Genomic DNA, 142,719 nt, shown 5'->3' on the forward strand with positions numbered 1-142,719 from the left:
TTCATTTTACTTTCACTGTTTTATTCTCTATATTTATCCATATCACAAACATCGTTGTCTTGTTTTAGCCATTCTGTTTGCTTTGTTGTCATTTTTTTGTGATTTGTGTTCAATAACCTTCGAGCCTTTTAGATTCATTCCTCCCCGCTTTTCTTAAACTGACTGTCAAGACGGGCTTACTCCTCTGAAACACACCACTCGCCGTCTTTTAAATGCGAACTCCTTTTTATCCCCCTGTCACGTCTGATTATTTCAGCACAGTAAAAAGGTGTGACTCCACAAGCCTTGACTAGAAAATATCTCCCACCTGTGGCTCTGATGCAATCCGAGAGGTCAGTTTCTCATGCAAGAGTGGGAACTCTCCTGCCTGACACACATATCCAGTGTAAACAAGGCCCACAGTCACGCCAGTCTCGTGCTCCCATCAAAACAAACAGGCCCCCGAGTAGAGTGTGGCCACATGGCATACGTGGCTTAGTCCCCTCCATTGACAGCCTAATTCCCCCCTCGTCTGCTCATAAAGGGCTCTATTGACAGGCCTTCCTGAGCACTGCTCACACATAAGTGACCCTCATTGTGAAAATATGTGTACCAAATATGTGTACTCTGTTGCCCTTCTCTTTAAAATAACAGCAGTCGGCTGAAATGGCATATTTCCTTTTTCCCGTCATGATACTGTGACCCCGGGCTTTTCTAACATTTACAGTAACATGTAAACAAATAGTCGTCAACATCCAGGACTTTATAAAACTGTGACTTCTAATGTTTGGTTACTTGCTTTTTTTCTGTACCATATTTTCTGCAATATAACGAGTTTGGCTTTTATCTTTACTACACACAAGCCAAGACATAAGGTTTCCGTTTAAAAAGCTACACTTGTAAATGTTCTGTTTTTCTTCCCCGGTCAGCAGGGGACAGCACTGCAGGTGGACCTGTGAAGCTGATCTTCTCCTCATGTTTTTGACAAGGCCACCTAATCCCTTTTGTTCCACTTCAAGAGTCCATTTCAGAGACAACCGAGCCCACTGTAACAGAAAACCAGTGACGCAAAGCAGGGCATTAAACGCTGCTCACACTTCATTATTCATTGGGTGTTTTTAAAACACACAGAACAACTTTTTGTTGTTTCTGTGTCAGTGTGGTGGAGGCCCCAAGGTGGTTTCAAGGACAACTGTAGGGAGTCGGCATAACTAAAAGTAGGTTTGCAGTGAGTAACATCATATCGTTTTACAAATGAGTTTCAGAGGCAGATGTTATTATGAACTCTGGATTTAATAATGGACCAGTTTTTATAAGTACAAATTTCTCTTGCACCCATCATAATAATGGAATAAACAGAATAAGAATAATTTTGGAGTAATTGGCATCGTCAAATAAGTTCCCTTCTAAGGCATAGTCACTATTTTTTTTATTAGTTATCTCATATGAGTCGAGGAAATTCGTTATTTGGGCTCACTAATCTTGACGAAATTTTAATCCTTTATTCGTCATTAAAACATTAAACCGTATTTTTTTTAATCATGCTGCTTTTCCTGAAGTTTGAGAATTAACATGACATCACGTCATGATTGCTGTAGCGCACAGTTAGTAATAATAACGAATGGCGCCGTATTGACTCACATTTAATACAGCTACTTCCGTTATACCACACCCCCTTTAATCTTTTAATTTCACCTCTCAGTGATTGTTGTTATAAGAGCCACTGAGCTGCATTAGCTCTGAGATGATTTTCTAGATTAGTCCCGTTCTCTAAGCGAAAAACAAATTCAATTTTAGTCACTGATAATCCAGAGTCATCACTCTGATGACAGACAGTCAGTGGGAGGGAGATTCAGCTGGCACTCTGCCCATCAGAACAAATGATGAGATGAAAAGTTATTGTATGCAGGAGATTGTACTGCAATATATAATAATAAAGCATGTGCCTCCTATTGCATTCATAAGTAGGAGACCAGAATGAGCACTTTCACTTGGGTTTAATTTTTGCAATATTTAATATCAAAAACATTACAGGGTGGCAGTAGCTCGGTCTGTGGAGACTTTGGTTGGTATCCTAAGGGCCGCCAGTTCAATTCTTATAATGGACCAAAGAATGGAAATTGGTCTGGTTGCTGGAGAGGTGCCAGTTCACTTCCCAGTACTGCAGAGGTGCAAGGCACTGAACCCCAAACAACAGAAGCATCCCCTGTGTGCAGCCCCCCTCACTCTGACATCTCTCCACTAAAGCATGTCCACAGATCCTGTTTGTGTATTTGTGTATTTTGGGCCTGTGTGTGTGTGTAGCATGTCTCAGAGTGTAAACCCAAATTTCCCCTGGGGGATTAATAAAGTATAAATATAAACATATATATCATTCCATTTTATTGAGCTAAAACACCCTTACACTACAGTGGGTGTGTGCCTTTCTGTCACAATGAAGTATGGGGACAGGGTAGAATCCAGTGAGAGCCAAGCCTTGCACAACTTACATAATAGTTCTCTCACAACCTGTATATAGACAGCAGTGCAGACCTGCAGAGGAAATTAATATTTTAATCTCTCTGCCAAAGAACAGTTCCCCGCTCTCACAGGGCAGCGGATAAATAAGTCATGAGGTGGAGGTTTGTGTGACAACAGAGCAGGGCCGACAGACACAACAACACTCGCTGTGAGGAAGTGCACGGCTCGGGGGTTTTGGCAGAGACTTCCAAACGGGATGTGCGAGTGACTCAGGGCCTGTGTCAAGTTTTTCTGCAAATGTCTTGAAGCTGCAGGTTTAGAGGCAGAACATCCAGCTGCATCCAGAGGGGCGACGTGGACTTGGCATTGGTAAATTCTGCACCCTGCAGAAATGTAATGTACCCACTATGTAAAAGCATGACTGCTTCTCTTCAAGGCACATAAATTAGGTCACTCCTACTACACCAGTGAGAGCAGGATGCAGGCAGAGCTACAAGAGCAGACTCAGGCGCCACACTGTGGTGAGACTGAACAATCTCAACAGCAGTATCTGTGATTTATGCCACATAAGCATTAAGGACAGTAACATTAAAGTTATGAATAGAAGTCCTTCAGATTTTGCTCAAAAAAGCTTAAACATTTACAGTGATATTTTGATTTAACTAGAACCTCTAAAACAAGCATAATGTATCCACAAAAAATAAACAATAAACAAATAGTCAAGAAGAAGCAGGATTATTTACATGAGGAAATTTTAATATTTGTTAAAAATGTTAAAAACTAAAGTCTCCCACTGGTGGTTTCAGTCCTCGCCCACACACACACAATCATATTATAACAGTTTCAGAGACGATTTGTCCAAATCAATGCACAGCACTGTTAACAAACACATTTCTGCATTATTCCTGTAACAACTTTTTCTATTAGTTCCTCATAAAAGATGTTTTCACACCCAAGATTTAACTTATCCACAGAATATCTTTTTGCGTCAACAAAAAAACGTTACTGCAGCTCGAGGGGGAAAAAAAAAAATGTGCCGAGAATTTTAAAAACACAAAAAGGCTGTTCCTTTAAATGATTGTATACCAACTGAGTAAAACATGAACAGCAAAGCATGATAAAAAAAAAAGTTAATAAAAAAAAAAAAAAGAATAACTTAAATGAGTAGGAATGAAAAAGTCAGGACTGTACCATTATCCATTTTTGAAAATCAACATTCTGTATGACAATGTCAAGCTGACAAATGAATCAATCTAAATCAGTCCTGGTCAGCTATCTACAGTTAAGCTTTGATTGATTCTTCACCTCTTCATGCAACAAAATGTTGTTCAGTACTCATTTACACGTCATTGTAAAACCATTATTAGAATAAGAGAGCCTCATAAACCCTGGCATCAACACGCACCGTGACTGGACCGTTTTTAAAAAGTACCAGAGAAGGATTTATAATCTAGTCATGCAAACACATCAGAGGAACACTTAGGATTCATCACCTAACTTTAAAATGAAATGTTGCACCAGATCATGGAGCTACCCGCCTATGTTGAAATAAAAGACCAGATAAAATGCTGCTTTAAGAGCAAGTGTGCTAAAAACGATTACATTTGCTCAAACAATGTCAACAAGGCCCATCTTGAAGTTCTTCACTTTTTTTTTTTTTTTCTTTTTTTACACACTGCAAAGAGTAAAACAAATCCTCCTAAATCCATTAAACGTTACCGCTGTGTACAAACACGTCACTGCCAGGTGAAACTAGCTATGATGCATGTTAATGCCAGTTTATGAGGACCTGTGATATCAGGATTTTTGTCAGCTTTAGAGCATGCTGTGTGCGTGTCATAGATGATCATCATTCATATCAAATGTTTCTACAAAAGTCCTGTTTTCAAAAATGTCTTTTTAGATATTACATTTCTCTTCTCTTTAAAAAAACATGAAACAAACTGACCAGTTTTACCCTTAAGCGTTTTCCCAAATCTAAAAATCTCATAGCATAAGGAGGCGACTGTCAACTGATATTTGACGCAGTGTTTCTCCTACTTCCACACTGTCGTTGTACTTTTTTTTTCTTTATTTTTTTTTAAAGTATGTTGCCCAAGCTTCGACCGCTGAAGACTGGCTCGCCCTGTAGTGTGAAGGAGAAAAGAAGGGGGGAGAAGGAGGGGCAATGTCTGGGGGTCCAAAGTCTTCTGAGGAAAATCAATACGTTTGCAGTCTGACAAGGCCTCTGGCACTCCTCTCCACGTGTATATTCCTGAGTTAAAATCCGTGCATAGTAGTGGCAACGATGATGAGTGTGTCAGTAATCATAGAAACGGCCTGCGCTCACACCCACACGGCCACTCTCAGACAAATAGTTAGTTCATTGTTCAGTGTCCCAGGCAGTGTGCTAGTAGTTGAGGAGGCGCTCCCTTTCTGTACCAGCGTAGCGTTTGTTAGCAGCAAACGCCTTCGCTTTGTTCACTGAAGGACCTGTGGGAACACAAGAAGACATGACAGTCAATACAGACGTTGTACATTAAATCTCATGTCTTTTTTCTTTTTAACTTAATACTGACCGATATAACTGAGCAGTACAGGGAGGAAGATGAGGCCGTGCGTGGCCCCCAGCAGGACTATAGCCAGGTACATGCGGAAGTAGAAGACCTTAAAGATCTGAGACTTGGAAAGTGCCAGGATAAGGATCCCTCCAAACTTTGTTAATGTGATCCCACTGAACACCTGTGGAAAGAAACATTAAACCGCATGTAAGAATGACCAAACTTAAACTCAATCATCGTTATTTTTAAACAGAGTTTGAATCAATAAAAGGTTTACATTTAGAGACTAATTTTCTGAGCTACAGCATGTATGTAAATACGGTTTCCTGGTTACAATACCAGAAAACAGATGCACAAAAATAACTAGAAAAATCAATAAACGTTCTGGACCCCAAAAGCTTCTTGTTTGCTTCTACTGAAAAGCTTCTTCTTGTGCATTTGATTGGAGTAAAAAAGTGAGACTTACAGAGCTGCCCATGTGAGCCAGAGCCTCCTCGGCCCGTTCCACTCGGTTCTTCTTCACACTGATGGAAAACGCACGCACGATGTGACTGCAGAACTCCACTGAGATACCACAACTCTGCAACAGAGGACAAAACACAACTCAGCACCAAAACACAAAAATGCAGGAATAAAATCCATCTGACTGAAGTTTTTATTCAGCTGCCGTCCTTGAACTGAATACTTTACAGGTGAGATGACGAGCAAGTCGTTCCTCATGGTTCTGAAAATATGTTATTCACAAACATTAGAAGGGAAACTTAAGGACACGTTGACATAGCTGGAACAAAGTCCTGAAAGGTTGGCAGAATGAGGAGTTGAGTGACCAGCCAGTATGTAAACAAGTTCAAAGTTTAAAGGTTCAGTCTGTGATTTAAAATGACGGACGTAAAATACATCCCTAACAATCCTAGTGACAAGTCTTCAAAACATGTGATACTTCTCTGTTGTGTGCGAACTCAATGACTGATGCCACTTATATTAGTCATGATTGTAAATCAAGACTAAAACTCATTCAAATATTTTCAAGTGATGTTAACTACTACCATTCCTTTTAACAGAAATTGTTTGGAAATAAATTGAATTAATAAATTCATGTATCCGGGGGAAAAATGTATTGTATGGAACTGAAGAGTGAGAGTCCAGTTAAGAAACAAGTTGCTCTTATAATCTGATGCATGACTATAAATAAACAGACGATGTGGTTCTGGTCTATAATGGTATCACCCACTTGCCATAAGCATGGAAAGGATGAATGCTACTTTTCCTAAAAACCCAAACTCAGATCAGTTTTGTCGCTGCACTAAGGACACTATTCAGATACTCCACCCAGTCTCAGAGGTCATTTGTGTCTCATGTCGTTTCTCACCATGACGAGGTTCACTAGAGAGACCGCGTTGAGGCTGATGTCCCACAGCCACATGACCCCGAACATGTTCACCAGGATCATGGCGATGGTGATGCTGACGATCAAGGCCGACCACAGCTCGAAGCCGAGCAACACCGTCGACACCACGAAGATGGACGCCAGCGACACGCTCAGGTTCACAGCTGTGTCGTACGCAATGGTCAGGTACTGCTCGTAAAACACGTAGAAGACGCTGCAAAGGGAGGAAAAATGTTTTTTTTAGTGCACATTGCATATCGTGTTATGGGGTTTTATGTAACTGAATGTTGTACATTTTAAATCTGTTTGTTTACACAAAGGCCCAACTGGGGACACAAGTTGGAAATTAGCAATAGCTATATACTCTTTATGCAGCACATCAGTTTCATGCTTTGTATTGAAATTATGTTAAATTGCATTGTCCCTATTAAATAAATAAATTCAATTCAAAATGACACCTGAGGGCTCCTTGTTATTCAGTTAATCGATGCTTCTTTAATAGGTGTTCATTTTCGTCCAATCCAAATGAAATATCCGATCTCTTATTGCTCCCACAAACTGTCCCACCAAATCAACTTATTCTAAAACCTTTAGTTTCATAGGGTACATTAAGATTTTTACAGTACTTATGGTCAAACATGATCTTAGCCATTCATAATGTCCTCTTTGATTATCTCTGAACTACCCCCTGCCCCCAATAAACATGAGTTATTGGGGGGAGGGGGTTCAAAACAAGCAAAACTTGTGTCACATGTATTTCCCTTGAGGAACAGAAAACTGAATGCTAGTTATTATCGTCACAAAGACAGCAATGACTGGGATTTGTTCAGCGTATTATTCAGAGTGAGAATACTTATTGTTACCTGTAGACAAACACTCTGTGGTTGATGGACTGAGTGATATTGTTAGCCAGCGCCCGAGCCATTTTCAAACCGTGTATGAAGTCCGGTGATTCCTTCATGATGGTGTGATAAGTCATGAAGTAATTGGCCCCGACCCCCTTGTTTTCAGGATAGATGTCGACTGCTGTTGCGTAGGCTGCGTGGCCTCTGGAGGAGCGTTGTTAAAGGGACACAAGAGGGGAAAAAATGACCAACCGTCACATTTAAAAGGAACACTAGCAACACTAGAGGTTAACGTGAAAGTTTTGAATGAAGCGCTGAGTGCTTTCAATCAAACCTAAGAATGAAAACACATTTCAGCAGAGCTCTAAAAAAATTACCCTTTTCCACACTTGATGTTAGGATTGTCTGACAGAAACATGGGTAGAAACCGCATGAAGTCGTCTCCTTCTGGCCTCTGCTTGCCACTGGGAGTCATGGGCCGACAGTGTACACATGAGGAATTCACCACTGGAAAACAGTATCAGAAATATTATCATCCATTGAAACAACTGGATAGTAGAAACGACATTTTTCTGAGACAAAGCAATGAAAAGAAAAAGCAAACAAATGTGGAAAATGACCTCAAACTTGCACTTTCAGGAACAAAAAGAAATCTCGATGAAACCTTTTCTTGATATTCAGAGCCTGAAAATAATAGTACTTGAGTAAAAGCACACTATTTGTTCGTACATGCTTTGACGCAATGCTGAAGCAACGTGGCTGCAGAAAACATTGAAGTAAGTGGCAGGCCTTTTTAAATAAAAATAACCCTACTGCACTGAATGTCTCAATGCTTTTGCTGCATGATGTCCTCAACACTAAGGGCATTATGCAGCAAACAATGTCCCTAAGTTCACAGTGTTCTCTGCATGAAAACAGAAAGAAAAGGTTGAAAGTATGTCAAACAGCAGCTTGTGAAATAATGATTAGGAACATGTTGACATTTGATTAAAAAAAATGTACCCGAGGCATTGCAGAAGGCTCCGCTGGTGTTGAAGTATCGACAGCAGGTGGTCTGAGGCTTCACCCAGTCAAAGTAGTCATCGAGCCAAGAGGACGGTGTGTAGGCAATGGTAGTGCTAGGAGTGAAGGGGAACAGAAATGAAATAGATTGCATAACGACAGGTCAGGTGATCTAGATTTAAGCCATGTGTCTGTGTGGTCCAATTTTATTCACAATTCAAACATACTAGTTGCTGATGAGCGAGGCGGCGTAGACCTGCTGGACGAGAGAGTTGTTGCTGCAGCCAACTCCTCCACACACAAGATTCTGACCCTCTGGGCTGCTGTAGTTTAAACCGTCCTCCACCACAAAGTAGACTGGAGCTCCAGTGTGGAGGTACCTGCTCAGATTCCTGAAGTAGTCCAGCACGTAGGAGTCCTAAACGGAGAGGAAGACTGTTAGAGCAGCATGATGCAAGGATGTAATGTTACGGGGATGAAAATACACACAGCACTAGATGATGATGATTGGATTTAGCATTGATTGATGTCTTATAAGAGCATGAAAATACACAGAGAAATAAGAAGAACTACTTGTGTTTATTGCAGCAATCAATTCATAGAAGGAACAAGCAGAATGCACTAGCGACCCATAAAAAACACAACTATGACAGAAACTGGGAATAGACTTACATCAGGCATGGAGAGCTTCTGGTCCAGTCCAATTTCTACTTTATTCACCACAGCAATACTGAAGGAGAGCATTCCCACAAAAACTGCAACCTTTACAAAGACAAACATGGTTAACAAAAATCATCAATACATTTAGAAACTCAATGCATCGACAAAAAAGAAGAGACAGGAGGGGGTGGGGGGAAGTGAAAGTCAAATCTCTCGAGGAAAGAGATTCACGGCTATCAGAGCGTCTCCGGGGTACTTACTATGATTGGTCGCACCCACTCTTTGAGAATGAATGGAGCATAGACTTTTTTGAAAAACCGGAAGAGGAAGCTGTCTGTCTTTTGTTCCTGACCTTCTGGCAGCTTGACACAGCAGAGGATGTCGAGACGATTGCCCTGCAAAAACCAAGGAACACACAGCACTTTATAAGTGAGTGAGAACGCTGATTATTCAGAGCAAGACTTCCTGAGGCCATCAGCAAGTCTTCACTGCAATCACAGCACTGGCTAATTACTATGCTCTGAAAATATTCAACCAGAAAAGAAGATTTATCTCTTATATTAGCTTGCACAGTGTTTAAAAGAATGAATACTGATAAACGTGTAGGAGATTCTGTCCACAAAACCTCACAGTTTGTCAGCCCTTCTGTAAACCCGCCAGTGTTGTCATTTAGGTAACCACCATTTCCCCGCAGTCTCACCTCCTGTCTTTTGGCGTCCAAGCCGAGCAAGCTGACAAAGCAACTAATCTGCAACAGGAAATCTATAAAAACCGCCAAGCCAGCGAACAGAGAGAACGTCCTCACGGCGGGCATGTTGGACAGCGCTCCTGCAGGAGACAAAGAGGACATATTTATCAGGATGTGACTTACAGACTTTTTAGACTCAATGGGTCACGTCTGGCCAAGGAAAAAAAAAAAACATATTCTTCACTTATAATAACTAAGAAAACATAGTTTCATTTCCATTGTCTAGAGATTTTACCCAGTAAAAAGGCCACTGTCTCAGAGAAGGAGGAGAGGAACATGCTGGGGGCTACGTCTCCAAGAATACGACCGATCTGCTGGTGGAGTTCCTCTTGTGGCATCCGCTCATCCCTCTGTTAGGAGACACAAGTGTGAATTATTTTTTTTTTTTAAACAGGTTTTACTGGCAGCATCGACCCTTCAGATTTTAACCTCACTGACATTACAATCTCCTTTTAAACATCAGAAATGTATTCATAAACTAAAGATGAACAATGTTGAGATAGAAAGGGTGAAAAATACATTTGAAAATACAGCTATAATATATAGAATAGATTTGAAAATACATAATGAAAATACATTTCTTGGTGAAATATTTGATCGTAAACTTTGTTGGAAGCAGCATGTAGATCACGTAAAAAAAGCAAAATGTCTAAATCTATTTCCACATTGTTTAAAACCAAGGCTACCCTGAATCAGAACTTTTTTTATTTATCAAGGGGACAGTGTGAAAATGACATTAACCATTTATGCAAATAAAAAGTGTATATAATGAACCCATTATCACAAAGAGTGAGGTAGCATAACACGCTCAAGTATGGAGAGAAGAAAAGGTACCTGATATGTTTGAACTATAATAAAGATGTTATCTACTCCCACGGCAAGCACCAGGAAAGGAATCACTTCGATCACGATGAGGGTGAGGGGGATGCCACAGTAGCTGAAGATGCCCAGTGAGGAGGCCACGGAGCTGAGCACAATCAGGATACCCGCGATACCCAGAGAAATCTTAGAGTCCACCTGTACGGGCCAAAAGATAAGAGGATCAGACATGGTCTTCCTTTTCTCTCATCTCCTTTCTGCTCCAGAGGTGGGAAGTTGTCAAGCATGTTTTACTAGTTTAGTTGAACCATTTCCTCAAGCTCTTATGTCACAGGCAGGGGAACATTGAGTAACATTGCAAAATGTTGTAAAGCATTTCAGAGATGGACAATAACACGTTTTGCAGGGCGGGAAAAAGAGTGGTGCTTAAGCTCTTACCATCACCCTCTTGAAGCTGTTGATGTGACCCAGAGCCAGGGAGATGTAGATGAACATGATGGCATAGCTGATCACTATGGTGCTGATGTCGCTGTCACTCTCTCTGTCTAACTCATCTTCAATGCTCCTCTCCGCACTAAAGGCGATGGTCAGGTTGGGGTTGCTAAAGTTCTTCATGAAGCTGATGAATCTTGAAATAAGTACACACAAAAAAATAAATCTAATCAGTACAAGCCATCCAGCAGTAGCTGTTACTTCTGCTCGCTAAACAAGTTTGAAAGGCTCTAACGGATTTTAGAAACAGATCATTTTCTCTCACTCTTTCTCCCATGCCAGCGATTTGGCCATCTTGACTGAGTCGTTCAGGTAGTTGTTGAGTGGGAAGGTGATCACCAGAGCGGTGGCGTTGTTGTAGTTGGTCTCTGTAATGTAGATAAACTCATTCAGACATCAGAACAGTAAAAAAAAAAAAAAAAAAATCCACCAAACAAAGAGAAGCCATACAAAACAACCATACAAAACAAGAAATATGACTAGAACACATCAGAAGGGCATGAAATAAAACAGGGAAACCAGCAAATTAATCAACCAAATCATCCCCATGTATATATCAGGCAGAATCTGTACAGCCACACGTGCCTGCCTCCATGTCATTTGAAATCTCTCTAAGGGACTCACACTAGGCAATCTGTACCGAGCATAAGCGTGCTTCACCCCTAAAGTCCAGTTTGTTTAACTAGTGTGAGTTCTCCGATCACTTCCTTGGCTTTGGCACGGTTGGAAGAGGTGTTCTTCGGCACAGTACGAGTACACAACGTGGATTAAAGAGAAACCCCTGAGTGTTATTGCTTTGTTTTTTAAAAGCCGATATAAACCGCTGCTAAAATGTGTGGACCCTCCTAGAGCACGATGTAAGCTGTTGTTAACACAATTTTAGAGATTGCCAGATCTAGCAGAATGATGTTTTAAAAGTTAACCGACCACTGTTGGACCATATTTTCCTTCTTAGTGCTATAAACTAATCTACAGAGAGGTTGTAAACATTATGAGATTATGTTACTGCTTACGATGGAAAAAAACCCAAAATGTTTTCTACTTCTCTGCACACTAAATGGGTTGATCCAACTCACCATCATAACCACCGAGGGCCAGCCATGGGAAGACGGGGCCACCATATGTGCCTAAACAGGGGTCATGGAGGGCGGTGGTGTCATTGAGGGATGCTGGTGCACTGTGGAGGAAAACAAACAGCAGAGTTGTAATGCTGAGAAGTCACATTGTAAGAAGATAAACCACAATCATCGGCCATTATATGACCCCATTGTTGGGCAGTTAAGGAGAACATCCAAAGAACAACCAATGAGGAAGTTTGATTTTGCTATTTTAACATGACGGCTTCCCCCACAGATTGCAGATAGCCGCATTTTGTGAAAATAGATTCTCGTGACATGCAGGTGTTTGATTTCAGACTTTTTTTTTTTCTTTTGTCAGCTTTGACCTTTTCCAAGACCTCAAGCAGATTTCTGCAGGCAGTAAACATGATGTCTACCCACTGAGTGCCAGCCTGCTTGCTCAACACTTGAAAGTCAAATCAAGAACTAAACCAACTTCGGGAAAAAAAAAAAAAAAAAGAATCACCTGACACAATAGAGGAAGTGGCTGTGAAAGTCAGCGTAGGTGTAGAAGGGGTCTCCTTTTCTGTGGTCCAGCACAGTGTGGCTGTTCTGGAAGTAGTTGAGGACACTCAGGATGGTACAGTTGGTATTGAACGGGGCCAGTGGAGCCAGGCAGAGGTCTTTCAAGGTGACTTCTGTTCCATTGTCTGTGGCTACAAGAGCTTCGATTTCAAGCTGCAGGTCTAACACCTGATTTGGATAAGGTTGGAAAAGGAAACAAGAAGCAATAAGTTAAAGTGTCAGAGTTGCTTTTCACATCGCAACGTTCCTATCCAACTTGTAAGAGAAAGACTAAATGCTAAAACCATACAAGCTCCATCTAACCCACCTGGTGCAGGAGGCCTTTGTCCAAGACGGCTCCGAACGGGACGTCTGATCCTCCAAAGTATGGCGAGTAGAGGAAAGTGTCATTGAGTGGAGTGGTAATAATTAGCTGTACAGTTCTAAAGAAGGGTCCGAAGTGGCTGTCAAAATAATCCTTCTCTTGGCGAGCCTGGCTAGACGGAGACGACCACAGCTCAACAGGGTTTGTGGTGATGCGCATGTACACCAAACCCCCAGAGGAGGCCACCACCAGTATCAGGCTCCCCACTATGACCACAGATGGATGCCTCACGCAGAAGGAACCCCAGGAGCTAAAGAGGGTTCGCAGAATGTTCTCGAAGAGCTCGCCAAGTGTTTCACAGCAGGACGCATTTACTGAAAGAACCAACAAAAAAAAAAAACACATTGATGAGTTTGTTGCAGCAATAACAAAAACATGTTAATTCTACCAACAATTCAAAACACTTTGACAGTACTACTATACCTTGGTCAGGGTCATCACCGTTGAGGGATAATGGGTTATTGCTATCTAATATGGGGCCGTACTCAGACATGATGGTCCTTTTCCTGTTTGCACAAACAACAACACAAGCCAAGTTTATATAACTCTAAAGTAAGCATCTGAATAAAAGTGTGTTCTTTTACAATGACTGCAGGTAAAACACATTCTAAACCCTTCAAAAATAAAAGCCAGTCAGGCCTTTACCTGTAACACCAAGCTCCCACTACAGTCCCAATAAAGATAAGCAGGAAGGCCATGTAACAGATCCACATGATGACAGTCATGGCATCCATACCGAGGATGGTCCAGGGAGGGGGGAGAGGGGGAGGCACAGGTTTGGGACCACAGGCCTTTGCGCAGTCCTGACAGGAGCAGGGGCCTGAACCGTCCTCCAAACCCTCGGTACAGTCAAATGTCTTGTTATTCATGGGATCGTACCCGGCCACTGGGACATCTAGAACAAAGAAAGCAGCATAGCAAAGCGGGGTGGATGAAATATACAAAAACTGCAAAAGATCTTGGTAAGGTAAACACTGACTTAACCAACATAAAATAAGCAAGGGGGGAATGTTTCTAAAAAAAATGTTTTTACCTGAGAATATTGGGATGATGGGAAAGGGAGTCTGCTCATTATTTATATTAAACATATACTGGATCCAGTTAGTAGCATTGCACTGATCGGCATCCTTCCCACACAGCAGAGCCAACGCCTTCACGTTGCTGGATGGTGCCTGGACATCCCTACAGGCATTATACATTGCTGAAAAAAAAAAAAAGGAAGCACAATTGTATTATTTTAGGGGAACACGTCAAGATTTCATGAGATGACATTAAATTGCCAGTTCCCCATTTCATTTGACCCAAAAAAGAAACGTGTAAGTTTATGGCCAACCACAGATTTACACAAGTGAGAACATGACTTTGTTTTTAAAGGAGGGAACTGCAACAGATACACAAAAAAAACAAAAAACATGAAAGTAATGTGGGTGAAGCTGTCTTTTTATATCCAAATCACAATCTGGCAGGGAAACTAACCATTCGTAAATGTCTGTCCGATGTAGTACTGCACTTCCACTACATTTGGACCGTCAACCTTTGTGGCATTCATGAACTGACTCTGGTTGGGGCTGCATGTCAGCTCACAGAAGAGGTTCATCAGGTTGAAGAAACACGCGGGACACCTGCACACAGACGGGATGGAATAAAGAAAGGGATTATTGCACATATAGTACAGTATGATAGAAACAAGTTTGAGGATGCAAGGTAAAAAAACAAGGCAATAACATTTCCACTGGAGTAAATAAAATCTATAACGATAAGAAAATATGCCAACCTTGTAAAATCATCTGTGTGTCTGTCTCTAACCAATTATTTAGAACATGCAAAGGCGAGGCTTGCATGTTAGAACAACAACATAGATTTGACAGATTTAAAAAGACAGATAGTCTCCTGTTTTTGTTCAGCGTTCTGAACGGCTATAATAATGCTCTTCCACCAATGTCATGTGCTTTACTGGTTAATGTTATAAAGTCAGTGCATACCGAGACAAGAACTGAAGGGGCAGCTGAAGACTCCCTTTGAGAGTGAGTAACTGGGTGGTATTACAGCACAGGCTTCGGTTTCCATAGTCAAATCCAGGACAAAGTTCCTGCATGCAAACACAAAATGCGTGACGTCACTTTGATTCATTTCTTTCCTTGGTGTAAAAAAAAAGAAGAAAAAGAAAGCAGAAGTATGTTGCAAAACACTGTTTTGAGCATCAGATGTCAGGAATAACACACACGAAGCATCAAGACGCCGTATGTACCGTGAGAAGCTCATAACCTTCCTCTTCAAGTGGGATGGGAGGACCTGTGTAGTCGCAGTTGTACTTTTTCCCAGGCACCTTTATCGACTCCCCACATTCCCCGTGCCACACGCAATGCTGGGCCTCAACCTGACAGAAAGACAACAAGAAACACACGGTGAGCATTGGTGCAGTGTGTGTACATGAAAGGAATCCTCTTGGCCTTATTGTTTCAGTATGAGTGTCTGAGTAAAGTGTATTTCTTTTCTCTCGAGGCTGTTGAATCTTATTACTGATCGTAGCCTACTTCAGTTATATCTAGTAAGGACAAGAACAAGGTCGCCAACATATCAATAACAGAGAGCCGAATCATACAGATTCATTAAAAGCTTCAGTGGGCATTTGGACTGTGTTTTTGGCTGCTCACCAAGAGACTTTAACATTCTGATCGGATGCTAAACCTCTATGTGTGTCTCATATCCTCTCCTCCATGTATCTCGTGCTTAGAAAGTCGAAAATAAACATCTCACTTCTTCTTTTCAAGGCGGTATTTTAAGAGCGAGCTTTGGAGAGATAGAGAGTTGTTTCAATCGTGTCCCTCAATGCTGCCCTGATTAACCCAGAATTTAAGATAGAACAGGCCAGAAAAAAAAAAAAAAAAAAAAAAAGAGTTGATAGTAAGATGACAACATTCGCACACTGTTGTTGAAGCTACAACCAAACTCAGTTTGTTTGAGTTGAGGAAACATTGATTTTAATTGTGTCATGTACAGGAAATATAACAAATGGCAGTAACTGTTTCTTAACATGCATTAAAACCATTGAGAGCTTCTGCAGTCTGAGTGTTTACATTATCCGTCTATTCAGCATCAAAGCCCTCACGTGGTCTTAGTTGGGAGCGGTGCTTAGGGAAGTTAATTCACTTACTCCACAAACTGTTTTATGAGTGGCCTCAGTGTTAAACTCTGTCCTACTTGAGCCTTGTGCTATTGAGTTCAAGGGCAGCACCCGTATGTCATTATCCCCTCACTCCGACTTCTACGCAGCTGCAAACAAGGAAAACTGTCCAAAGTCAACTTGCAAGAATTGAGAATTTGTTTTAAGAGGATTTTCTTTTTTATTAAAAAAAAAGAACCCAATCCCTGCTAGATTCCTTTGAACGGATTTATGAAAATCACAGAGCCGGTTTATGACCCCCATACCTACAAAAAAAAAAAAAAGCAGGCACGTAGGCAAGTATTTGCAGTCTCCATAAAGTCAATATTTCACTTCTTCTTCTTCTATCATCCTCATTGTTGTTTCCACCAGAATTCTGATCTCTTATCTTGAAAAAAGAATAATCCATCATATTCAGTTCTTTATTCTCTATTCAATTTTAGCACTCTTTCAAACAGTTTCTATTAAATTGCAGTGGACTGTCCTGATTACCTCATGAAAGGGGAGTGCAAACAATAAAATAAACAACCACTGGATTAGAGAAAGACCTCTGGTGATGAGAAGAGAGAAGGTGATTATCTGTGTGATTAACTCAAAAATGAATGCATCGAGCAGGGACAACTGTGTCAAATGGTTTTGTGTGCTTTTATAAATAACATCTTTACAATGGAAAATACGACAAATAAGAAAACATGAATATTCATCTTGTATATTACACCTTTAAGCCCATCATTAGATAATGACTAATCATTTCTAATAACCCATTTAATTTAGGTTGGCTTTTGTTGCCCATCTGCTTTATTGTAACTACGTACTTGTTTTTGTATTTTCTGTAAGAGTTGCTTAAAATGTTTGGACAGTCAAGCCTTCGGTGTATGACAGCATTACAGGAACACAATGCACAGTCAACTAAACAGAAAATTCACTTTAACAATCTGTCAAGCTTTAAACCAGTTTGCATTTTTTTTTTATTCCAGTTTACTGATATATATTGCAGCATTTATGGCGGAGGAATACCACTACATTTCCCCTCCACACACATATTTATCTTGGCTGTACTTTCCGTTTTGTTTTCCGGGACACTTCAGGCTCCCGGGATAAAATCTGAACTATCACCATTAATCTGTGAGGGATGTCACAGCTAACATCGTATCCAGTTTCGACAACGTTACGGCTCCTGCTGTTTTATCTTGTAATTTACCTCTTACTACAGCTGTACTTTATCCACCACTAAACCAATTACTGTCTGAATCTAATTTTATCCCGGATAGAGAGAGTGTAAACCACGGATAGCCTGAATGATAGTTTCGCTAGCCGCCTCGGATAAACAACAGAAGACCGAGCTGAGTCATCTTTTAGTCAGTTTAGTTTAGTGTTAAACTTACCCATCGGAAATGTTCCTCTGACAGGAGAACAAAAAGGAAAAGTACATGTAAAATGCTTCTTTTCTGTAAGAATCCCATCCCTCTTACTGAAGACATCCAAACGAAGTGACAGCCCTGTTAAAGTTTCGCATATCTTGTTGATGGGTTCTTCTTCGCCTTCTTCTTCTTCTTCTTTTTCTGTTTTAGGGCGGTTGGCATTCACATGTGTTACATTACCGCCACCATCTGGATGGTTCTAATTATTTTCTTCGTCGGATTATTTGTTGAGAAGGGAAAAAAAATAGGAAGGTAGATATGTATGGAGGACGAGATCTGACAGAAGTATAAATAAATAAATAAATGTATAAATAAATACTGGAATAAATAAATAAATAATTAAATGCATGAATAAATAAATAAAAACTGGTAAATAAATGGGACATAAATAATTAAATGTCTTAAATGTATTTCTACATTTATTTATTTCCACATTTATTTATTTTCACATTTATTCATTTCTACATTTATTTATTTCCACATTTATTAATTTCTACATTTATTTATTTCCACATTTATTTATTTATTTCTACATTTATTTATTTCCATATTTATTTATTTACACATTTATTCATTTCTACATGTATTTATTTACACATTTATTTATTTATTTCTACATTTATTTATTTCTACATTTATTTATTTATTTCTACATTTATTTATTTACACATTTATTTATTTACACATTTATTTATTTATTTCTACATTTATTTATTTCCATATTTATTTATTTACACATTTATTCATTTCTACATTTATTTATTTACACATTTATTTATTTCTACATTTATTTATTTCCATATTTATTTATTTCCACATTTATTTATTTCCATATTTATTTATTTACACATTTACTAATTTCTACATTTATTTATTTCTACATTTCTGTGTCCGTATGCTAATGAGGTAGGAGGGACTAACGTCAGTCTCATTCAGGATTGGTCAACTGAGCGATCCAGTCAGATCTATTCCTAACGAGACTTCCTGTTGACATTAAGCAGACTAGCATGGCTTCAACCGGGAGACCGCTGGCAGACCTACTGCTGCGGGAAGTTGCTGTTAGTTATACTATCTAATGGCATACTCAAAATAAATTCACAGTTCTCAAGCTGGTCAGCAACTTCCCGCAGCAGGTCTGCCAGCAGTCTCCCGGTTGAAGCCATGCTAGTCTGCTTAATGTCAACAGGAAAGCTCGATATGGAAAATAAAGTGGAAATAAATAAATGTAGAAATAAATTTAAGACATTTAATTATTTATGTCCTATTTATTTACCAGTTTTTATTTATTTATTCACGCATTTAATTATTTATTTATTCATTATTTTATTTATTTATTCCAGTATTTATTTATACATTTATTTATACTTCTGTCAGATCTCGTCCTCCATACATATGTTGCAAAATAGGAGAGCTTGTAGAATGTGATTTGAGAACTTGAAGGAAAATAAAGTGAACCTGTATGTAAAAATGTTTACTTATGTATAAAAAAATCCACTACTTTTCTCGCGTGAATCTGCGCTGTTTGAGTTTTGCAACACATTTTGCGAGACGTCTGTAGCAAAACAAATTTGTACTTGTAGAATTGTTCAATTTCACTTATTCTTCTTATCACATAGTGTTCCCACACCTTTTAAAACTACAACAAAGGTGTTCACACATATAATGCAAGTATAGCTAACAGAAAAGTGAAACATTTGTTGTATCATAACTAGAAATGAAATAAAACAGGGATTTCAGAGGGTAATCAAACTTCATCTAAAGCCTTATTGATCTATTTCTGTTTCTTCCTTAAAATGCGGTTTAAACTCCTAATCCTCAGTCAAGTGACTTTTATCTCATCAGAGGAGGTTTTATCTCACGATTGTCTATAAGATGTTTTAACACACTGCAACTTCAGCCTTTTAAATATGTTCGTCTGAATCACTTTGAGTGAAACAACAAACCATTGGGGGGTGGGCTGCTCTCGTTCAGCTGATTATCTGCTCCAGGCATTTCATCAAACTGTTTTTTTGAAGTGCTGCAGGCATGGAGATAAACAAACCAGAGGAAAGGAATAAATCCCAGAGCACTCAGTCTCACACTTATCTGTCAGGGGGAAAAAAACAAACAGGTTCTTCCATAGAAAAAAAAAAAGATTTATTAATGTTCACGTCTGAATGAAATATTCACAAATCAGGAATAAGTGCATATTCACATATAATGTGACAAAAACTGTGTACTGAGTATAAATTATACACAATTATTTTAGGGTATATTACAGTATCATGAATGTTTTCTGTACATGTACCTGTGTAAAATCTGCAAAAGTAGGTTTAATGGTTGCTACAATAGTATATTCCTTTAAAACTAGGAATAATGTTAATGCTCTTGCACGACTACAAGACTTTAAAGCTAGAAGCCTTTTCATAGACATGGTGTCAACACCCTGCGTGGAAACAATAGTCTACACTTTAGTTTAAAAAAAAAAATCAGACAAGGTAAAGTCTCTAACAAATATAAAGTCACAAACAATATAGACACATTTAGAGCCGAAACCTCAGAAACAGTCTTAGTTTCTGACCTGACATATAGACATTCAAATAAAACTCATATCTACAGGGAATTCCTCTAATCTAAAATTCAAACAAGTTACTCACATGACCTAGGACAGTTCATCCAGCATATTCAAACAAAGGATAAAACAACATAAGATAGTGAAACAGGAATTCAAATACATTGGGAAGTCTTGGTTTTAACTGCTTTACAGTTTTCTGGTGATTCTATCAAGTCAATGTGGTTTTTCATAAAAAATAATCTGAGTGCAGTCAGATTGTTACAAGAGATGCTGAAATTGGGAGGTGATCATTACAAATGCTTCCTGGATACACCAACTTTAATGCCATAGTGCTAACAAGCTTAGACTTTCAGGACTGTGAATACTACCTCATCACCTCTGCTATTTGTATCATTACATTCTCTATGCGGTTAATGTTACATCACAGATCGGGTCAAACAGTAAACTCTCCTGTTTCTTTCTCAGAGAAACAGACACGTATGTAGTACACATAGAACTGTCTTAGAGCATTAAGGTAACATATTTAATCCTTACAATAAGACAATATTTCCCGTTAAACTGACTGTACATTCTATACATTGCAACATTTTGTTTCCTCATTGACTCATCCTTTAAGATGAGCGTCGTCAGGCCTCTGAGGACCCAAAACAGTCAGCATTATTCTCTTTAAAAGCTCCCTTTAATCATCTTGACTTCATCACAGTGAAAGCTTCTGAGTGTTTGTATTCATGGATGACTTTTGATTGATTGTGTGTCTAACTTGTGATGTTACAACACATGTACCTTTGTGGCGTTTTTTTTTTGTTTTGTTTTTGGGTTGAGCTGCCAGTTTCTGTTCTTTCCGCTTTTGAAAACCTCATTTTTCAGGAGAGACTTTCACTTCTTGACAGAAGTTACAATATGTAGATGTAGTGTATCTGGCCCAGAAAGTCTCAGGTCAACTGAGTCATTTAGAAGTCGGCTTTCATCCAGCTTTTATTCATAAAGAGTCATTTGTGGTTAACTGATGAGATAAAAACAAATCTTTGGAATGAGAGGAGGGGGTTTTATGTGACAAGTCTGAGTGCATGCAAACTACCAAAAAAAAGCTGCACAAAGTGTCACATGTCTCTGAAAGGAAGAATACAACATATTTGATAACTGATGGTGCCACTTTGCTATGCCCTTCCAGTCAAGACCTCAATGCCCTTTCTTATTGGAACAAGAAGAAGTCTCTTATATTTGTCCACTCGGTCCTCAGTCCGGTCCCAAGTACTCTGCGTTCTCTGCTGCCGGGATGTGTCCGTTGGTGTGTGTCTTAAAGGTGGGAGTAAAGTCTTGTTGATAATCAGGGTTGTCTATGCTGTTCTGAGGCTGATATTTCTGAACGCTGTGGACCGTTCCATTGGATGTGTGTGGGAGGGTGGCAGGGGATGGGATCTGGTTGAGGTACTCGGGTCCCTTGTCCCCGGTTTTAAAGCAGTTCAGGTACTCTGATTCTGCGTCGTCTGAAGAGATGGTGGGGAGGATGGTGCGAGGCGGACCGGGGTGCTGGTAGATGGGATTCATCATATCCGAGACACCGTTCTGGTTCATGTAGTCTGTAAGAAAGATAATGAAATGAGTGTGTTATTATGGTTATACCCAGATAAGGTTGTTTATATAATCACTGCTCTGGTGATCATTTTCAGTCCATGATTTTCAGCCTTCCCAGCTGATAGTTAAAAGTGAATTATATACTGCATTCTTTAACTCTTAAAGACTTTCTTAATGTGAAGGAAATAACCCTGAACATGTCGTCATTATCATGGCTTTGAATGGAAGACTTCAAAAAAATGTGAAAAAATGTCTGAGTTACAAACTAAAGGGAACAAAAATGTGCTGATAATAAGCACTATGGGAAATGTAGGATCTAATGTTCATAGAGCTTCATTCCTACTTGGATGGTTTAAATGTCTAATATGTTTATCTCTGCTGCATGGATCTATTTTCAGAAATCTGACAAAAAAGGGGATTGCATTATTTTTGTTAAGACAAATCAATGTTTCTTTAACTTGTCAACGTATCTGCAAGTTTTTAAAAATGCAAGTGTTTCAAAGGAGCCATATGTCATTTGACACCAAGCGTTTAAAAAGGGTACTGCAGTCTAAAATTCAAAACATCGGAGAGAGTTGTCTCCCCCTGCCTGCTCTTCTGTAGCTTCAATGTGTACGCAGTTTGCTACGCGCGGACACTGAAGCTTCCATGTTTAACCAGCTGTTCATCGATCTTTAAACCTTTCTGCGTTCTAACCTCTCTCCGTTTTTCAAAAGCATCTCCAATATTTATCAAAGTCTTACCACGTTTCTGATCGTTAGAAAAGTGCAGAGGCTTTTTAGATTGGGTAGAATCAGTTAGATCTGAACCAGTTCCCTTGCCCGTTTCAATTGCTGCAACACCTGTTGGTTTGGCCGTTTGTTTGGCTAACCGAGGGGCGTCCAAAACGGCTGTGTGGGGTATCTTAAAAACGCCAACTTCTCTGATCAAAACAAAAACTAAACCATTCCAGATTGGAATGGAAACTTAGGAGGACATACTGGCTGCTACATTATTATAAGAGAAGCCAGCACTTCAACATAGCATGTTTCCTTAATGTCTGATGATAAAGTAAGGTCATTTTATGATTTAATTCAGTAGATATCTTACATATTGCTCCTTTAAAAACAAACAACAACACATTTAAGCATGTCATTTGCAGCCAAAAAAACAATTGAAAATATTAGCAATATTTTCCAAATGATTTGAAGTGTAAAATAAAGAAAAATTAGAATTCAGAAGTCTGTCATTCAAAAAGGGTGCTGGCTGATAATCAAGTTCTCAAAAGAAAAATAGTTCCTGTTAGCTGTTTAAATAGATCTACTGAAAAGAGAAGTTAATATGAAGATAGAAACAATTCATGTTTGAAGTTTTTTTTTCTTTTGGGCTATCCTCAAAATGCTGTAACTAATAGATTTGTGTAGTAAAGCTAAAGAAAAACAAATGGATCAAGTGTTTTAGTGTTGCGTTAAAGTTGTCCACTAGATGCTCCTCTAACTCACTGGATCACATAGTGAGACAAAGGATGAGCTTTACTGAGATTCATTTGAATGAATTGTGGTTGAGGTAAACTTGCCTGGAGCTGGCAGGAAAGCGTCATCTAAGTTTTTGTCCGTGGGGTCAGGAATGTACCGGAGAACCATGCTTCCATCTCTGCTCGGAAATGCATTCTGCAACAAAAGATTGAGAGTTTTAAGGCTGTGGCTAACGACAAAATATGAAAACAATTACTTCAAAATAAAGATAAATTATTGTTTTCATTTTTTTTATTGCAATTTAATTAACATATTTTCTCTTACCAATAAGCCATTTCTGCTCTGACACCTTCCAATGCTGCTGTTGAGGCTCTGCAAAATAGATCAAATCAATTTGGGTTCATATTAAAAGATGAAATGCATATAAATAAGGCAGAGAGGAAAAAAATAAGGAAGTCAATATAATGCAGAAAAAGTTAGAATTTATGCAAATCTGTTACTTTGTGGACTTTTCTATCCATTTAATATTTCTTACTTCATTTATAAATTTGTGTTTTTCTGTAATGAGTGTGTTTCTTCAAGGAATTTGGATTTATTTAAAGCCTCTCAGGGGACAATAAGTTATCTTTTGAATATGACTGTAATGAGTTTTTATAGCACCGATGTAACCATAGCAGTCTTTTCAGCACACGCAGATAAGGAAGGAAACAAACATCCAGCGAGTTGATTCATATTAATTCAGACAATGTGAAAAGCTTTGTCGTGGCTGTCACTTTCTTGAGTGGTGAACTGGGTGAAAAACCATGGAAACTGAGGGAATCAAAAGGAGAGAATGGCAGCTGTGGCAATGCAATTACTTTTCAACAAGAAAGGAAATTACAAATGCTGAAATTGCAGCCATCTGTAAAAAAAAAAAAAAAAAAAAAAAGGCTCGACCCACATTGTCCCAACTGTGATATTACAAAAGCAGGCTTACGCTGAGCTTTTGTAGGACAAAGATTTTAAAGAGTTCGCCTGCTTGCCTGCAAAGGTAATCAAAGTTTAAAGCTCATATGAGCTAAGCAAGCTGTCAGAGTGCAGCAATGATCCCAGGTAAGAAGAGCCAGACCTACGCATGGCCTTCACTGAACCTGAGGTAAACGAGTTCTGCTCATCTATCAAAGGGAACCTGGGAGGAAACGTGGGTGAGGGGATGATGATGAGGGCGTGTGGGTAGGGGGTCAGGAAGAGGAGAATTAGTCCCTGTGGTGTAATAGAAAGAGGGCAGGTGGGTTCAGCCAGGTTCAGGTCAATCAGGTACGACTCTCCTCGCTGTGGGATCACCTGGATTCAGTTAAGCAGTCAGGGTTCTGCTGCTGCTTGACATGAAAACTAATTGATTTCAACAAGGCAAAAAAAAATGACTCACTATTTTTTCCTTTCCCACTCATGGTTTAATGACTAATGCAGAAATTCTACTTCCCCAAACTCAGTTTAAATAGCAAATTCGCCCCCCTAATATAATGGTAGGGGAAACACTGCTGCTAATGCATGTGGTGCAATTTCTTTAACAATTAATGTTTCTTTTTCTGGGAAAGTTCAGCATCCAACACAGCTGCTATTCTCTTTTCTTCAGTGCTTTGACGGATATGGCCAGTATAAGTGAGTCTGGTGTGTATCCCAGTCTCGTTTCATGTAAGACTAGAATTTTTAAATCTTTTTGTGAGTGAAAGTTCAGCGCTTAAAATATAGGGACACTTTCTATTTCCACTTATTCTAAATCCTTTCATGAATAGAAGAACATTTGGTGGACCGGGTCATCAAATGCAAAAGTCTCAAAGTAGTTAATGTGAACGTTTACATGTAATGGGTGCTCCCTTGTTGCGTCCCCTGTTGTCGACGACTTTGGCTTTTTTAACCCTTTTTTCTTTATGTATAATTGTATCTAGATCATCAGTATCTGAGATTTGACATTTGAACTGATCTCTTTGACTATCTGTTACTTTACAATGTCTTGAATTTGTTATAAAACAGTAGGTGGAAAAAAACATACTGTATCTTGTGATGTTTACAAGTAGCAAAGGAGGCATTTTCAGTAAAACTACACCACCTTGAGGACATTCTACATACATGCACTAAAACACTAAAATTACATATTAACCCAACGTGCCCAGGAGTCTCTCATTGAGGACACTGAGGACATTCAGTGCATGATTGCTTGCCTTCAGCAGAAAATGATTTACTCCTTTAGTGAATCATAAACAAAGGTTTTATCAGTCCAGAATGCATTTTTTTCTTAGTAGCTTTGGTAACCTAGGACAGAGATTCAGATATACCGACACCTGATTCAATAGCTCTGATTGTATATGTTTGTCTTTGGAGCTTACTGTGGAGTGAAGCAGGGGGGTGACAGATGTGCTTGGGCTGCTGAAGAAGCCATGTTGCGGCAGCAGGTACTCGTCTGCGTCCACAGCGTCCTCCATGTCCTCCCCGCTGATCAGGCTGCGATACAGTTTTGGGTCCGCAGGACTCGGCAGGTGCATGCGGTCATCCCCCTGGAATAGGAACAGAATTTATAAAGTCAGCTTCACGTGTCCAGTGGGTTACTGCAGGAATGAGTAAGCAACTTCCACTTCCACTTCCTTCTTCTCTAAGTCAAAGGATTTTTTTTACTGGGTATTGGTTGCATGAAAAAGAATTGGTTGTTCACTCAAGCTAGTTATCCAGATAGTTTTGGTTTCAACTTTTAGTTATGTGCTTCTTAAAAACCTACCACAGGTGAGGTTTCTAATTTTATAAAAGCAGACAACAGGAGTTAATGACTACATGAGACTAAAGAGATTTATGTCTATACACTAAAGGTTACAAAGAGGCCAAAGACTAATTACAAGCAAAGCACTGGCTACACTAAAGTAATCGTGACCGTAGCATGACTTTTTTTTTTTTAATTTTCTTCAGAGTACTTTAATATCCTAAGTATTCCCAAATCTGATGGAAAAATCTCATTGGCTTTTTGTTGAGGGAACCAGGGTTATGCTCACGTTAAAAATGGTCCCTAATTGATGTCATCTTTGCAAATCTCTTTTAATATGAATTTTATTAAGTTAGTTCTGTGGTGACATTTTACCTGAATGACCAGATAACGAGAAGGATCCCGAGCCATCTTTGTAAACTCGGCTATCAGCTCCCGGAAACGCGGCCGACTGTCTGCATCAATCATCCAACCTGCATAGAGAAATCAGCATTATTAGTCATCATTACATAAGGACATTAAAGGGAAAGTTTGGCATCATTAGCTGCACATTTAAAGTACAAATATTGTGTTTTTGCACATTTAGTGCTCAGCTTACATTTCACCATGATCATGTACACGTCTATGGTACAGATTGGTGGCTGAGGAAGTCGCTCCCCTTTCTCCAGGACCCCGGCTATTTCACTGGCTGGAATCCCGTCGTACGGTTTGGTCCCAAATGTCATCAGCTCCCAAACAGTTACTCCTACAAGAAAAAAAACAAGGACAGTTGGCCTGGTGAGCTGTCATTCACTTGTTTTTTGCTCCCAATTAAAGAGGAAAAAACGAGTGACAGGATGTAACCTCGACAAATATCACACAGTATCAAAATAACTCTGTTGACAAATTGGCTGTGGCTGCAGGAGTGGGAGTAAGCAGGATGCGTATCTGTGTTGGAGGAACTGAGAAAGGGAAAAGGAGGAGAAGAAGAAGCCTGTCTCTTCTGCCAGGGTCTACTGATGCTTCTGCCATATTGAGCGGAAGGCATGATCAAACCCTCAAGGGATTTGGAAGCTGGCCCACACAAAGAAAGCTGTGCTGTGTTTGGCTTCCGTGTGTGTGTGTTTAGGCATCTGTGCAAATGTACTCTTCTGTTTCTGTGGGTGTTGGTAACAATCTCTTTGACGTGATATTGTCCATCTGAGACTGCTGGTGTGTAGGTGTGCGCTACCAGTGTCCTAAAATCACAGATGCTAGCAAGATGTTCTCCTCTCTCATGTCATGCTGTAAAATGTTGACGAGACTTATTAGATTCCAAAAACAACATCTTAATCTTCAAACCTCCTTCCTCTCTGGATGTTAAAATATTTAATCAAGCAATAAATAAATATTACTCCACTGAGGCCGTCACCAATTCCCCAGAGTACAGAAGCCCAGCTGCTGTACATATCTGAAATCAAACAAGCTCAGACTGCAGCAGGCCTCCCTTAGGTTTGAGCATGCATTCACAACACAAGACAATCACCAGGCTTACCGTAACTCCATACGTCACTCTGGTGTGTGTATGTTCTGTTCAGGATGGATTCAAGAGCCATCCATTTTATCGGCACCTGTGGAAGGAAAGCGAGAAATGAAATCATGAGTGTTTTTTTTTTTGCTTATATTATGTTTAATGTTTAACTTTGTGTGTGTGTAAGCATACATGGCCAATAAAGCTGATTCTATTCTATTCTGATTCTATATCAATAAAATGACATAAATCTGTTGATTTGTACCAATAATGTTTCTTTAAGTACATCTGAACATAAGCTTGACGTGCACAGAAAACAGAGCTTTAATGTAAATCAAGGCTTCATGTTTTATTAGATTATTTCTCATGTCATATTTGACATGTCTATGTTTGGGGGGAGGGGGGGGGGGGTTAAAATGGATGAAGAGGTTTATTGGCTCAATGAAACTGGATGGAACAGCAGCAATTATACATGTGCCAATTGACTCTCTAAAATGTTAGACTGTTGAAGTATTCATAATTGAATTAGCACAGTAACAGAACTTGAAGAAACGTTGCATTTTCTGAAACTGAAATCATGTATTGTTCTTTTCTCATGAAAAATGAAATGTAACAGTGCTGCCACCTAGTGGTTAAATATCCACACATACAAAATTCCACACTTGTAATGGAGTTACTGACAATGCAAACATCTTACAAAGGTTTGTATTTGAGGAAGGTTTTTTGACACGGTTTGTATTTTGTCACAGTTTGTTGTAATGACACAAAACTTATAAATGAATTCCGGGAAGTTTCCTGCAGAGGGATTACGTCCACTCACATACTGACGGTGTTTTCTGAAAGATTTCTATACTCAGAAGGTTTATTCCATAAATTGAAGGCTGTTTAGGAAAGTTTCCAAAAATCAATACATTTAACTACAACAAATACTCTTCATGTTATTCTCATCATTGGGAAGGTTTTATGACACATATAAAAAGAGCTGGACATTCTCCACATCTGCTCCTCAGTGGAAAAACAAGAAATCAAATCGTTTAAACTTAGAATTGTATTACATTTATCAGGAAAAGTCGTTATCTTGTTCGTTGGAACGTAACTAAGCAAAGGAAGTTTTAAGAACATAAAAAGTTGATACATCAACATAAAGCAGTAAATGTGTCACGACAAGGTCTACCATTTGACTTACTAAGGATGCAGATTCCCAAGTATTTGGGATTTATAACCATATGGGAAACTTGTTTATTAGTACTCGGTTGTACAGAGAGAAGTGTGTAGGTCACTGTGTAGTTTCAGGTGAACACAAGCACTACATATTTTCCTGTGAGGTAAAAAGGGACTTCGGGAGTATGAAGACTCTTTGATAAGAAAAGGAACTTACTTATCTGACTTGTCATTTCTCTTAGAACTCATTTCTCTAGCAGAACTATTTATACTACACCCCTTACATAAAGATACAATCTAGAGCAAAAACTACAAACACAAAAATACCATCTTTCATGACATGGAGCAAAATCCCTTCATCTACAGGAAGTCATCTTTCGTACAAGCCCACAGTTTGTTGCTGGCTATAAATGTAAAAAATAAGGTCATCAAGAGCATCATCAGCACATCACTAATGGACTCTTGATTTAATGTGTTTGTTTTTGCCCACAATAAGACATAGTTCAGTCTGTTTTCTTTAATCTGATGGAGGAATATTTGTGTATTATTGAGGACAATAAAACTAGAAAACCAGTTCATCACAGACAGGCGATTTAAACTCGTGCATACCTTTCCACCATCTGCATGGTACTCTTTCTCATCTGCATTGAGGAGTTTAGCCAGACCAAAGTCTGTGATTTTCACATGCTGAGGAGTCTTCACCAGGACGTTTCTTGCTGCCAGGTCACGGTGCACCAAGTGCCGCTCCTCCAGATAGTTCATACCCTGTTTTCAAACGAGAAGGTTGTTATATAAGTGCATTGTTTTTTCTCCATATGGATCCTATGAGATTAAACTTGGGAAATGCTGATAAGACATTAAAAGTCTAACAGTGCTGAGTAATGTCTTAGTAGACTTATTAGCATATAAGCCACACCATTGAACAATTGTTCTTAGCAGGTAAAGACAAAATTTAAAAAAACAAATCAACTTGCTATGCAGATATGCTCAGTTGCTTTTGTTGCCCCGTATGAGAGAAAAAAACACAGACATTGGATCTGTTGTAGGTGTGGTACACAACTCCAGCCCCATACAAATTGTATCAACCGAAAAGATTCTCCCATGTAACTTGAAACTTTTACAAGGTTGTTTTTTTTTCTTCTCACCTTGGCTATCTGCACACACCAGTTGAGCAGGTACTGGGAGCCGATATTGTCCTTGTTCTCTTTGACGTAGTCCAGCAGGCAGCCGTAGGGCATCAGCTGGGTGACGAGCTGCACAGTGGAAGTCAGGCAGATGCCGAGCAGACGACACACGTGGGGGTGTTCAACGGTGGCCATCACATAAGCCTCCTGTAGTGTGAATATAGAAGTCCAAAAAAATCTGTACATCAATACTTTATACTATCTGGGAAACAGAAATTCAAAACTACTCTTATCTGCCAGATGGGGATGATACAGTATAAAGAAGTGTCATTCATTTTCCATGAGAACCAAATGAGAAGTGTCTGTACAGTAGCTTGTATTAGATATCATTTGTGAAGTGATAAGTTTTTGAGCAGCCGCCTGAGCAAAGTATTTTTATAAGTGACTCAGCTAAAAGTGGAAACCAAAAGTTGTTATAACAAGAAAAGTGACTTAAAACTCCTATGAAGAACTTATGGTTTGTGTTTATTTTATAGCGACCCCTCTCTACAAAGTCGTAGCTCTAATAGCTTTCTTTGCCGTGGAAAGTGTAACAAAAAGAAAAAGGCAGTTTCTGAAGCATGCTGTAAACTCACTTTGTTTGACACCTAGACCACGGCAGCACTTTTTGGACATTTAAAATATCTATAGAGAAACAGTCAGTCTTGTTACTAATGGTCTTGTTTGTTAACCGTAAAGAGGCATTGATTTCCGTCTTTCATAGCAAGCTAAAAACTCCACAGAGTAGCTTTGAAGAGACACTCTTCACAACAACAGGCTTCCTCCAAGGGAACACGTGCAGACAGCACTTCAAACTGAGTTTGATTTTATTGGTTTCCTGCCACAAATGGCTCATTTTAAACCAAATAATTTTTGTGTGCCTATTAAAGCATTAAAATTGTTCAGTAAATTACCACCTGACTGTTAGAAGCTCTGTAATTCAGACAGTCTGATGACAAAGAGGCTTCACATTTAAAAGCAGGCCTCTAGCCTCATGTCATGAAGTTCAGCACACAACATGTCTACCACAACTTCCAAGTAGAGTGACTGTGCACCGTGACCGCAAAAATCACAGGATCCAGGATGCACATTCAGCCGTTTGCATTTTATAAAGGCTGCTTTTTCAGAACGGCTACGAGACTGCTTTCCTTCCCTGAACACCTCAGCCTTGTATTACACGCCAAAGCCCACACACAGCCTTATGATGATTTAATCCCATTTCCTACAGACCTGTAAGAGGGTCACCGTTTAGAAAAATGACGCATTCCCTATTTCAAAGAAAGGAAGCAGGCATGCACTATAACTTAAAGAATACATTACATTTTAACTGACGTACAGGAGGCAATCATTGTCTCTCACTTTGAGCAACATGTTGAGGTACTTCTGAGCCTTCCAAATTGAGTCAAACTATTGTGATAATTACTAAAAATGTGCATACAGCTACTGACATTTATATTTCCTCTGTCATTTCCCACCAGCTGCACACTTAACTTAAATACTTTTGGGAATTATAAGTCATTTTAAAATCTTTTTTTAGTTCTGACTCAGTCATTTTAGTTCTGACTCAGTATATCAGTAAGCCTTCAGTCCAGAGGTGCACCACATAAAACAGTAAACCTACATCCAAAATCTCTTTGTTTGCTTTCGGTGATGTGGCCTCTCTCAAAACCTTGATGGCCACAGGGATCTTCACATCCTCTCCCTCTGGAACCCACAGGCCCTGTAGTGACACAAGAGGGTTAATTTACATGCTGTAATTACATGTGACATGATGTGACCACATGTGTTTACATACAAATGTTAGTATATGCAGCACAAGTTCAATCGTTGACATTTTATGTACTGCACGAATGAAACCACTCCTGTGACGTCTTGCCCTCAGTCTGCAGAGGTGGAGCTGGAAACTGTTCCCTATACTAGTGAGGACCTTGGATTTCCCCTAACATGAGGGAAAATACAAGAACTGTCACTTAAGTATCATTTTGAGATACTTGTCCTTTCTTGTAACACTACTTTCAGAATTCTTCTCCACAGCACCTGGCTAATAACAGGCTTTAACTTAAATACATGTTTCTGACTGCTGTATTATACAAACAGAACATATGAACTATTGTAAAATAAGATATATCAACAAAAATAAAATATTAAATAACATTGAAAAAAAAAAAACACAATCCCTAACTCATCCAGTTTAAGTAACTAAATGCTGCTGCAGTAGCTCAGTCTGTAAGGACTTGGATTGGAAACCGGAGCCGGTTCGAGTCCCGGTGCGTACAGGAATATTGACATTGGTCTGGTAGCTGGAGAGGTGCCAGATCACTCTCTGAGCACTGCAGAGGTGCCCTTGAGCAAGGCATCGACACCACGGCAGTTGTTACTCGGTTGCTTAATGAATACTTGTTTCTACTCAAGCAAACGTATGATTGAGTTTTACTTGGAATGGTGTATTTTTATGGCCTGATTTTGATAGTTTGACTTAACTATAGATGACAAAACTTCTCTCATACACTTACTCGTGCAATATTTGAATATATTTTTGAAGTCCAAATGACTAAAAAGGTAGAAAGTAATTGCTCCAGTAGACCACCTCAGCTGGCAGCTGTTAAACAGGCTGCATGGCATCAACATAATGCTTGGGAGAACCTGTTCCCAGCTAAAGTACATCCACTTAAAAACCTTTTTTATTACCACTGACGGGCTCATACTGACATTCTACATTTCCCAAAATGGTCGGGAAAGGATTCTGGAGATAAAGTCTCCTCCTGCAACAAAACACCTTTGCAACATTTTAGAGTGAGACATTTATTTGAGTAGTAAAAAGGTTGTTACTCTTTTAAAAAAGGTCTCTCTTTGGATCTGTATTATTATGTTAACAGACACTTAGAGTAACAAACGAAACCTGCTTAAGTAGTTCTTCACTGTGGCACTGCCTGCAAGAATAACCTTGAGGCCATTGCAGCCTATTTTATTGCTGCAAGCTGGTGTGATGTCCTGGAGCAATATCAAAACTTTTTATAACTATGAGTTAGGCAACAAAATGTGAAAAAAAGTACAAAGGTTTAAGACACCAGAATTACCCTTTAACTTTCAGGAGTTAATGGCTGAGCCCAATGCTCACTCTAACCTCAAACATATATTCTTATTAAATTCTAACTAAATAACCTGCAGCCAAATTTAAAAACTAAACCAGCCCTTCAAAAAAAGAAGTGCTTACATTCCAATGACGTCCTTAAACTCTGAAGATCTTAAAGTCATGGTGGTTCTCACAAAGATAGAAGTCCAAGAGTACACACACTTGTTTTTGTACCGAGGGAGAACATTGTGGTAGCCTACATTCATTGTCTGGGGATTTACTCTAACCTTAACCTAAATGCAACCCTTAAATAGATATTTAACTTTGCAGAGACCAGCAGATTGTCCCCATATGGACGATTTGCCCTACATGTCACTGTGTAAACATACATCCCCACACTGAGATTAAAACAAGTATATGTAGACACACACTACACCCTAAGTGAGATTGGAGTTAGTCATGCATGATCTGGCAGTTTAAAAATGCGTCTCTTAATTGAAAAATTGACAACAGATGTGGATGAGGGAAACACTGACGGGTGTTGGTTTTGTATACTTGGCACGTACAGTATTCCTGAGCTCCAGTTTTGATAAAGCCGAGTGGAGTTTGGGAGAGGAGTGCAATTTCAACAACAAGGTGTTTTTGAGACACAAACCTGAAGCATGCTAATACCTTGTATACTGTACCAAAAGCTCCTGATCCCAGCACTTTGATTTTCTTAAACTCAGGTTCCTTCAGGATCCGCAGCAAAGCCTGGTTTGGGGCCTCTCCACTCGGAGTCAAAGGTTCAACCAACTGGAGAGAAAGCATTTCATATCTTACATACAGTCTGATCATTTACACATCTGACATCTCTAAAACAACTCCCCGTCCATATCTTGATGTATTGATGTGCAAGTGTGGTGACTCAGTTCCCTCATCTTACTGTACCTCTCTCTCTTGGAGGAGCCTGCGCATGGTTCTCTTCCTCTTGATGTGGCGGCGGCGTAGCAGCACAAAGACAGACAGGCCCGCAAGAAGAACAGCCAGCAGTCCACCAACCACACCAGCCGCAATCATGGAGACACCGGAAGTGCTGAAAACAGATTTGACATGATTTAAGAGTGAGGATGGGGAACAGTGCACAAATTAAATGTAATAAACAAAGAGAGATGAAATTAGGATGCTGAATTAAGGCAAAGTCAGTGTATACTTCGGCGTAGAAAATCAGTGTTAATGTATTTACTAACCTTCTGCCCTTGCAGCCTTCAGGACCAGCCCCAATGCAACTGGAATGAAATCAACACAAATAATATTTTGTTATCATACAATCCCTGTACTTTATCTTTGCAGATATAACAAGTCATTATACATCCGGTATTTCCCTATCAAGATGTGGAATCCCTGAAATATCTTCCAGTTTCCATCCCCAGTGGTCACAATTTTTCTATACTGATTAACATTTATTGTGTGAGTGTAATGCAGTGCAGTCCTCCAAATCATTGGCATCTCATCTTAATCCACAACATCCCTCCTCAATGTTCCAATTTCATCATTCATCTCGGCAAACATTGCCTCATTCTGAAAGCTGACCTTTCTGTCCAGCCTGTGCCAACAGAACCACAACTGACCCTTCCTGCCTGTATTCAGTTACAGCATCAACATGATGACGGACAAATATTTCAACCCAGAGAAAAGTAGTGCCAGTTCTCAGGTCGGCAGAACAATGCTTTTTTTTTTTTTTTTTTTTTTTACCCTTGGGTGCAGTTTTTGTGGCAGAGCTTGCACACTTTCATCTCATCTGCGTATTTCCACACCAGTGTGTCATCCTCTCCTGGCACGCCTTGTGGACAGCGAGACACACAGAACAGTCCATCCTGGAAGTTGGCACACTTCGTACAGTTTCCAGAACCCTGGAAGTAAAAAAAAAAAAAAAGAAAAAAAAAAAGACTGCTGATGTTTACAGCTCCCTTGAGAGAGTAGTAACTATTATGTAAACCGCACTGTCTTACAGTAATAATTTTTTTAAGCAAGCTGCATCCATCTTCCTCATAAACATGCAAATGTTTAGCAATAAAAACCCACCCACAGATGTAGGGGACTTTACTTTAGGTCAGCACAACTCAACACTTATGCAGTCTAGTGCTCAACCTATCTATGCTGTTTTCAAGAATAGCTGTCTACATTCTGGAGTTACTTTCACAAACCTTTAAAAAGGTGCTTGAACTTTTCCTTCTCAATCAAAGATGGGATTATGAGCCTTTTTAAGTAGACAACTACTTCTCACACCCACACCTCTTATCCAAAACAAAACATGTCTTGTGGCTTCACAATTATGGCTTGCAAAATGTGCTGTTGATGGAGAAATTGGTACAGTAGCACTAGCACTTCACTCACAGGTTACATGCCGAGTTATTTGTTAGTTTGTCTTTGATTCTGAGTGATTAACAAAAACAAGACATCTATTGTTGACATCTTGGGTTCATAAATAATGTTAACAAAGTTTGTCTGTAATAATTCATATCTTTTATGGATGTTTGTGATAATAGTGAAGTTGTTCCACACATACAGGCGCACTACAGGTCGCAGTCCCGTTCATGCGATGACACTCAGGGTGACACTCCATGCAGGTTTTATTCAGGACGGCCTCCCGCGGCTCTCTGCAAAAACAATAACAAAGCTGACAAGACTCTCACTGCTGGTGCACCACATTTCAAACAGTTACATGGGGAGTGAAATTCTTCATCCCTTTTTTTGAGGCCATGAGTTAAATTGTAAGGATGTCTGGATTCAATGTTTGACAAAGTTCTGCAAAGATAAACTGATGTGCCAGTTTAGCTGAATAGTTTATCGTATATCTACTGGACTTTTGACTTCCAAAAAAGAAGTCTTGCAAAGTTTTGAGGCTATACTGTTATTTGGCTAATAATTGTTTTTACAATAAGAAGCTATTCCAAATGAGAGTGATTGTAGGTCTGCTTATTCATTCCTCAAAAACAAAAGAAAGACATGATAAATGACAGTCTCGAACACCTCTAAGCTAGAAATGAATAGTATCAATTGAGTTTTACCTTCAAAATACCATTTACTGAAATACATCTTAGAGTTGTTTCAAAGACAAATCTCAGAACGTATTGTACGGCAGAGTGTGGAAATGCTGGAGGTATAACTACAGACTTTGAGGGAGTTAAATCTACATCACAAAAAACTGACACTCAGATTGTTTGTTTAAATAAAGAACAGTGCACATCAGTGCTTAAGGGCCATTTAAACACTAATTCCTCTCTCACCCCTCCAGGATGTTGCAGGAGTCAACACAGCTCCCTTCACGGGTGAAGTCACGGCAGGCAACACACATGTCGGGGCCGGGGCCCCAGCAGCCGTCCTCCGTACACTTTCTGTCACAAGTGTTATTCCTTTGAGCTGAAAGCAAACAAAAAATCTCAGCTAGAGATCTTCCCCATGTAATCATCCAATTTAGGAAATACAAGTTTTTTTAATTAAATCTGGCTTGTGCATTACATAATCAAAAGCTACAAAACAAAACAATTGAAGAGTGACTGAATATTTTCCGGGAAAAAATAAATTCTATGTACCACATGTAGCAGGATCAGCACTTTCCTCTATGGTTACAGTTTGGCTCTCTGATTTAAAGAGCCTCTTCCAGTGGCTTTTATTGGTGTAACACAGGTTCTGGTTCTTAATGATGACCACATCCCCATCGCTAATTTCTTTGAGGGAGCGAAGACCAAGGCTCTGGATATTGAGATGAGTAATCACCACGCTGCGGCTCCCACTACAAAAAAACAAAAACGATGGGGACAGGTGGAGAAGCACAACAAAAGAGATGTTTTTAATGAAGCCTTGTATATTACTCAATCCTTGGAAAAAAACAATTCCTTTCTTGTGATCCAGCAGTTGTGTATCTACAGGGGGTCTTTACAAGGAACATACCGTTTAGTCCGCCCCCGAATGATCTCCAGATTCTCAAAAGGACTGAGCGAGGTCAGGTTCTCCGGCCACGTTTGAATCCACAAGTATCCTGAAGAAACAAATGGAAAGTTCATTTGGAAAGTCTTACATTTGCTTTTAGCGTGTTATTAATTTCTCAAGTATTTCAAAGCCTTACCAGTAATTTCTTTTACTGTCTTAAACACATCAAGCTGGGAAGGAACCATCTTTGGTGTTTTGGTGTATTTATCACTACAAATAACCAGGACACACGTGTTAACTACCATTGTTAAAGTGTCGTTAATATAGATGACACATAAGAGCATAAATGTCCTTGATTTACCCATAAATTGATGTGTGCATGATGCCGATATTCCCATTAATTTTGGTGCAGTTTTTAAAGGAGTCGATGTTGGTGGCATTGATGGACAGGATGCGAGTCATGTTCCCTGTTCCAAGTCCATTACAAACTGTAAAGCATAAAGAAGTGTATCAGTACAGCAAATTATCTAACGCTCTTGAAATTTACTCCCATTTTTAAACTAATCTAAACCAAACTGAGTATATCAATTTAAAGAAATCTAACTATGTCGGCAGTAAGTCATAAAATCCTTAATTCAAGTAAATAAGAAGCAGTGCCATAGTGCAGTGTAATGTTCTTCTTAGCTTAGCATGAATCTTTTAACAGTGGAAAACAGCTAGCCTTGGTCTGTCCTTACTAAATCCACCTAGCAGCGCCTCTCAAGATGAGCAAGATCTCAAATGTTGAGAAGCTGATGTTTCAATAGAGTAAAACTGAAGCAGTCTAATATGTTCAAAACCTAATTTAACCACATACTTAAGTAAACGTGAGTGAGAAAACACCCCCAGGTTGCACAGTGATAGTTTAATCGCCCTACCTTTTGGGCACAGTCCTTCACACTTGGCACACTTCCTTATTCCCCCCTCGTCCACCTCGTAGGTGTTACCGCTGCACGTCCGCACACACGCTCCGTGATCAGTCACTACATAGTTATCTACAGTGATTGCAAAATACAAAATGTTACTTCATAATCACTTAAAATTCAACATCTACAGGTTAAATATTACAAAGTTTGAACACAAATAGCCAAAAAAAACAAACAACAAAAAGCAACTTGATTTAATGTTAAAGCATTGATTACTTATAGAATTAGACAGTCAGTGTACCTATACAGTAGTTATATTACAAAACTGCAAGATGTATAGTCTGAGTAACACTGGGACAAAGCTGTGTAAGTTAAACCGAAAGAGAACAGTGTTGCATTAACACGCCTTGAAATTCAATCATTTTCTTTTCCGCGTTTATTCAGTTTATAATTAAACAGAGTCTAACTGTAACCACTGAATATCCAACTACTCAGAAGAACAACCAGGTCACTTGTTCAGCTTATCACACTGTGAAGAAACTCATAATCATGCATGGTGTGTTTCATGTGGGCCATTAGAGCAACCTAGTTTTCTTTTATTTATCTTGGCTGTCAAGATCAGAGCTACAGAGCAGACTTGTATATAAAGTGATTAATATGCCAGTGTCAAGGATGGCTTAGAGACGTTTGTGGTTAAAAATACAAAAAGGGTATCTGTTTGTAGTCGTTCTTACGTGGGCAGCTCTTAACACAGGTGGCCCCGAAGTTGTACTTCCCATGTGGGTTGGGTACCAGCTGGTGCAGGTTGGGGTCGTAGCGCATGAGGCCTGGGCAGGAGTCCTTACACACCCCATCATCCTGGAAATCCCGACAGGCCTGCAGCACAAACAACAGTCATCCAGCAGACTGGGACATAACAGAGCCCCACAGTAATGATAACACTACATTCCTCTATCGCAGCCTTGGCTTAATACTCAGATCTACACAGAGAGGGAGAGCAGACGCTGATACTCCAGGCAGTGCCAGATGAAAGATATAATCTGCCATTATATGTCTCATTGGTACAGAAACCAATAACAGCTACAACTTCTGATCATAAAAACAGATGCTGCTGAGTGAGGGCTTTGTTTTATTAGAGGCTTCAAATCCAGATTTAATGCACAATACTATGAAACTCTCAGTGTTTTTTTAATGATATATATATATATATGATGATTTCCTCCTCTTCATTGCTCTTGTACCACATATGAAGGTGTCTCTCTCTTACCAGACAGTCAGTTGGCCTTGGTCCTGTGCAGCCTGCAGCACAGTGCTCATTACAGCAGTCGCTGGGTGAAATTCCTTTGCATCTTTTAGAGCACTGCTGGGCACAGTTCAGCTTTGTTACTGGAAATGAGAACAGGACAAAGTCAGAGGAACAACCTTACCGTTGTTGGCATGCAGTGAAAATGTAAATAACAGACCAGGTAATGCAAAACAAAGTGGCTAATATCTTCTTTATCATAAGAGTTATGTCAAAAAATGTGATGAACGGGGACAGTAGAATATTGTAATATCCTCAAACATGGCAAACTGTTTTGACTGTTACTAAGGGAAAACAATACAGATGACATTTTTGGTTTCTAAGCCTACTGTTACTTTCTTATCTAAGACAACAGCTTACAGGTCTGACAGTTTTGAGGCCCAGGGGCCCAGCATGAACCATTGTTGCAGCTTGAGTCACATTTTTTACCTGTGGAAGCAGACAATGAGAAATAAAGAGGGTAAATGTTTACTTCAAATCCATGAAACACCTTCATGAAAATGTGCTGATATAAGGATTTTCATTAGAATCTTTGCTTTTTGTGGTGAAATGTGACTTACAGCGTGGGTTGTTGCTGGCCAATGGAAGCTCCATAACAGGTTTGTTGTCAGCATTGACGATATCATTCCACTGTATTGTTTCCACATTACATAGGCGGCCAGGCCCAAACTTTATACCTCCTTTAAGAATTTCTAAAAAAAGACAATGCTTTGTGAATATATGTATATACATATATATATATATATATACATATACATATTTATTTATTTTCTATAGAAAAATACATATTTTATGTATTTTAAGTGCACTGAAAAAAATAAAGATATGGAGTTACCTGTCAGGCTCTTCAGAATGAGCTCATTGGTGCCCTGACCTGTAGTTTTGTTTTGATTGGCTATAATCGCGAGGCCAAACTCTCCCTCATAGAGTGAATGACCTCGAATGATGCGCAGATTGTCCAGAGCAATCCTTGACGCTGTGTTGAGAGCGATCAGAACGTAGCCCCCAACTTCTTCAATAGACTGTGAAACAAAAAGGTGACGTGTTGTAAACTGAAGTAGCCAGTGTGAATGTCAGGGGTTCTACCAGAGAAAATATAGAATTAAAAATAATGAAAACACACCTGGTGAAAATAATCCTTCACAGTAATGGTGGAACAACAAAATATTAGAAAACGTATGCCACTACATGTAAAATGAATGCAACATTTTTAAACTAACATTGAACTTTGTAAATATATAAAGAGAAGGAGACAAAAATATGTTTTTCAAAAGTGTGTGAGCTATGGCCCTGTCTTCTTAACCAGTGGAAATTAGATCCGTGGAACTACTGCATAATATCTGCTGACTGTATTTTATTCTGTGTTCGAGTGTGCAAGCTTGCAATGTGAGTGCGTGTGTGGTCCCTCATCACATCTGCCCAGCGTTCACAGCCTCGTCTTTACAGCTGGGGTTCAAGCGAAAGCTCCAACCAGAGCGTCATAAACACATTGAATCATCTGTCACTACGGACTTACTCTCCACTGATTTTAATTATCTGCACTGAAGCGATAAGAGCCTCAGTGATGAGCCTGTAAAGATCCAGGATAGATTGTCTGGCAAACTGGCTTCAGACCACAGAAGAGACAGCTTGAAATAAACCGATAATAGGAAACTTTTTTTAATCTGTTATTCAGCCTCCTATCTGCTAACAGAGAAAAAGTCTTTACCCTGAGGAAGGACAGGTCGCGGTGCTCATCCATATAGGTGATCTCCAGGTTTTCCAGAACCACTGTGCAGTTGCTGTAGGTCCTCACCATGTTCAGATAGTGGTCATCTCTTGAACCCAGGAGATTTAATCGGTTGGTGATGCCTTGGCATACTGCAGAGGAAACAAAAACAAAAGGAGAATTTGTAAGATTTATTGGAAAAACAAGACACAAAGAGGTTTTTTAGAATTTATCCACAGTGCTATCGTCAGACGCATTCACTTCTTATGTAACACATTGGCTGCAGTTACAACTTTCTGTGTGTTTCTGTTTGTAAATTTTGGTCTACGCAGTCATAACTTGGCCAGCTGTGATGTGAAAATACACGATCTGGATTGCATCTACGACAGGAATCAGATCTCACCAACGAAGCGACTCCTGGCCCATGAGTCAAAGTGAGCTGGCCGTGTTTATACCGAAAGAGGCCTGAATCTTTCCACTGCTGCACAGGCTAGTTTAAACAACCACTGCATCTCCAGAGCCATTGTGTCATTTCCATGAAAAAGATTTGGTGTGTCAGATATTCCATGAGATTTGCGAGCGCGCTTCTTTGAGGAACTTTATCTCTTTAAATCTCATGGTTAATAACTAATTCAATAACTTTAGCCTTGGGAAAGCATATGAGTTTTTTTGGCAGGTTCTTGACATGATTAAATGAAAGCTGAGGACTTAAATGTAATGCTGATCCATGCAGTTTTCAAACTCATAGATGACTCATTGATAGGGAGATTCACAGGAATTGCATTGTGGGCTGATAAGTTGTTATGCAATCAAGTATTTAGATAAGGAAAGCAGTATTACTGATAATAGCATAAAAAAACAAACAAGTGGCTTATTTTGTAGTAGTGTTCAAAAAAGGAGTTTTAAGAAAGCATGATGTAGTCCCCTGAGCTGGTTGGACAGGTTCTGACTGGCACAGAAGACGGTTGTGTCTAACACCATTGACATCACGCACACAAGCATGCACACATAATGAGCATATAATGATTTTCTCTTTTAAGTCTCTAGTTTGTGGTTTACTTGAGCAATAGGGTCAGAAAAATAACAGATTCTTCCTCCTGGTTATTAGAAATGATGGCGTTGCTGTAATGTCTCTTGGGTCACATTCCACAACATGTCTGCTCTTGACTCTTAAGAAAGCCCAAACACTCACTGCAACTTCTGAGACACACCTCACGACAACACTCACAACAGTACATTTAATGACACTGTGGCATATCGAATTGACCATATTTTACAAGGAAAAAAAAAGATATATCATCATCCTCAATCTCAGTCAAATATTTCATAGTTTAGTTATAGCCATGTTGTTGTTTTGAATTCACACAAACCAACAGAGCCCAGGCACCCAATCAGTGAGAATTAGTGATAAACATCTGTCTCCCACTCCCCTCCTTACACATACTCCTCATTAGTTTGTCCCTCAGGGATCTCCCTGGCATGCACCCTGCAGTCCAGCAGCCATAAGTCCAGGCAACAGAGGCAGAGAGTAAAGAGCGAGCTGCCTGTTTTAATTAGAGGAGCAATGTGAGATGTGATTAGCTATTCAATTAACCAGACTTAGAAACCAAACTACTAAAAAACAAAGGTTGTTATCACTCTGCAACTGTGAATTTCAATCAACCGGATTTGGACCACTTGCTAGTACCAATATTAATAATAAGTTTCTTGATTTACTACTTGTTTACCTCCCAGCTGCATATAAAAGAGTATGCTTCCTGTCTGTCTGTTTTGCTCAGTTGATATTTATGATGTGCAGTAAAGTGTGCATGAGGCAGGTGTCTAAAGGTTCAACAAACTTCCCCCACTAGAGGCTAACACTTATGGTGTGTATGGTGCACAAGGAAGCAAGCAGCACTACAGTAAACACTCTGTCCAGTTGTGATTTCAAAACTCTGTTGCAGGTGGTAAGTGACCTGATATCCGGGCCTTCCTCATCAGGCTGCAGGGGAAAGAAACGAGGTCAGGCTGTAACTACATTAAAGGTATTATAAAAGACTGCATCATAACTCTACCTGGACCTACAAATTCTCCTTACAACACTGCCTTCCCCAAATGAAAACGACTCTTGTATACTGAGTTTAAAGGATCACAAAAGGTGGCACAACTTGAAAACTTAATTTCTGCTTTTAAAGATAGACAACAGCAGTGGGTAGAAAACTATAAAAAAAAAAAGGTGGGAAACTGCTGGGAACCCAGCAATATGATTCATTTTTTGACTCATCAGACACACTAAAATACAGTTTTTTTTGTCTGCCAAGATGCAAGGGTGGGGCTTTGGATGACATAACTGATACTGTGACAAAGACTAATTACAGATTGCTTCACTTCCTCCAGCTGTATTGTCGTCACAAAACGTCCAGGAGGTACTTTAGTATCAAGGAGTGGCAGATCTGGTACATATCTCATAACTTAAGACTCCATGCATGAGCGTGTGGGTGCGTGGGTGTGTGCGCTTACATGCATGTGAGTGTGCAAAACTGTGAGCAGTGCATAACATTCCTTGGATTGTGCTGCAGCGATCAGCAACCAGCCAGAGCTCAACAAAAGACTTGATAAACCCGATCATTAGTCATCAAAGCTTATTGAAATGTGTGGCTGCATATCGCTCTCATGGTGTTTACTTGGGGACTAATGGGTGTGTGGTGGATATGTATTTCTTGAGGCTATAAGAACTGCAAAACTATGAAAAATACCACCTGCTGTATGTTATAATAGAGTACTTTTAACTCATTATTCAAGCGCTAACTCAATACTTAATTACCACACTTATATATAATTTTTCATAAACTATTTTAAAGCTCTACAAAGGCTAGTTGGATTGCAGATCTTGTGCTTCGGTTATTTCTTTTTCCATGAATAATTTAATTGTTGGCACCAAACAGCACAATGTTGACATTTTAGTCCAACTCAGAAACTGTAGGACTTATTTGACAGAGAAAAACAGGAAAAAATGAAGCTAGGTATAAAACCAAAGTCATGGAAGACCAAATTACAGTAAACATTTGGGACACAATAACCAAACAAAAACATGGTAAGATCAAATGTACAATGTTGAGTACCAAGACCAACCAAAGGAAAGAAGAAGGCAAATCACATTTTGAGGTCTCGTTTAAAATCTTGGTGGAAAAATTGTGCTCTTCTAACCATTAGAAGAAATACTGAATATCCACGCAAACCAGATTTTCCTGGGACACATAAATCTCCAACTCATCTAATGGTTTCCTCCTACGGCACGCTGAGTCACACCATACCTTTAAATCATCAAGCTTCATACCTCTCTACAGACAACAGACCTGGTCCTGCAGCAGCGCCTTCTCCTCATTCACTACCTGCAATTCAATTACACTCTGTACACAGTCTGGTAATTCAGTTATCTGAAAACTTACACATAATTAATGGGAAGTAGCATTGCTAACTGACATGACTTGTTTATTTCTTTCTCCAAGACCACAGCATTATGGGAGAGTTCCTTATGTAACTCAATCTGCAGTGTTCCTGCACTGATAACAAATCAATGCCAGGATTAATTGCCTTATTTAGAGGTAAATTATGACTATCCCCTTCTATGTTTCTGCAGATATATTGTAGTAACATATTGATAAGAGAAGGGAAAAAACACATGTTCTGCTTTTATTGGCCTTGGTTTAAAATTGGGGCTCACTTGGGGTTGCTATAACTCACATTTCCAGACCTTCAGATTTCAAGGAATAAATCTCACAAAGCTACCCACTATCAGGAGAGAAAAGCCACTTCCTTGATTCTTACTGTGCACATGTACTTCCTGTCAGACTGGCTAAGATACAGGAGGAGATGAGGGATCAAATGTCACATAAACCAGCAGCACAAGTAGAAATGTGTGCATTCTTTGTTGGTGTACTATATCTGTACAAACACACTTTGTAGTTTGACATAGAATTTCATGATATCCTGCTCTCCTTTAAAAGGAAACGCTATCTTCCTCTGCGTGGGAGATGTATCAATCCCTTGGAGAAAACATCTTGGGGCCTCAGAGAAGAAGAAAAGAGGCCAGTAAGGACAAGAGGATACCCCCCCCCCCCACCACACACACACACACACACACACACACACACACACACACACACTTTCCCTCCCCATCCCCAGTGAATGCAATAACACACGTCCCTTTGACATCTCAGGAAGTTGGTCTTTGCATGGGGTCAGTTCCAGACGGCTACCCTGTGATGCTGAACCAGATGGTAGCTGATTGTCGTCTCCACAGGAGGAGGATGAACGTACTATTGGAGAACTGATGGAAAGGAAGTGAGTGAGAGGCAGAAACCAAGAATAAAAAAATAAGTATTCAGAGTGGTTTGTGGTTAAGCTACCCGGGATATAGATGTGGGACGTCGCAGCCGTCAGTGAGGTCAAAAAGTGGGAAAGGGGGGTGTAAAGCCTCACACTTGATGTATGAACATAGCTGACCTTTTTAGGAAGGCTAACAAAGGGGGAGAGCCATGTGAAAGACCAGCTGTGGAACACAAGCAAATGAAGCATCGCACATAAACGTCACATATCCTCTGAACAGTTCAACCCCAGAGACTATACTCACCAGGCAATGCCTCAGCTGGAGCAAAGTCAGTGAAGTTTAGTCTGTTAAAAGCTCAGCAAAGTAACCAAATAAAGACCAAAAAGGCTGATGTTTACTTCTGGCTCCTGAAGAGCACTCTCTACCAGTCAGTGAGACTCTCCAGATACCTGTTGCTGGGCCCATGTTAATGTTTACTCCTCACCACAGCGTGAGGAAACTGTGGATTTAGGTTCCGCACAAACACAGGAATACAGCATGTATACTCACACTGCTGCATACTGTGTTCATCATTTCTTAGATCTTAAAGGCATATAAATGAGTCCAACACAGCTGTTCGCCCATATAAAAACAGTATTTAGAATTGAAACATTTCCTTTTGGAAATGTTGGGCCTTTTATTCTGGATAATCAAATTGTAAACAGTGATTCTAGGAAAGAATTCTTTGGCGGATATCAATTTCCAAAGAAAATTGTTCATATTGACGTCTGTTTATTTTCCACAGTAACAAAGACATTGATTCTGGAAAATAGTTCTGTTTTCCCTTTCTTAAAAGTTGCAGCAATATCTTTACATGAACAATGGGTTAGATAACTCTGTCTTATGTGACAGTGGTTACTCATAGTGCCACGCTTATTGATAACACTAAACTCTGCAGGTGTTTCGATCAGACTTGGGGACACTCAAATCTTTCAGGTCTTTGGTTTTTTTGTTCACTCTTGCTACTTATTGATGTTGTTTCCAGTCACAGCAGGATTATTTGATTTCTTTTGCAAAGAAAGAGTAATAAACCCACTTTACTCTTTTAAGAAAACACCAGATAAAGTTGGAAACAAGCTTGTGAACACTGAAGCATTTAACTGCTCATGTCAGATATGTTTTTCATAAGGCTGCCACCCACTAGTGATTTTCCTGGTCAGATAGAAGTCATCACTTGCAGCACATTTATGTAATCAAATTAATTATAAAAAAAGAAATGTTGGGGAGGATTGGAAGAAGGCAGAGTTTCACAGCCAAATGAAGGACGTAATCAGCAACATTTTTACTTTTTTAAACAAAAAAGGGACAATACGCTTTAAAAACATACTATCCTAAGCTCCATTCTAATGACACTGCTATCGGCAAAAAGTCTAACATAACTGTTATTAAATTGTGGAATAAACCGTTTAAAACTGTATATGCCTTGCATTAGTCCTCCAAGCAGACTCAGTTAGCTTCAGCGTGGCTCACAGCCGCTAGTTAGCTTTCTAGTAAAGACTGGAAGACTCATCCATTTACATTCATTTGGTAGACATACATCTATGAAGCCAACCTAGATCAATATCTTATCAACAGGTAATCCTGTATTATTTTCATGTAGTGAAACTGACTTCTGTTAGGATACTTTGATGTATTATGCTGGTTATCATTTGAGTTAGAGCTGGGAATAATCCCCAGTCTGCACATTTATCTCAATAGTCAATGATCCATCCATTACCCAACAGCTATACCCATGACAGTGGAGATAAATAAACCCTAAATGATAGAAGATGCATTGAAAAAGGGATTAATTACTGGGCACCGAGTAGATTTATTGGCGGTAGTTAAACACAGCTGCACACCTCTTACTCTCCAGCTGTGCCTGATAGAAGAGGGGCCCAACATCATGGCCCAAATAATCAAGCAATACATATCATTAGTCAGATAATTCTCCTCCCACATGCCCTGTTAGAAAGTCCATTACTCCCTCATAAAGGCAGCAAACGATTCCACCCCTACTACCCAAAACTCACACGATCTCTGTTTGCCTCTGCCCCATTTGAATTCCAATAATGCACCCACCATTCTCCTGAAATGTTCAACCCACTTCCTCTATAACGTCCACACATTCTCCCTATTGAAGCCCATTCTAGCCAAGACAACTCCCCCCACCGCCCCTCTTTTTTTCTCTTGCTCCTTCCCTGTTAAAACCATACTCCTCTTCAATCCCACAGGAAGCGCAAGAGGAAGACTGGAGAGGGAGTGGGCGGCAAGCAAACTCTATGCTCAATGACCCCCCCCCCCAACCCCCCACCACCACCTTTCCCTTCCACAGATCCGTCACTGAGCCATGCCTGGAAAAGAAGAGTAGAGGAAGAAGAGCGATGTAGAGAGCGAGAAAGAAAAATAACAACCACAAGCGAAGAAACCCACACATTTTTACATCATTCCAGCAAGAGAAAGCAGCTGTGACTCGGGAATCCCCAGTTGGTTTAAATGCTCGCAGTGCAGAGCAGCGGGCCCAGGTTGGAGCACATCAACTGAGAGGACAGATAACTCTCACTCATTGACTCCTCACTTCATCTAAACAAAAGAGATAGATGCTCTTTGAGGCTCAAGGGTTTCTTATTTTTAGCCCGATTGCTGACAGGCTCATTTCTGTCAAGGTCTTACCACTGTTTCGCAGCGTTGCCTGCCAACAACTCTGTTACTGGCTTAGTCATGTCTCTAGCAACTCTGCCCCGCTGGAGTCTTACTGAGATAGACCCCATAAAAGGAATATTCTCCAAAAGCCCTGGGGTTTGCGTTAGTAAGCTTTCCTCTGTTGCTCAGCCCTTACTCACCATTTCAACCTCTGCTTTACACATCAGCAGGCCACTGATGAGTAGTTTCTTCCTCATGCACGCTGGCAGAGGGCAAGAGTCACGGACATATGGGGCTCGGGGAATTAGTTTGTACAACTGAGGAGCTCTCATAATTCTCAATGCTGTGAAAGGGTATTTTGTTACATGTTGTGTTGTACTCGCCAAAAGCATGACCAATTTAATTAGCCGGGGAAAGCTCGGAAGAATTTAGCTCCATCTTCCTGCTGACACATTCAACTGAAATGTTTGAAATGCAACAGGGTGCCACTGCCAAGTACTCGGGGCCCCAGAGCGCTGGGTTATAATCTTCTGAGTATTTTCATAACCATTCTGTCTCCGCTGAAAGAGTGTGAATAGCCACGACTGACAGAAAATGGTGCTAGTTTTTCATCAAACACCTCTCCCACAAGCCCACGGCTTGGATTTCATCCATTGTTAATGTGCGGGGCGTTATCCTGTTCCTGACAATAAAAGAACATCACACATAGTTAACAACGCTCAGAAACAATGCGATAGCTTGTTTAAGACGATTATGACTGAGGAGGTTGGTTGTTTCAAGGCCGCCCCCTCACTTCAGAGACACAGAGGGGCTTTTGCACAACCTAAAGGCCTGGCTGCTCTGCGTCAGTCAGCAAAGGCATCAGACTTGGCAGGCCAGAACCGTTTCTCGCTATCAGCTACACTGCTGAACATAAGGACCTGGCTCAGAATCACTGTATGAAACAAGCACTCAGAACTCTGTTGACTTCAACAAAGTGTGAACAATCAAAGTATTAGCAAGGATGCAAAACCTTTCTGACTTTATGGTTGTTCAATGTGCAACCCAAAAAGTAACAGAATGATATAAGCCAAACAGATGAGAGACTTCTAGCAACATGGCAAACTCCAACATGTAGATCTTGTGATGAGATTCTAACATTGCCGTTTCACAAATTAACTTTAAATTCTGAGTTTTGAGAGCAATTTTATTTCCAGGGAGGAACTCGCAGTTCTGAGAAAAAGAAAAAAATGTGAACATCTACCCTTCCATCACAACTGGCTAAACTCCATGTCCTGGTGAAGATTGAGCAACTCTAACACGAGGACATTGTGATGATATTTTGTCAGTTACAAACAACTCAACAGATGTAATGATGTTTCCGGCTCCAAATCCTGGATCTCATTTTAGGATGTTTTTCAATTGACAAGCAGGTGCTAAGCATTTATAACCAAGGATAAATCTAAAACATTTCCGATCACTTCATTTCCTGGAAGCTCAAGCTTCATACAAGCACATAAAAATCATCCAAAATGTGGTCTCACCAAGCCAAGAAATAAAAAGTCAATTTTCTCTCTGACTGTTACAAAAAAAAATACATTCAATGGATTGTTTATACGTCCTTTGACCCAAAAACCCAATTAGATTTAGATTGTTTTTTAATCTCTTGGAAATCTTATGTGTGCCTGATTAGTGTCACAATACTCTAAACTAAACAAGTGGATTCATATTAAAAATCTCAGACTGCCTTAATCAGCTCAGGAAGAGGTTGTTGATGTAGTGGATATACTGCTGGCCCAGAGGGCTAATCCTTACTGCATGGCACTCATCCAACTATGCACTCCAGGGTATTTCTACCAGGGAACCCATTCCATTCTGCTCCTCGCTGCTATCAAGCTGGAGTGGTTTGTTGTGAAGCTGAAAGCAGAGTAGCTGATATTGATCATTTATCAGTGCTGCTGTTAGGTGTCAGAGCCATAATGTTGTGCAGTGCATGGGAATATATTTACATTGTACAGCCTTCTAATATTTTTGTGGGCAATCTTGCTATAAGAGGGTCAGGTCCAACTTTTTTTTATGAGGGGAAACATTGCAAGTAGAGCAAACAGAATTCCTTCTTTCTTTTTTTACAGGCCTCTGGCTTTAATTATGAAAACATGTGGTAATGAAGATGTTCCGCTCAAAGTCCCACCAGGAAATTAATTCAGAGCTCAACTAAGCATTGGTGTTGTTGAAGCATACAGGGCAATTAGAAAAGGTACTAGAGTAGGCGTGTTTGGAGCACATTATATTTTAGGGCTTTTTGTGGGAGTGAAACAAATCCCAGATCATCTCTGTAGCCTGGCCTTGCCACCACTATGATATTATGACCAATGCTGTTAAACTCGTCTGCAAAGGGCTGGAATGAAACATGTTTTACGATGATGATGAAATCCCTGAGAGTTGATATTGGCTTGTAAAACAGAGTAACCATGGCCAGAGAAAGACAGACATCTTATTTTCTTCCTCTTACTCTCTTCACTATAATACACAACCAGCAGCACTATCATTATTGTTGTAGTAATTCAAACAGAGCTATATGTCATCGTTTGTTATTTGCCTGCCAGAATTGTACTGTCACTGTCTATAAGAGATTGCTCATTGGTGTCCTATTTGTTTCTGGGTTCTTGTAGATTAAACCTCCAGGCATACAAACACACTTTGATCAACTACAGATAAAATACTTTTTAGCCATATTAGCATCAAACCAGTGACATAGCTCTACAGGCACAGAAATGTCCGTCAGTCTGTTGGCTGGTGCAACACTTTGGTTCAGACTGATCATGTACCTAAACAACAAAGGAAGGATTGGAACAAAATGAAGTGCATTTATCCATGGCAAGTAAAAGACCTATCCTGAATGCCTTTTGTGATGCCCTAGAATTCCTTCCAGCTCTAACAACAGCTCAAAATGTCTGATCTTTTGTTTGGATTGGAACATAACTTTGCACATTTGTGGTTTCCATTGGATCAATGCTAATAAGGTTGGTTTTTCCCCGACTTGTCCTCTGCTTCCACCACGAAGTTGACATTTGTGGTTTTGTGTCACAACTCCAATGGGACAGGAGGCCAAAAAAATGTGGTAAAGTTCCTCTCATAAATCGTTTAGACTTAGAGAGTAATTAAGTTCATGTCATGTTATTATCATGCCACAACTGAATTTCAGAAATATTTCCGTTTATGACATTATAACTACAAAATTAAACACTTTCCCATTAGCCTCTGTATGTTTTTAGCGCTAAGTAGCAAATGTATTTGCATGCATACTAGGCCTGTATACTGACATTCAGAACATTGTAGACATTACTCCAAGCATTCAGCTTGTTAGCGCTGTCATTTAGAGTAACTTTTATGTCAAAATAACTGCTCTGCCAAAGCACAGTCACCCGGAGTTGCTAGCACAGCAGCAGACTCTTAATCCCAAAATCATTCCAGGAGGTTTTGTTCTCTACTAATATTTGTATGAAGGATTACATGCCCTGATCCAGCATAAAACTCAAAAACAGCTCAATAGATTATTTTAACCTAGCAGCCTTCATAACTTTTTCGCAAACAGGGATGCCTTTCTCCTCACTGTTGACACAGAGTTGTAAAGTCATGTCTACAAGGCAAGTTAAGGTCAAGGAAGACAGATAAGCCTGTGTCAAAGAAGACAACAAAGTCCTAAATAAAGAACCCTTTGTCCTAAGACTTTGGGTTTCAGCGGGGAAGGAGGGATCCATTCAAGTTAGGTCTACACATGTGCCACAGGGGCTAGATAGGAATTAATTCATCTCATGGACTTTCCTTTTCTTTGTGTATGTTTCTTAGTCATGCGTGTTCTGTCATTATCTTATTTGGATCCCAGCCACCCACCCACTATGTATATTGGCAAATTCTCAGTCTGATTAGAATTTTCTGCAGGAGACACCCCACAAAAGTCACACTGTAAGTTCAGTGTTCAAGCTGTGCATTCTGCAACTTGTCAACACCAGACCCATTTCAAAGATGTGACAGGGGGGTCTAGACAAGAATAAACCCGTAGGCAATACAGGTATCAGTTAACAAGTTAATCTGAAACTCTCTAGATGTTTACTTTGCTTGTGAAGAATAATCAGACTCTCATAGACCTACAATCAGCTCAAAATCAGCAAATTGGCAAGCTATTTTGTTTCTTATGCTGGCATTCAAGTGCCGCTGAAAGCAAGATAAGAGGCTTCAACTTTACTGAAGGTGTTTGTCTTCTCCTTAGAATACAACACATGATTGATTCTGTACCACGCCCTTGCAGCGAAGCAGGTAATGCCTTAATAACACTGTCAAAGAAAACATACAGTACTTTTTCATAGGTAGTCGAGCAATGAAAACTAAAAGACAAGCCTGATCAGGATTTCCTGGAAAGACATTTATCATTATGTATTTTATAAATGAACGTGACACAGTTTTTGACGTTAACAAATTAACCCTCACAGTGAGTGATGTTGTCAGCTGCAGTCAAGTCAAATAGCAGAATAACTGTGAGTCACAGTTTAAAATGCACAATTTAGTTTACAAGGCCAAGGGACCACACGGGAAGAGGCTAAATACTGAAAAGGAAGTGTCACAGATCAGCCACCACCCCTAAACCAATGCTTTCTTCTGGAATATTCTGAGAATGGGGATTTCTTTTTTTTCCAAAGCTATTGTTCCCTCCCTGTAGGGGAGTCCTTGTCCGGGCCAGCACTGTCTGAGATCCCTCAGAGTCCTGTTACCCTTAGGTCACTGAGAAAATGCCACACCTATACATGATCTTCGGGATAGTGCTAAAAGATGCTCATCTACAATTTAGATGCAAAAGTGAAGCAACAAAAACAAGAAAGAAAAGCTGTGAGGGCCTCTTTGATAAGTGATTATGCAAGGGCAGGAATACCAAAGTCAAAGATCTCACCCCATCCTTCTGATGTTTGTTTGTGTATCCTAAACTTTCCTGTTTTTCTTTCCCTGCCACCATCCTTCCTTTAATCCCTGCTCCGCCCCTGTCCATCTAATTGACATCTCTTAAATTTGCATTGTGACACTAAGATCCATGGAGCTCAGAACTGAATACAAATACGCTAACTAATAAATCTGTCAGGAAAACAAGGGCTTAGACATGCCTGCCTGTCCACTTTCCGTCTGAACTGAGCTGCAAAATTCTCCAGAGCTGGCATCAGTGATGGTTTTGATTCAAGCTGAGAGACTCAAGGACGGAAGCCTTTTTCGTGCCCACTTTCCATCTTTACCTACACTACAAGAACTGAGCGTTGGTTTCAGCAAGTCCAGCCTGCCAGGAAACATCTTAAAGCTGCTTTAACCAACAGAAAAAAAACGTGGAATTCTTTAAACAGGAAATAATTGGTCAGACATATTTAAGTTCCTGCATCTGGCATTAATGTAAAGCCAGTGCAGAATATACCAGCGACACACATTGTAGTTTAATTTGGCTAATTGAACTGAGGCAAAAGTAGGTCACTTTCGGAAGAAAGAAAAACTGCATACATATTAATTACAGCAGCAACATACTGACATAATGATGGCATGAATTTCCCTGAGGATGTCCAATTTACACCAAATTCTAACGGTGCAATGCATTCTGATCTAATCTTAATATAAATTCAAGTTTAAAATAAACGGTCATATGTATCATAAAAGAAAAGTGGAATTTACATTTCATTATCAATTAAACTGCATTTAAACGATTAGAAGAATTCCAAAAGTATCTTGTTTTGTTTAACCAGCAACCCAAAATCAAAATATGATATTACATTTACTTTTGATATAAGCCCAGTAAAAAGTAGCAAATCCAAATAAGTAAAGGGCGTAATCAATGTCATGTAGTACTTTTCAATTATTGAAATAGAAGATTCATTGATTAAGTTATCAACTAAATCAATAAGCGACTAATCCTTTGAGTTCTTTGATTTTCATGCACACCTATGTTGATGACTTTTCTGTCAATATCATTGTTTTTTGGGGGGTTAAAATATTACTCCTTAAGGGAACAAGAATCATACAACTGTCAGACCATTCTTCAGCAAAACCTCAGTTTGAAATCCCTCAAGCTCAATAATTCAATTAGAGCTGTGGCCTCTTTCCCTTTTAACACGACACTGCACCTGATGAGATGGGAAGATTGCAGAAGGCCTTTTTTTTCCAGCCTGAATTCCTGGGTCTCTTTCCACTGGAGACACCACGCACAGCTCGTGGATCATGGAAAGGCCATAAATGCAGCGGATCACTTTGCTACCATGTACAAACAAAGGACACAAATCAGTTCAATGAGTAACCACATTCACTCACTTATTCCACGCTGGCTTCTCAGTGCATGTATACAAACTACACAATGGATTTAGGTAGCTGCAGTTACAACACAATAAACAATGGGTTTGTTTGAATAAAAGTCCCAAAAGACAAGCTTTCAATAATTCAAATAAGAGATGAAGCAGGCAGCATTTCCAAACATATTAAATATTTATCCCAGACATGAAAGCAAAACATAAAACTTTATTGTTTGAGCTTTGTTTAGTCTAAACAGCGGTGGAACCAGACACGTAATTAATGGTTTAAGAACTGAAGCACTGCTTGATTTTCTACACAATAGATTAACTGTGTTCAGATTTGTCGTCACAGTTTAAAATAAGAAGAACAACAAAAAGTGGCTTCACTTCTGTTCCCTCTTGATGACATACGCGTCTAGCCTCAGGTGCGTCTGCTGCACGCCACAGATCTCGCCTGCTCTACAAAAGTATCAGTGCAGCCAGATAACCTGCCCTCTACAGAGGCACTATTGTCCCAGAGTGAAACCAGAATCCTACACCTCGCCAGAAGCTCTTTTAAAAAAAAAAAAAAAAAAAAAGCTCTACCACTCAGACATGGTGCAGTCTATCAAAGCTGGGGAGCAGGAAGGGAAGAAATTATCCTCCAGCTCCCACGGCCGAATCCAACAAGCCAAATATCCAACAATGTCTGCAGCAGATGCAAGTCTGGGAAGGTCATCAGAGGAGTAGCTAGACACAGCACAAGTAGAAGTAAGACCAGGACCACTCTGGACCTGAAGTAGAGATTCTATTTCACATGATCATAACCTGTATTTCACTACTGTCGTCCATCTGATCCAAAAGAGGGGGCTTCAATGACAAGAAAAGGCATTGTTTCTGGAAAAAAAATAGAAGACTGATGATGAGGGAAGCTGGTTTGTTAGGTCCCCACACAAGGCAGAGGGAAAAGCACTTACTCAGGATGCTGAAATGCACTGCAGGAGTGAAATTTAGTCATGATTCAGCTCAACTTTTGCAGGTGTGCAGATTTATATGCAGAAAAGATGGAGCTGGACTTCACCTATATTCATTATCTTTTAATCTCTGTTGAGAGCTCGAATAACTCAGAAAAGCAAACAGATATAAGCTGGTTATTTTGTGCACAAAGAAAGCCGGCGAGCCCTTACTAAGAGATTAGGGATTAAGTCAACATGCCCCTGAGATTATAATCTGATTTTTCACAGGTTAACTAATAACCCAGTTAAAGGGGTTCTCAGTCAGATATTCCTCATAACTATACTTTGGCAGCTTGGAACAGTTACATCGAAAAGGTAGAATAGCTTGGAGATATTAAACATGCCATCATCCTCTCTACAGTACAACTTCAGTCCAAAAGACCATTCAGCATTTCATCTGGGAAATAAATCACCTCAGTTATTACTCGTGGTTGAGTGCTGTGAGAAGCAGTGGGCATTATTTACAACCTCTCCACACATGATGACAGTTAATAAACTGAGCATGCCAGAGCGTGGGGACGAGGAGCTTTTCTATTATTCAGCAGGTCCTGTCTGACTCCCACAATAACCATCTCACACTGTTAACTGTCAGGAGCAGCAGACTGACAGGTGGGCGTCCTCTGGGAGAAGCTGTTCGCTGCCAGGACAGTTATCAAATCTCAAATTCATTTCCAAAAAGACTTAATGGCTTCTGCATAACACTACTGCAACTAGAGTGGAGGAGGGCTAAATGGCTACATGGAGGAATCTGTTTATTTTCAAAGTAGGATTATGATTAAGAACACTGAAAAAAACAAAACATATTTTATATAACTACGGACAGTGGTGTATGGAGCCTGAAGGAGTGGGTATAATCTTAAATTTTCCCCAAATGTTTTTTGAAGTGGCCCGTCCAGCAGAGGATAAATGGCCTCTGTTATAAACAGTGACATGTAAGACTCTTCTTGCATATCTAGTTCTAAAAAATTGACCTTTTGTAATTGCACTTTGACACTCAACTTCTGTTGCTAAACTTAAAGGGGCTATATGTAACTTTCAAAAATACTGCGTTTGTAGTGTGTCTGTATTCATTCTCCATCCTACAAACGACAGTCTCGGCAGGCACTGGCTGAGAGCGGGAGTGTGTGATGAGTTTGTCTGTCTTTGAGAGATCCTAGGGCGGATAGAAGTGTGTGGAAGGCGGCCTCTGGCTGTGCAGGTGAAGACCGGGAGTGTGTGATGAGTTTGTACTGTTGATCTCTGTAAGTGGAGCGGAGTGAGGAGGACGTTGAGAACGTGCAGAAAATGTCACTTCCTGGAGCTTTCGCGGAAAATACGACTCGGGGAAAAATTGTATACAGGCAACACAGATAGACAGTGAACATCTACTTTTTCACATCAGTTAACCGTTCGCTTATTAATGGGTGATAGAAAACAATTTATACATGTAAAAAGTTACATATAACCCCTTTAAGGGGATATGGATTGTTGTGAAATGAACATACGTCACAGCAGAGGAGCAGATGCAGAGCAGATCATTTTAACTGGATACAGACTGTATAAACTGTGACAACTATTGTTAACCTTTTTGAGTGAACTATTCCTTTTTCCTAAGCAGTGTTGGGGGTAATGTGTTACAAAGCAATGCAATAGTGTACTCAGATTACTTTTTGTTAACATGACACATTGGTTTTGCAATTCAAGTAATAAGTTATGCAGTTACGTTTTAAAATATATTCCATGTTCCTTTTGTTGCCAAAAACATGCTGAGCAATCACAGGGGATTTAGAAATGGTTATACTCTATGGACACTGTAAAATAACTGGGTATACTCTCTTTACCTGTGTAAACCATGCACTACACCACTGACTGCAAATAAGACAAACTACACTATCAAATGCAACCTACCTCCTTTATTTAGCGCTGCTATTTTTAACTGTCCAGTTTCTGTCTTCTCTCAACACAAAGACACAGAGATGTGCACGTTTAAACAGGCAAACGAGTTCATACTCAATATTCATAGTCATCTTTGAAAGAAATAAGTCCTTAATGTGAGATAGAGGTAGACAAAAATCAGGTATCTCTCATTAAATCCCAGCCAATTTGTACAACACAAGCAAGGATCTAGAAAAAAAGGAACAAGGTCAGTAAGAGCAAACAATCAGCTTTGAGTCTGATTGGACACACAGGTGCTGACAGGAAGTGCACAGAGGCAAAGCACAACATTGACGGCAGTTCTTGAGAGCTCTAATCAGTATAGAAACCATCTTATAAGTCGTCGTTATCAAACAAAAACAATCGTCACAACCATCATCATCATCAATGATATCGAGACCATCATCATTAAGTTAGTAGGTATTCATGAAAGAGCTGGGTCTTTAACTTTTTCTTAAAGGCGCAGAGGGACTCTGCAGATCGAATGGAGTTTGGAAGTTCGTACCACCACCGGGGGGCGACAGAGGAGAAGAGTCTAGTCAGCGTCTTAGGACCCTGTTGTGAAGGTTGGATCAGACGCCTTTCATTGGCAGAGCGTAGTGGGAGGGAGGGAGTGTAGACCTGGATGACAGAGTTAAAGTAAGGAGGAGCCGTTTTTGTCGCTGTTTTGTAAGCGAGCAGCAGAGTTTTAAATTTGATGCGAGCAGTAACTGGGAGCCAGTGTAAGGATATGAACAACGGAGTGACATGTGCTCTTTTAGGAAGGTTGAAGACCAGTCGTGCTGCTGCATTTTGTATCATCTGCAGAGGTTTGATAGTGCATGTAGGAAGACCTGCCAGTAGCGAGTTGCAATAATCGATGCGTGATATCACAAGACACGCGTCAACTGCCTCTCCTGTTGATGCTCAGAGAATGAAACTTAAGTGCTCAGTCCAAACAAAGCCTGACAACGACCCACTATCAATATCTACTCAAAGCAAGTTTCGATTCGCCCACCTAGCTGACAAGACCTTCCTAGTTTTCAGATCAGAGCTTGTTCTGCTGCAGTTTCGGATTCAGACTCTTTTAAGCTTGGATTTTCGTGAAAATCCCGCCCAGATTTTCAGCTGATGATCCACATAAAACACATTGGACTTAAAGCAACAGCATTGTATTTCAGAGTAAATGAACCAGCCCGATACCATACCTGCGGTACCTGAGATTTTTTTTAGATTCTTCCACTACATGTTTGAATTTTCAGAGATTTTTAGTATTTAAATAAAGAGAGAAAAATGTTTATGATGAGGATGCAAAGTAATTGCTCTTCTATAAAAAATAAGATATTGTAAGATCCAGGACCGTCTTTACAAATGCTGCACAGTGAATTTGACTTCAGATAAAAGGGCCTTTTTTTCTCACCTGTAACTCCAACATGTGTAGTTGGTAAATTATTATCTTCCTTTACCTTAGGTTAGAAAAATAAACACACAGTTAAGTTTATTAATTGTTACACTTTTGCTTTTACTGTACAAGCAAACATAGAAAGACACCACCCACCAAACTCTTTAAATCCCTCGTTCCTCATCCTCATGCTCACTGTTTCAACATGTGGACAAATCCAAGGCTTGACAGGCCCGCTGTGCTTGGTTACTGTTGCTAAACTTTGATTGGACAATCACTGTATGGCGGAACTGTCATTTAAAAAGTGATGAATACAAGTGTGTTAAATGTGAGTGTACGTTTCACTCCACTTCCAGCTCTGTAACAGTTTATCTGAAGAAGAGAGGATTGTCAATGACATATTTAAGTGCTCTCTCTCTCTTCAGCTCATCGATATATAAATGGGCGAAAAATAGTTAGTATCGAATGAATAGAGTACATTTTATAATTTAGATGGACTATTTAATATCAGTAGAAAGCCCCTAAACCGTAAACCTAGAACCATGTTTTCTGTTTTTTTAGCAGTGATCGACAGAGATTTAAAGTTTGTCTTTGTACAGCGCTGTAAACATCTGACCAGATGTTCCACTTGCCTCTTTGCATCATAAACACGTTCAGGTCAGGCCAACTCTAGATCATAAAGTCTTCAATCACTCACAACCATGTATCTCCTGGTTTAGTGATTTTAAAATAAGTCAAAGGATTACATGCTCCTTTGTGTGCTGAGAAAATTATCCTCCAACTTAAGTCTCATTAAACCCTTCCAAAACCCTCAGATTAACTGAGAAATGCATCATCACTAAGCTAAGATCAAGACTGTTTTGTTGTCTTTTTGTTTTGACATTTTGGAGCTGTAGACTGGAAGCTACCACACAGTCAGGTTCATAAATCACTTAACTTTCTACTAATCTTTCTTCCCAATAGGAAAAAACACCTCTGGGTTTTGAAATAAAATGTTAAAGTATGACCAAAGGCAATATTTTCAGAATCGGATTTACATTCACTTAAAAAAAAAAAAATGTGTTTCAAATCTTAATGCATCATCAGCTAATCAGTAATACAAGCATACATAGTGGGCACCATGCTGCAGATGTGTCAAAGAAAATAGAAAATACACTTTAGAAACTTGGGTTTTTTTCCCAGAGAGACAGAAATGCTGCTTGACAGGCTCCACAAGTTACAGAAAATAATGAAAGTAAGGCCTGGATTTGACGTCATGATTTAGGGGACTCCATAAAGAGGTGGAGATCCCTTTGAGAAACAAATGAGGGTTGAATTCACCAGACATGATTGTAGGGAAGCCATGACACTAAAGGTATTTTAAGTACGAATTTCTTTGTCACCGACACCTGAAATAACAAAGAATTCCAAGCAGTCAAAAGTTGTTACAAGGATTTATCCTGAGTTAATAGATAAGCCACCTGCAAACTGGATGGCAATAATCCCCAGAACACATTGCAGCCCTCCAGATAATCTTTCTTTAATCAAGAACTATAACTAAGTGTTTATCAAAACGTAAAACAACCTTTAAGTTAAAGTGCTTGTAATTCAAGGGGTTCTGTCATGATTTGGTTTTGTATTTGAGTTTCCCTGTTTTATCCCAGTGTTGCTGGTTTTTCCCTTGTGTGTTTCCTAGTTTTGCCTTCAGTTTTTTCAGTTTTATTTTGTCATTTATTATCTTTGTGTATCTCTGTGTTCTAGTGTGTTTTGTTAGATTCTTGAGTTCTGTGTGTCTTTAGTGTTTCATGATTTAGTTTGTAGTTGTCCTCAGTGTTTCTTGTATTCCTGCCTCTGTGTTTCCCAGTGTTGATTGCCCTGATTGTCTTCACCTGTGTCGTTAGTCTCACCTATGTCTGATTACCCCATGTGTCTTTAGTCTCTGTGTTTCTTCCCTTCTGTGTCAGTTCATTGTATGTTGTTTGTATGTCGTTCGTTGGTATGTCAGTGTACGGGTGGCGCCCTGTTTTTGATCCATGTGTTTTTTGTTGAACTTTTTGAAGTAAGTTTTTGTTAAAATAAATAGTTTAGTTAATTCTGCACTTGGGTCCACACCTCCTTGTTTTCCAATCGTGACAGGTTCATCCTAAAGATTCGGAGCCAAAACAATGTAATTGTCATCTCATGCGAACCACATTTCACACTTTTTGCACTTTGTGTGCTAGAAAGACACAGTTTGCAACATAGAAACATCTGTCTTAGCCTCTGGCCAACAACAAAAAAAACAACAACAACACAAAACTCTCGCACCATATGGCGAACTTGCGTTCTCCTTTGGAATTGAAGTTGAATCACTTAAATTAAATTGCACTGCATAACATATCTATCATTTCAGCTGCTCCTTTACCTTCTCATTACAATTCTATAATCCTCATTTACTGTGGAAGACTAAATGCTGAGGGAAATCTGCACTGTCTAGTTTGTTTAGATGCTCAGTAATATTTAGGGACTGTGTCTTTTTTGGCTCTGAAACACTTTTGATTTGTTAGGTTTGTCTGAATACTAACAGTGGTTCTTACTTGTTAGAGGAGACAGGAAAGATGCAACTTGCACATGTGTGCAGCTGGCGTGGGGCTGTGTATACAGTGCTTATCTGCTTATAAGGACGAACAACAGTGCAACGAGATGGACAATGATGATTCATGAGAATAGGAAGTTAAAGTCATTAGGGTGCAAAGTGATACTTCTGGTCACTTTCTCTCCCCGACATCTGGCCTTAATGAGGCCTTAGTCACTCAAACTGCATGTGAAGCACTCTTTCAATTCAACCACTGAGAAACCAGATCTTTCCTGTGCTTATTTTTCAGTCAAATCAATGTCAAATATTGTCTTGGCCTTAAGTGAGATGTTCATTTAAAGTCTGAAATTTATAGAAAAGACAATATGTGAGAGAAAGCATCGAATTAAGAGTCAAAACATTGACATGTGATTACAGCATTGGATTTCTGTGACCTTTACCTCAGGGCCAAAGGGAAACACTAAAACAAGCAAAGCTAGAGCCACCATGAAAACCTGCTCCCACTTCTTCAGCACTTGTTCTTTAGTCATCCTCTTTATATTCTCTCCTTTATCAGTCATGCAAATCACATTCGATAGCATTTCTTCTGAGAACTGGAGACCAATAAGTGGGAAAGGGTAGTTTTCCAGAAGTTGCTTTAGATACAAGTAAAAAAATAGTGGATCTGTGATTCAAGGTGACAGCAATGTCCTCATTTTAGGCTATTTCTATTTTTTGCCAACAATTAGGTCAAACACTGCGTATTTAAGGCACATGGGGCCAAATTCCAACTCTTTCCGGCTAACAATGAGATCAAACACAACTTAAAAGAGGGAGAAACTTCAATTAAGTGACATTAAATTCAATAAAGCTGCCAGTAAATTGCGTCCAATTCATCCCATTCTTGCAGCATCATCGATGTAGTGCAGATATGCGAGCATTTAACTCTTAAAAACTTAAAAAATTGGTCGATTAAATCTAAACTTTTCTGTAACACAAACACGGATGTATTCATTATAAATAACCACACCGCATTGGTAATGGTCAATGAACCGTACAGGAGCCTATCTGTAGCTTTAACTGTGTCACAGGCTGAACATAGAGGCACTAAGAAACTTTTCTCCCACACACCCTATCAAGTTTCTGCGGCTTTTCCAGCAGTCTGTGATTTCTGTGAGGTTTATGTAAATGTAGGACGAGCAGAGAGGAAAGCAAAAGACGGGTTGGAGCTAAAACTCAGCCACGTACATGTCGTAAAAGCTCCCTGTCTGACATACCTTTCTTTTCCGCCAGAGCACAGCAGCCCAGACACAGCGCAGAGGTGAGACAGATCCACTTCACCAAACGGGCTGCCATCGTGTTTTTGAAGCTCCGCGTGAGAAGGTGTCATTCCATGTTAACCACACGCGATATTCCGCTTTCTCAAAACTCAAACAATGTGTAGGCTTTTCTTTTGTCGTTAAAGTAAAACACACTTCTTTCCTTCTCTGGGAAACTTTGACAGCTCCTCCTCCTCGCAGATATCTCCAACAGTCCGGGCTCGTGCAGCGCGAGGACAAACTACTGGCTGCTGTGACGTCAGCGAGAGGGAGGACAGATGCGCCTCTCAAACTGCTCAGGTACCGGCAGAAAAGACGATTTTTAGAAGAAGGTTGAAAAAGATTTTGTGATTTCTTTATATGGTCTTTATGGCGAAGTGCATAGCCTATATTATTTTAAAATGGGCTGAAAAATATAGGTGAGGTAAAGCTTTTGTATTTACTAACAAAGGATTAAGCCTATTTTAAAATTCGGTCTGAATGTTGATATTCATATTTTGGACTGGAAGTAATTTTTACTAGACAAATATATTCAATTTTTTATACACAAGCATTCAGTTTTTACAATGATGCCCCAAACTCACATCCAAATTATGACGGTGACATATTGAGCAACTTGAAATAAAGTTTTGAGACATTTCTTTAATCGATAAATCATAGAGAGACTATAAGCAATAAGCATATATTGGCAGATGCATTGTTCCAGCTCTAAAAGTATTTGAACTTACGGTAATTTTGAGGTTTGATATGCTGTAAGTTACATAATGAACTGAAGAACTTGAAATAGGCTATATCCAAATGTATGACTTATTAGAGTAAATTGAATGCTCTGCTGTTCTTGTGACCAGATTTTGGTGCGTTACGCAACAGCAGGAAAGGAAACAAAATAGTCATTTAATTGGGTGTCCCAGAAAGCAAATAAGTGAACAAGCATGTGTGCCTTTGGTGCCAGCACATCTCTGTAATTAAATTTCAGTCATACAAGTTTTATGTATGTGCTTTTTACATATATATATATATATATATATATATATATATATATATTTACCATTCATCAATACACCAACTCTGAGGAAAATATCCCTAGAGTTATTCAAGGTGAACACCAACATATAGAAAGCTAGCAGAAAGGAGCTTGATGACTCATCCAGTCTGCCAAACACAACCCCTAGAGGTTTCTTACAGTTCAGCCCACAACACTACAAAGTTAAACAGTTCTAGCGTCCCTAAATCAGCCGTTCTATTTGTATTTAATTGTTGACGTGCATGCGTGAAAGACAGTCAGTGTCATACAGGGGTTGAGATGACTAAATGTCTAGACTGTTGACAGAGTTACTGTGTGATCAGACTTGAGTGTAATTGGATGTCAAGCTGCTTAAATGTGTTTGTTGTTGTACACAGATCAGACTCTATGGGGACAGGAGTGATAGAAATCATTTTTCACACTGGTGTTTATTTCATTACTGCGGCCTAATGGCTCAGCAAATCGTCTCTGGTTGTACTGTTGGAGGAAGAGGTTATTGTGTTGGGTGAAATTATGACCGTTTTCCTGCAGCTGAAATCACCTGCAATGTGAGGCTAACGTTTCTATTTTCAAGTGTGCTGTGGATGTGATGCAACTGTCAAGTTTGACGTGGTTTAAGTGCTGTCTCAGGGAATTGGAAACAATCTGAGTTTGTCACAGCAAAAATGGTGGCTGAAGGAGCAACAATGTTGGAAAGGTTTTTTTTTCCCTTGGCAAGGTTATGCACCTCAAAATGGTCCAAGTCTCATAAAGGGATGAAGAGAGGTCAGGTATTGGAGCTCACTTTTAGTAAAAAGGAAATTCAAGCTACACTTCAGGGTAATATTTTTGATTCTAACGCTGGGGTGAGTTTGAAATGTTTTGCTCAGTAAAGAGCCCCTCGTACTCAACCACAATGGAGGCTCAATTAGAGGAAAACAAAGGACCACCTTTGACTCTCAGCAGCGGTTGACCTCTACAACACTGGCCAGCATCCTAATTATGCAATGTTCCCGAACGAAAGAAAGTTTCATGTCTCCATCCAGCGCTGTCTTCAGGCATTGTGCTTTTTTCACCAATGCAGAGCCTCAGACCGCAGCTGTCTGTCAGCCGAGCAGAAACACTAAACAAACACAGAATAATGGCAAGACCGCTGAGAATTCAAAAGAGAGAGAAAGAAAAAAAAAAAAAAAAAAACAGAGAGAAGCAAAAAGAAGTGTGTGAAAGAGCGAGGGGAGAGATGACAACCACTGGATGGCAAAGTCAACATATGATAGGCTATTCATGTCCCACCTTGTATATTCTCCTATTTTCCATCTCTTCTGTTTGGTACTTATACTGGTATGAAGGAGCATTTTGGATTATGTCTCAATACATACAACTCATATTTAAGATTTATGGTATTTCAGGTATAAATAACAAACAAGAGAAGACCTCTAAGAGAATCATGTTTACACAAAAAGTCTTATTAAGTGGTTCAGTGAAGCAGAAAGGTCGGGTGCTGTGAGGGGAGATGAGTCGTTATCCTGGAGGTCTGAAGACTGATCTGCATGACAGGGCCCAGATGGACCAGCAACTTCTCAGAATATATATATGGAAGGAAAAAAAAAGCATGCACAGGCAAAGTACCATCCCCCGACTTTCACAACATGAACATTTGGAGTGTCTCGTAGATAGAGAGAGGAGGTGCTGCAGGAGCAGGAGAGATGAGCACAACATATGGGACCATGTAGGATTCACTGTCAATCAACGATGCAACATCTGCTGCATGCACACAGATATCATCACGTCGGGCTTCGGCAATAAATATGAGGAATCCAAAATGAATTTATCAGCTAAGAGAAGCAGTTGGGTTGATTGTGTCAATCATTTTTGAAAGACTAGGATTAAAGGGGAGTAAAAGGTGAGAGTTTGTTGAAAAAAATAAATCCAAATAGGGACTTTTCTTTTCAACTATAATTCTGCAACCTTGCTCTTTAAAAAAAACGTAGCTTAAAAAGAATAATAGAAAGGATGAAATAAAGTAAATAAGCCCGAAAGTCAGTAAAAATGTCAGACAAAAAATTATACAACACACAGGTGTAAAAGCATAAAAATAGAACCAATTTCTGTTTTGAAATTATCTTTATTTACATAATTTCAGGGGAAATAAAAAACTATTTAGGCCTGTCAAGGACAAAGAAATATATCTTGTTGTCGGCTGAGCAGTATTTAAAAGTTTGGCACTCCAGTTTAACATATTTACAAAAAGAAATTGTGACATCTAATTGAGTATTGCTATTCTTTTGGAGATTAGAGGCAGAACTCTTCAATTAATGCCCTTATAAATGAAACAAAGCGGAACACCTTTAACATATCCACAAGTGTAGAACATTTCGTCAATATAGTTTACAAGGGATCGAAAAAATGTCAGAAAACTACGCTTTAAATTTGGCCTTTCTGTGAGTCTCTGCACTATTTTAAGCTCTCCTCACGTCTGCCATATCTCTGACATGGGAGATAAGAACTTGGACTTGGATTGGATTTGACTGAATCCATACAAGCTTTAATAATAGCTCCCTAAATCCTGTTTTCAGCGGTATGGCTGAACAGCCTCAGGCGCTCAGAACAAACTGTCAAGCACCAATTAATTAGGTTTAATTAGAGAAGCCAGTGAGATTACCTTGTATCCCACCATCTGCCCCCCTGAAGGAAATTCTCCTCCAGCTAGACGGTAAATATTTGAATGTATGAATGAGTTGTTGTTTTGTTATCGTGAGTAAACAAACTTTCACATACTTTGTTTTGTTTGCACTATACAGAGTGATGAAACACGTGTATGTTTTTTTTTCTCTTGTTTTTTTTTAGCTGTTTCCTGGTAAGGCCCCCGGTGTTTGGATCCGAGCCATGTTCACTTGCCAGAGCATGTGGTGTCCATGGCAGCCCATTGAGTTACACAGTAAACACCTCAGAGTAAATGAATGAACCTGTTTTAATCCAATAGGAATCCCTTTCTCAACTCCTCAACCAGTCACATCCTGTTTCACAACACGGTACACCTCGCTCACAGTTATGAGTAATGGGAATAATTCCCCCCAGATTAAGTGTGTGTTGATTTTAAAGGTAAAGACGAATGTTTTCAATGTGAGAGCATGGGTTTCTACGTGCGTTTGATGTACATGTGTCGCAATAAAAATAGTGAATATCGGCTCATGAAGCATTTCAAATCACAAGTGCTTCACAAAAGCCCAGCAGAAGGATGGGGATGGATGTCACATGATCAGTGTACGGAATACATGCATACAATGTACATATACACACACATATATCAAAAGATAATAAAAAACATATAAAGGTAGTGTTGCATACACAACCCTGTGCTGATGTGAGGATTTACTACAGAATATTCAATGTATAAAACAATACTTGGGGTTATTAGAAATGATGTAATCACTAAGTAGAGCAAATCTCAACTCCATTGTTTACAGTACTCCCAGCCGTGTCTGCAGTACATGTAGTATAGATTTGTATATGCTAAGATGGTGCTCTTCCCTGATTGATAATGTTTAATAATTAAACATATTCTTGAATGTTTTTGCATAATCACGCCTGTGCAAAATCAGAGCAAACTACGCAGAAAGAGTCTCTTTTCATTTTTTTTGCTCAAACACTGAAATTAGTGAGTACCGCCACTGCAAAATCAGTACCGTTCCAAACAATATTGTCAGTTTGTAACTGTAGTATATTACACTATAAAATAATGAGTTAAGTCTTTTTAACTTATATAAGCAGTTTCATTTTACTTAATCTTTCTATAGGCTATGTCTTTAAAGGTTCTGTGTGTGGGCATTATGGATTCTTCTTCAGGAAGTCTGCTACAGCCTCTTCGTACCTGGTCATTTAAAGACAATATGACTCAAAAATGATGATGAACTCAGACAGGATTATGATCCTCCATCAGGTTCAAACCTCAGCTAGGTGTGATATTTTACACTTTGATGAGGGCCTTTAGAGGTAATGGAGCTGTGAGTGCACTGAAGTGGTTTGGAGCTGACTGTGGCACAGTTGGGGTGAGCGCCTGCATTCACAAATCTGGCCATACCATGGTTCTCTTCGGTTAACGGTTGGCCCATTCCATCAAATCCATTCAGATCTTTGGGGAGAAAGTGGCACACACTACAGGAACATCTGAGTCATTCAAATGAAAGAATAAAAGGGATCAAAAGGTTGACCGTCAGAAAACTGGCTGCAGCAGCATCAGGCCACATTGGACTGTGGTCACTAAAAGAACTGCCAAACCACAAATGTGTCAGCCTGGCATGATGAACAGCATTACCTTTCTGTCTTGTAAAAGTGAATTAGATCATGACTGTAACATTTAAAGTTGTATACCAATCTGGAGGTAGCTTTAGTGGACCATAAAATCGCTCCAACTAGAGCAAACTGTTTTTGTTTTTTTCATATTAGTGGGATTAGACAATGTGATAGCCATATGCAATGGGAACATATTTCTGGTTTGTGTTTTTGTTTTTTGATGTAGCCTATAATGATGTTCCACTGATAATGATGACCTTTGGCCTCTGCAGCTTGTGCAATTCCATTGGTTGGCTTGTATCACATTGTGCGATGTGAGAACATAAACAAACCGTGTTCTTCTTCTTCTTCTTCTAGAGGGCTGTCTGACTGAGCTGCATTAACTCTGTAAGTTAACATCGTGTGCTAAAAGTCTGTCTACATCTGTCGCTGCGGGCCTCTGCTAGGTAAAACAAGTATCACTGTTACTCCTGTTTAGGCAACAATAGCAGCATCTGCTTAACTTTATTTGAGTCTAAGATAAACAGTAACATTACATTCCTGTTTGAGCACAGTGTTTTGCAATTCCACAGCTCCTTGTGGTCACTTTGATTTGTATTGTGATCGTTTTTGATTGCTGTTGTAGGCTTCACTTTTGGAAGCATTTTCTTTGTTCAATAATTTGCATTAAGGTGCATTTTTACGAGCCCATGTAGTTCCAAAAAGTAAACGTAAAAAGTTTTTTTTTTTTTTTTTTTTTTTTTACTTTTTGGGACTTCAAGGGCTCAGTACATTTTGAATAGGCCTGCTTAATTGAATTTGTATTATTCTTAACCAAATTGGATCGTTTCTTTTATTTTTACTTGGTTGAAATAGAAATATAGTCCTTATCTTTCACAATTTGTGATTTATGCACAAAATTATTGCCAAAAGAACGCATTAACCACACTAGATGAAGCTAATTGCTAATTAAAAAAAAAATAAAAAAAGTTCCCCTCTTCTCACTCCTTTCTATGTGCCTCTTCGCCTGTCACATCAAATCAAAGTCAAGTCTCTTTCTCGGCTCATTAGTTTGCGTTGGGGTGGATTTAGGTTCCGGTGTGTTCAGTGTCCTCAGAGGGTTTTAAAGCAAACAGCTGGCGGCTACAATTCCTCAGTGAAACACCGCCATCGTGTGGCCTGGTGGCTTAAAGGCAGCTTGTTTTACCATCTCTGGGCTATAAAGAGCGGTAGGAGCTATAAATGTCTCGAGAAGCTATTAGGTCATGTTTTCTGGGTCTTCAGGGTAGGGTTAGGGAACTCATATTTTAAGCTGAGTGTTGAAAATAAGAGATTGTCTGTCCTTGTATCTAATCGGCCTTTAGATGATAATGATGCAGATTTAAAAAAAAAAAAAAAAAAAAAAAAAGCCTGATTTATTTAGGCTATTATTTGCAGGGTAGCCTATTTTCTTTCATAATAAAATTCATAGATAGATAGGCTTTACCATTTAGGGTTATAAAGGCATCAGCGGAGGAATATAGGTTGCATAAGTAATACTAATCTGGATCTAGGCCATTTTTTTTTTATTTTTTTTTTACTATCAGGAATTTAATGTCAAACCATCTGGCTGCAGAAGTGCGCCTTAAATTGCACAGATCTTCGGCCTTTGCCATGTGAAACGTGCAGGCAGTTCTGAGGCACGGTGTTTCATCTCTCATGCACTCTGTAGGGCAGCGCTTGTGATGCTGCCAAGAAGCGCTGCGCCGTGTGAGAAATCAAAGCGCAGGCGTGGAGTCGGGAGGGAGCCTATCTTGCGCAGACTGGGTACTGTACATGGCCATTGATGCTGCTGGATAGATGTAGCCCCCTGATGTAAATAAGAATGGCGAGGGCAGCGGGTCTAACATGCCGCGTTTTCTCTGCTTGACATCGGAGCATTTTATGTCGCCTTCGGGATTTTACAAAGCGCGTGGCCCTATTTTTCCTCGTTTCCATCTGAATCCTGCCTTGACAGCTCGCCTGATGATTTTCATTTGACACAAGAGCCAAAGCAGACGGGCGGCTTCTTCTAATAAACACTCGGGAAAAACAGGTCATTATGACCTTAGAATCCTCCAGGACAAGAACACCATCGGATTGCTTTCACGCGGCAGCTGTCTGCTTGCATCTTTTGCTTTGGATTTCGTGTGCCGTGTCCGGTGAGGAGGATCATCATCAGTTCAGCGTTGAGGTAAGACAAATGGCCTTCCCTGCCTCCCTAGTTATCACAAATGACCGCGCTCATCTTCCTCCACATCATCTGCCTCGGCGTCAAAAAAAAAAAAAAAAAAACATACATGTCGTCTCCCCCACGCTATACCCGTGAGCTCGATTACCATAACGGAGAACAACATGGATGCATTGTAAGCCTATCAGGGCAGCTCACGCACTTAAAGACGAAAATATTCCTCATTTGGAGAGTGCAGTGGAACAGAAGGATGCTCACTTTATTGCACTGCGGGTCCATGAGCCGAGCTGATCCAGCCCACTGATCCCCAATGTGCAACCTAGATATGATTGGGCTATTTTAGCAGAGTTGCCCTACAGCGAGATGTTCTCACTGTTAGATTCACTTTTTTTTTTTTGTTGATAGGCCAATATGAATTCAGACACGCTTTGGCAGCATCATAGTGTTGGAGGAGATTATAAACATTTACAGACACAAGTTACATAATAGGATTTTTTTTTTTGTTTGTTTTTTTTGTGTGCCTTTATTAATAGATGTCATTTTTCATCTTCACCTCTGGCTCCCCTCCCACCAATCCGAAGAAATGAAATTGTTGAGGCTGGATCTCACACACACATACACAGACATCATTATTCAATTTTATGGTTCACTGGAATGTGCCTGATATATCTCTTGGAGATCTCTGCCTTTGAACAAACACAACACACACGCAGAAAACACACCCACAGGAGGGAGAGAGAGAGAGAGAGAGAGAGAGAGAGAGAGGATGGAAAAAAAAAGGGATAAACAAGGCGTTTAGCTCAGCAGAAAGAGGGATACAGGCAGAAGGGGGAGGGATGGATGGAGACAGCTAGTCAGATTAGCTAGCTGGAGCATTTCTCATAGGCTGAGTGGTGATGGGTTGCCAGCTGGTTGGCGTGCAGACAGCTGTGGGCAGCGTGGGCACCGCGTGGCCCTCTGCTTCAGGTTTGATTCTGCCTGGCAGTGACCCCTACATGATGCTCGGTTTCACCTCTCCCTTCTGTATGTAGCCGACCTCTCGCTTTGTAGGACGAGAGGAGGCAGGGCCAAAAGACCTGCACATGTACACTGACCAGCAGCCGCAAGACACAAACACTGACTAAGGTCACTAGAAGGGATGCAAATGCAAAACAGTTGCACTTGCAACACACATTTACATGCAATGTTTACTTCATGAAATCCTACAAACATGGGATATTATGAGCAGCTCATTTAAGCGCTCCATTTTAAAAATAAAACATAGTGGTGGTAACCTAATCCCCTCTTGTCAGATGCAGAATATTATATGTTAAGTCATATTCATATTTTACTCCGGGTGTGCCAAAGAATAGTATTTCAACAAATAACACATTGTACTAATTTAACAGCTACTGTTTTTGTGCCATCAATCTAAACTCACTCCAATGCAGAGGAGGAATGACTTTGTTTGGGTTCGACTTGCAGCAATAAGTGAAATATGAATATGGAAAAAGGGAATGTTTCGATAAGGATGTGTATGGGATCAAATCTAATCAAACACAAATTCAGGAGATTCAGATAACTTCAGCAAATGAGAAGTTTGAATGCTCAGTAAATCACATATAAATCATCATTCTCGCATGTGCCAAAAAAAAAAGACTGCCTGAATTATAAAAAAGAATACATATATATATATATATATATATATATTTCTGTGACACACAGCATGCAAACGTTGGGATGTTTAGCAGATTGAGCCCCGCGTACATGAGCCCCGCCAGAATGATTCTGCCAATCAGATGTAGCCCCAGCTAGAGTCGGCTCAGATTAGTTTTTGTCAATCTGGTGGAAACCGAGAGGTTATTGAGCACGATGGCTGAGAAAGGAGAGAAGAGGGAGACAAATGTGGTTGACAAAGAACCTTGAGGTGGATTCAGGACAGACAATGTTTTTAACACAGCAGGTACTGTAAAAAAAAAACAAAAAAACAGCAGGAACACACAGGGAACGGTAACATTTAACTAATATTCACACTTCAATGTGTATCTATTTTTTGCATGACATATCGTAATTTAAAATGTTAACATGAGTCACAGATTGATATTATATCATGTGGCCTCATCAGACAAAATAAACAGAATAGACTTTCACTTTGATGTTTTGTACACACTGTTGATACATGTGAATTACGACTTCAAACTTGGAATGCACAAAATCCTTTATGGGATTTGAGCTCTTGGCTTGTCATCTCTATCCCCATGTCACATTTTCCCTCCCACCTTCTAATAAAGACAAAGAGTGTGAAACAGTTCTTAAAATAGCCACAGTTTGAAGGCCCACATCTTTCTTCTTCTCCCGCCCTCTTGCAGGCATGGCTACAGAGGTATGGCTACCTTCCCCACACAGAACCGGGAATGTCCGTCCTGCGCTCTGCCCACACCATGCACTCAGCCATTGCTGCCATGCAGCGGGTCTATGGCCTCAATGTCACAGGGACACTGGATGAGAGAACCAAGGAGTGAGTATGCACACATAAGAAAAACACTAGCTGTTATGCACTAGGCTGATAATGTGACACCAATGCAAATTCTCTGCTCATTCATTTAGAATGCAGCAGGAGTAGTTATCAATATTTCAATGAATTAGCGAGAGACAGAAATAGAGATGCTCTTTTCACCCCCCGTCACCTCGCCTGACGCAACCTCAGGCGCAGGTTTTAACACTTTTCCTTCTTCTCATTTTGCATGATGATGCAGTGATATCACGCTGAGGTGAGAACAAATGCTTTGCCTACATATTACGTGTTTTCTGTACTTGTGTTAACCTTACGTGGTATGAATGAAAAACAACAACAATGAATTTCTTTGCAGCTCTCATTCACATGTTTTGATCTCACACTTGTATCAGTTGCTGTAGTTTGTAGTAGTTTAGTTACATTTTGCACTTTTTTTGCTGCTCTGATTATCTGTCACCTGTCAGGAAGAGAACTACTGAGTTCTCTTCAGTGCTGTATGTTTGTCCTGTGATGGTGTTTGCCTGTAAACTTTCATGTAGCAAACTTAATTCACACCTCTCCTTCTTTTTCCTCTTCTTCTTTTCTCTTTTGATTTTTGTCTTGAAGTTGGATGCAGAAGCCTCGTTGTGGAGTTCCTGACAAAATTAAAAGTGCTTCGAGGTCGCGGAAGCGGAGATACGCGCTGACAGGACAGAAATGGCAGCGTACACACATCACCTACAGGTGAGAGATAGTGGAGGCAGTTGTCATGGCGACCATTGAGTTTTTTCCGGCGCTTGTTGTAAGGTTCGGATGTGCCATTGTTAATTTTTCACAGCTCTCCTCCGTCTCTCATCTCCCTCTGGTGTCACATGCTCTCTATTGTCATAGAGACAGCCTGCGCACGTCACATATGTGGGTGCACACACACAAAAATAAAGTCAGAATCACACATTCAAAGTAACACACACATACACCCCTGTGTGCTGTGAGTGTGTGTACATTTCAGTGTATAAATAACATGCCTGCAGAATGGAAAACTAGATAAGGCGTTTTTTTTTTTTAACCCTCTTTCATTTATTCTTTTCTTTTAAAAAAAACAAAACAAACAATCTTAGCTGAGTAGCATGAAGATTGGAGGCTTTTCTCTCCTTCATTTAAAAACTGTTTAAATTGTGCCTAATCTCAGCAGAAATATGCAAACTCTCATCTTATCTCGCCTGATTAAGCTCCAGTTTTTAATGGGTTCTGAGGAGGACTGATAAATGGCGTCTTTGGCACAACTTGCAAATTGACAGGTTACAGCAGTAATAGACGATAACGCTGTCAATTTATTCAAATCCTTCCTTCCTCCACGAATTTGAATTGATGAGCCACCTCTCCTAATGGAATGTCAATCAGTGGTGCTGCTGCTGCTGCTGCTGCTGCTGACTGCACTTTATTCATGAAAATGAGTGGAGAGAGAGAGAGAGAGGGAGAAGATTTCCCATTCCTCTCTGCCTGCCAGGGACTGATAACGACTCCTATGTTAAAAGTTCACTAAAAGCTGCCGGCTTGAAATAGTTGTGTCAAGTGCAACTTTTCTTTTTTAGCGTCTCCTCATTTTGAGAAGTAAAAATTGTTCTTTTGAAATTAATTGGATAACAAATCACTGGTTTAATGCAGTGTGACTGTGTACTTTATTTCTGCTTCCCTTGTATATTTTCTTCCCGCTAGTTTGGAATGATGTGTACTCCTTCACCGCCGTTGATCAGGCCTGCACAGAACATCGTGTCATTGCAATATGAGCGTTCACAAAAAAACGCATTGGAGAAATCTGAGTTTATCAATGAATTTAATTTGATTAATGAATAAGAAAAGGAAAAAGTTTAATGTAAACAAGCAATGCTTTTTTAATCAGCATGTGTAATCTCTAGCTGTAGAGGTAAGTGAGGCCCAGGTATAATGGCCGTGCTTTCAAGTCATTTTGATGCAGTCAAATAAAGCTCCACTAAGCCACCAGGTACCCTCAGATTCAGTGTTTAAAAAATGCTTTTTGCATTTATTTTTTAGAATCAGGAGGGGCATGTTGCAAAAAATAGGTATTGTTTCACACATTGAGTTCAACAGGTTGACACAGAAACTGTGAGTTGAAGATAAATATGAATTATTTTCACACTTCATATTGTTATCACAATAATGAGCAATGTTGTAGCACATTGTGTGTTTTTTACATCATGCTGGCCTACGATAAACACAGTCTATAAACTACAACCTTCAGAGTGTTTTCTTCTTCTTCGCTTTACAGTCCCACTTTATAATCATTTTCCTTGTTTCATATCCACAGCATCAAAAATGTCACGCCAAAGGTGGGTGCTCGAGAGACCCATGATGCCATCCGGCGGGCATTTGACGTGTGGCAGGGTGTGACTCCCCTCCGCTTTGAGGCCGTTCCATACAGCGCCCTGGAGACTGGCAGGCGCGACGTGGACATCACCATCATCTTCGCTTCAGGTTTTCACGGCGACAGCTCGCCATTCGATGGGGAGGGCGGGTTCCTCGCCCACGCCTATTTTCCCGGCCCAGGCATCGGAGGGGACACGCACTTTGACTCAGACGAGCCCTGGACCCTCGGGAACCCCAACCATGATGGTAAATCAAAGAAAAAATAAAGATGGTAGATCTTTAAAAAGAGAATGTGGTTGGTGTGTGGGTAAGGAAAGGCAACAAAGATCCTTCAGTAAAAGAGAGAGATGAGGCAAAACAAGGAGAGACCAAATAAAGAAGTATGGCTGAGAAAGAAACAAGTCATCAGGAGAGAGATAAGGACTGATCGGGAGGATATATTGGAAATACAGATGGCTGGGCAGGAGGGCAATATGACAGAGATGCTATCACAGAGTAAGAGGGATGCTTAACCAAAAACAAAGAATGTAGAGACGTCTTTGATTGGGCTGTGCTCTGTAAAGACGCATCACCCCATCTGTCAGGATTTTGATTTTTTTATTTTTTTATCCTGCATAATAAGCTCTTCAGATGACAGGATAGAAAGCTTTGCTATTTTAAGACGTCGTTTGCTGGCACATGATTATGGCTACTCTGCTGGTCGTGAATTTGATGTATCTCGGTTGTGTACTTCAAGAGAGGTAACACAGGAAGCAAACAACTGCCTGATGTATATCCAATACCAAAAGTAGAAGTCAAAATATTGTAATGCAACGTCTTGTTACGCTTTATTATGCTATGAATTATTTCATTTGATCACCTCACACATTTACAGTACCCTCAGCATGATGGTATGGCCATTATAATGGGTTATGTTATGTATATCGCAGACAGAAAATGTATCGCAATGCCATTTTTTTTCCAAATTGTTCAACCCTAGTTTGGTGTGCTGTGGATTGTGTTTTTTTTTTAGGTTGTTGTCATCCATTTGATGTGTGTGTTATAGCGTGTGTGTGTGTGTGTGTGTGGTAAGTCAGGTAAACATTGCATGGAGACATTTTTTCCGCTGCTACATCACCTGCGCACCTAATCGGTAATCACAGCCACAGGCAGCGAGAAAAGAGAGTCATGTGACTGGGGAAGGGGAATCAGGAATCAGAAGAAGCCACACCATTTTTTAATCGTTTGTGTGTGTGTGTGTGTGTGTGTGTGTGTGTGTGTGTGTGTGTGTGTGTGTGTGTGTGTGTGTGTGTGTGTGTGTGAAGGTGTTTTGGGGTCCTGTCATGTTTAGTGTCATGTTTCTCATATAAAAGCTTGTTTTAACCTTATGTAGTTTAGTCTTTTTGTAGATGTTTATTAAGATGATTTATTGTCAATAAAGAGTTAAATGACGGTCATTATTTTTTACCCACGGTGGAAATTACTTTAAGTTCCCTCCAGTGGCTTTTTTTTTTGGTTGTTAGATTGCCACTTCATAGGTCATTAAGGAAAGTGAGTGTTAGTTATATTATATGGTTTTGCTACATGATGCTCTTTTGTGTTGTTTTTTTTTTGTTATGTTGCCTTTAGGGCCAAATAGTGACGAGCTATTGTAGCTCTAATAGGTCGACTTAAAATTCAATTATTGTGTCGTGTTTTGTTGTGTTGTGTCGTTCTGTCATGCTGTTACAAGTTTAACAGGCTACCTCAGATTAGTGAGTTGGTTGTTTTGTTTTTGTATTCTTGTGATTTGTTTTGATTTGTTGTGTTGTGAAATGATCGGTGTATTAGGTTAAGCCTGTTTTTTTTTTTTTTTTGTTTTTTTTTGTTTGTTATAGGTATGAAAGGTGGCAGAGTTATGTTGTGTCATGTCATGTCATGTTGTGTTATATGAGATTTTAGGTAATGTGATGAGCGATTCATTTAGGTCATGTTATTGTGGATGGTGTTGCAGCATAAATAGGAAGGAGGCACGGAGAATCATTCAAGAGAGAGAAGACGCCTTTTCTTAGCTGTGTATCCGCACACTCTCTAATTAACTTACCTACAGGGTGCCAGGCTTGTCAGAGCACCACCAGGCTACTTTGCTAATACCCATACAGAGCAATACACTTACATTTTATCCTCCCATTAGTGGAAGAGGAGGGAAACAGCTCACATTGTGTTTGTTCTGGGAAACTGCTTGCCACCCATCAGCTGCTCGCCCGCCCTCTCCCTCACTCTCTCTCTCTCTCTCTCTCTTTTTTCTTTCTCAAACTCTAATGGTAATTGTCTCAGACTCCCGAGTCAAATTCGTGTTCACCCTTGCGCGGTGTCCTACGGTTATCTGCATGGAGCATCGAGGCTGAATCTGAAAAGCTCCTGTCTCCGCTTATGTGTCTGGAAAGCCGTGCAACCTTTAATGGGCTTTCACAGCAGCAGTGTAATTGTAAATGTTGCATGTTGACATGTGCGCTAATGGTAGCTCGGGCCTGTCTCTCGGGAGCCCTTGTGGGACAGTTCTGGCGAGGTGGAAGAGGCTGGCTGTGTGAGATTAATGGGGGGAAGGGGAGGTGTAACCTTTTAGCTGCTGGCTTGGGGGGTCAGCGGTTGTTCGTTGCAGTGCTTCCGGCAGGAGTGCATATCATGTTTTAAAGGGCAGCAATCTCCTGGGGACAGCTTCAGTCACAAGCTGTATGTAAACGGCGTGCTTCTCTCTAAATCAGTTTGACACCACGAGCTGAGTGCTGACCAACGACACCGCCCATGACATTCTTCCTTTCTCATGTATCTGCATGTTTTTTTGAACGTGATATAGGAACCAAACCCACAGATGTTTTCGTGTGCCATGCCAACAGTCGTGTGTCTTCCCGGTGCGTTATAAGAATGTTTGCGCTGATCTTTTTGTGCTCTGGGCAGCGAACGGCAGAGTGTGTGTCCCTCTGCTCCCTGTGAGCTGTGGTGCACATGTGGCTAATCGTCTCTCACAGAGGAAAAGAAGAAAAGAAAAACGGTCATGCTTTGCAATTTTACCTCCAGTAAATCTTTACTTGCACTATTGAACCACATCAGCTCAATACAAGAAACTGTTGGACCAGAGGGCTGCGAGTAGTGATTAGATTCATTGTTGATTAATCAACTGGTTACCTGTCAATTCTGTGTTTAATGGTTTGTTTATAAAATGTCACAGATAGATGACATCTTAAGCTCAAAGGGAGAATGTTTACCTTTACATTTACAGGTTTCATCGACAACATGGAAGTGAGACAGAGGCACTTAAGATCTCTTAAGGAAATCTCTAAAGGTAGCTTTCTTAAACAACTTCAGTGGTGAACTGGTTATCGAAAACAGTTGTTGGTTTATTTCATAATCAAGGAACTGCCAGAGGACTAGTGCGTAGGCTGTTTGTTTTTATGCAATGTGCCTACACATGCTCCCACATATCTTATTGTCTAATCTCTTTGTTGGATTCCTGAAACACATTTGCGTTATGAGCTCGACTTCCTTTTTCGTGTAGTACCTGGCACAATAGCCATTGTATGTGTAAGACAATAATGTATAGCCTTTACAGGCGGCTGTATATATATAGATGCTGAGTATTTTCACAGATGCTTGATTGTCCACGTTAAATGTTTTTCTTTGTGTTGTTGTTGATGTGTTTCTTTACTTTCTCTACTCCTGTTTCATAACAGAATATATCATATACATTCATTTCTCCACCTGGCACATATTGTGTACTGTACTATCTGACGTTTGAGTGATTTTTCCACTCACAGTGTTTTTTTTTTTCTTCTCTCCTCCAGGGAACGACCTGTTCTTGGTTGCTGTGCACGAGCTTGGCCACGCCCTCGGTCTGGAACATTCGAACGACCCGACTGCTATCATGGCTCCTTTCTACCAATACATGGACACAGAGAACTTCAAACTACCTCACGATGACCTACAGGGCATCCAGAAAATCTACGGTAACGGTAGCTCTTCATAATAGTCTCTTCTTCTGTATAATAGAGTGGATGTAGAGGATAAACAAAGGTCAAACAACTCCAGAGAGTCCAGCAACTTTCAGTCAGTGCTACAAAGCATTTGCATTTTATTGTTTCATAACTTCATTGGAGATATATTATGAAATCTCACCATACTAAAGCCTTGAAGTGACTAAGTTCCCATAACAAATGCTGAGGCAACAATGAGTAATGTCGGGTTGAATGCCAGTAAACAGCATTTGTCTTGTCAGCTGTTAAAGAGAACAGCAAACAGGTGTTTTGAATACAACATGAGTCAGAAAACAGAGCTAAGGACTAAGTCTGTGCCAAAATTGAAGATGCTTTGGTAAAAAAAAAAACTGTTAACTTATGCAATATTCCTCTTGGCAAAGACCCAAACGTAGATCAATCTTACAAACACAGAAAAGCTGGACAGACAAATGAACAGTGCAACCAAAAAGAGCTGCAAGGACGATCTTTTTCTTTTTTCTTTTTCTTTCTTCAGGTCCACCAGATAGAGCACCACAGCCTACCAGGCCCCCGCCCACAGTCCCTCCACCTCGCTTCCACCCTCCCTCAGACCCTCGTAAACATGACCGCCACGCCAGACCCCATCGCCCTCCTCAGGGGGCCAAGCCCTCCAACCCCAACTCCAAACCCAACATCTGCGACGGAGGCTTCAACACCCTGGCCATCCTCCGACAGGAGCTTTTTGTGTTCAAGGTAAATTAAAACATCAGCTTGAGCTGCTTTTTAAGACGTTTTCTGCAGAGATGATGTTGATGATGATTTTTCTTTATCCTCTACTTCTATAGGACCAGTGGTTTTGGAGGGTGCGGGACAACTCAGTAGTTCCAGGCTACCCCATGCAGATCAACTACTTCTGGAAAGGCTTGCCTCCCAAAATCGATGCCGTGTATGAAAACAGTGAAGGGAAGTTCGTCTTTTTTAAAGGTACTAAAGCAACAGTGTGTATGTGTGGTGTGTGTGTTGGTACCCTGGTAGGTTTTGAAGTGACCACTAGTAGTGCTAAAGAGCAACACTCCATATGATTGGGTCTAATGTTAGGTGGTCCTGTGAATAAGCTGTCGAGCTCACATGAACATGTGAGAGCACAAAGTTAAGGAACATTTTTCTGTCACTTGTTTCTTACTGTTCAGTTGATTAAAAAAGTGATGCTGTTAAGGCGTTGAGAGCTGCAACAAAATCAATGAAGAAGAAGCCTGCTGGTTAGCAAACATGTATGTAAACAATCAATGATTTACAATATTGAAAGGATACGCTCTGTAAATGTGTTAGAAGCAAGGAAATACATTTGACCAAATCTGAATTTTTGTGAAATCATCAAAACTAAACATCCACAGGATACCTTTAATTTTATTTTACAGATTAGACGTTTGTTTGTTTTAATTCAGTGGTTTCAATCATCAAATACAGCAAGTAAACACGCACAATCAGAAAAAGTCTCCTTCAAAATAAAACATGAATAAGCATTCTTCCTTCAATTCTAAGTAAAAAAAACACAAACAAATTTCAGTCATGATATTTTTCCACGACACCCTGATAATATATTTGTTGACAAATGAAAGAAAACCCAAAAAAACCCAGTTATTTTATAACATACAACCTCTGCAGTTAAATGTGTACATGTGAGCTCCTCTCACAAACAGTAATCTTTCATCGTACATCAGTGACTGGTTCACTCTGAGGTTGTTATGCATTCTCTACGCTAACAGAGAGGATGCAGGTCCAGTACAGCCCATCCATCCTTCCATCAGGCAGATTAACATGACATCTGTCACCCAGTGGGATCAGAGTGCCTCATGCTTTATTTATTCACTCAGGGGGACTTAGCTGCTTTTCTGTCTGTGTGCGAGTGTCTTGCTACTTACTGCGAGCGCGCCACGGCAAAGCAGCTTCCCCCCCCCCCCCCGCCTGAGGCACTCATGATCAAACTGAATTAAATGCAACAATAGCGTCAATAAAAATGAAAACAACAGGTCTCAGCGGAGTTGCGTGCGGAGTCTCATCTTGTTGTTTATTGTATTAAAGATAACACCGCATAGATTTGCTGCCGTGCAGTATTTTGTCAACGAGTTAATACATCTTACCTTCGAAATCACATGAAGAGAAAATGATTTGACTGACTGACAGAAGAAGCACACAGAAGGTCCTGAATGAGAGCTAGCAGTGTTTCCATGCAGTGTACTTTTTTTAAGGTCATCTTTATGATAACGTCTCTGTCCTAGAGCCGCCTAACTTTGTGTGTGTGTGTGTGTGTATTTTAGGAAACCGTTTCTGGGTCTTCAAGGACACAACTCTCCAGCCTTCGTACCCTCAGGACATCTCGCTCTTCGGGAGCGGCATGCCCACTCAGAGTATCGAGACAGCTGTCTGGTGGGAGGATGTCGCCAAAACCTACTTCTTCAAAGGAGACAGGTCGGTGTGGAACGATTATGAGCGCTGTTCAGAAGTTAAGCTGTTGGATCAATCGAAAAAAATCACTACGAGTGATGGCTGGAATCTTTTTCTCTTGCCGATAAACGTTTTTGTGTGTGTGTGTGTGTGTGTGTGTGTGTGTGTGTGTTAACAAACTGTGAATAAAAACATCACAGTACACATTTTAATCTGGTGTCATAATTGCAGTTCATTTTTCACCTTTTATTCCGCTCCTCTTTATTGATGCAATCTGTCTGCCTTTGGAGCTTTTAATGATCGTAGAGGCTGTTTTGCTTGAGGTATTTAATTATTTTTGCAGGTTTGTGGATCAATATGTCTTGCGTTTTTTGCCAGCGATTTCCTGGCGTCTTTCACTGCTTCTAAGCGTCTACATCTTGCTTTTGAAAGCTGCCTTTTCAACAGCTGATCAATTCTGCTCATTGGCTTTTTAATCCATAATGACCTGATGGCAGAGCAGAAGTTTTGAAGTTGTTAAATAATTCAGTCCACTTGAAGACATCTCTTGGTTAATTCATGGTTTTAGTTAGTTGCATGCTGTTGGGCATGAAACGAGGCAGTCCTTCCAAAATCAGAGGATCCGGTGTTTATCTATCGCAGTGATCTTAAAATTGAGTCTGGACAGTGTGACTCACATGTTTGTTCAGCTGTCATGATAAATCATATACAAAGAGGTCAGAGGGCCCTGTGGTGAAAGCTTGACAAAATGCTTTGTCATGATACTGTCATCCCTCAACCTGCTGCTGCACATCATGACAAACAGGACGTTCTGTCCATCGTCTTGAACACGATTTTATCTCTCTCTCTTTCTCGCTCTCTCTCTCTCTCTCTCTCTGATATGTGACAGCATGTTTGTTCTAATTCCAAGAAATGACACTGTGTAGCGAGATTAATGTGTGCGAGCACCAGGGTATGAGAGGCAGATCAATCACAACAACCCCTGAAACAGATTTGTCTGGCAGAGAAACACAGTATGGATGATTGATCGGACGCTTTCTCTGGTTACGTGAATTAAGTCAGTCGGCTATTAGCGAAGAATTATGACTCACAGAAGTCACAGAAGCCATATCAAATTCAGAATCAGTAAAGTCTTGTAGTGCTAGTAGGCGACGAAGCCCGCTGAGATTTGAGCTGTTGGTATGTGGACTGCTGTTTTGAAATGTTAAGATGAGCATTGAGCTGTTGCCGTCTTGGCTTTTCTGTAACTAGACGTGATATTCGGTAATGAGGGGTGAGATGAAAATAAGTGAGGGGTTAGCAAATGCTTAGCAAGCAGCTAGCACTAGCTTGGTTAGCAAGGTGTAACTGTAATTAAGGATACTGATTAATTGGTACGCTGCACTCACCCTTTTTTGAGGATCCAACCTTAGGGTACTACGATTGAAAGCATATCCTGCTTTTTGGTTGTTTTACTCTCAATGGAAGCATTATTTAGAACATTAACTCCCTGCTGTATTGAAGAACACGTGAGTTAGATCATAAACTTAAACTTAAAAAACTGTTTCAAGTGAGAAGAGTGCTCATTTTGCAAGCAGTAGGGTCCCCCCTGCTGGCCATGAGAAAGAATGCAGGTTTAAGGTTTCACTACATCAGCTCTCCGTTAAGATCCCAGAGGGAAATCCTACTTAAAGGTCACATATTATACTCCTTTTCAACAAGTTTAAATAAGTCTCAGAGCTCCCCAAAACGTGTCTGTGAAGTTTTGTTGCCATAAATCCACTCTGATCCTGTATTTGATCATGCCTATAAAACCCCTCTATTTCAGTCCTGCTCAGAACAGGCTGTTTCTGTGTCTGTAGCTTTAAATGTAAATGAGCTGTTTCTGACTAAGACCCTCTGGAAGGGCTTGGGTGTACTAGGGCTTTCTCGTTCCATGCCCAAATGTTTACAGTGAGAAGGCAGACTCAGAGGGCAGAACAAACAGCCAGCAGTGGGCGTGTCACCCACCTGGGGGAGGGGCTACTGCCCTTTGTGATGTCATGAAGGGAAAATCTCCAAACGCCCTGTTGAAGCATACATTTTCTGAAAAGTGGAGCAGGCAAAAGACACAGAAGATGGACTTCTGTCATAATTGGGGGTTCTGTAGACAGGCTAGGGAAACATATTTGTGTTTGAAAACCATGCTGTATTTTGTGTAATTTGCATAATATGTGACCTTTAAATGACACTATAACTGATTCATTTTCGTGATGTAGTTTAAGTACTTTTGAAAAGCATCAAGTTTATCTTAAAATAAATATCTTGACATTATTCAATTGGGCATTTTTTTGTGTGTGTATGTGACCTATTTCAAGTTTTTTTAAACTACATGGTCAGGTGTTTGTCGCGTGACATTTTTATATATAAAGTTCCAGTCTGCAAATGTAATAAATGGGATTTATTTGCTTCTGTTACATTTCAGTCAGTGTGTGGGCATTTCTCTCCTCTGCAATAGAAAGGAAATCTTGGCTGAACATGCTGTACACCTGGCACTGCTTTTGAAAAAGCCTGGATTCAAGAGTGCAAAATCCTCTCACACTTGTCTTGATGATTTTTCAGTTCTGTCCCTCGGCCTTGTTTTAGGTCCATTTCAAGGGAAAGACAAAGCTAGACTGGTTTGCATGTTACAGAGTAGAATAGCCAGTTTATACTACAGTATAAACTATAATATATAATATGTCTTATGTGATGGTTTCTATATCTATGTGCAGGTGTTGGATAAATTAAACTATTATCACTCTGTGCTGTTTTGTGTGTACTCAAAAAGTGGCCTCCTTCTTTGTATTGCTCTCTGTTTCTGCACACGTAGGTGTTTGTAAGTGGTTCATGTCTCTGGTGTGTGTGTGTGCTGGAATGACTGTAGTTTTTCTCTGTGTCCTGTTGCAGATACTGGAGGTACAATGAAGACATGAGGACCATGGATCCAGGTTATCCCAAACCAATCACCATCTGGAAGGGCATCCCTGACTCTCCACAGGGGGCTTTTGTGGATAAAGCTAACGGTACAGCATCTGTATTTATGAACAGACAAGACCAGTCAGTAATTATGAAGCAAAAGAGAACATTTTACACACTAGCATTGGATAAACATCATTTGTAAGAAACAGTTGTAACAGATCAAGAGTAAATCCCTCAAATACTTTAGAGAGATCTTACTTTGAATTGTTTCTGTCAGGTTTTTGTTGCTTTCTTTGAGTTTTGAATGCAACAACAATGTCGTATGGACGCCAGAATAGAGTGAAAAGTATTTACCTTGACATCAGCTGCAATGTTCTGAAATATTTCTCTTCTTTGTAAAAATAAACAAAAACAAAGCTGCAATATGTCAGATTATCTGCATTAACTCTTCATGGAATATGCAAAATGAGAGTGATTTAAAAAAAGGAACTGAATGCGCACACTGCTTTGTACTTATTGAGTCATTTTTTATCCAAATTTAGATTATCGTTGTCAAGTTTTTTGCTTGTTTGCAACTTCTATGAAAGCAAATTGATTTTTTTTAACTTTGTTTTAAGTCAAATCAAATAATCCAGAAAATGTTTTATCAGTAACGACATTCAACGGAGCAAACCAAATGGACATGATCCTTTTCAGCTGCAGATTGTGTGAAGTTTTATTTTCAAGGCTCTTTCAAAAATAAATACAATAAGTTTTTCCTCTGTGTCCCACACTCCGTCCCAGCAGGTTTTACGTACTTCTACAAGGGAAAGGAGTACTGGAAGTTCAACAACCAGCTGCTTCGTGTGGAGCCCGGCTACCCGAGGTCCATCCTGAGGGACTTCATGGGCTGCGACGGTCTGCCTGCCGACCCCGACTGGGACTGGAGCCCCCCGGTTGCGGAAGAACGCCACTACGACAACGGTGACGTGGACGTCGTCATCAAACTGGACAGCACGGGGGGCACAGAGAAAGCAGTGGCCATCGCCATCCCCTGCGTCCTGGCGCTGTGCATGATGGTCCTCCTCTACACCGTTTTCCAGTTCAGGAGGAAGAGCACACAGCGCCACATACTGTATTGCAAGCGCTCCATGCAGGAGTGGGTGTGAGGGGACTGTTACTGCTCTGTATAGAGAGGGGTGTGAAGCTCTGATAAAGGTCTAGTTATTACTTGAAGCCCTGAGTCCAGTAATTGGAAGCACTGTAAAGGGTGCATAAGGATTGCCATGTTGGCAGATTTTAAAACTGCTTGAATTCATAACGTGCAAGCTGCAAGGGAGCGAAACGATCAGCAGAACTCAAATGAAGACACAGTGAGGGAGCCACATCCCCTATGTCCAACTAATATGTATGTATCTGCTTCGACTTTTTTCTGTATCTTGGAATGAACTCAATTAAGTGAGACAGAGTTAAGCTACTGTAAGTGGGACCTTTGTCTGTCCTCGTCTCTGCACGCCGCTTAAAAAGCCCCCTAGCACTAACTTCAGCGGACAAATTAGATATAGGCTTCTACTTTACTTTCATTTCTTAATTAAATCGCTCTGAGCTGTGCTTTTTTTTAAATTAAGGGTCCCTATAAAAGATTATTCATTGTGTGGAGGACTGATACACAAACCAAATATGACCTTTTTTCTTCCAAAGAGGATTACCGCTCGATGTTGTTTTGGATGGGATCACTTTCCTCCATGGATCGAAACATTGTGGCATCATAACTCCAATTTTTTTTTTCTTTTTTGCCATCGGTATTCACATCCACCCCGTCTGCTCTGTAATCTGTGGGGATATGAAGCAGCCGTTAGTAAAAGCTAGAAAACTCAAGACTGTTGTGGCGGTCTATCTCCAAAACAGGGGCCAACAACCTCTCTGCAATATTTATGAGACTGCCTTAATCACGGATTGCTTAAACTCCCTTCTCTTTCTCTCTGTTTCTCTGGTCTGGAGCCTAGAACACTGGGGTGGTGGTGGTGGGGGGGGGGGGGGGGGGGGGGCACAGTAGGAATATAAACAGGCACTAATTACTGCCCATAATGCAATTTTCAAAACCAGTAATTAAGAACAGTTTGATCCACAAAGGGTTCATCGCTCTTGAAAACGTGCTAAGCTGTGCTAAAAGCCTGATGGCAAGAAGGCTTTCAGCTTTGATTTGCTGCCTCACTAGAGGGGGGGGGGGGAGAGAGAAAGGGAAGGTTAGTTGTTGTGTGTGGGTGGAAGAGACAGTAATTACCCACATTATATATGTACTGTATCATACTCTCGTGTCGGTTTTAAACAGCTAACATCATGCTTCCCTTTTTTTTTTTTTTTACTGCCATGTTTTGACTTTAATACTCCGAACAGTGTCGGTCCATACGTTTGTAACATTTGAACTGATCCATATTTTGTCTCTGATTTCAACTTTTTTACAAGGTTTGTAAGTTTACATAACATTTCTCATCAAACTGGATGCAGGGCAGGAGGAGAGAAAATGGAAAGAGAGGTAAAACCATACTACATGATGCACCCATTACTCAAATGAGACTCAGACAGTGTTCCTGTAAAAAAAAAAAAAAAAAAAAAGGATTCATCATCACTGCATATCTACTTTGTATCAGTGGCTGTTGCTGTAGCTCAGAGTGCTCCATCTTCACACTTCAGTTACTGCGAATCATTTGTGAGGGAATGCAAAGTGACGGCATTGTTGTAAAGAAGAAAAACAATATAACATATAACAATGAGACAAAATAACATGGCAAATAAATGAAACGTATAGTTGTCTGATTCTGCTGATGCTAAAACCAGGTTGTTTTATGCACTGCATTATACAAAAAGAATTACTAATGTTATATTAACAAATTACTAACAAATATTTATAAAAACTAGTCTAACACTGTTTGGATTAACAGGCATATCTGAAAAACCTAAACCAGCTAAATGAAGTCTGATGACGAATGATCGTCAACTTGATCACAATCTATGAGGTTAGAAGTATTTACAGTTGTATGACATCAAGCATAAACCAGGATGTGATTAATAAGTGAGTGTGACAGACACTTAAGTGACATATTCTCTCTGATGTGAGATGGAACGACACTGAGCAGGAGCTATATTCTCTTACTGTGTATTGTATAAAAACAGAGCAACACACAGCCTGGGTCCTCGTGAAATATTGTCTCGCAATATTGCCTTTTGATTGCTGTCATACATGTGACCAGTCTGTGAGCATTCATGATGTGATTTTTTTTTTTTTTAAACTTGTGCTCTCTGGTTTTCTCTTTTTTTTTTACTTGAAACGTTCATCTCCATAAACTGTACAGGATAAATGCATATCTTCCGTTGATATCGAGACAATGCCATTTTTATAACGTACTTCAGAAGGAAATAGAGATTTAAAATATACCTATAAACTATCTACAGGATCAATCTTGATAAGATGTGCTTGAATCTGTCTTGTTAAGGGATAATAACTGAAAAATCTACATAAGGGCAATGCATGCCGTTGTTAAATTAAGATGTCAGCCTGTTGACCGTGGATCATTCAGTCTTTTCCATTCTGGTTAAATGAGGTGACAGATTCCTGTCCAATGCATAAACGCATCCAACTGTCATGTTTTTTAAACCATGTGAAATGACTACTTTCCAGTCTGTCCTCCCTGTTCCAATCTCCAGATGACATCCAGAGCGATGACAAAGAAAATGTACACATTTGAAAAAAGAAAGGAGCATCTCTGCTTTCCTGCAGCGGTGCAGATTCGCAGCGCCCACCAGTCCATGTTGATTCATGACCACTGTAATTTAAGGAGGAAGCAACAACCTTTGGCTCAGTGTTGTGTGTGATGTCTTATCAGTTTGTGTGTTTGTGCTGAGGGTTTGACGGCTCCGGCGAGTGTGAATCAAAGACGACCAGTGATGCGAGTCGGTACTATATTTATTGCTGTATTTATTCCTCTGTGCTCAGCACCTCAAATCTTGCATTGCATTGTACTGAGGGCGAGAAGCTGTCAATAAAGTGGGTTTGAAATGCATTCTCTCCCTAAAGTAATCTTTCTTCTGATATTGCTTCAACAACAACATCAACAACAGATCACCTGTGTGAATATCTCCCGTCTTTAAAAAGGTGGACCTCAATCTTAAAAAGGGATAGCATAAACACAGAGGTCTCTTCGACATTTCAATCACTTGCAAGTCTGACATTTTAGAGATTGTAAGAAAGTCTCACTGCTCTGACCTGTCCCTGTTTATCTCCAGACTCCGCAGTGCTCTTTTCATCCTGCCTCGACACACACCGCAAAGCAAGTCATTAAAGGAAGTAGATGAGCCTGATTAGACGGCAGTCGATACGCCAGAGAAGCAGGGCGCACAGACGAGGAGAGATATGCAATAATTGCAATCAAGATCTTCTACACAGATACACACAGAATATATACTTCAATGTGTTTGAGAAGAATACGTTTTACATAATGTGTCGATAGACGCCGAGTGTGTACTGTCTGCTGGGGAGAATTGGGTTTTCAAGCCTTCATTCCATGGATAAAGAAAATGTGTGTTGTAAATAAAGGAGTGCAACATGAGTGTGTCTTTATACACTGAAATTAGACTGGTGAAATGTTGTACCGTTCATGACCTCTACAGTTATCTTCCCAAGCAAAGTGACTGCCCTAAGATGCACAACAACAATCCAGCGAAGGAGATGCATAAAAGAAGGATTCATGCAGGAAACTTACATTAAATCCTGCACAACTTACATCAACTCTTTTCACCCAGGTCAAAGAGTGGGTTTCAGATTTAGCATTAAAACAGCATCAGGGAGTACACACAATAAAGTTCAGCAGCTTTTCATAATAAAACTTGATCTTGTGAAGACTGAATACATCACATGTTAACAGGGCAAGGCAAGTAGAAATAAATCCTTTATATTGCAGTTGATAGATAATCAAGCAGGACTTGTTCTTGCTGTAGCTAATTTATTTGAGGGCCTCACTGCCGCTCTCTAGCTTTAATAATGTAAAATATACTTTTGTTACAAATCTATATTTAATTCTAGTTTTTTACCTGTGGGCCCACGTATCCAGCTGAAACTTCAGTGAGATGTGTATTCTTAAAACATTTTGATATAACATTTTGAAATCCATTATGTCTTCACAAATCAAAAATGAGAAGCACATTATTGAGTAAGTAAAGACAATCAGCACGAGACACACAAGTCATACCCATCGCCAATTCAATTTAATGGATCTTCACAGGGCCGCATGACAAGCCTGATATTTTGTATGAATTAGATTGTGAGGGAAGGGCAGCATTCACTCAGACAATCCTCTCATCACTCCCTCTTCATCCACAGAGAGAGAAACCTCCTCCATCTGAAGCATGAGGACTCTGCTGCTGCTGGCCTCGGCTCTCTTATCAGGACTGTTGGGCTCTTTGGCAGCCCCCTGTTCTGCTCCTATTCCTTACCATGCCTTCTGCAGAGTCATGTGGTGAGCCTTTTCATACCTCTTGTGCATCTGAAAATGTTCTTTGTTTATGGAAATTATATGTACGGTCATTTTGAATATAAGCTTTGGACATTTGACAAATGTTGAATGTGTCCATCCGTGTTTACTTCTCTTCTTCTAGGCTCTTTGCAAAACCTTGTGATGAAATAGGCACCAAAATAGTTCAACAGATACGAGCGTTTTACCCTCAATATATGGTACTAAATATTCATCTGTTAATTCAAATTATGTCAAATTGTTATTCCTTATAATATTGCTCTATTGACCATAGTGAGTCTCAGGATTTGTTACTTTCTGTTGCAGCTCGTGTCAGCCTCCGCTCTGTCTGTCAAAGCTAACCACACCTCGCTGGACGGTCTCCAGGCTGAGAACATCACCTTCACATTCAGTTCTACTGTAGAGACAGAGGGCTGCCGCACAGGTGTAAGTCATGGCACCATACATTGCTGGCCAGTAACCATACTGTATATGGTTGATTCTAAGTGACTGTTATTTTAATTATTTATTAAGGTTTTAGCCTCCACTTTGTTTTCGGGTCACAACACATTCATGCATTCATATATTTTGAAAAAAGACGTCACTGCCATTAGAAGGTAACCACGGATAAAGATAACTTTAAAAAGTAAAAGAAAAAAGAAATCTTCTATGTGTATAGGACTCAATTTGGCAGCAAATCATTTCTTCTGAAAGTCTTTATTGTAACCGTTTGTAACTCCAGTAAAAAGAAACTAGAAACTAGATTTAATTATTTCTCTACTTTCCTTCTTACCAGGGTCAGTCCATTTCTCTTGGATTCACCAGCCTTCTTGATAATGGACTAAACTACTGCAACCTCTTCAACCTGCTGTCAGGTGAGTTCAGGAGTCAGGATCTTTATCACCTGAGGTATTTTGAATCAGCTTTATTGGCCAGGTATTTTTACACACATGAGGAACTTGACTTTGGTTGTAGTTGTATTAGATTGTACTTTAATTTATTACAGTTTGGACTACAGAGACCGAGGATTATTGCTAAATCACATTTGTGTTTGTGTCTGAATGTTTTGATTGTAGCGAGTGGACTCACATCATCACCAGGTTTCATGGAGATCACCAACGAATGGGCCTGTCTGGGCTTTGGACTCGCCACCTGTAAAGCTTGAGCTTTTATTTTGAAATAATGTGAGCAAATAACGGCCTTAAAACATAATTTGTCTCACAGTGGCAAACTCATGTTTCCCCATGTATGTATCGCTGAGAATAAAACCAATAAAAAGTTGCAATTCCATTATGGTTTCTGTGTCATTGTACTTCATCTCAGAGATGTTTAAATGATCTGTAAGACCTTCGCTACACTAGAACTCTCTTCTGATGACTGTAAATAAACTTTTACTTTGTAAATAGAAATGAAATACAGAATGACACATCACAGCCTGTTTTAAATTGGAGCTGATGAACTTCTCCACTTTAAATTCACAGTTGGGGCAAGCTTTAAGGCCATGTTAAAGCACGGGTATTCACTGACATTGATAACTGAGGACAGGAAACAATGATGTGCGTTTATTCAGTGGCAGTGATTACATGAGATTAAGAGACAAGAGACCAGCATATCATCGTGTTAAAGTGGTGAAATTAGGAAGAAGCTCTCAAAATTCCTTCCTGTTTGCTCTTCGACATGCGGTCAGATAAGAGATTTAGCAGTCAAATGACGTTTTGGTCATTCAGAGGTCTGTGTTTTAAAGGTCAGAGGCCTTTTAAGGAGACAAAACTAAACTAGAAAAACAAATGTCAAATCATGCTGGCACATAAAATGTTATGTCTTCATCTATTGTGGGGGTTTCTTTTGTCATGGTTTTTTTTTTAAGCGGAAATGTCCTCTATACCTTGCCAAGATAACAAACCAATTCATTTTTCAAATAACTGGAAACATAAATAAATCAAACGTTAATTGAATTGACTACAACAGACAGAGAACTGTTATGTTTCAAAAGCATTAACACTGAGCCTTCATTAGTCCTGCATCCAGGATCAAGAGCAGCATCATTGCATTTGTCCTGGTAAATAAACATACAGATAACTCTGAACACATTACTTTGCATTGCCTCTAATTGCTGTGACTTAAGACATGAGTAGAGAGAGTTGCTTTAGACCAATATCTCAAATCTTTGATCTTCTCTTTTCCAATCCTCCGCACTGACCCTCGTGACTTCTTTTACATCCGACTCTCTTCATAAACACATCCCCTGGCTCAGTCACAAGCACAGAGTTTGCAGTGACAGTTCACTCCCCTGCTGAGCGAGACGCCTGCAACCTCCATACTTTTTAAGAATCCTGTTTAATTACGACCATGAGGTCTCTGCTGCTGGCCTCAGCATTTCTTGCAGGACTGTTTGCCAGCCCTGCACCTGTTCCCTACCACGCTTTCTGCAGGACTCTCTGGTAAGAAGACTCGCCAATTATACTTGTTTCTTTGTTTTTTAGCATCCAAGCTTCAACGTCAAACTAAAGACCCTTAAAAAAAAAAAAAACATCAACCGGAGGCAAATTGTCGCCTCCTGCTGCCATTTCAAGAATAATGTGTCTATGTGATAATTGCTCTTTTCCCTGCAGGCTGTTTGGGCTGCCCTGTGCTGATGTTGGTACCAAACTGCTGCACCAGATTCAAGCTTTTAGTCCTTTGAATGGCTGCGAAAAATGTCACTATATAGTGAGTTATTTTCTTTTATTGATTAATGGTGGGTTGATGTTGAGTGTACATAGAGTATGAAGAGGTTGACACCTTTCTTTTTTCAACGTCTCTGTCAACCAACTGAATAAGAACCTCTTTTTGCAAACCTTATTAAATGCTTTATAGGGTTAGGGTATACCAACCTGTAGCTGTAGATCATTAAATCTAATGGGGGAAAATAGTTTAACTTAAATATTTTTTACGTAAAAAATTCTGGTCAGTGTGGATATTCTTTCATGTCTTTAGCTGTTTTATACAAGTTTCAAAGCACAAACATCTTTTTTTTCAGTAAGTAGATGTGCTATTGCTTATTTTTGATCATTTGTTTTTAAGAGTCTACCCTTTTGTAGATGCAATGATAAAATAGAGTTAACAGCCATGAACATGTCAACTTACTTATGTGCATGTTTGGTTATGAGCCTGAGGCTGTTTTGAACAGTTCCAGTATGCTCCCTGGTTTAAAGTTGAATGTACTGTATATATTCACAGACCATTTATGGCAACATGCAGGGAAATGTTTTTTTTCTGTTTCAACAAGATAATGCCTCTGTGCCAAAAGCAAGAACCAGAGAAATGTTTTTATGAACACTTCACAAGATGCCTCAGCTGTCACTTCAACCCAAACACCTTTATTTGAACACCCACTTCAAAGTCTGGCCTTATCACCAATCATCACAGCCAGGCCTCACCTGCTGCACAAATCTCTGCAGACATGCAGCTTCAAAAGAATCTTATGTTAAGTCCTTCAAAAGGAGGGAAGTCTGTTAAAGCAGCATGTTGCTGTCAAAAACATGTTCATGGAATGAGATGCAACCATCACATACAGTACGTGTGAGATGTTCGGATGTCGAGATATTTTTTTGTCTTGTGTGTTTTGTGTAAACATTGCAAAATGACTCTGATGTCCATATATGAGGTCTCACTTTAACAGCTGTGTTTTCTACTGTTGCAGCTCGTTTCAGCTACGAATGAATCGATCCATGCCCACCACACTTCCTCCGATAAGCTGCATGTTGAGAGCATAGAGCTCACCCTGCATACCACCATACTGACCGGCAGCTGTCGTGTGTCTGTGAGTCTCACCTGTCTTCAATCATTCATGAATATCTTACGCTGAATGAAGAGAAAAGCACATAAAAATACTTGTGTATGTGTTTGTTTGTTACAGGCTCAGTCTGCCTCTCTCACATTCACCAGCCTTCTAGACGATGGCCTCAACTACTGCAACCTGCATGACCTGCTGACAGGTGAGTGAGGTTTTAATGATGACTTAATTATTTTAAGGCCACTTATTAGTTTATTCTCTGGCTGTTCAAGTGTTTATTCAGACTAAAACACACTTTCTTTGCTTTAAGTGGAGTAGTGTATCGGCAAATGAAACCATGCACTATAAATGTGGAATGATTGATTTTCATCTTTTATGTGAATGAATGTTTTGATTTCAGCGAGTGGACTCAACTTAGCGCCGGGCTTCATGGAGATGACCAGTGAGTGGGCTTGCCTCAGCTACGGATTTGCCACATGCTGAAGCTTACAAACTCATGCACTCATTTATCTTTATCATGATTATCAATGCTTTTGGAAATGAACTGACATGTTTCAACATGGGCTCATGATAAGGAACACATCTTGTTCATTTCCTTTCACTGAAACATTCAAGTGTCTGGTAATATTTGTTAAAAGTCATTTATCCCATGCAAGATTATTTTTGTAACATGCGATACATGAGAAATTAAACTTTATTCAAAGTGAAAGCTAAAAACAAGCATCCGGTTAATTTTTTTAAATTTATTTTAGACAAAAAAAAATCAAGTCATCTTTATCATGTGGTGATACCAACAAATAAACTCACTGATATTTCCACCCCTGTTTTTATTATCCGTAAACTCACTCTTATCCAGATTTACACGCTGTAATGCAATGTGGTCATTCAAGAGTCAGATGACTCAGTTTGCCGGACGGAGTCAGAGTGGAAAATCAGAGAATCAGGAGGTCTGACAGGCAGTCAACGTCAGCAGTCGATGTCTGATTTAAAAAAAAAAAAAAAAAAAAAAAGCTCCTCAGAAAAAAGAAAACATGTGACCTCTGACCTCTGACATTAAATGGTTTGGAATCTTTCACATGCATGACGTCTGTGCAGCTGGACATAATTGCTTACAAATATATTGATATATTAACACTTACCAATGTAAAAAATATGAAAGACAAGTTTATTTAAAAATGTGAGGGGGATGGGGGGCGGTAGCCTAGTGGTTTGTACGCGTACCATGAAGCTAAAGGCCCCCAAGCGGGCAGCCCGAGTCTGAATCCGACCTGTGGCTCCTTTCCCGCATGTCATTCTCTCTCTCTGTCCCTGACTTCAAACTATCCACTGTCTTATCTCTACAATAAAGGCATAAAAAGCCCAAAAATCAATCTTTAAAAACAAACAAACATGTGAGCCCTTAAACCAGCTGCTGAAAAGTATAACTTATGTGACGTCATCAGCAGGATCAGCTGCTCCCCGGCTCGGTGCACGCTTATCTACAAAGATCTTCTGGTTTCCCTCTCTCTCTCCCCTTTCAGTCATACTGATGATTGTTGTTGCTTTAGTTCTTTTTGTCATCGCACTCTTCAACGCCACACACCACATAAGGACTTCACACACACCCACACCTTATTTATTATAAATGATGATCATACACACCTCATAACTTGTTACTGATCATTTATTTAACTTATTTTGTAATTATAATTTGTGTCTTGCCATGACCCACGAGCCGGGTTATGACACTTAACCATTAACTAATGTTATTTTAACTAGAACTTTACACTCCACCCACCACATACACACACACACACACACACACACACACACACACACACACACACACACACACACACACACACACAGGCCTGTAATAGTCGCCTCAAACATTTTTGTAATCCATGCATTAAAGTAGCCAGAAAGCCAAGAAGAGAGCAACTGGAGCGACATGACTAACCTTAAAAAAAGAGCACATTTGCAAATAAATATTCCATATAATGTAATGGAAACACTGCTGTCTTTTTCCGGTGAGTAAATCTTTATCACAGCTGCACTTACAGCTATCAAGCACATGGAATCTCACCTCAATGCATCCCATCACTACAATGTAACAAAAAGTTAAACTGAAGTCCAACTAACATAATCGATAATATGGACGCTTGTGTTAAAAACTATTAGGAGCTGAATTTCAAAATGAACTGAACATATTTGCCACAAAGCAAAATGAGTGATTGACTTGAACCTATCACTAGAAAACCACATCAACAAAGCTTTAACTATTTTTATGGTAGTCTACATTTGACCTTAACTTGTGTCTCTATAAATGTTTTTCTGTAATATTTATAAAAGGCTCAGATATGTTTAGGAGGTTTTGCAAAAAAGAATGGCTCCCGTTAAAATTCAGAATGTTTTATATCTTAACCATTTAGTGTTTTTTTTTTGCTTAAGTTAAAGCAGCCTCTCTGTAAGTATCTCTGTTGAAGAGCATGTCAGAGCTGCAAAATATCAAATATGGTTTTATGATTATGTAATTCCTTTAGATCAGAAAATGTTGTCAGCATACAAACTTGCAAATTCTTGGCACAATGACATATCCTATTACAGTTATGCATCTTAGCTCACCATTTAATATTTTCATATCCCATGTTTATCACAAAAGAATTGTTCAAAATCAGAAAATATGGCATTAATTCAGAGCAGACTGGTTAGCTCCTTTGGCATTGCAAAACAAACAAACAAGAGTTCTCATCCCAAAGTTGTATTTTATTAAGGAAATCTGTTCTTTAAATCTGTATGACCAGACAGAAATGTAAACAAATACAAGGATTCCACATCTATTTGCAGGCAGAAACTTCCATCCCGAGGCAGAGCCACTCGTTGGTGTACTCAATGAAGCCTGGAGCTTTGGAGAGTCCGCTTCCTGAAACAGAAACACGTCATTCAGACTGTGAGACTTTCAGTATATGAACATTTAATGACTAGATTCTGATCTGAAGATCTCCATATCATATAAAGTTTGACTTCAATTAAGTGGAATGAATTTCAAAAATGAAGTCAACAATAGTATCAGGGATGGCTTTGTAAAAACGTCCTACCTTGTATTACGTTGCGAAGGTTACAGTAGTTTGTGCCGTTATCAAACAGGCTGAACCAGAATGCAGACACAGATGAACCCTGGAGATAACACATGTACAAATAAAAAGCCATGGTTATTTTACTCCACCTCATTTTGCTAACATAACTGTGATGTATCAGATGAAGAAAGTATCCGACTCGCCTCTACATGGCAGCCGAGGCCCATCGCCGTGCCCATCATGGTGAAGTTCACCCCCTCGATCTGTCCGACTGCAGAGGTGTGGTTGGCCTGAATAAGGGCCGCAGTCACGGGGCCGAGCTGGATCGCCACAACAGAGAGATCATTTTGTAAATAATTATAAAAATCACACAATACAACCAAAATAAAATTTAAAAAAAACATTTGAAACGTTATAATTATCTTGATGTTCCTTGCCTTGTAAGAGCCCATGGCTTTAATCTGAGTCAGGATGGCCATGCTGACTTGATCACATGGCAGTCCAAGCAACCTGAAAACAGAAAGAGTTCAAATATATTATTAACTATCTGTTTCTCTATCCAAAATGTGGTTACTGATTGAGGAATTCTTACCAGACGATCCTGCAGTAGGCATGTGTAGTTTCAGTCGGCATGCCACTTGTGATGATGCATATTCCCAAAAACAGAGCCCCGGCCACAACCAAACTCCTCACAGCCATGGTGAAGTTTCTACTTTCTCCTTGCAGATTGTTCTCACAGGACTGTGTGGATGTTTTGTGCAGTACCAGTTTATATAGGACACAGCATGACAAGGAGCAACGTGAAGACCATTGGCTTGTCATGTGGACCCGTGGAAAAGGTGATTTGCATGACACTTTGCAAGGAACTGCACGGCATCGTTCACACCAGCAAGTCTGGACTCAGTGGCCTGAATTCAGCGCTCAGGGGATAAAAAAAAAACAACAACTTTCAACGCATAAACATACACCTAAAAAGTAGACCAACAAAAAACATGTTTCTTTTGTTGTCCTTTTGTTTATCATCCACCTGGAGTTCTATCTTTAAACTTCATTTTTTAAACCTTTCACTGTTAACATATCACTACCACAACTTATTACCGGTACTACCCAAACAATTAACAATCTTCTTCATCTATTTTTGTTGATTGCTCCCACGAGAAGATGACAAATCAGGTGATTGTTCTGGATTTTCTTGGCCTAGAAAATGTCAGAACACCACTTTAACCCTGGAACAAAAGGTGATGAGTCATTAACATATAGTGTATCTCTTATTAATAATAGTCTGAAACTCATAATCAAGATAACCAATGGCCTACTGTACCATAACAGCAGAAAGCTTGCAATTATTCATATTTTAGATTTTAAAAACAAATTAGTCCAAAACAGTCAACTAGACGGCCTTTTACATCAAGGTCCATAACTCTTTTGTGTATGAATTGAACCGAATCCTTGCAGCCACACTCAAATCCTAAGAAGTGTATTTATGCAGACGGATGTGATGATGCAGATTTATGCCCATCGTTTGGGATGACCTCAACAATTTGATGAAATATAATGTAACGGATTAGACATTTGTTGGTACATTAAACCGTAATGAAATGGATTCTTCTCCTCATTATTTTAGTTTGTTTGATATCTTTATGAATTCTACTATTGGTTTTGTTGTTAACAGGAAGCACAGTATAAGGCAGAAGTTGCTCATAAGGGTTACAACAAATGTTCCACACTCCTAATCATCAAAAAGGAAAATGAAAGTGTTTCGTTAATCTCATTCTCCTTTGTCAGAAAATCATCTCTGGAGAAATGTGCCTCATTTCGGAGCATGCGTTGTAATTCACCACAGACTCATTCTTCTCATATCACTGTTTTTTTTTTTTCTTCAGACAAACAGGCCTATTGATTTAGAAACGCTGGAGGCTCCGGTCAGCCTAATCCAGCATACAAATCAAATGAAAGACCATCAACAAACAGCAAACCACAGTCAGTCAACCTCTGGCTTTCACAGTCATTTAAAATGATTGAACGGACCCCAGTTCACCCTCAGATTGGGGTACTGTACTACTTTGTGCATAGCTCTGGTTTGATGTATAATTCTGGATCAACAGGGAATAATTCAAGGTCTCAATCTGATATTTAATGGCTGCGGGCCTCATCCAAATATCTGCCACCTTTCCGTCAGCAGAGGGCACCAGACCACAACATTTGGACGAAACCTTGAAATCCTGCAGGTTTCTAGCAGTGTCACTGAAATGAGAACTCTTCTCTTTTGGATTGGAAACATTTTTGTTCTGATTGACGTGTATTTGGAAGGAAAGAAAACATAAAATATCTCCACATACAGAGGGGGTAAAAAAAAAGAAACTTGGTGACTGGAAGGACTTCAGAGGAGACTTTACACTGTAGGCCATCTTTTTTTTAAATAGATATCTTAATCAAACATGACAGCTCTTTAAAGGCTTTTTAAACTATTTACTTTGCATCAACCTCAGATTCCTCTTAATGTCCGAGCTGTGTCTGAGGAGATCCGTCCACTTGGGGGAGGTGGTTTTAGTCATCCCTCTTTGAGAGCACCCCGGGGTCATGTCCCGTCTGAGACATGTCATCTGCACAGATGAATGGGAGTGACAGTCTCCTCTAATGAGGAACCCTGCAGAGGGACGATCCAGCAGGCTCATGAGTAACTGCATCCAAAAACCCATTTACCATAAAATCTCTGTTTCATTTTTTAATGTTGATGAATTCATTTCCCTTCCCTGTTGTTTTCTTATTTGTTGCTGTCACAATGGCTGTGGGTATTGAGTTTGTCCGTAATCTTATTTTTAGCTGCTTTTTGAGGAAGTTTGTCTTGTCTTTTTTTTTACATATTTAACATAATACTGATTTTTTTGTGTATGAATTATGAATACAGCCCCCCCCCCAAAAAAAAAATATAAAAATAAAAAAACTACAAGTTTGAGAAAGAGCAATAACAGTGTAGGGAAAGTATGAAAACATGAACATAGCACATTTGTAGGTCAAATATTCCAAATCGCTTTGCATTAAAGGGCAACGTCAAAACTTTAAATACATGTGAAATATGTGAAAAAGTAAATGAAACTTAACAAACACTATAGGGGTCTTGAGCTGCTTTTCACAAAGGGTATCCACAGTAAATAAGTCAAATTTTCAAGAGCCAACACCCTTGATCAGAAGAGACCTACTGGTGATTTCTGACCATGCAGAACTATAACCTGGACCTCAACCATGGCTTTCTTAATCAGGCGTAAAGAGAGGAATTGTACCTTTTTTAGGACAAAGTAAAGTAATCTATCCCTTCGCTGAATCTCTAGTCTGCAAAGTTTGTCATCTTGCAGACGAATGGAAGGATGCTCAGTGCGATGGTGACTGTTCACAGGGCAGCTCCATGAAACAGAAGACCAAATGCTGTTGAAGACCATCTGCTGAGCGAGGAAGGCAGAAATACAGAGTCACAGTCTGTCGCCGCGAGGCCCTGCATCTTTCTCACATGTCCTCGGAACAATATCATTTTAATGTCAACTGATTCCTGTAATATGTTCTACCTGCTGCTTCAAATGAACTGTTTTGACTTGATCTCTGAAAAATGTGGTTTCTAATAAATGATCCAAAGAGGTCCAAAGAATTAGCCGTAATCTAAATGTCAAAATTAGGCCAGGTTTGGAGTTCATGGTTTGACTGATGAGCATCACATATTTTGACTCAGAACAAAAAAAAAACAGTGATTTACCAACATCTTATAAAAACGTATATTTTCAAACTTGGCCTTATTAAGAAAATGTTATATTTTACAGTCATACATGGCTTTTTCACATGATACTAATGAACTATTATATTGTCGGAAACCCTTGAAGACAATTTTCTCTATCTTTTAAGGTAGTTTGACTTTTAACTAATTCATTCAGTGTGGTTAAATTATTTAGTAAATACTAATAAAGCCATAAAGACATACTTCTAAAGCCTTCAACATGGGAGTATTTGTAGTAAATGCTACCCACTGTTTATTCCAGTTTCAGGTGATGCACCATGTAGGGTGAATTAGCCAAATGTGGGACACCTAAACTCAAGTGGGTGTAGCTCTTCCTACAACAAATGAAAGTCAATAAAACTAAGGGTTAACACAAGTTGTGATGTCATGTGATCAAAATAACACGACTTCTCAAATGTCCAGTCATAGATTAGAATGATACACTCTTCAAAAAGGAAGTACACAGCATGAAGACCACCCAAAGGTCAGGGACATTCTGTTTAGACAAACTTAATGTTAAGGATATACATTTCTTATAAATAAAACAATCCTACTTTTTTTTTTATCTGGATGTTTTTATGATATGCTTGTTCATCAAAAAAATATTATATTATGTTTTAAATACATTCTATACTTGTTATTTTAAATTAAAATTTCCTTTGTCCCACTTTAGGAAACATGTTTCCTAAAGTGGGACAGTATATGATTTGCCTAATGTGGGACAGTTTTCTTTTTGCATTCAAATATGCCTGTTATGATTGTATGCGTTTCCTGTTTAGTGGAGCTACCCCCCATTAGTTGACTTATTGGTCCTTTTTAAAAAAATGGGTTTTAAGAAAAAGAATTTAAGAAACCTTAGTACATCTCTGGTAAAAATACAGACTGTGATATGGAAAAACACAGTTTTAAAGATTTGTCGATCAATTAATCAATTAGTCAGCAAAGTATTGGTGTTGGTGAATTTCTTTTATTCTGGACAGACGTATGGAATAGAAAACATTTTAACATTTTAACATTATAACATTGCATTTCTTTAAATAAATGAATTTATAACATGTTCATTACATTCTGCTTTCTCTGCATGTCAAATATGATCATATAATAGCCTATTGTCTTTCTACTAAATGCATCAAAATTATAGTGCTTTTTTAGTGTTTTGTAACACCAATAACATTGTAAGTGGTAAAATTACAGAAAATGGGATTGCACATTTAATACTTGAGTGTGACAGACTTGAGAGGTTTTTATACCTGAATTAAGGTGATTTAGGCCTTTTAACATAGACTTTTCAGTGTCCCACATTTAGAACAGCACGATATGTCTACTATTTCTTTAATGAGTATGATAAGTGGATTTTCTCTTTTGGTTTGATTAGGGGACATCATGGGGATTTCAGAGTGGTACTGGGTGTGGATTTAATGTATAGCTTCATGTAATCCATGCAATATCTCAGAAGTCTGAAATGCAAAAATTGTCCCACACTAGGCTAATTCAACATAATTAAACCAATTAAACAGGATAAAAAGTACAGGCTACAGTTCTATATCAAGAATTATTCCTTAATTAACTTACAAAAATTATAAGCACATGTGATACTTCTCAAAGTCGCCCTCACAGTGGTCCATGGCGGTGGTCAGAGTCTAGGGCACTGGCAGTGGTCTCGTGTCTCTGAACTGTAATCTCGTTTTATCTCGCGTTGATTTGAAGTTTCCTGCTCCCACACATAGACTGTACCATGAGCTGCTAATCCGTCGCTAACGAAGAAACTGTCTGGTGGAGGCGGACCGAAATAAACAAGGTCAGAAGGCTGTCTGTCAACAGTTTAGATATGCTTCAGGATCAAAACGGATTCATCTTACAGGTTTACAAAGCTCCTGTTGCAGCTCTGAGTTTACTGCACGGTGTTCACGCTGGATTTAGACGAGATTTACTTGGAAAAAGTGCAAACGTTGCTTTTAAGAATTTAACACCTGTCATAATGATACTAATCCTGACTGTTTTGACACCGAGCGAGTAACTAAGAGAGAAGAAATAAACTTTACACTCAGACGGACCCGGAGGTTCGTTTTTTTTTTTTTTTATAAGGATCGGGTTTTGTTCTATGCAGTCCAAAGGTCTTTCTTCTGCTTGCACCCTGTGGTCAATCTGTCAACTAGTGGTTATAGAGTCTCTTTTAGCAAACACACACTCCTGTGTGATCTGTAAAACTGAAGCACGGACCACTTTAACCTGTACCAAATCACATTTTTGTATCATGCATAAAACACTGATATATGAATTCCTTCTTTTTCCTCCTTTTAGCTTGTTGGAAACCTTGAGCACCAACCATGTCACAGCTGAGTGGGAAAGTCCAGACCGTCCTGGGTCTAGTTGATCCGGACCAACTTGGCCGCACTATGACCCATGAGCACCTGACCATGAGCTTCGAGTGCTGCTACTTCCCTCCTCCTCCAGGCGATGAAGCAGTGGCAGAGAACCCCTTCCACATGCAGCACATGCACTGGCTGAGACAGAACCCGTACAGTTCTCACGAGAACCTGCTGCTGCTGCAGGAGACCAACGCGGTGAGGGACGAGCTGCTGGTCTACAGGAAGGCCGGCGGGGGCACCATAGTGGAGAACACCACCACCGGCATCGACCGAGACCTGCCCACCCTCCGGCAGCTGGCGAAGGAGACCGGGGTCCACATTGTCGCAGGAGCCGGGTACTACGTGGACTGCACCCACACCGAGGCCACAAAGAGGATGAGTGTGGAGAAGGTGTGAAACAGTCTGAGAAAAAAAACAAACATATTTGTTGGAAGGTTATAAACTTTTATAACTAGAGATGTCCCAATACCACTTTTTCAACCTGATACTGAATCCAATACTTCTCCTTGAGTAGAGACGGATGCTAAGTACCCCTCAGGTACCGGTGGGGTCACTGATGTTGACATGCTTTGAGAGGGGAAAAAAAAGAATTAATTGGATGAAATGTATAAAAAAAAAAAAAAAACTCAAGTGCATGAAGAGTGAGCATGTAATTAATGTTTCAAGGAAATGACAAACTCTAAAAATCTCCATCAAAACAAGACTTAAAAATCTCAAACTACACTTGTTGAAGTTATTGATAGTTTTAAGCAGAGACCTTCAAAATGACATTTTTATATTATTGATTGATAGGCTAGATAGTGTTGAAAAAGTAAAAGTCAAGTGATGAATAAAAAATCTATTTTGATTTCATGGAAACTTTAATTAGTGTGTGTGTGTGTGTGTGTGTGTGTGTGTGTGTGTGTGTGTGTGTGTGTGTGTGTGTGTGTGTGGAACTTGCTACTGGTAAGTATGTTGCAGTATCGAGTTGTTGGTGTATCAACCTTTCTGTTTTCATGTGCATAAAGAGTTTACATGTAGTCTTTCTGGATATTTAAATACATTCAATCCTGACATCTCTGTTTGTGGCCTTCCAGTCTGTTAAAGGGACACATCAAAGAGTCTTTAACTAGTTTTTTTTTTTTAAAGGATTGATGCCATCCTGCTTCACCTCCTTGTCTCCTGCACATCAGCTCACAGATATCATTGTCAGCGAGGTGCTTCAGGGCGCTGACGGCACCGACATCCGCTGCGGCGTGATCGGAGAGATCGGAACCGGCTGGCCAATCACAGAGAGCGAGACGAAGGTGCTGAAGGCGACCGCTCACGCTCAGGCCCAGCTCGGCTGCCCTGTCATCATCCATCCCGGCAGGAACCCCGCCGCTCCAGCTGAAGTTGTCCGGATCCTTCAGGAGGCTGGCGGGGACATTAGCAGAACTGTCATGTCACATCTGGACAGGTAGAAAGTCCTCCAGATCAACCTTTTTATTAGTTACCATGAAAGCATAAGAAAATGTTCCTTCATTTTACAGTCCCCGAAGAACACTTCCAGCTCTGTATGCTGTATCGACATTAGACAATCCAGCCATTTTTCCTTAAAGGTGCACTATGTAGTTTTGATAGAGAAATGTGAAAGTTGGAGAAGTGTAAAGATTCTGTGGTAAATGTTCATAACTCTTTACACAAACTGTCCTCAGAGGAAAATCTGGTCTCTGGTAAAATGTTTGAAGATAAAATAATACGCGAGAAGTGATGGTGGTGGGTCCGCTACAGTGAAACCTTAACTCTCCTGGTAGCTTTTTGAGCTCCAAACAGAGTTCCACGGACCCATTTTTTTTCTTTGAATAAAGTTTGTTTATTCAGTTCAGAAAATATAGCATAGAATTGTTTCACTTCTCCAACTTTCAAATTTCACTACCAAATCTCCATAGTGCCCCTTTAAAAATCAAGTTGAAGACGCAGTTGATGTCCGCTGATTTTCCAAAAAGAGATCATTTTGTTGTTAACTTAATCCTAGTTATTGTGTATACTGTTGTATAATATTGGTAAAGTAATCTCTTAAAGTCACCTTAATACTTCAAATGAGCCTGGTTGATACCTTCCTTTATTACATTTCATTGTAAATCTATACTTTTGGATGGTTGGTCAGTAATACAAAGGTGCAAATCTGGTTCTTTCATATGATTTCTAAGGGCATACACAAGACTTTCAGACTTGCACCCCCCCCCCCCCCCCCTTCAGTTGTCCTTTATTTGAGAAAAAAAGCAGCTTTTATCATGACAGCGGTGATCAGTTCCTTCACTGTGTGCAACACAACTTTTAAAAGCCTAAGATCTTAGTTTAAATTGATGCTTTTTGTACTTCTGTGGTTGAAAAAAATTGAAAACACTAATTTAATTTACAGAGAACTTCACAAGTTCAATATCAGAGAAATAAATCATTGTACAGGTTTATGGGATAGTTTGGTTTGAGGGTACACAAGGTCTCTGTACCATCTCTTTTATTACCTGCTTTAAAAAAAGTTTGATTTTTCATTCCACACTTCGGTTCAGAGATATGATGGATCTGCTCTTCACAGAAACGTTTATTCACAGCTGGGGTTTTTTTTCACAGTCTTAAGAGGGCTAAAAGAATGTACTGTAAGACATTTTTAATTCAGATCTTGATAAGCCTTGAGGCACACATCACCGTTGTTTTTTTTTTTCTTCATGCAGGACCATATTTGATGAGGGGGAACTGCTGGAGTTTGCAAAGCTGGGCAGTTATCTGGAGTACGATCTGTTTGGAACAGAGATGCTAAACTACCCGTACAACCTGGAGTTGGACATGCCCAGTGACAGCCAGAGAGTGCAGACGTGAGTAACAACAGACAGGGTTCCACCTGTCTTTCAGTCCCTCAATACTTTGATAATATGTCTGTTTAAATTTGAGACCTTTCCAGAGTCCAGATGTGGAGCTAGAGTCTACATGTGGTTTGTATCATTTTGAGCAAAATGCTGCTTTTAGTGTAAAACTACGAGACTGATCTCTCTGTAAACAACGAGAGGGAGTGTGTGTCTGTGTGTGTGTGTGTGTGTGTCAGCAGGATGAGTGATGAATGGATAATGTTGCAGATGCTGGTTGGCACGTACAAAATACAGGTTTAATAACACGTGAAGGCAGATTGACCGCGGTGGTTCCTCATCAAAAATCTCCAGTTTTGTAACATTTTTGTCTCTTTTCCGTTCACGTTTCTGTAGCTTGGCGTTCCTTGTGAAGGAGGGCTACGAGGACAAGATATTGGTGGCACACGACATCCACACCAAGAACCGTCTCACCAAATATGGCGGCCACGGCTACTCTCACATCCTGAAAAACATCGTGCCAAAGATGCTGACGAGGGGCATCTCCCAGCACCAGGTGGATAAGATCCTCATCGACAACCCAAAATGCTGGTTGACCTTTAAATAAAGCAACAACGCTAAAACTGAAGGACCGGTAGACATTGTTCTGCTATGTCATTTTATTTGATGAAGAAGACAAACACCCTACAGTTACAGCTTTGCGATTTTAGCAATAATCACTGTCGCAGAGGGGTCTTCAATGTGCTTCACAGCCTCGATTTTTTTTGTGTGTAAATTTGTCTTTATGATCGTTGATTGTAATTTTGCAGCAAAGCTGAATGTTATGTTTCTGTCTTTTCAATGGGAAATGATCACGAGCTGCTGTTTCATCCAACTGAAAGAGTTTTGAAAGAGGCGTTATTAATCAAAACTTGATTTACATTTGTAATAATACATGATTAACTTTGTAAGCTTATTATGTGAAAGCGCTTTGCAGGATCACGGTGCCTCTCGTACTTAACCTTGTCCCACACGTCACAACAAAAAAAAAGCTTTTTAGTCGGCAGGAAGGTAAATTCAATCTAAGACAAATATTTCCCTCTCTGGTGCTTAAAAACGTGGTGCTAAATGAATTTGTCAACTTCAATGTCAACGCCGCTGCTGCTTTCTTTGAATTTCTAAGCGACGTCTCCGCTAACACACTTTCTGGGGATGAAAGCAACAAGCGTGTTGGTAATCAGTATGCTGCTCTGCTCTCGACACGATGCGGCTGTGTTAGATGAGTTGTCCTGTTGCCCCTCAGTGGGTGTCTGGGTGTCTCTGGGAGGCTGAGTGGCTGGCAGGCCCCAGATGAAGGACATGTTCTCCTCTCATCTGGGAACAGGTGGCCTCACAGGGTGACTCCTCACCACAGGATCAGGATCATCCGCAGTACCCCAACAACTGTATAACTTTGATTAAGCTTTAGAGAGAATTGACAAAGTGAGGCAGAGGACTGGAGTTTTACACATTATTTTAACACGGTCTTATACAGAGGGGCTTCACAATCAGCAGGCAGATATACAGTATGACTAACCCCGAGACCGCCCTGGTGCCCAAACCATGCAGCTGTCATATATGGAGACAAGAAAATGAGTTTCAGTGATTTTCTTCAGACAAAAAAAAAACATCAGAATGGCCCTAAACAGTATCTTATAAAGTTTTTAAATGTCACTTTTATAATCATGCATCAATACCGCTTTTACATGTCACTCAAAAAATGTGACCACTCTTAAATATGTTAAAAAATAAAGCACGCATGGACTACCTTCACTGGGACATGGTGGTGATTATGTATCGTTTAACTGAATGTCTCAGGTCAATTCATTAAAACTTTCTCTCAGCAGGTGCAGCCACAGCATGTTTGACACATCAGCAGACTTATTATTTTAAAGCTAAGCAGTTCATTCAGGGTGCAATAGCGACACTTATTGAGTTTGACAGGGTTACATTTCATTGCTGTACATTTTATAATCCGTGATAATATTCTGAAATTACACTGAGGTACAGTTTTGTTTTGTTTTTTACGCACGACGTCCTCCACATCCTCCTCCTTTTTTTTTTTTTTTCAATATTCAAATGTTGAGCTCTGTCTTTTGTAATCCAACTGACATGGAATCGAGCATGAGCAGTGAAGCGAGCTGTTTCCCCTTTCTGTTTCAATCAGCGTACAACATGAAGCCGGAAAACGTGCTGTATTTGTTGTTGTTGCCCCCGTGCGCCTTCCCTCCGTCGAGCTTGATGTAAATCTCGTCCCCGGGCTCCAGGTGCAGGACGACACTGTTGCTGGCGTAGTCGTAGTTCTGGTCGGCGTCTTGGGCGATGGCACTGGCTCTCACCTGGAAAGCAAAGTTAATATTTTTGGTGAAGCGTAACTTTTTTAAAATCAGAACCATGGATGGTCCCAACAGCTTCGACAGATCAGTCATTTTCATTACAAACTTATGACAATCCTTAGACTTCTTAAAAGAAAAAAAAAAATAGATTGTTCCGGGGAATCTAGTTGGAGTCTCTTTCCGGATACTGCTGTGCGTAAAACCTGTGCGTAAAACTTGGCCCTTTTCACTGTGTATAAAATAGACTTAAAACAAACCTAAAGATCATTTGATAATAATTTCACAAGGAGTCCTACCTGGTTGTTCTTGCAAAGGTCAGCCCACATGCTGGTCCCATCTCCGCCTCGCATCAGCACATGGTAAACAAAGAAGTAAATCCCGGGTATTGAGCAGGTGAATTTCCCTGAAGCGGGGTCGTAATGGTTGCCAAGATTTGTGACTACATCGTCGAATTTCAACACTTCATATCCCTCGTGCTGCTTCTTCAGTCCGGCGTAAAACGCGATCTTTGGGATAGTATTGTAGGTGGCAGCGCTGATGGCACCATTTGGTCCATTTGCTCCGGGGGACCCGGGTAGACCGGGAGGGCCGGGTGCCCCTCTCTCTCCGGGAGGACCAACAGATCCAGGGGGTCCAGGCTCGCCTACCGGACCCCTCGGACCCATTCTTCCCACGCGCCCAGGCTCACCTTGAGGACCTTGGATGAACGTCGGCAGCGACTGTGCCAGGCGGTTGTCTTTAATCGGGTTGGTTGCCTTCGCCGTGGCGGTCGCCGCTGTCCCGTGGGAGTCACACACCATTTGACAGGAGCCGAGCATCTCATAGCGGGCAGGAGTCCCGGCGGTGTTCACCAGGACCGGGATCAGAACCACCAACACCAGCACCAGCGCTACTCCACAAACACCAGTTGCGATCATCTGCGCTCTGCGGATCCGCGGTGTTCTCCGGTGTGGATGGTCTTCCAGTCTGCTTGTTGGCGGTATTTTTGCAGAGGGAAAAATGTCACCAGGTCTCTTGTTATACTGCCACGTGTGAAGATAAAATAGTCCCTTAAATGTGTATGCGTAAAAGTAACCATCCACAACTTTTTACGCGCAGCAGTATCCGTCAAACTGATTCATCTCCGTTGTCTAAATGCTAGAAAAACAACAAAAGTCTTTCCATGGGGGGGGGGGGGGGGGAAACTTCACCTGATACGTCTCTTTTTCATTCAGCACTAAGTCACAGCCGCATAAGTTTCTGCCCACCTCGATTCCACGGGAGAGAATGGGCAATAAATTAACCTGCGTCTGTGTTTAGAGAGGGAGGGGAGGGGTGGAGTGGAGGTGATGGATGGGACAGAATCCACGCGTTATTTCAATCAAAAGAGAGAAAGTGAAAAACATCCAAACTCTGATGCAACATCGCAGCTCTGAAACGTGACTACTTTGTGTTGTGCACTTATTTGTGTCTTTGAGCGACTTTGTATCATTACAGCAGCTTTTTAACACAGTCAGTATGCATTACTTTTTTCTATTGATTACTCTGACGTGTACATCCCACAACACGTTATTAGAACTTACCCAAACAGCTCTTAAAGGTCTTGAGCATAATTAGGCCTATTAAGGACCAAAAGCTATACTCCTCTGGCACCTGGTCACACCTCAGTGGCGCCCTGTGTCCAATTTATCATTGGGAGAAAATCTATAGAGCCACTGAGAGGAAAGGGGGAGTCACTGGGAGATATCTGGCAGTGAAGGATGACTTCACACAAATATACTGATGAAATGACTGAATGTAGATGCATTTAGTGGGGAAATAAGGTGGGCTCACTTCATTTATTAACCAAGAGAAATCAACAATTGAAGCTGTAGCTTAAAAAATCTTAAATGTTGATTTCAATTTCACAATAAAACACAAATAACTCATATTTTTAGTCTCTGATTTTACACGGTTTATAAAATGATCAAAGCCTATGGATGTGTATGGAAGATGTAAAACTAAACATTCGGTCAAGATAAAACTTCAGCACAGTGGTTTTTTGTGAGTGATGAAGGACTAATTGTTGGTGAGGAGGGCAGATGATGATGTGCTCATGAATGCAGAGGCTGACACTGTTCGATGGCTCCTACTTACTGCCTGGTGGAGAGATGGATGAACGGGGAGGGAAAACAGTTAGCCTTGTTTGTTTGGGAGGAGCGAGGCTTTGATTGTGGCCTGAATGAGATTCTATGAAAGCCGCGAATACAAGTGCTTGTCGAATCATGATCAGAAGAAGTTTCACAGAAAACTGTTGGATTAAAACAAAGATAAGAGTTTATTGGCTGTAAAAACGAACTATAGGAGCTGTATGAGTTTAAACTTGCAGTAATACGAGTGGTTTATGTATAAATACTTTCTGTTAGTTATCATTACTTCTGCTGCTTGTTACATCTTTATTGGTCTCATGAGGCATCACATTTGACCAGCAAGTATGGTTATTCTTGTCAGGAACCTTTTTTGTTTGACTTCAAAACGGCACACGACAACGCAGTACATCAAGGTCAAATTAAAAAAGTTAAACAACATTTAACATCCATACATGTCAATGACAATAAGCCTTTAAGAATCACAGCAAAAATCAAAAGCACCTATGTAAGAGTGAAAAGAACAACAAAGATGTTGTTGGCATAAAAGACGGAAATATGTCTGCTAAAAATATTATTTATTAAGCTGCTTCTTAGAAAAGCTGCTCCACATAATTAGTGAAGAGCATGTCATATTATCAGTTGAAAACATTTGGAGTTGAGTTGCTCTATCAAACTGAGGACACAACATGGCCTCTTACGGAAGAGGGAGGACAGGAAGCTTTTCAAGCTAAAAAATTCAGATTATATAACGCAATGTGAAATGCTTTTGAAGGTACATTGCCAAATATGACGATGAATTGATTCAAGTCTGTTTGTTTATCGTGAACGCAGATGAAGACACCCGCTCATTAGCTCAAACATATCAATAAAATATACTGCGCTAGATTTTCACTCAGCACAGAATTCTTGAAAGGTCTGTTTGTTCTGTAAACTACACGGCAAGTTATATTATTTCTCTTATATTTACACGACAAAAAACCTCCAAAAGGGTTAGGGTTAGGAGATGTTAAGTTCAGTGACTGAATGAGCTGAGGTGACACTTAGTGGACATTCTGCAGCGTCAACCTGCAACCCAAAGCGACCAAATCCCTCATTTTGCAAAACGTTAAGCCTTAATTTTATTTATTCGTAAAAATACATCCCCCAAACAGTTGTCAGAACGATTAGAAAACTAGCTTTAATGACGAGAACATTTTTTATACCAGGCATTTAAATGTGTTAACATATTTCTACTGCAAAGTTTGGCGTTGTAACACTGGGCTTAATGGGAATTGACTCATTTTTGGAGCCAGACTCAGGAGGCCACCTAGGGAACTGCAGGGGTTTTTTTCTTTCTGGGCAGTTAAAGCTCCTGTAATGAGGTACAGAATATCACAGAGATTTTTGATTATTCCTATAATATGTTGTAACCACAGCCAGGGTATTTGCCAAACAAACTGAGTTACAGCACACCGCAGAAACCGTCTGTTATTAGATTTCTTACGTAAACATTCACCATGACTGATACGAGACTGACCTTGCATATTTCAGCAGAAATGCTATTTTTAATTATTGTACAGCACTTCGAATAAAAGCGCTTTATAAATAAACGTATTATTATTCAGAGAGATATGATGTAAGCGTACTGCTTTGGTTGGTTGGTTGGTTGCAAGGTTGAGCATCAAGCTGAAAGCATTGCTGTGTCTTTGTATTGTCTTATAGAAGTGCTGGCAGGATGAGTTTTGAGGCTAATAAACTCAACAGACTGTTACAGACTCAATGGTTATTCAGAGAAAAGAACAGCTAGAATTTGAAAATCCTTAAAAAGCAGAATAATAGAGATCTTAATAGATTTACAATGACACTCTGACAGATTTTAACATGACTTGAAATAATGTTTGCCCATAATTGAGACATGATTTTTTCAGGGTAATATTTCTCTTACAATTACCTCTCAGGTGGAAAAGACTAAATGGTTAATTTTCTTTACAGTTGACTGTTGGTTTATTTCATTCATGCTTCTCTGTAACTGATGACAGTTGCTTGGGTGGGCAATGTGTATGATCTAAAATACATGATCTTTTCTAAAACATCACACATTTTCTGTGGGATGGGTGCAAAGTGGTAAATAGACCAGTATATAATAGATAGTATATTAAGACACACATAGACACTCACACTCACACTCACACACACACACACACAGTAACAGTGGGACATACTGTGGCGGCTATGAGTCAGTGAGCACTTGTTAGTGGTCAGGCTCTTTCCCTCCAGTTGGCACGAGCCTCCGGTGACTCAGGGAGACTTGTCGACCGGGAGCCAGAGTGAACAGCCGTGTCAAAATCCACCAAAAGCTGTGGGAAGAAGAAACAACTTGTAATAGAAAGACTCTCACAGTATCACACCGACTGAATCAAAAATGCACCTTCTTTTCTGTTCTGATTTAAACCACCTCACACGTGTCAAAAGTTGACTTTCATCACTCTTTTTCAAGCACAGGATCTTAGCTACACAGCTCACCTCCGCGGCCATACTGAAAGATTCTTCCGGTGGTGCCGAGAGCTGACAGGTTGTTTTGAGTCTGGACTGTTGGAGTTCATTTACAAGCAGTCAGGCAGGAGTCCTGGGGGAGCCTGATGATTTTTGACACCCGGACAAGCAGATGTTCAGAGGACATGAATAAAACATCCCGCCCATCTGACCGCAGACTGCAAGCTTTTGCAAGTATCTAATGAAAATATGAGGCGTGATATCAATTCGCAAAGACAAAAAAAAAAACAACCAAAAAAACGGTCTTTGTCAGATATCTGAGATGCAACATGAAATATGTATGACACCTAAGTAGCCTGAGCTGATTGGCTAAGCAGGATTCAGCTGTGGTTATGACAATCAAAGCTGAGACAGGTTCATCAAAGAATCCACGAGGTGAATGGACAGGAAGCTGAATGGATCTCTCATTATCAGCCAAGAATATTTAAACAGAAATATTATGCGACCATTGACATTCAAGTGTTTATCCACTGATAAAAGAGCATGTGTGCTCGCTCGGCAGCCATGAGATGCATGTCCCTCAGTGCTTTTCACGCCTTCTGCTCTTTTAGAATTTGAGTGCTTATTTCTTGTTTCCAGCGAAAAGGCTGGGCTGAACAGTTCAGCTCAGCAGGGGGGCAGAGGGAGGGATAACAGAATGCGTTACCACACCACCCACGCAAAGCTGCTCCAGTGGGCCTACTGTATTTAAGACGGAGAAGCAATCACAATCACGCAGGGTGGGGACTTTGGTTTCATGCTGGAGAACATTTCTTTTCATTCAAGTGGAAATCAAGGTGTGATTAGGGATTGTTTTGTTTGAGTTCATCTTTTACTTCCAGTTTATGAGGAACCAATTTTTGAAAAGCTTTGTTTTTAGTTTGTGGGCATCTCCTTGTGTCAGTGTTGCGGTTCTTTTCAAGAGTTCTCAATGTTTATTGTGTACGCGAAGCTCTGAAAGAAGACTTTTTTTTAAATAAACTAAAACAATGAGTAAGAGGCTCTTAAAATACAATTATGATTCACACTTCTTCCCACATAAAGGGAAAGAATAGGATAAGAGAAATTCAACTTTAACACAGATTATTCAGAGCTACGAACATATTCCTGGTTATTGAAATAAAAAAAATCCCAGTTCCTGGATGTGAATTCAAAAACTCTAAGCATATGGAGCAGAAACACTTCAGTCTGCAGATATTGTAGACTAGCACTGCTAAGATGGGAGACTATGAAATCCCTTAAAACAGACCATAAACTATCCCAAACAAGGAGAGGGCAGGATGAAGCCATTTACTACAAAATTACAGAAATACACAGCCTGATCAACTGCCTCACACAAAGGAGTGAAAACAATATCTTTTCTTGGATGCTCTAATCACATTACCTGAAAAATGCCCTTCTATCAAGTCCTTAACCTCTGTAAAATGTGCCGTCATACTCTCATTTCCTTGGAACAAAAGCGGAAGCCACCCAAATGTAAAAAATGTATTTTACAGAATCAAAGTTCACATTTTGTGCATCATCAACCTTACTGTTTATTTCATGTTTCAGCAGACACTTCAGGAAACAATCTGACTCCAGTTTCTGTTTGCAGCACCTTTAAATACACTTCAATTTTGTTTCAAATATTAAGCTTTAAGTATTCAGTTAAATGCAAAGTATGGGTTATATTTTTGGAAGTAAGACAAATAAAGGGTTTTTTATTTGTACCTCAATCCAGCCAAATCACACAATAAAACTTTAAATCACTTTAACCACCATTTATATCACCGTTGATCTCGCTTTTGTGCACAACTTTTATGTTTTCCTGTAGCACACACACATCCAACATGCAGTGAAAGAACAAATTCAAATTCAAATTCCACCTTTGTAGATAATAAGCTGTGTTTCACTTGCTACTAGGTTGTGAGTTGAACAATGCTGCCATTCCCTGTACTTAACATATCAGCATGTATAACCAGAAGCACAGCGCGTTACCAATTCAGTTAAAATATCACGTGTACCTCACTGCGGCCTCCTCCTGTCCTTCAGCAGAAGCTGAGAGCCGAACGCGTCATCGCTGCACATACAGCCTGTTATTAAGACATTGAATCATGAGTAACATCCTGTGAAAGGTTCAGGAACAATATAGAAGGTCGTACAGATAGAAGGAGTACGAGGATGTGCAAAGCATGAGAGCTGGGTCGGCATCTGTTACGAGATGTTGGTTGCTTATAACAACATTTCCAGGACTTTAATCACTTGTGAATATGACTTTTTTTCACCTTCTGCATTTTTTAAGACCCCAGTGCACATTCAAACTCTCTAAATTACCAGTTAGGTGACTAACCTTTGAAAATCAAACATGTTTTAATACAGATGTAAGTACAGCATTTTTCTGCTACACTTTTTTTGTTCGACATCTTGGACAGCTTGGACCTTATATTTTGGACAGCCAATAATTCTTTGCAGTTGATTTTTTTGCACACAAAGTATTTCACCATCTTATAAAACGGATACATAACTTATTTAGTGAAGAATGTATGAAATTGTGCAAATTAACTTTCTTGAACTACATTATTAAAAATGATGCTCATATTCAAACAGTTAGGGTGCTATTATGATTGTATGTATTCATTATATTATCATGATTCTCATCAACATATCGCCAGAGAGGGTTCATTCAGCATACTGAGATGAAAAGCCTTGGAAGAGGAGAGCTTCTTAGTACTTGTAATTACACAAAAAGCACGGTGCTGTTTGGTGGAGGGCATGAGCAAGTCTTGAAAAAAGACAGAGAGAAACCCTCGGAAGGCTCTCGTCTTTAGAAGAAAGGTAAACATACCTTTAATAAAATGGTGAGTTGTGCTTCCTAACGAAGGCTGGACGCTGAAACACGTCGGAGAAACTTGTTTTTTGTTTCTACTAGATCTTGCCAATTTAATAAAAGCATTTGAACCTTTCTTTCTCTGTCTTTGTTTTTTGACTGTCTTTTCTCAAGCTTATTGAGCTCTCTGATGCTAAGATGAACCAGGAAGGTTATGCTTGAAAAAAGAAGCGCTTAACGCTGCCAAATCGATGATGTGATTCACTTATTAATATTTAACGATTGTATTATTTGATCTGATCTATTGAACTATGTGTCAGGTTACTTATTTAAGTATTTATTTTCCTGATTTACTGTTAAAGGAAGAATATGTGACATTTTACACAAAAATACAGCAGAAATCAAGTTTATCCTAAATGTCTCTCTGAGAGTCATGACTGTCCACAATGAGTGAGAAGAAGCATGAGTCCCACCAGCTGTACTGTTGTCTGAGTCGTGTTTACATCACGTTTACATGGACGGGACGGCCTTGTGCATAAAGCTGTTTCAGTCAAGGACTAGAGAAAAGAAGAATAACATACTCACTGCTTATTTGGAGGTCACATAGGTGTGTTTAGAGCTTTGTCATTCTTTGTCAATTTATGTGCAATATGTAGTTCATGAGTTAACCAAAGTGTGCTAACATTAGCCTGCTAACACAACAATGCAGGCCACAGGCAACTGCAGCTCGAGCAAAGGACAGTTTTGTCCGCCACTTGGGCTTAATGGTTCTTCATTACGGTGCGTTCTAATTCTTAACTCCCTCGTGCAACCATGATTGGAGAGGAGTTTTCGGGTTATGGGTTTAAGAAAACTGTATATTTGCATGTTTATGTTGGTATCTTTTTCCTCTCACTCTTGTAGTCATACTGGTGTAGATTTTAAGTTAAACAACTGACTGAAATTAAAAGATGATGTACACCTGCAACATAAAATAAAGCCAAAATAATTTAAAAGTTGCTACCAAAGAATTATTACTTGTATAACTTGTTGCATCAACTTCAAAGTCTGAACACAATAAAGTGTCTCTTTAATGTATGTAACATTTTAGTGAGAAACTTATAAGGGAAACTTTGTTCGTAACACAGTTTCAGGAAACGCATTCTAGGACTGTTTTGATTGTGTATCCTGGATATTGCAACCAAGAATTAGGATTACAGCAAAGGATTATGACAAAACCAAATCCCCTATGCACCAACAAAATAAATAAATAAATATATAAGTAGATTGATTTTCAACAAGATGTCAATCGATGCAGCGTTTCGTTGATGGCATCAGAGGGTGGAGTGTCACATTTTCTGCCGATGAGATTGAGCGGCAGCAAGAGGCTTAGTGGCAAATACAATCGAGGAGTGTAAACATACCAAGGGTCGCGGAAGGCCGATCAATTCCCTCAGTCTGGGATTGATTAATTACCTCAAGAAAGAGACTGAGGTGTGAGGGCACAAGAGAAACCTGATCAGAACAAGATTTATCACCCAATCTCTGTATCATCACTCCCCCCCTCCTTCTGTTTTCTCTTGTCTTGTTTTTTTTTTTCAACAAATCTGCCCCTCTCCATTTACTGACTATAGTGTCATGTAAGTGAGTGAATGACCTCTGAACATGTTGTATGTAAGAAGTAAATGCACAAATGGTAACCTTAACCTTTATATTAGAAGGAAAAAAGCCTCTTCAAAACCCCAGTGATTGAATTGAATTAGAAATTGAACTCATGATATACTGTTTTCAACATCAAGGTATATTCTTTGTACTTCATTGTGTTCTGTCAGAGAGTGAGAATGGATGATTGCCACCAATTATTTTTGAACTTTTGATACAAGTAAATTATGTAATGGCCAAAATTACACACATTTCGGCTAACGTATTCAAAATAGCTGACTTCCTGTCAGGTTCCATTATGATGGTAAGACACTTTTTTTTTTTAAGTCTTTGGGGTGTTTAATGGGTTCATCAAATTGAGGAACTTTGGGGAGCATGGCCTGTATTTTTGAAATCTGTAGCTATGAAAATTACCTTGAGGAAGAAATACTGGTAACAATGGGAAACACAGCCTGACGGTAACTAGCAAACCATCAACTCTAATCACAAATTTATCTTGTGTATGTGTAATGTCATTTTTTTTTTTAGCTTAATCATGTGCCAAACGACTATTTTTTTTTGGAACCTTTTTGGAGTTAGCTTGACATGTAGCCCACATTGTTTGCTCCATGTGGGATTGTGTCTCAATATGAAGTAATCTTAAGAGGCCGTGTCTTTGCAGTCTGTGTCTGAGGTCTGAGGGTCTGGTCTTCAAAGGATTTAGTATTCATTAGCTGTTCATACCTTTACCCTAGCATCACAATTGCAGTAGACATAAGGGTCAGCTAAAGGTAGCTGGAGGAATCTCCACTGGTACCCACGATATGTATCTCAAGAGGGCAACATCGGCGGCCAAAGTAAATTTGTTCAAGCTCCGTTCTTTAAGCCAACAGTTATGTTTAAGTAAGCTAGCTAACAATATATTTAAGTACATATGGCAAATTTCAAATGGAGATTGTACATGGGCCTTTTTTGCTTTACCTTAAAGCTATGCTGGCTGACATTTTGCTCCAATGAAGAGCTGCTTGTTCCCCTCTCAGTTTCATTAAACGTATTAAAAGTAGTAGCCTATGCTGCTTGCACCCTAAAACAAAAATAAATGTTAAAGAGTCAGTTTTGCTTCACAACGCCAAACAAAGCAGTTTTAGCACCAAGTTTAGGTTGGTAATCAAAATTATATTTAAAAACGAAATATTTATCTCTCCAAAAAATAAGCATTGTTACAAACTTACATGTGTTACCCCTTAAATTTTGTCATGAAGTACATCGTCTATAACTCAGTTAATTAAGTAACACAACCTCTGAATGTGAGAACATAAACTTCTAGTAAGCTAATGTTAGCTTACTCCTCTCCCAGTGTCCAGTTAGCTTGCTAGAAACAGAATACAGTTACACTTAGTTTATCTGGCCTATTATTTTAGATAGAAATTAAGGTGTATTGACCCCTTTATTGTGAATAATTGTATTGATAGAAACGCAGTTAAGTTGAAACCCAAAATTTACATTTAAAAGTGCACTGGTCACCTGCTGGTCGGTTTGCTTGCCTGCTCTGTTGTAGTTTCACCTGGAAAAAATCTAAATGAAACCAACGTATCTTTGCTAAATTGTAAATGGAGTTGAGCTTGCACAGTGCTTTTCTCATCTTCTGACTGCTCAAAGCGCTTTTACACCACAGTGCACCCATTCACACCCTCGCGGCAGAGGCTGCTATATAAAGTGTCCATCAGTATTAACTTATCCCATTCATACACATTTATACGCCACCGCCAAAGCAGCGGGAGTAACTTGGGGTTAAGTGTCTTGCCCAGGGACACATCGGATAATGTGGCTACAGGAGCTGGGGATAGGGGTAGCAGATTTCTTCTTTTCACTGATCTACACAAAACAACTGACTTCAATTTGTTGAGGTGAACTCAGAGTGACTACAACAATGATAGAACGCTCTACCTGAAGTATAATCACATGTCACCTTCGGGAAAACAATACAGCTGATGATTGGGAATGCTTGTGGGGTTTGGTCTGACTCATGTCCCTTAATGCATCAGTTCCATTTACAACACTGTTGTGTTGCAGAATTATGATAAGATGTGGGACAAAGTAAGCAACAGAACATGTTTTTGTACACTTTCATGTTGCCAAATCCATCAGGTTGGCCTTTCAGACAACAGTGTGAGTATCCTAAGACACTAAAGGAATATTTTACAATGATGTGATGATTGTGATGCATTTTGGTTATCATTTCCTGTTTTCATTTAGATAATGCAGAAAAGAGGAAGCTATCTACACCTTTGGTGAGTCTTTTGTGACATTGATCTGTGGGGCCACCTTTTATTCTCAAGCTAAATGCCAGCCAAGGTCTAGGCTTGTACGTGATAAAACACATAAATGGTCAACTCTCTCCACATATGCAGATCAAAATCACGAGAATGTTGTAAATTCACACAGTATAAAAGATTTTATACATCCACAGTATAAAAGTAAACTGTTCTGGTCAGTCGTAAGAATGTAGACTGCACACAGAGAATAAACTGGTCACTGTCAGAACCAGAACAGCCACATGACAGCACAGCTGTCTGATGCATGACTGTCTCTCTGTCGCCCTACACCCTCACCCGAACTAATGATGACCTTTGATTCCCAAAAGATGTCACAAGACGAGTGAAAAAAATGCAAACGCACCCAATTAATTTGGGGTGAGTAGGACTGGAACGTGTGAGCCCGTCATGCCGCCGGAGTGAACGGTGAGGGGCTCCAGGAAAGACAGAGCTCTGAATAATTAGGATTCAAGAGGCCCATTGTCGAAGATAATTAAAGCTGACAGCCACAGTGGAGAGGAGAGGAAGAGAGCAGAAAACACCTTCAGACTACATGCTTCACTTTAACACACTTCCTTACAGTCTTTCAATCTATATAGCTCACACACTCTCACACACACACCTCAGCCTGATGTACAATCCATCACCCAAGCGTGGCCCTGAACTGCACACGATGCAATAAAGAAGATGACAGATTAATAGAGATTAAAAGGCAGTTATAGCGTCTACATGCACGGCACTTTGAGCCTGAAATCAAGCTAAACCAAATCATTATTAGAGGTGACGGATTAAGCAGTCTGAAGACAACTGTCAGTCTCCATGTTCATATGTGAGATCAGAAGAGAAAGTTATCGACTAACTACTAGACAGGTGAAAAAATAGCTCTTAACAGGTTTAACTTCTCTACAAATGAATTCTCAAAACCTTTTTGGAAATAAACTTTAACTTCTATAACCCTCTTACAGAAATCCTAACGCTTTTCTTAGATAAGTTATTGTCTTTTTTTTTCTCTGTGAAATTGTTACTACACCGCAGCAATGGAGGTCAAAAGTCACCTCAAAATGATAAAAGCACCTTCAAATGCATTACTTTCTCTAGTCAGTTTCTTTGAAACTGTTGCTGCTGTGTCGTTTGAAACAAGCCCTTTCACAGTACACACAGCACTATCTAAGAACTGGTTTTGGTTAAACAACTTGCAGCTGAAGTGTTCAGATGCACTTTAACACCTCTATTCGACCTTGTGTCAAAAAAAAGGGTTAGGGTTAGTGCTATAAAATAGTAATAGAAACACTTGGTAGTCGTAGCCAAACCAAAACAGAGGAAAAAAAGTATAAAAAAATATTTATAGTCATCAAAAGAAAATTCCACATGGGTGGAATTACTTTGCCGTATCTTCTGGAAAAGTAAATACACAATATTTTGCTATATGTTTGCTAAAACCATATGATGAAGAGGAATATGAGAGGTTTGGTTTTTATTTTTCTTGACACTGTTTTTTTAAAGGTTCATTTCTGGGCCTTAATGCCCCTTTTTAGAGACAGGACAGTGGATAGAGTCAGAAATCCGGACGAGAGAGCGAGGAACACATTCAGGAAAGGAGCCACAGGTAGGACTTGAACCAGGTCCGCCAATCAGGAGAACTGTAATCTACGCCCACACCAACCACCAGGCCACCGGCGCCCCCAATTTTTTTTAGCTTAATCTTTAAAATATTTTCAAGAAGTACTCAAGTATAAAACTATGTCATGGTTTGAAGTCAATAACGAGAGGGAAACATTCCTTGTTTTTAAACAGTTTAATGATTACAGTGATGTAAATGACTGACCACTGTCTGAGTATGTTGCTCTTCAGAATGAAAACTGAGGTGAAAGAAAATTGACTAAATATCAGTTTCTATACAAAATCAGGAAAAAACAACAACTAATGCCTTTTTACTTCCTTTATAAAAGTATGGCAGCTCAAGAAATGATGTTAATATGTTTGTGATTTTGTACCTTCAACAGAAGAATGAAGTATAAAGAAGAAGAATTATAATAGTTTCCCATTAATGCTTACGGTCAAAGGAGGCTGACCTTTTAAGTCTTAATATGAACTCTAAGTCCAACTGACAGCTCGTTCCAAAATAACGAGACATAACAAACACCGTTACATTTATTTTGATTCTACCAGATCACGTCTGAATCATCATGCAGATGCCTGCCCTGTATATTCTCCCTGTCAAGGACTGCCTGCAGGAATGGAATATTTTAACTGTTGTACAAGTATGCAAGATTTTAAGCAGCATCAATTTTCTTCAGTTTTTACCTTCTTTCACATCATATTATTCACATTAGCTATTTTTCATATTCACAAATACACACACCTACAGTACATACTATACATCCTTCATAAAATGACTGCATGAAACCAGATTTTTCTTACCAAACCGATATGTTTATGAGTGACTTCCTTCTTCCATTTCTTCCTTTTCCAGTTTTGTTTTGTCTTCTGACAGAAGACAGTGCCTTGTATCCTTTCTCTGAATGTCAAAATGAGACAGCTGTAGAGGCCAGAGTGTGTCGTCATAGAGACCACCAGAGCCACCGTAGGAAAGGCACTTATTCGTGACAGACAAATTGTGTGATCGGCCAAGTTCTTTTGGTTATGATTGATGAGCTCCTCCCTTTATGTATGGAGGAGAAATGGGAAATTAGGAGTACTGCTGTGTGAATTTCTGGTGGAACTCCTTGACTTTGCTCAGCAGGATCTTCAGCTTGTCTGTCGGTGGCAAAATGGTCATTCTGAAGGGGGAATGAATCACATAAGAATCCATTTAGGAAGGCCACCAGGCAAAGTACAAAATACACAAACTTACATATTTACAGTACAATGAAGACCTTTCAGACATGAAACACAACATATGGTGTCATCTCTCTGGGATGGATTTTTGACACTCAAACCAGACTTGATAAAACATAGTTTTCACCCATTGGTTTCTGAGGAAGTGTTATGAAGCCCTATGTAGTAAAAGGCAAAGAAGACGGGCCTTTAACCTCCTAACAAGCAGCTACAACATGCCCATCTGTGAGTCAAATCAGCTACAACCATAACTATGCTAAACACTAAGCCTGAATACAATGAAAAGAGATAACCCTGCTTTTTGAACCAGGCAGTAAACATGTGTCTACTGTGAGAAGGGACAAATGACACTCAAAGAACTGTATTTTTTTGCACTTCCACCCACATTGGTTTCATTTTAAACACTGGAAGTTTCAGCTTCACTCCAATGTGATAAAGACATCACAAACACCCACATCATGGGTATTGAGGAGACCAGTTTCTGTCATCTTGAAAGTGGACTGTTTTACCATCTTTTCAGGATTTCAGCTATTCAACAGTTCAGGGTCTCCTTGTTCTAATTTTATGCTTCATAACACTGAAAATATGTTCAATGAAATGGGACTGCATCATCCAGACTGTTTTAAAATAGAGCCATGCTGATGTAATACATGCAGAATGTGGTTTAGCATGGTCTTGCTTTGTCCACTACAAATTGTCTGTTTTTAATGCAGCGCCCGAAGATCAACAGCTTTTAATGGTTTTTGGCCTTGTCCTCTGTTTACAGAGATTTCTTCGGTTTCACTGAATCTTTTGATGGTATTAAGCATATGCAGTGTAGTTTTATGTTAAAAAAACATAATTCTCAATGTGTTGCACTATTTTCCAGTGCAGTCTTTCAGAGAATGGGGAACCCCTCCCCATCCTTACTTCATGAACACTCCCGTCTGGGTTGTTCTTTTTATACCCAGTCATGGGTACATAACTGTGAGATGTTCCATCAGGTGTCTTTTAACTGTTTTCTGTGTATTATAGCCACTTTCCCCAACTCTTTTGAAACATGGTGTCGGTATGAAATTCAAAATGGGCTTATCATTTTCTGAAAAATAACAACATTTATCAGCTTAAACATTTGATACGTTTTCTTTCATATGTTTTTAATTAAATGTGGGGTTTCAAGGTTTTTCAAATCATCACATTAACGTCCCAATTGTTTTGAATTTGAGGTTGTCTTTATGAAGCAGCCTTTAATGTCAAAGTAACAATTATTATAATTTACTGAAAGTAATCATCAAAAATCATTACAAATATATTTTGATAACCCGGTCACTTGTTAAGAAGAAAAGCCCCATTCTTCTGAATATTGTTTTGGTTTTTGACTGTTGATCATCTTCAACACAAGAAAAATGAATGAAGCAGTTTTGACAAGCTCGTCAAGTATAAGCTCATCAGATAATAAAATGTTCTGATAAAAAAAAAAAACGTTTACTGATTAAAGCAGACAACAATGGTTAGTTGCCGCTCTAAACCCCGAGATCTACTACCGTCTTTATCACTAAGTGTTTGTACCTGAAGTGGTAGGTTCCAGCCTTCTGGCCAAAGCCACTACCAGGCACGAGACAGATCCCCGTCTCCTCCAGCATCTTCATGCAGTAGAACATATCCGGCTGCTGACCCATGTCCTATCAGAGAGAGGAAAGAAACAAAGACTTGAGTCTTCTTATCCTGTTGGAACAAAAGTATCTGATACTTAAAGGTATTTCACTTTTTTTTGTGTTTTGATGAGTGCAAGCACTCGTTGTAGCCTATTAGATGTACTATATCTCCTTTTTAGCTGCACCCCCACTGGGCTGCTGTCCAGGAACATTTGGGTTTTTTGTCTTGTATTAAACTATAAGGATTTTTAATTTGTAAGATATCAAATCCAAGATAAGCACAGAGTTGGAATAACAATGAGCAGGAACAGCTTATCATACATCCGTTCTTGCAATTCTTAAAAAGAAAATGCTCAATCAAAGTAAATTATTAAGTTTTATATTTCTGGAGAAACTCCTCAAAGCTCTTCAAGATATTAGATTTTTTTCTGACTGTATTAATAATTGTTATCTACAATTTTAAGGCCTACATTATTTGCATTCCATTATTGTGTGATTCATGAGTCATTTGAGTCCACCAGAGTTGTACATGGCGTGGATCAAGCACAATATATTTCTTTAAGCAAAATAAAGATAACTCAAAGAATTACACTTTTGAAGTAATATCTTACTTCCTGGGAATGAAAAAAGCTATTAGAAGAATCTGTCATTCTTAGAAGTGGCTGCGCTAAAATTGTTCAGTGGGGTTGTTTGGCAGCTCTTCATAAACTGTAAAAGGTGATATTAACTTGTTTGTTTGTACATTTTATTTCATTCAAACAAACAATAAAGTTAAGAAAACTAGAAAGTTAACTAGAGTGTTGTTGCAGAGGCTCCGTCTTTGCGTCCTGTTTATGGTTGTGAAGAGTCACTGGGATTGATCAGGTGTCAGTGGGTCAGCTTTCCTCTGACCTTATCCTCTGTTAGGCTAATCAGATTCTCAGTTCTGCTCATCGGCCCTCCCTGAAATTCCTACTGAGCAGTCAACCTTGGGGGACACAAATGAATCAGCCAGCTATTGGAAATCATTTGTTCCCTTAAGCAGATAGAGAGGTGGATGTAGAGAGAACTGAACCAGGTTAGAGACGAGTGTGCAGTGTTGCTCTTGCTCTTACACTATATGTTTTTCGGCTAATGTAATGCCAGCTATTGAGAGATAACTATTGTGGATGAAGGTCTGTTAAGGAGAGAAAAAAAACGAGTGAAATAATAAAATGTAGTTGTTCAATGAGAGTAATGCAGGAAAAGGTCTTGCACAACTGTATCACTCCCCCCCCCATCGCTTCCATTCTGTTCCTGATCGACACCATTTACCTGAAGATACAAAAGAGCCACTTGAATGACTGAAACGTTTATGAGAAAGAGGTAAGCACTGACCGTGGCCTCTTTGACGGCCTTTTCAGGGATGGTTATGGAGGGGAAGGAGTACATGGCACCCTGCACAGGATTGCAACTGATTCCTCGCACTGTATTGAGCACCTGCTCTGTGAGCTTGGCCTTATCCGCTAAGGCACTCAAAGTGGCTGTGCGCTCCTTGATTTGGGAGAGAGGAGACAAAAATACAAGACAAGAGATGAAGAAGTAAGTCATTGAGATAGATTACTAGTTTCAGGAAACACACCACAACAGTTTTCATGCCTGTGATTGACTTCATGAGAATTATTATCTCTTGATGTGGCAATCTCCTGTTTTGTCAAGTTCAAGGAGGTCTGAAGAAAATCCACATGAAACAGTCTTTGTTTATCCCTTTAAAATGTTTTAGCACCTTTAAGGCGTCCCCTGTCTTATCTTTTTTTTTTTTTTTTTTTTTAAGTGAAACAGAGGACCGCCGTCTCTCTGGACCTGGAACTAATTTATCTGCTTGAATTTCTGCAGACTTCTGTGGGCTCCGTGGGACAGACAGAGGTCATGTCAGGCAGTGTAAGGAAAGATGATATAAATTAAAGATGTGCTAGTCCACTTTTTTTCTGCTGTGATCCGAATCTGATACATATTATGTACAGATAACGATACTGATTACGATATTTATTTTTATATTAATAAATAGTTTTTGTTGTTGTTGTTATTATGTTTAAGGCTACACAAAGCTTAAGTAAACACAGAATTGGATTCCATATTCAAAGAGAAAAAGAATAATAATAATAACACATAAAAATGTTTACAGATTTAAAATATCCCCCCAAAAATTATTTCAACTTTGTGCTGGCTCCACATACAAACGGGAAGCAGCAATAACTGTAAGGTTTTCAAATTAAATCTTTTAAAATGAAGTGCAGGAATTATACTTTTTTAATCATATAGAAGGAGCTGTTCTGAACTCGTCTTAATGTCATTAAGTATGATTTCTAGAGGGAGTAAAGTTCTGGCTATTTTTCCACAGCAACATGTAGCCTTTATGTATCGAACATTATTCCTAGAAAGTCAATCAGCTATGAGTTAGCAAAAGGAAACAGAGTTCTCCAGCTCTTATGTCTTACCTTGGGTATATTCAATAGAACAATATATTGTAAGGCTCAGTGAATGGTACATCTTTCATTGTGTTGATAAGTATAACAATGGATCATGTCATAGTATAGTGATGTATTGATTGATTCGTCCTATCCCTCCTATAAATACAGCCACCGAGAGCTGTGTGGCACAGGCTGTGTACCTTGATGAAATTGACATATGAAGGCTCTCCAGGCTGCGGAGGGTTGACCACCAGGTCCATCAGAGCCTGTCCAGGAACAGGAGGACACAGACGGACAGACACCAGCTTGGTCAGCTGTGCCTTGACTTCATCATCCATGTTGATGATCTCCATGTAGCCTCCACGGAAGCCACACCTAAGGGGGAGAAGTAGCACACAGAAATAATGTGAGGTAGAAACCAAAAATAAAGACAGAAAGGCAGCAAGCTGTGACGGTAAACACAACTCACTCTCCCATGTAACATTTGGAAGTGGAGTGGAAAGATGCCAGCTCCACTGTATTCGAGTACTCCGGCCCCATGTCAAAGAGAACCTTCTTAAAGGAGTGGAACTGGCAACCATCAGCATACACGTTATCCTGGTACACCTTGGAGTTAAAAAACAAACAAACATATTGACAGGTTACAGATTTACAGAACACAGACGAGCAGCTGGATGTTAAAAGTGATGCAGAAACAGTACCTCATCAGCCATGAGGAAGAGACGTTCCTTTGCTGCAAATCGGATAACATCTTCAATGCACTCTCGGTTCTGAACCTGACCTGTGAATGAGAGGGAGGCTCATTATAGAGACAGGTACTGGGAGAAGGCAGCTATGTCTTTTTGCTGCCATCTAGTGGCTCTTCTTTTCTTTTTCTTTTTGGAAGTAAGTGCATGGAATGAAATACTTCTAATAAGGGAGACAAAATGATGTGGACATCTCAAGCAGAAAGGAACTTATTTGGATCACGTAGATTCCTGGGGATGCTTGAGGGGGGCCTATTAGATCTGATTGTGTACCATACAACCTTTTCCAAATAGATTCCAGCCAATTAAATTCTTGGATTTTTTGTTTGATTTATCCATCCAAAAACAGCAAGAAACACATTGTATCTTAACTTGGTTTTTCAACTGTCTATCTTGCAGTCTACCTCAGCAGATAGAGGTAGCTATATATTCTCATGTAATAACAACTATCTATCCGTTTTAAGGTCCCCTGATGAAAACATAGTTTCCTCCATGACATCTGAGGAAACTTTACACAGTGAGGAAGTCAACGAGACGCCGGAATAAAGTTAGGAAGTTGACCCTGAGATATGACTATTAGAAACTTCTGTTTTTAAAGGGAAAGGGAAAAGCTGACATGTATCAACTAGAGTGCTGAACAAGAGCATTTCATTTGTGAAAACACACGTTCACTTCTACCAAAACCTAAAAGGAGACTATACCGGTTGGGTTTCCAGGGTTAATGATGCACAGGGCTCGGGGGTTGCAGTGTTGCCGGGCCTCATCCAGGGCGCGCTGCAGCTCGCTGATGTCCATACTCCAGCATTTTTCCTCGTTAAGGTAATAGTTGATCTGCACAGCGCCCAGTTCAGCCAGCGCAGCAGAGTAAAGGGGATACTGAGGTATTGAGATCATTACGCCTGTGCGGTCGACACCCTCGCCGCACACAAGCAGCTTCAGCATTGTCTGTAAGAGCAGGGTGGAGAGGTCAAGAAAAGGTCCGTCCACTCAGCAGTTTTATCTTCATACAAGTAACCACATTTCAGAATTCTGCATTCTAACAGTAGGAGTGAAGGGAATTTAACTTCAGCACTTTTTTCCACTTTGCAAAAACAAGAACTAGGAAAGATTAAAGATCAAACATTCATTTTCAAGTTTCAGCTTTGATTTTCTCATTTATATCTTCAAAAGAGAACTCACTGATGAATACCCTTTTTTTGTCAGTTCAATTTTCTACATAAATACATCGTCAAAGATGAAGAAATTAAGTCATTTTAAACTTGTGACTACAGAAGTGTTGCATTGTATCTCAGTTTTGTGGGAGTACAAACACACACGTTCAAAAGAGGAGCAGAGACAAAGTCAGTGTAACAGATGAGAGGTGATTTGTACCACAATGCCGTCGCTGGCCCCTGTAGTGAGGTAAATGTTGTCTGGGTCGCAGGGCACCCCGCCATCCCGTCGCTCAATGTAGCGGGCAACATCCTGACGCACGGAGTCGATGCCCTGACTGGCACTGTAGGAACCTGAGGGAGGATCATGTGGAGAGAAACTGTAACGCAAGCTGCTATGACAACTTAAAGCAAGAGTTACCATCAGAAAGCAAACTTTAACAGACATAATGAATCTTAATGTTATTATTAGAAACTTTGGTTACACAAGGCATATTGTGTTAGCACAGAAATACACACCCATACTGTACCCTCCACAGGACTGCAGAATGCGGCGTGCTCTACTTTTAGCATCCTCCGGGAACGTGCTGTCATTCAGCAGTTCAGGGTAGGAGCAGAGCGCCAAGACCTTGAGACAAAGAGAGGTGTGAGCATAATAAAGAGAGCGAGGGAAATTATGCAAACCCCTGCACGGATTACGGCACAGGGCAGGAAGGACATGATTGACACCAATTTAATTAAGGAGGAAGAAATCGGTATCACGGACATTGACAGGTCAGAGGGGAGGTGTTAAATTTAGATGAGAAGTGAGGGGGGGGGGGGGGGGGGGTGTCTTAGGAGCAGACCTGTCTGAAGAAAGTGATTGGCTGCTGGCCCATAGCATGCGCATCACCAATGTTGGCCTTGATGACCTCAGCAAAGGGCTTCTTCATTCCCTGCAGGACAGAGGAACAAGATATAGAAATGTTAAAGGAATGTGTGTGACCATTGAGCTTATACACAAGAAATAACAGATATTTTTCTAAAATGTACAGTCCAATTACAAATATGACTGACATGATAAAAGAGAATCCAGGATAAGAATGTCTACTGCATGTACAGTATACACTCTTGACACTGTGCCTACTCACATTCACAAACATACATAACTTACTGCCATAAATATGCATGCCACAAGAGGCTGAGAGAACAACACCTGCTAAGATCACAGCGGCTTCAGAGGGTCACACACAAACACATCCAGGAATGAGTTATATTGGTTGTTTGTTTGACTGAACGTGTGACTTTCCTGCACTAAGATGCACATCACGATATCAAGTTTTTCAACTTTGATAACATTTTAGCTAAACAATATTGATACTTGTCTCGATACTACGGCAAGAAAAATACAACTTGTCGTTTTTGTATTCATTTGTGGGTTAGGGGTTAAGACAGTGCTCTCTCTCCCTCTTTCGCTCGCTGAAGCTTTTGGTTAAAAATATGACAGACGATACGAAGTCAAAATCTCAACGCTTTGATACTGCTCCATACTTTAGACATAAAACAGAAATAATAGAGACAGGATCTTTTAAGACATTAGGTATAAAAAGATTTGGAGTGTTAGAAAATTGCTGACATACTGCACTGCGGTAGAAAATAAAGCTGCATTACTCACTCGACTATAAGCTCTAACCCTTCTGCACTTGTCCAGATTTAGAGTCTTTCTGGACTTAACTTAGCAGAACAATATAAGGACTGTAAATCCAGGACTACATAAAACCCTTACGTTAAGTCGCTCCCAACAGGCAGGTTTGTTATTGGATGTTACCGATGAAAACAGCTAGACTCTACACAGCTCAATCAACCAACCATGAACCTACACAGAAAAAACAAACCACTGCAGAGGTAGATTAAAAAACCTACTACTCTGGTTGAATTTACATCCGTGTTAAATTTAGTCAGGCGGTACTTATAACTTTCTTTATAAGAAGTGTGATACGTCTCTATCACAGTGATAAGAGCAATTTAGATACAAGGACACATGGACCAATGCATTAGCAAGGCAAGAAACAACAAGACTACAAAAAGAAGCAAGTAAGTGAAAACTATTGGGTGTGTTTGCAAAAGCCTTAATACACAGTTTATGCAAAAGTTTCATCTTGTGCAAACTACCTAATAGTGCTGATATGATTAACCTCCTGACACAGAAACATACATCACACAAAGGTTTTTCACTGCCTTGGTGGAGCCTGGATGAGAACTGGATATGTAAGCAAAGCTGCAGGAAACTCGTTTCTCACTACGAGATTGGTTTACCAAAATGAAAAGGTATCCACTGTCATGTAAAAATGAAAATTTCTGAGCGAAAACTCTTTCAGCAGATGAGTCCACTGACAGAGGACAAATAGTGATGCAGGCAGACACAAGCACGCACGCACGCACGCACACACGCTGTTAACACCAGATGTTAGAACAGCGTGACACCGCAGAGAGGCCGCAAGTTGAACCTCACACTGCCGTCCTGCTGTAATCACAACAGCCTGTTTGTTTGAATTTTCCAATCCAGTTCACTTTTTAAGAAGCTCTCTCTGGCGCTCTCATTGGTCACATATAAGAGGCGTATCTCGGTCTGGACCAATAGCGTGACAATGGGGCAATAACACCCCCAGGTCAAAGTAACCGCCCATTTATGATGAGGGGTCTTTTAGAAACAAACTGACCCCTGCTCCAGAGAACCAACTGGAAAGGTCTGTGCCGTTTTGTCCTTCATCACTGATAAACAACAGCAAACAATGCTGACATTCTGAGAAGATAAAACTAACACAATGTCCCTTCATATTACTGGTTTCTCTCCCAATGCTTGCAAAGGGAACATTTCAGTCATGATCAGCTTGATGTTGTGTCTGAAGCAGTAACAGGGTAACAGCTCAGTGTAAAGTTCACACATTAAAAGAAGATTAAAAAAAAAACCGTTTCATCAATCCACTTGAAACACAAACATCTTAATAGGTTGGCGTCTTGTTTTTCCAGGCAGAATATGCTGAAAGAATGTCAAAAACTGACTTTGATTGCCTCTCGTCTGTCCCCATAGCGACACTAAAAAATGCCACCCATTCACCATCAGCTAGCTGCTCATTAGGACAAACAAAGACCAGAGTAACAGCGTGGAAAGCCTTTTCATCCGTGCCAGTTGGCTTAATGTGAGTCTTGTTTCTATTCCCTGTTTGCAAAAATTATTAACTCACAACTTCAGCATATGGGGAGAATAAAAGGAACAAGGCTTTTCTTACACTTCATTAAAGTGCAAAGATCTCAGTTCCAAAATGACATGGTGTGTAGGAAACTGAAGTCTCTGTGTGCGCTCAGGTTGTTTTGTTTTATTAATGGAGTAAAGTGAGAACACCACTGTGACCCGTTTCCCAAAGTAATCCAACCCCTATTCGAAAGGCAGCTTCAAAAGGGCGGTGTACAGAAAATAAAGGGGAGCGTGTTTTGAGAGAGAAACAAAGTTTGGAGAGCGACACATGATTACTCTGGTACATTTTTGCTGTCTTGGCAAACTGCAGAGCTTCCCCTGCAGACAGCGAAAATGTGCTGAATTAAGAGTTCATTAGCAGCTGAAAAACGTTGGGCAATTGTCTTTTTTCTCAATAGGAAACATTCATATTCCTCAATATCTTGATTGGGTTTAACCAGCTGAGTTTAAGTGCAATTTCTTCTGCTTTTTGAACACCTAAATATAAATTTGACTACGCCTGATGAACTCTTACACAGTCAGTAAGAAAATACCTTTCTTGTAGAGAGAGAGGGGGGTTCAGCATTGGAGAAGCAACACAAACAATGCATAAAATCTATGATGCCAGTTAGCCATCTGGTTAAAAAGGTCACCACTGTCATTACAGTCCCTGCAGGCCTGTGTTGTCTTGCTTTTCACCTGTGTAAGAACCTTTTCACAAACTCATCTCCCTTCCTGAGCAAAGCACTCAAGAGAGGACACTTTTCACACCAGACTGCACTTGTTACACTAACAGCTGGTTGCCACATCATCATAAACTGTTCAAGAGGAAGGGATTAAACAGAACTCTATAAAAAAAAAAAAGAGTGAAATACACAACTAGTTTGTTTTTATAATGCAATAGGCTGAAGATGATTGTATTCATCAATTTTGTAAAAACATTGTATTCTATGGGTTAAAAGAGAGGAATGATACAGGCATTTAAAGACCAGTAGTTATTCTCACATAGGTAACAGTCTGTGCTTATCAGCTGCCAAAAAGAATGGTTTGAGAAGTTGGACATTGGGGAGCATTGAAGGTAAAGACACGTGCATCGATACTAGGTCAGACAGTGAGAAACAGGTATGAACAGCCTAGGACCGAACAGTGCAGTCTCAGGTTTACACTTTCACCCCTCGCCGAGGATCTTTCATTCATTCAATGAAGGCTTCAAAACAGGTTAGACATTAACAATAACGACAAAGATATCTTGATCATAGGAGACGACACACTTCCTAGCATGATAAACAACCTCCGGATTTACTGTTTAACTGATGGACTTTGATAGGAGGGTGTGTATGCAGCACGGAGAGTGACAATAACAACCCACTTGTCTTTTGGGATAATCTTTAGATGATGTTAGTGAGGCTATAACCCGGACTAGAGGATTGCTGATTGGCATAGTGTAAAATGAAAGACACTGATTCAGTAACTCCTTTGGCCAAAAAGTATTAAACAGCTGCAGCAAAGCATGCAGAATCATTTATATACCGATTAAATTAAAAGTTTAAGAGACTGTAATGAGTGGAACTGATCTTCCATGGAAAAATTTGACTTTCTTTCTTTCTTTTCTTTTTTTTTTTTTTTTTTAAGAGTTGTGTGTTTTTAAATCAAGGGACAATTAAATGGCTCCACGGTGGAGGATTAAATGTGTCTGATATCAGGTTTGTTGTCTTATCTAAGATGCACAGCCACTAGCCAAAGTCTGGCCAATAAAACAAACACATGTAATAAAAGTCTTAACATGCACAGATGAGAAGTATGGGGCTTTCATGTAATGCAAAGCAGAAACATAGTATGGTCCATGGAGGATGCAGGGGATGGGACACACAATTCAGAGATCACACAGCCTGTCGTTGTACCTCTAAGAGCTCCCTCTCCAGCTCCACAGCCCGCGCCACGATGGGCCCCCGCACAGCGTACTCCACCTTCTTCACCGTGGGGTTCATGGTGTCGATGGTCAATATCTTGGCCCGGGACGTCACTCCGTTCTCGGACATTTTCTCTTGGGGCAGCCCACGCCGCGTCGCGCTCACACTTGATAAAGCTCTGTCGGGAGAGGAGGAGGAGGAGGACAGAGGGGGAGAAGAGGTCAGTGAGCGGACCCTGGTAGCAGCACCGGCGCCTGGCCGCTGCGCTCCACTGCAGCCGGCAAACAACTCGCTTCGCCCCCGGCTGAAAAGTCTGGGTGACAGCAGCTGCATCCGAGTGGCTGACATTTTTTTTTACACGGCCTTGTCTCTCTCTCTCTCTCGCTGAACAAGTTAACTTTGAAAGCCTCCGCGGGGCACTGCGACCTGCAATACACCGGTTGCTTCACTCGTCGGGAGTCAAATTGAAGTTGTGCAAGTGGAGCAACCTAAATATGACTAAGCACTCAGACCTTTGGACCTTTTAAGGTTGAAGTACAAAACGGGGCTTCGACTAAATTGTAATCTAATCCCAGGATGTTTCTTTTTAGGTCCTGGCGGCAACAACATGCACTGATTCCGCTTCTCACTCTGGCATTTTTGAGGGTTTGATCCCTGCACACATGGCAACGCTGCAGCAAGAGAGCGTATCCCACCCCCTTTGTGTGGCTTCATTTATCCCACACCCCCCTATCCCCAGTTACTCCCAACGCACCGTGGGGCTGTCGGTCAGTCCAGCTCGGTTCTCCGGTTACTATCTGAGTCCATACAGCCTGGGGAGAGTGACGTGGCTCGGACGTGGATAATGTAACCGAACCGCAAAGCAAACTGAGCACTGAGTCCCACTTTCTGATTTGAATACTCCACGCTGTTAGGCAGGAGAGTTTGAATTCTTCATGGTGAACACAACAATTACTGACTGCTCCTCCTATCTTAACGGGAGCCCAGATGAAAATTCTACTGACAAAAATCTGTATTTAGATTCAGTACATATCTGAAATTTAATTTGGAAAATGTCTCATATAGCTTTTTGGGTCCTTTCTCAGGAGTGTTAAGTCATCTTAAGAAGACTGAGGTATTCATTAAATGAAAGTGTATGTGTTTAAAACATTCACTGTCACTGTTATTATAGTAATATGCAGTGTGAAATCCAGTTTTGTTAACTCACCAAAAGCTGTGGTTGTTTTTGGTTTATGTAAGTGATAGTTATGGAAGAGAACTCAAGATGCTTTCAGTTGTTTTTGTTCTTTAAAAAAAAAAGTTAAAAACATTTTAGTATCAACTGTTTGTGCCTCACAGCTGTCAACAACTGTCCAAGACACAACAAAAATATGAATTTGTTACTAGCTTTCATTAGCAATGCGTTTAATGTCATGTATTAAGAATAAAACTAGTGAGTGAGCACTTTATTCGCCTTTTGTCGTTTTTGTGAAGTGGTTAATAGGTTTTTCATTAACTGTAACAATGCACAATCGACGTATATAATGCAATCACAGAGGAGAAAGTAAACTTGTAAACATAACACTCAATGACACACACACACACACACACACACACACAGCCAGCTATATTTAGAATTGAAATAGGCCAAAAATAAATGAACAGTATATAGTTTTGAAACCAAATGATTCAACATGTCATATCAACAAACAGCAGGCACTCATTTTCACAGTGTAACAAAATTTCACATGATTCTCAGTGAAACAGTGTCCCAGTGATAAGGTTAGTGTTCAGTAAGTCCAACCTACATTACTGCTACATGGACAGCCTTGAAGCCAGTGAAGTTAAACACAAGGGAGACTTATCTATTAAATGCAAACAAAAGCTCATGTAGTTCACTTTGGAAGGACATTTTCTGATGTTTTCCTCTCATCATCACTGTTAGATTCCCCTAGTTACTGATGTTCAATGCCTCTACATCTCTTAATAGAGAGGTTTGTTTGCGGTCCTCAATAAGGATATGAGGAAATGTAAATATCAGCAGCTAATTCAGTGTACAGGTTTATGTTTATTGACCTTGTTATTATAAATTATTAGGTCAAGAAAATGACTTCACTGGAAATTAAATTCTTATAACAAAGTAATTTCATTAAAACCCAGTGGCTGAAACAATAGCAGAGAGTGTCTGTGTGGCCACCGTACGTATTGCAAAGGTGGGCACTGATAGAGGGACAAGTAGGAAGAGCTGGTGTTGCGGGGTCTGAAGTCCAAAGCTTTTGCACTCTTCTGTTACTAGATAACACTGTTGTGGTTGATGAGTGAAACCAAGGACAAAGTCCTCAGTGTTGTCCCTCTGAGCTTTCGCCTCTGGGGGGACAATTAAAGTCTCCTCCTGGGTGAAGTAGCGTGTGGTGCTGAAAATGTAGAAGACTTTCAAAAGCTCCCAGCAGCGGGATTTTGAGGGTAACTGTGGGTCCCCAGGCGGTAGATTAGTGGGAGTACGAACACAGCAGACTGAACGACGTGTTTCGCGGTTCATGAGAAGAAGTGCCAGCACATCTGGGCGCAGGGAAACAGACCCTGGTAAGCAGCGCTCTCCAACAGCCAGGCAATCTCTCAAGGTCTCCGCCAGGGGTGTCCAGACAGGACCCACAAGTCCACTCTCGGCTCTGTGCAGAGAAGGGGTTGGACCGCACAAGACACACACGTCTACCCCGTGGAGCAGCTGGAAGCGAAGCAGACGGTGAGCCACCGTGGGGCTGCCCTGAGGAAGGAAAACTGGGTAATCACAAGAGGCTGAACCAGAGGCCGAGAGGGAGCGCATCAAAGCGGACAGGAGCACGACCTCCTGCGGTGCTAGGCGCCACCACTTCTCAGTTGCCGCAGCTATCCTCCCATGAACAATTAGGCAGCCAAACTCACTGTCTGCAGCCTGAGCGAAGCCGTCCACCGCCTCTTGAAGAAGAGCCGGGTTTGGGGGCAGCAGTGAATCAGCACAGTGTGTTAGATTACCTAGGATGCCCTCTTGCTTCTCCTCCAACAGCTGATCGATGAGGCAAAAGCAGGATCGCAAATCCCTCTTCAGCCTCTCCACATTCCTGACATTGGCCAACTCATCCTGCCCCAACACCAGCACCAAGCAGTTCCAGACATTCTCCAGGAGGCGTTGAAGACGGACCTCCTCCACTTTGCTGCCCCCTCGTCCACCTCCATTCACAGCAATGAGCATTACACTGTCCTGGAATACCCGCCACACCACCATGCCCCCTCCTTCAGTCTCACAGCTGGACAGGGTAACTCCCTGGCCGCCACCGAACATGTGAACGCCGTTCAGCGAGCCAATGACGGAAAATGGGAGTTGTTTGGAGGCTCCTCTAGTAAACAGAGGAACCCCACTGCTGGCTGTGAGGCAGAGGAGCTGTGTTGAACCATCCTGAAGCATCATCGTGGAGTTCAGCTAAGCGCTAGCCTCCTGTAGGCACAGTCAACACACTCGCTTTTCAGCTGCAGGAGTCTATTCTCGGGAACTATTTCTACAACTACAACCATTATACTTTTCACTGACTAGCTAACGGTGAACGTAATCACTAGTTCTTATTGTTGCATCAGTGAAGGCGTGCAGCGTTACCTTTGTGAGCTGTTAGCATCACGTAGCGTCAACCCGTGTTCTTGCAGGCGGATAAACCGGGCTCAAACAACGACAAGACAAGATGTACCATGCAGCAAACCTTTCCTTTAAAGCAAGACTTAGCATACATAAACGCGTCTAATTTAAGCTTACAGTATTTAACGTGCTATGTTAACAAGATAGGTTACCGTCGTTTCCACAGTAACGATGTCCCATGGTTCATTCTTCAGACTAGTGACATTCAGCTGGTCGAGCAGCAGTTGTGATTTACGAGCTCCGCGGAAAGCGCTGAAGTAGCGGAGCAACAAAACCGACCTGGGGTCAGTTCCCGGAGTACACGGTGGCGCTGTTCGCTATGTTCTCGCGAGAGCTGATCCAATAGCTTTACGGTGATCACACTCACCCTACCCACTTGTGGCGTGGGCGCCGTTTCTATGGCATTTTTCGGTGTGATTTACATATCAGTGAGCCATTATATATTTGTATTACTACTTTCCTCACTGAAGTGCTGCCAACGTAGACATTATACGTGAAAATCACAGTTCCCTGTTCAATTGTAAATCAATAAAACAGAACATAATTCCAATAGAAAACGGGCAGTTACATTAAGATAAAAGTTTAAACGCATTTTTCTATTTTATTAGACGTTTTTCAATTCCCCTTCCCAAATCTTTTAAATCAATATCATTTTCTAATTATCCGTATACAATTTCATGTCCCATTTGAACTATTTTCTTATTCTATAATATGCTTCAGCACTTTTCAGTACAACTCAGTTTGTAAGACTGAGCTGTACTGTACTTTATAAATTGTGGTTTTTCTATTTATACTCCCAAGAAAGTAGAAGTACTTACTTCCCTCATTGCTGGTTTTGATCTCCTTCAACCCCATATATTAAGTTGTTAGTCTAGTTATTATACTGAATAGTAAGAAAAATATACATCAATTAGACACTGAGGTAGTAAAGAATGCTGTTTATTTATTAAATACAAAAAAGTCCAGAATAGTGATGGCTAAAATACAACAATAGAAAAGGCACAATAATTCCCGCGAAAATCATACTGTGCCATGAAAAATAAAACTCTCCTTTCTTCTACTGTGGCTGAAAATAGATGGTCATCTTCCTGACATGTTTGACAATGTGTTCTACACTCAAGAGATCCCGTGGCAGTATAATGGCTTGGCATGAGGAGCAGTGTTGAGGTCATCTTTTCCCTGTAGCATCAAAATGAAGGCCTGGGAAAAAGAAATCACAGATTGAAATTAAGGCACCGAACCTAATTTCACTAAATTAAAGTGGTTTTGTTGTAAAACAAAATATTATTAGGTTTCAGATCAGTTGTAACATTTATAATTCAACTTTTCAACAATTTCTGCATCATTTAATTGAACATTTTAATCAATTAATAGCAGTGTATCTCTGTATTTTACCTGTATAATTTGATATCATCTATTAGTATAAGCACCATTACAGAGCACTAGGACACATCCTTATCGTTGAAAAATGATAGCAATTAACATACTGTATGTGGATTCTTAAGGGAACATAACTGAAGTATTTTTCATCAAAGAGTTTAGTACATACTGTGCATTCATCTAGATAGTATCAAACAAGTAAACTAGTCAGGGACATCTCTAGGGGCTTTTAGATAGGATTAGGTGGGCGCTGTGTGCCACTTTCAAACCCACTGGTTGTCGGCAGGAGAGAGCACTGAAACTCACAGCGAGGTCCCACTTGCTGTCTGTGCACACTGCGCAGAAGTTGAGCATTTTTCAACTTGGGCGCAGCGCTCTGTGATGACAACTCAACATGTTGCATAGAAGGGAAGATCAGATCCCAACAATCCACTACTTGACCTCTTTATTACCAGTTTTAAGGCCAACAGGGACATCGCCAAGAAAGCTCTAGCCCCTCAAGAAGCTTCATTACATGTAGTTTGCCCCTCAAACCTTGGATACCTTTAACGGCAAAAGATTAGGCAACTAGAGTCGCTGGTTTACAGAAATACCACCTGTTGCTTGTGTGTATATACAGTAGTTGTGTGTGTCTGAAAGTGTCGACCGGGGTGGTGGACTGACCAATAAACACAGTGGTTTTCACAAGAAGGAGCAGACTTTCTGCGGTCTGAAAGGGTTGGTGCTGGAGGATACACCAGTGAGCAGAGGGTCCTGCAAGGCATTCTGCATACAAAACTGTTGAAGGTCTGCCGCTGCCTGGGAGACCTAGTGAGAGAAGAGAAACCAAAATGTAAATTACGACACGGGGATATATGGAGATATCTGAAACAATGAGTCAATTCAGTATTTTTTTTTTTTTAAACATCTGGCTAGTATGAAAAGAGATGCATGATACTTAATGAGGCTCTGCAGCAAGTAACTGTAAATAAATATACGCCTTAAAATGTACCACTAGTGATATAACAAAGAGGGTATTCATAAGCAGAATAATACGTGTAGGGGCCAGTTCTTTTTAAAGCTGGAACAGTCGTATCTTCTAACTGAATTATGACAATATTGAGTCATTTATGAGTGTAGCTATCTGAAATCAGATCATCTAATTTCTAATAGACATGCAGTAAGATATTGAGTGCACATTTGAAACAAAATACTGGGCGTCTATATTCACAAATAACTTGGACATCAAGGGATAATACTCATTGTACTGTATAATAAATCAAGATCCCATTGATTCATATAGTTTTGAATACACACACATCTAAAAACACATATTTTTTTTTTACTGGCCAGATAATGCAACACGTTTCATTTAGCTCTAAAACTACTTTACACGGTACAAATGTTAACAACAGTCTCTATAACGTAAAAAAAAAAAAAAGAAGTAGTGATTTAAGATAAAAAAAAACCAAGGTTATTAATCGAGGTTAATTTGAAGTTGGTAAATGTACTTTTAGATCGATACAAAATGTCTCAACCGGGTCTGATAATCTTTACTATACTGTTAAATGTTTACAGGTATAAAGTCGGCTTTGCCAGATGTGTATACTGTCGAAAGTGTAGGTTTCAGACTTTTATTAAAACTTCCCCTTAGTCCAAACAACGCCCTATTCTGCAAGCCTGTTGACCATCGGCTACTGCTAACTACAGTTAGCATTGTTAGCGGTTCGGGGTATCGGTAGAGCTTCCCCCTTCGCTATTTAACATTTGAAAAAAAGCAATAAACACATAATTACCTTCACTCTGTTTATGCTCGCTTCAAACCGGAGCTGCTGTACGACCTTTTTCATAGCTACGAGATTAGAGGAACCCGACATTGTCGATGTATTTTTCTGTGGAAAATAGATCGCAGGGCGGTGGGTGGGATCGAGGGCTGGATGCAGAAACAAAGCACAGATGATGACATCCGGATTCCGGTTGTTCACATTTTTTGTGACTGCACCTCCCAAATAATGACACTAGAGGGCGCCAGATTAAGAACAAATAAAACATGTAATTTAAAAAAATCTCTTTATTGTGGAGTTACCTTAGCAGAGCATATTATAAATCGAATGTCAATATTTACTTTCATTAAAATTATACTTATAATTTATTCATGTAGAATATGTAAACAAGTTCATCTTAAACTAACATATCACTACTTGGTACATACCCTCCACTGAACAGTTTAAAAATCTGAGTTGTCAGTGTTGATTTGTTGGTAAAGAAAATAATGGCAGGGTCATTAAAGTGCTTTCTCGTTTGTTCAGCTGTCGATGAATGATCTGTGCATATCCATGACAAAGCAACATGAGAGCAATGCTGAAAAAAAGTTTAAGTGTTCATTTGTAGTGTTGGAATTCCGTCAGGGATCGATGGATAGTCCGTTGCAAAATCACAAGAAAAAAAAAAAAAAAAAGGCACTGGAAGTTCAAGTGAGGCTGTTCTCATCTTCACCCAGAGAGAAGATACTCAAGTCTCCACATCGAACTCTGTTTTTAATCTTGAACCGAGTATCTCCATCGTCAATGGCGCTGGATTCTTGCCAGCTTCCTCGATTTGAATGTCTGGATGAACTGAAATGGAGAAGAAATATTTGTTGAAGAAGGTCCGAGTCCAAAAACTACAGAAACCGGGTCTGAACCTAAAAAAAAAATGTTTTTTTTGTTTTTAACTAAAGGCAACTCAGATTTGTTTCTTAGATGTTAAAAGACCCCTTAGAGAAATAATACTACAGAGATGAAATCACATCACTGAGAGGAAGGTGGGAAACACAAATTTCACATTTAGTTAATTACATACAACAGAAATGGATTGTTTGATTAATACCTGCTGTCTGGTATCAGGCGGAGTGTGCGGTACAGTTCAGTTGTGGATGGCACAGTGGCACTTTGTGTTGCTTTAGGTGTGGAGAACGTCGCATAGGTCGAGGATTTGGCCAGCCGAGCTTTTGCGGAAGACATCCTCATCTCTGGTTCACTTCCTATGTTCAACAGATATTAAAGAAAAGACAACAATAAGATTGATGGTATTTACCTGCAGTATAAATAGAAAGCTACCACTATTAGGCCCTGTGTCCACCTAGTGTTTTTTCAGGCAGTAAAGCGCTGACTGCGCGGGATTGTGCACTGAGAATAATAGCCCCGCACCTCCATCCTGTCTCTATGACAATAGTCTGTTGATAATGGCCGCTGTATGACTGGCACTACTCTCTTGCTTTTTACAGTATGTTTTTCCCGATCAGACATGGAGCAAAGAGTATGTGGGTACAAGATGTGAATATTTTGAAAAGAGCACCGGTGACGTTAACAGCGCCTTTTTGAAAAGTTGAACGGTTTTAAACTCGAAGCACTTCACAGAAAAGGTGGCGCACCCAGAAAAAAAACAGAAACTGGGCACTGCACTGTCTCTCTGGGTGGCTGACTGCTGCTGCTGCAATTGCTCTCTCCTCATTGAAAACAACTTTTAAAAAAGATGCTGGTGCTGAAAAAAACACAAGGTGGACACGGGGCTTTATTCCTTATCCTTTCTATATCATAAAGTAGTGTTTGTTATTCATCAGTCATCTATGAAACAGACCTTTAACTCAGCATGTATCAGTCACTCTCACTGATTGTAGCATACTCTTTTAGCATACTTGTATTCTTGTAGTTGTTATGGAAAATGTTCCTAATAATAAAAAAGGAAACTAGCCATTAAAATAAAAAAAGTTAACTTTGTGATCAAAGCGTAACCACTTACTGATCGATAAGGCACTTTGACCGTCAGACGAGGAACATCTACGGTCCGTGAAAGGAGTCATGTTCAAAAACTGATTCTTGAGCCAAGCAGCACGGTCCTCCTGAAAGGCCTTTTTCTTTAGAGTAAAAAAAAAAAAGGAGGAAAGATTAAAATACATTTGTTAGACCTTCAACACCCACATTTAGTGGAAAATAAATTGGTACTACCATACCTCTCGCCCCAGGCGAATAGCAGCCTCTGTGAAATTCTTCCTCTCCCTCTCAAAGTTCCTCTTTTGTTCTTCAAACAGCCTCCATTCCTCCTTGAGCCGCTCCTTCTCCTCCAAAGTGTAGCAGTCGTTTAGAAGGACTGCTGTCTCCTCATCAAATGATGTGTTGAGTTGTTGCTGCAGTGGCAGAAAAAGACAAACTTTACATTTTAGAATTTTCTCATCATATCGGACAATGTTCCAATGTATACTGCGCATGTAAACAATCAGAAACAGACCTGAAGGAGCTGCTGCTGTGCATGAATGAACTCTTTGCACTGCTGCACTTCACGCCTCATCCTCTCCATCTCGTCCTCGTGGGTCTCTCTTGGTATCACCTCTTGATTGGACTCCACCTGATTCTGGACCTGTGAGGCTTTGAAAATAAATGCATTTACTAGCTGATCATTTCTTCCCAGGCACACTGCATGTCTGCCAAAGACTAGGACAGGATGTATTTTGACAGAATCTATCTTTCTTTTAAACTCTCCCTGTATCGTGTGTCAAAGAAAACATTTGCTACAGATTAAGACATTTCATTTATAGAACTAGTACAGCAAGGCGTATTTCAGGGTTAGTGACGGTGCTGCACGTACCTTGGCTGTCTAACTTCTCCATGTGGTTTCTCAGTTTCCTCCACTGCTGCCGGATACTGTTGGTGAGCTGTTCTCTTGCCTGCTCACATGATTGGTCCAGAGTTTCCCTGCTCGAGTCACCAGTCTTCTCCTCAACATCTGAATCCAACAGAGACTGAAGAAGAAAAAAGGAACATTTTTAAAATGCAAACATCAAATCGAGTTTAATGTGACACATGCACCCTCACAGCTTAAGGTTTCACTGTCTGACAGTGTAACAGTGTAATGGTTATATGATGACAAGGTGGCAGGTGTAACAGAGCCTATATTAATGCTACATGTAACTGGATTCACAGTTTCAATGACGGAGAGGAAAAAATGTACTGGCAACTAGAGTAAGAGTATGAAACAGCCTCTTTATACCAGTTTCTCAATGTTAGAGTCATCACTTCTGTCTATTTGCTTGAAGTGAATTCTCCTGAATACCTGCTGCTTTCACCCATCTGCTCACCCCAACTTCTTGCAGAAATGTTACTAGTAGGCGGGCTGGCAAACAATCTGGATACAGTCGAGGTCAGGGATGGGCAACTTTGGTC

The 142,719-nt window shown here is 40.0% G+C and overlaps 9 protein-coding genes and 1 long non-coding RNA gene across 18 annotated transcripts in view; 2 read left to right on the forward strand and 8 right to left on the reverse strand.

Annotated features, from left to right (window-relative positions):
- Positions 1–3,176: 3,176 nt before the first annotated feature.
- Positions 3,177–17,648, reverse strand: npc1 (Niemann-Pick disease, type C1). Its single transcript, XM_061044959.1, has 25 exons — positions 17,488–17,648; positions 15,188–15,316; positions 14,922–15,028; positions 14,416–14,561; positions 13,973–14,140; positions 13,585–13,834; positions 13,363–13,445; positions 12,883–13,253; positions 12,517–12,743; positions 12,009–12,109; positions 11,198–11,300; positions 10,879–11,068; positions 10,456–10,638; positions 9,857–9,971; positions 9,574–9,701; positions 9,134–9,268; positions 8,886–8,975; positions 8,441–8,631; positions 8,214–8,329; positions 7,589–7,718; positions 7,230–7,415; positions 6,349–6,580; positions 5,446–5,559; positions 4,998–5,160; positions 3,177–4,911 (listed from the first exon to the last, which is right to left on the reverse strand). Exons 1-25 carry the CDS (start codon positions 17,581–17,583, stop codon positions 4,829–4,831), a joined length of 3,837 nt encoding a protein of 1,278 aa, XP_060900942.1. The 5' UTR covers positions 17,584–17,648; the 3' UTR covers positions 3,177–4,828.
- On the reverse strand, positions 16,290–16,720 carry LOC132979282 (uncharacterized). The gene is made up of 2 exons (XR_009674042.1): positions 16,595–16,720; positions 16,290–16,490 (listed from the first exon to the last, which is right to left on the reverse strand). It is a non-coding gene; the product is annotated as an uncharacterized LOC132979282 (long non-coding RNA).
- Positions 17,649–19,642: 1,994 nt separating the features above from the next.
- On the reverse strand, positions 19,643–62,182 carry egfra (epidermal growth factor receptor a (erythroblastic leukemia viral (v-erb-b) oncogene homolog, avian)). The gene is made up of 28 exons (XM_061044960.1): positions 61,915–62,182; positions 40,552–40,703; positions 39,679–39,865; positions 39,404–39,535; positions 39,204–39,272; positions 38,808–38,926; positions 38,275–38,416; positions 37,553–37,669; positions 36,997–37,123; positions 36,832–36,905; positions 36,657–36,744; positions 36,299–36,498; positions 35,993–36,125; positions 35,272–35,362; positions 34,458–34,615; positions 33,953–33,991; positions 33,654–33,798; positions 33,396–33,518; positions 31,272–31,370; positions 29,633–29,818; positions 29,097–29,252; positions 27,351–27,426; positions 26,436–26,582; positions 26,213–26,310; positions 25,473–25,640; positions 23,431–23,478; positions 23,208–23,301; positions 19,643–21,657 (listed from the first exon to the last, which is right to left on the reverse strand). Exons 1-28 carry the CDS (start codon positions 61,991–61,993, stop codon positions 21,314–21,316), a joined length of 3,591 nt encoding a protein of 1,196 aa, XP_060900943.1. The 5' UTR covers positions 61,994–62,182; the 3' UTR covers positions 19,643–21,313.
- A 6,670-nt stretch (positions 62,183–68,852) lies between these two features.
- On the forward strand, positions 68,853–85,610 carry mmp16b (matrix metallopeptidase 16b (membrane-inserted)). 7 transcript variants are annotated; one of them, XM_061044961.1, is made up of 11 exons: positions 68,856–69,443; positions 71,789–71,937; positions 72,176–72,190; positions 72,541–72,657; positions 74,240–74,544; positions 78,099–78,266; positions 78,784–79,001; positions 79,094–79,232; positions 80,567–80,717; positions 83,601–83,716; positions 84,396–85,610. In XM_061044961.1, the coding sequence occupies exons 1-11, from the start codon at positions 69,312–69,314 to the stop codon at positions 84,758–84,760; spliced, it is 1,875 nt and encodes a 624-aa protein (XP_060900944.1). In that variant the 5' UTR covers positions 68,856–69,311; the 3' UTR covers positions 84,761–85,610. The 7 variants fall into 7 exon arrangements, with proteins under 7 accessions (XP_060900948.1, XP_060900944.1, XP_060900949.1 ...); XM_061044962.1 differs by having other exon boundaries at positions 68,862–69,443; positions 84,399–85,610; XM_061044963.1 differs by having other exon boundaries at positions 68,865–69,443; positions 78,099–78,260.
- Positions 85,611–101,428: 15,818 nt separating this feature from the next.
- pter (phosphotriesterase related) lies at positions 101,429–106,668 on the forward strand. Its single transcript, XM_061044968.1, has 5 exons — positions 101,429–101,490; positions 101,994–102,451; positions 103,234–103,499; positions 104,755–104,895; positions 105,280–106,668. Exons 2-5 carry the CDS (start codon positions 102,020–102,022, stop codon positions 105,488–105,490), a joined length of 1,050 nt encoding a protein of 349 aa, XP_060900951.1. The 5' UTR covers positions 101,429–101,490; positions 101,994–102,019; the 3' UTR covers positions 105,491–106,668.
- On the reverse strand, positions 106,359–108,454 carry LOC132979287 (complement C1q-like protein 3). The gene is made up of 2 exons (XM_061044970.1): positions 107,534–108,454; positions 106,359–107,240 (listed from the first exon to the last, which is right to left on the reverse strand). Exons 1-2 carry the CDS (start codon positions 108,152–108,154, stop codon positions 107,061–107,063), a joined length of 801 nt encoding a protein of 266 aa, XP_060900953.1. The 5' UTR covers positions 108,155–108,454; the 3' UTR covers positions 106,359–107,060.
- An 11,923-nt stretch (positions 108,455–120,377) lies between these two features.
- gpt (glutamic--pyruvic transaminase) lies at positions 120,378–136,457 on the reverse strand. Of its 3 annotated transcripts, none has more exons than XM_061044972.1 (12): positions 136,315–136,457; positions 132,511–132,697; positions 128,241–128,330; positions 127,915–128,023; positions 127,616–127,749; positions 126,946–127,189; positions 126,200–126,279; positions 125,968–126,104; positions 125,699–125,873; positions 124,426–124,581; positions 122,984–123,096; positions 120,378–121,377 (listed from the first exon to the last, which is right to left on the reverse strand). In XM_061044972.1, exons 1-12 carry the CDS (start codon positions 136,347–136,349, stop codon positions 121,287–121,289), a joined length of 1,551 nt encoding a protein of 516 aa, XP_060900955.1. In that variant the 5' UTR covers positions 136,350–136,457; the 3' UTR covers positions 120,378–121,286. The 3 variants fall into 3 exon arrangements, with proteins under 3 accessions (XP_060900955.1, XP_060900956.1, XP_060900954.1); XM_061044973.1 differs by lacking the exon at positions 136,315–136,457 and adding an exon at positions 136,127–136,287; XM_061044971.1 differs by lacking the exon at positions 136,315–136,457 and having other exon boundaries at positions 132,511–133,196.
- fuz (fuzzy planar cell polarity protein) lies at positions 134,119–136,119 on the reverse strand. The gene has a single exon (XM_061044974.1). It carries the CDS (start codon positions 135,941–135,943, stop codon positions 134,648–134,650), a length of 1,296 nt encoding a protein of 431 aa, XP_060900957.1. The 5' UTR covers positions 135,944–136,119; the 3' UTR covers positions 134,119–134,647.
- Positions 136,458–137,085: 628 nt separating the features above from the next.
- gng5 (guanine nucleotide binding protein (G protein), gamma 5) lies at positions 137,086–139,479 on the reverse strand. Its single transcript, XM_061044976.1, has 3 exons — positions 139,318–139,479; positions 138,206–138,349; positions 137,086–137,362 (listed from the first exon to the last, which is right to left on the reverse strand). The coding sequence occupies exons 1-2, from the start codon at positions 139,396–139,398 to the stop codon at positions 138,224–138,226; spliced, it is 207 nt and encodes a 68-aa protein (XP_060900959.1). The 5' UTR covers positions 139,399–139,479; the 3' UTR covers positions 137,086–137,362; positions 138,206–138,223.
- Positions 139,480–139,595: 116 nt separating this feature from the next.
- The window catches only part of ssx2ipa (synovial sarcoma, X breakpoint 2 interacting protein a), a 5,871-nt gene continuing 2,747 nt past the window's right edge, over positions 139,596–142,719 (reverse strand). The window contains exons 8-13 of the mRNA XM_061044975.1: positions 142,145–142,298; positions 141,788–141,924; positions 141,513–141,686; positions 141,302–141,416; positions 140,390–140,543; positions 139,596–140,136 (exon numbers count right to left, since the gene is read on the reverse strand). Of these exons, the coding sequence (XP_060900958.1) occupies positions 139,992–140,136; positions 140,390–140,543; positions 141,302–141,416; positions 141,513–141,686; positions 141,788–141,924; positions 142,145–142,298 (879 nt within the window). The 3' untranslated portion in view covers positions 139,596–139,991. The remainder of the gene's footprint in view (positions 140,137–140,389; positions 140,544–141,301; positions 141,417–141,512; positions 141,687–141,787; positions 141,925–142,144; positions 142,299–142,719) is intronic.

The sequence above is a fragment of the Labrus mixtus genome, chromosome 8 (assembly GCF_963584025.1).
Source record: "Labrus mixtus chromosome 8, fLabMix1.1, whole genome shotgun sequence".
Lineage (NCBI taxonomy): Eukaryota > Metazoa > Chordata > Actinopteri > Labriformes > Labridae > Labrus > Labrus mixtus.

What these genes read in the sequence shown, in the direction of transcription:
- npc1 (XM_061044959.1), bottom strand. Translation starts at nt 17,583, where the DNA reads ATGTCTTCAGTAAGAGGGATGGGATTCTTACAGAAAAGAAGCATTTTA. An exon ending in CACAGAGTGTTTGTCTACAG is followed by an intron (nt 6,581 to 7,229) that starts GTAACAATAAGT and finishes CTCCCTTTGCAG; the next exon opens with CGTCTTCTACGTGTTTTACG. An exon ending in TGTACTGCTCAGTTATATCG is followed by an intron (nt 4,912 to 4,997) that starts GTCAGTATTAAG and finishes GTGTTCCCACAG; the next exon opens with GTCCTTCAGTGAACAAAGCG.
- egfra (XM_061044960.1), bottom strand. Translation starts at nt 61,993, where the DNA reads ATGGCAGCCCGTTTGGTGAAGTGGATCTGTCTCACCTCTGCGCTGTGT. An exon ending in GAAGGCTGCAAGGGCAGAAG is followed by an intron (nt 33,799 to 33,952) that starts GTTAGTAAATAC and finishes ATCTGTTTTCAG; the next exon opens with CACTTCCGGTGTCTCCATGA. An exon ending in GTACATGATCATGGTGAAAT is followed by an intron (nt 26,311 to 26,435) that starts GTAAGCTGAGCA and finishes TTCTCTATGCAG; the next exon opens with GTTGGATGATTGATGCAGAC.
- mmp16b (XM_061044961.1), top strand. Translation starts at nt 69,312, where the DNA reads ATGACCTTAGAATCCTCCAGGACAAGAACACCATCGGATTGCTTTCAC. An exon ending in CCAGAAAATCTACGGTAACG is followed by an intron (nt 78,267 to 78,783) that starts GTAGCTCTTCAT and finishes TTCTTTCTTCAG; the next exon opens with GTCCACCAGATAGAGCACCA. An exon ending in TACTTCTTCAAAGGAGACAG is followed by an intron (nt 80,718 to 83,600) that starts GTCGGTGTGGAA and finishes GTCCTGTTGCAG; the next exon opens with ATACTGGAGGTACAATGAAG.
- pter (XM_061044968.1), top strand. Translation starts at nt 102,020, where the DNA reads ATGTCACAGCTGAGTGGGAAAGTCCAGACCGTCCTGGGTCTAGTTGAT. An exon ending in GTCATGTCACATCTGGACAG is followed by an intron (nt 103,500 to 104,754) that starts GTAGAAAGTCCT and finishes TTCTTCATGCAG; the next exon opens with GACCATATTTGATGAGGGGG. An exon ending in GACAGCCAGAGAGTGCAGAC is followed by an intron (nt 104,896 to 105,279) that starts GTGAGTAACAAC and finishes ACGTTTCTGTAG; the next exon opens with CTTGGCGTTCCTTGTGAAGG.
- LOC132979287 (XM_061044970.1), bottom strand. Translation starts at nt 108,154, where the DNA reads ATGATCGCAACTGGTGTTTGTGGAGTAGCGCTGGTGCTGGTGTTGGTG. An exon ending in ACCTTTGCAAGAACAACCAG is followed by an intron (nt 107,241 to 107,533) that starts GTAGGACTCCTT and finishes TTTGCTTTCCAG; the next exon opens with GTGAGAGCCAGTGCCATCGC.
- gpt (XM_061044971.1), bottom strand. Translation starts at nt 132,867, where the DNA reads ATGTCAGCCACTCGGATGCAGCTGCTGTCACCCAGACTTTTCAGCCGG. An exon ending in CTGTGGAGGGTACAGTATGG is followed by an intron (nt 127,750 to 127,914) that starts GTGTGTATTTCT and finishes ATCCTCCCTCAG; the next exon opens with GTTCCTACAGTGCCAGTCAG. An exon ending in TCCAAATGTTACATGGGAGA is followed by an intron (nt 125,874 to 125,967) that starts GTGAGTTGTGTT and finishes TCTCCCCCTTAG; the next exon opens with GTGTGGCTTCCGTGGAGGCT.
- fuz (XM_061044974.1), bottom strand. Translation starts at nt 135,943, where the DNA reads ATGATGCTTCAGGATGGTTCAACACAGCTCCTCTGCCTCACAGCCAGC.
- gng5 (XM_061044976.1), bottom strand. Translation starts at nt 139,398, where the DNA reads ATGTCGGGTTCCTCTAATCTCGTAGCTATGAAAAAGGTCGTACAGCAG. An exon ending in CGAGCATAAACAGAGTGAAG is followed by an intron (nt 138,350 to 139,317) that starts GTAATTATGTGT and finishes TTCTCTCACTAG; the next exon opens with GTCTCCCAGGCAGCGGCAGA.